The 135888-nt window shown below is 38.1% G+C and overlaps 3 protein-coding genes and 1 pseudogene across 9 annotated transcripts in view; all 4 read left to right on the plus strand.

Annotated features, from left to right (window-relative positions):
* LOC122696524 (UDP-glucuronosyltransferase 2B18-like) overlaps positions 1–978 on the plus strand; it is a 76533-nt gene extending 75555 nt beyond the window's left edge. For all 4 annotated transcript variants that reach the window (XM_043906608.1, XM_043906609.1, XM_043906606.1 and 1 more), the window contains one exon: positions 581–978. In XM_043906608.1, the coding sequence (XP_043762543.1) occupies positions 581–860 (280 nt within the window). In that variant the 3' untranslated portion in view covers positions 861–978. The remainder of the gene's footprint in view (positions 1–580) is intronic.
* A 29452-nt stretch (positions 979–30430) lies between these two features.
* LOC122696526 (UDP-glucuronosyltransferase 2B4-like) lies at positions 30431–52065 on the plus strand. 2 transcript variants are annotated; one of them, XM_043906614.1, is made up of 7 exons: positions 30442–30551; positions 31152–31197; positions 32056–32204; positions 46204–46335; positions 46818–46905; positions 47974–48193; positions 51142–52065. In XM_043906614.1, exons 1-7 carry the CDS (start codon positions 30468–30470, stop codon positions 51416–51418), a joined length of 996 nt encoding a protein of 331 aa, XP_043762549.1. In that variant the 5' UTR covers positions 30442–30467; the 3' UTR covers positions 51419–52065. The 2 variants fall into 2 exon arrangements, with proteins under 2 accessions (XP_043762548.1, XP_043762549.1); XM_043906613.1 differs by having other exon boundaries at positions 30431–31197.
* A 25154-nt stretch (positions 52066–77219) lies between these two features.
* On the plus strand, positions 77220–97136 carry LOC122696527 (UDP-glucuronosyltransferase 2B31-like). 3 transcript variants are annotated; one of them, XM_043906617.1, is made up of 7 exons: positions 77325–77517; positions 78034–78079; positions 78688–78836; positions 89390–89521; positions 92069–92156; positions 93023–93242; positions 95500–97136. In XM_043906617.1, exons 1-7 carry the CDS (start codon positions 77353–77355, stop codon positions 95777–95779), a joined length of 1080 nt encoding a protein of 359 aa, XP_043762552.1. In that variant the 5' UTR covers positions 77325–77352; the 3' UTR covers positions 95780–97136. The 3 variants fall into 3 exon arrangements, with proteins under 3 accessions (XP_043762550.1, XP_043762551.1, XP_043762552.1); XM_043906615.1 differs by having other exon boundaries at positions 77220–78079; XM_043906616.1 differs by lacking the exon at positions 93023–93242 and having other exon boundaries at positions 77324–78079; positions 95500–95691.
* An 8373-nt stretch (positions 97137–105509) lies between these two features.
* On the plus strand, positions 105510–117968 carry LOC122696528 (annotated as a pseudogene).
* Positions 117969–135888: the final 17920 nt, after the last annotated feature.

Here is a 135888-nt window from a genome sequence, read left to right on the forward strand (position 1 = left end):
TTAAAAGCATAAAAAATTAAAAGGTTTTAAATTGTTAATAAAATTATTATTTTTTTTTTAATCTGAGGAACAGAAAGAATAAAAAAGCAGCCAACAAAGTAAGAGTCAGGAATCAAACTGACTCAATCTACTTCCACACTTTCAACCACCACTTCACTAATGTAAGATCAGCCCTGTCTGGACATTTCTCCAGACCTCATCACTGATTTACCTGCTATATCTGGATTATAACATTTTGAAATACATCTACCAGGTCTATTAACAATTCTTTATTAGATAATTCAAACTTTGGACAAACATATTACAAATTTCTTTTATTTCCCTTTGGGACAGCTCATTCCATTCTTCAGAATGTACAATCTTGTTCTCTCCCATTTTCTTTCTTTTCTTTGTAGCTTGAAATGCTACGCATTTAAGAAATCCTAGCCCTTAAGCTAATATCTCAACAATCACCTTGGAAAAAATTATCTATTTTTCTTCCACTCTGTGTTGCACTCTGTGTTACCATCTGCAAGAAAATTTCACATATTTACCTATTATAGCTCATTCCATAAATGATCACTGTTTGATTTTCCTTCAGCTACAAAGAGAATGTGATGAGATTATCAGCCATTCAACATGATCAGCCGATGAAGCCCTTGGACAGAGCAGTCTTCTGGATCGAGTTTGTCATGCGCCACAAAGGAGCCAAGCACTTGAGGCCAGCTATCCATGACCTCACCTGGTTCCAGTACCACTCTTTGGATGTCATCGGGTTCCTGCTGGCCTGTGTGGCAACTGCCATGTTTGTCATCACAAAATGTTTTCTGTTTTGTTGCTGGAAGTTCACTAAGAGAGGAAAGAAGGGGAAAAGAGACTAACTGTATCTGAGACCTCAGCGCAGGGGTCCCCAACCTCTGAGATCTAATGCCTGATGATCTGAGGTCGAGCTGATGCAATAATAGAAATAAAGTGAGCAATAAATGTAATGTGCTTGAATCGTCCCAAAACCATTGCTTCCTACTCCAGTCCATGGAAAAATTGTCTTCCATGAAACTGGTTCCTGGGGCCTAAAAGTTTGGGTACTGCTACTCTAGCAGCTCTGCCTCATAAGTAGAATTCCTCCATAAAACTATGTGGGTATGTATTGAAATTTATTATTTTAATGCAAAAGTTATACTAAAAAGATATGATTGAATTTAACTGTTTTTCACATGTTGGGTGTAGAAACAAGAACAAAAATAGTCTATTCATAGTATCCATATTACTTTGTAGATATTCAGAATTTTGCCTTCATATTTGTATAGAATTTTATAGCTTTTCCTTGCTATAGATATTGTTCAATAATTGGAATTCTTTTGAAAGATTCACCCTTTAATTTTAGTTGTGAGACCACTAATAGTTCTTCATTTATACTATGCATCCAACCTCAGCATCACTTCTTACCTAAAGCCATGGCAAGACACTTGCCCTCATGCAATTAAACTCATTTGCGTTTGGAGTGTTTGTGGAATTAGCAAACTGCTACATGCTTCCTTTTATAAAATTGAGATATTTACAAAAAATCTTTAATTTCATGACCTAATTCTCTTTTTGTCATCCACCATTTATTCACCTATCATTTTCACCCCCATAATCAGCCTTTGCTAATAGATATAAGTTCTCAACTGTATGTTAAGAAAATTATAACCTGAATTCTAAAGGGACTTTTGAATTTTCATTCTCTCCTGAATACATCTGTGATCTTATCTATATCTATATACATAGCTAAATCTATGTATATTTTTAAAATTCAGGACACAGCACCACTTAGCTCCTTGCAGATATGATGAAAAATTCAATGGGTTTGTTGAATATAGACTGAATTATTTGCTATTATATTATAATATGGGCTTCCCTGGTAGCTCAGCTGGTAAAGAAACCACCTGCAATGCAGGAGGTCCCAGTTTGATTCCGGGATTGAGAAGATTCTCCTGGAGAAGGGATAGGCTACCCACTCCAGTATTCTTGGGCTCCCCTGGTGGCTCAGATGGTAAAGAATCTGCCTGCAATGAGGGAGACCTGGGTTCGATACCACGATGGGAAGATCCCCTGGAGAAGGGAACAGCTACCAGCAGGCCAGTACTCTGGCCTGGAGAATTCCATGGACAGAGGAGCCTGGCATGCTACAGTCCATGGGGTCCCAAAGAGTTGGACATGACTGAGCAACTTTCATTTTCACATTATGTTATACCATAACCAAACTTTAGATCAGCATTTATCATTCTTTTGTCTCTTTCCTCAGGAAGCTATTGTGTCGTCCCTCCCATAACACTTACAGGTGAACATTCAATCCTTTATCATGACAGAATATATTATAGATATTATTTTCTTTAAACCTAGGTCCACTATGACTGAAATAATCAGAAACAATGAGCACAGAACAAAAATCATGTAAATTTTGTAAAAAAAAATTGGTGAATCAAATGAAGACAATCTGAAGGTACTGATGAAAACTGTACACCAGAAAAGCAGTTTATAATCAAAATATCCAGGTGAAGAAATGAGTCTTTTCTTATTGATCAAGGGGACCACCATCCACAACATATAAAAAACATTCTTCAGCCTTAGCCATAGTTTATTTTAAAAAGGAAACATTGATGTTCAAGGAATTATAGGAAAATTTACCATAGAATTTTCCATAGACCCCACCTAGGTAATTGAAATATATTTAAAGAAAAGTAGAACTAACAGAAAAGTAAGAAGGTTTCCATAGTAGAAAATGTTTTTAAATCAAGCATATAGGCTTACATAATTTTCCTCAAATCTACATGGTGGCACTTTTAATAGACAAAGGGTTGGTAGTCACTGTGCAATAAGAAAGACTACAAATCACCAATGAAAAGTCTAGCAGTCCAATGTGAAAATAAATGAAAAGTATGAACAGCAAATTCACAGAAGTGAAATGGCCAATGACATATAAAAGGTGACAGGGAAAATATGGGAAATTGAAATTGTCAACAAGTAATATTCCTACAAATAATTTGTAGAACAAATAATCTGGTAGGACTAATTTTAAGGGAGTATAATATGGAAATACCATTTAAATAAAATTTATGCACACTGTTTTATATTGCAACTCATCATCTAGTTATCTGTCATGCAGAAGGACTTGCACATGTTCATAATTACATACTGAATATTCCCACTAGCACTTAAATGGCTATCAGTTTGTGAAGACACTTATCTACAACATAGGTATGAGTTATACAGCCATGAAAGACAACAGTTAAATTATGGGCAATATTGTTAAATACTCTACATGTCACATTACAAAAAATAAAGTGTTCCAGAAATTCTAAAAAAAAATAAGCATGACACTCGTCTTTGGAAATAAAATTAAACATACTTTATGTAAATATATGTAAATTCGTAGACCACAGAGGAAACGATCTTTAGAATGCATTGAATTTCCAATAACTTCCAGATGTTCAAGGTGGTTTTAGAAAAGGCAAAGAAACTAGAAATTAAATTGCCAACATCTGCTGGATCATTGAAAAAGCAAGAGAGTTCCAGAAAAACATCTACTTCTGCTTTATTTACTATGCCAAAGCCTTTGACTATGTAGATCACAATAAACTATGGGGAATTCTTCAAGAGATGGGAATACCAGGCCACCTGACCTGCCTCTTAAGAAACCTGTATGCAGGTCATGAAGCAACAGTTAGAATTGGACATGGAACAAAAGACTGGTTCCAAATAGGAAAAGCAGTACTTCAAGGCTGTTTCTTGTCACCCTACCTATTTAAATTATGTGCAGAGTACATCATGAGAAACGCTGGGCTGGAAGAAGCACAAGCTGGAATCAAGATTGCTGGGAGAAATATCAATAAACTCAGATATGCAGAGGACACCACCCATATGGCAGAAAGTGAAGAACTAAAGAGCCTCTTGATGAAAGTGAAAGAGGAGAGTGAAAAAGTTGGCTTAAAACTCAACATTCAGAAAACTAAGATCATGGCATCTGGTCCCATCACCTCATGGCAAATAGATAGGGGAACAGTGGCAGACTTCACTTTCGGGGGCTCCAAAATCACTGGAGATGGTGACTGCAGCCATGAAATTAAAAGACCCTTACTCCTTGGAAGGAAAGTTATGACCAAGCTAAACAGCATATTAAAAAGCAGAGACATTACTTTGCCAACAAAGGTCCGTCTAGTCAAGGCTATGGTTTTTCCAGTGGTCATGTATGGATGTGAGGTTTTGACTATAAAGCAAGCTGAGTGCCAAAGAATTAATGCTTTTGAACTGTGGTGTTGGAGAAGACTCTTGAGAGTCCCTTGGACTGCAAGGAGATTCAACCAGCCCATCCTAGAGGAGATCAGTCCTGAGTGTTCATTGGATGGACCAATGCGGAAGCTGAAAATCCAGTACTTTGGCCACTTGATGTGAAGAGCTGACTCATTTGAAAAGACCCTGACACTGGGAAAAATTGAGGGCAGGCGGAGAAGTGAATGACAGAGGATGAGCTGGGTGGATGACATCACGGACTCAATGGTCATCTGTTTGGGTAAACTCCAGGAGTTGGTGATGGACAGGAAGGCCTGGGATTTTGTAGTACATAGGGTCACAAAGAGTAGGACATGACTGAGTGACTGAACTGACCTGAACTGAAGGTAAAGTATAGAGATGAGAAAATGATAGAGTCATAAAATTATAATTTTTCTTAGTGTTAATAGGGAAATGAAATACTAATAACTTATTTTTTAAAAAAACTATTCAGAACACCTCCCTGGAATAAACAAAAAAAAATGATTTAGGAGGACTATAATAATAAACAATTAAATATGAGTTACTATGTTGCTATGTGGTCTTCTTCCAATAATCTATGTTAGTAACCAATGACATTATTGATGAAGAGTCTAAGTGTAACACTGTTTTATATATCTCCTCTTCTCCACTCTGTGTTGCCTCTGTCTCCTTTCTTTTTTGACTCATACACACAAGTGCATAAATACACATAACACTAGAAAAAATTTGCCTTATACCAAGGACCTCAAGAATCTCAGGGATGAGGTCTGTTAAAAAACAGTCATTATTGAAAACACTATGGATTTCCCTAAAAAACTTAAAAATAGAATTGCCATATAGTCTAGCAATTACCCTTCTGGGAATGTATTCACAAGAATTCAAATTAGGATACCAACGAGATTTTGCACATCATGTTCATGAAAGCACACTTCACAAGAGCCAAGAGGCTGAAACAACCCAAGTGTCCATCAACCGATAAAGCAATGCACGATTACTCAACCTTTAAAAGGAAACTCTGAAACACCACACAACCTGGATGCACCTCCCTCTAAGTGCCATAAGCCAGTCCAGAAAGACAAGTACTATAAAATTCAAAAGTATATAGCTGAGTCAAATTTGTAGAAACACAAAGCAGAGTCATGGTTGCCAGAGGCTGAGGAAAGAAGAAAATGTAGTTCCTGAATGACATAGATTTTCAGTTTTGCCAGATGATAAAATTCTGGTGGTTGGTTGCACAATATGAATACACTTAACATTATTGAACCACACATTTAGGAATGACAAAGATGGTAATATCTTTTAAAAATCTTCTACTCTAATAATTCCAGACCATATCTGATTTTTCTCTTTAGTTGTTTGCAGCAAACGTTTCAATATTGGTCACTATGCTGTTGCTCCTTTGTGATGAAGCAGATTCTTTCCTCACAGAATATGGAAGCGTTTGCCCAGAGCTCTGGAGAAAAAGACATTATGGTATTTTCTTTGGGGTCAGTGGTCACTAACATAAAAGAAGAAAGAGCCAATATGATTACATCAGCTCTTGCCCAGATTCCACATAAGGTAGGCAAAGTAGCTTAATAGTGAAAAACTATTTAATGACTTGCTTAAATAATGTAAAAAGCCAGATTACAGACAATTTCTGCAAGAAAGGTAAACTGCTATGATAGCTCCAACTTATCTCAGATATTTATAAAAGCCAAAATATACATGGCAAGTGCTACAGTAGTACAGTGTCTTTTATTGGCAATGCTGTGGATTAACATTATTATAAAGAAAAATATTTAAGAGATACAGTGTGAACTTTGGTATTCTAATGGGATTGTGGACTGAAAAGTAAATCACCAAATTCTGCTTTGTCATTTGTTCCTCTTGAATGAAGGACTCCTGAGGACAGTACACATACAGATGTTCTCAAGAGTTAAATTTTAACAGTTCATGTGGTAACACAATGATATTATGCAATAGTGATAAAAGTCTGGAGCGCATCATGCAGATTGTATTTGCCAGATAATCCTGGCCCCTTTCATTTCCCCTAAATTTTAGAAGAGCCCTATCAGTGTGCTTCTCAGGGTGCTGTTCAGAGAAAGGATGGCCAGGGCTCCCCAAGTTGCCTCCAGATACCCAACCAGTGACAAAGACTCAGAAAAAGAGGAATATCGACCTCCCTGGTTGACTGAGCCCTGCCAAAGTCTGAAGCAGGAAGATCAAAGAGAAAGTGGGAAGGTGGGGGGGCCTTGCCCTTTATTAAATCCTGTGCATTGTAAAGCCTGGCCCTAAATGAACTTTGTTTCTAACCTGTCAAATTGCCCCTCCTGATTGAGGAAGAAGAAGGGATTAGAAGAAGGAGTGAGGCACAAGGAAGACTGGCATGGAAAAGAGTTAGCAGCCTCTTTCTCCATAAAATAGAGTGGTACCTTATTTTCTAATATATAAAATACCCCTGGGGTCTTTGGATATTTGTGAACTACTCTTTTCGTTTGACATCTGATATTGTAGTCTTCTCCTAATGACCTATGCTATTTTTATTTTGCTAAGAAACTAAACTTACTTTATATTCACATAGCAAATAGAGGTTAAAAGCTATAAATTATAATCCAGTGTATGAGAATTGATTGGGAATTCCAAAATTGGTACCCTATTTTGGTCCTGGGCATAGAAACTACATGATTGTTACTGTCAATGCTTTGTGCCTTATTGTTAAAGTATTCAAGGTCAGCTGAATAAGTTTTATTATCACAAGGTTGGATATTTTCAATAACCTTATTGATATGTATAAATTACCAACAAGCACTTCTTTTCTAAATTTAAACTATTTCCAAACATAGTGAGTGTGGAAATATTCTAGGTTCATGACAAAACTTACTAGTTTATTTTTCTTTGAAGTAATCCTTACAATTTATAATCTAAGAAGGTATGCTTTCTAAGTAGGATTAAGTTATTATGGATAAATTATAACTGAACATAAAGATTTATTTCTCTTAAATGGCTAACTATTTATTTCTCTTAAATGGCTAACTACACATGCATTTTCCTTGTATATCAAAAGAGTAAAAGATATCTATGAAAAGATATATTAACAAGTGAATATAAGTTAACTCTTTTCTATAGTATGTCAGTGAATATCATATTTGAAAATGACAGCTAGTATATGAAAGTGAAGACGCTCAGTCATGTCCGACTCTTTGAGACCCCATGGACTGTAGCCTATCAGATTCTTCCATCCATGGGATTTTCCAGGCAAGAGTACTGGAGTGGGTTGCAAGTTCCTTCTCCAGAGGATCTTCCCAACCCAGGGATGGAACCCAGGTCTCCCGCATTATAAGCAGATGCTTTACTGTCTGAGCCACCAGGGAAATCAAAAAAATATATATTTAACGAACGTCTAAGCTTTGTAAAACATATGAATTTTGAAACTTTGTCAATAATATGTGTAAAACTATGAGGGTAAAGGGTAGAAGATATAAAATTTAAGAAATTAAGAAAACTAAGAAAATTAAATATAAAAATTAAGAAATTTAGAAGAAAATAAAATAAAGCAATAAAGTATAGAGATTATTAGAAATTTCCCAGTCTTTTTACATTAGAATAAAGACCATCTAGCAATTTTTTTAAATATCTAAATTTGGCATTGAAAATTTCATTTCTCTATGCCATCATGTGTAGAAGTTCATGATTATATTCCATACCTGACCTAACATAGTAATAAGTATGTAAAATATGAGTATTCCTACTGTCAGTGCATTAGTAGTTGTCTTGACTTAAGATCTCTTGTCCTTGTTTCCTGACACATCATATGGAAGACAATTTAACTAGTTGTCTTTTAATCTCTTCAGAATTCTAATGCTATAACTTTAAACTCACTGAACAAGGCATTTCCTTCACCCTAACAGGTTCTGTGGAGATACAATGGCAAGAAACCAGACACCTTAGGACCCAATACTTGGCTGTATAGCTGAATCCCCCAGAACGACCGTCTTGGTAAAAATTGGCAGAACAAATGCTAAAAATATGAATAACAGCTGAGCAGAGTGATAGTAATGCAATAGGAAACAAACTTATCAAGTGTTTGTTATTGAAACACTCAAAAAAAAAAAACTTTAGTTCTGTATTTTTACTCCCAACCCTAGAAGGGGAAAGGAGAAAATGTAATTGCTGGCACTATATTATACCTGCTCATGTCCCTTATGTTCAGAATAAAAAATATCTTTACTCTGCCTGTAATTACTTCTCACAGTGAAATATTCAGTAGCTTCATGAGTTATTGTTCTATATCTGAATTCTTTCCTTACATCTCTCTTTTCTCCTGTGTTCAGTTCAGTCGCTCAGTCATGTCCTACTCTTTGGGACCCCATGGACTGCAGTACACCAGGCCTCCCTGTCCATCACCAACTCCTGGAGTTTACCCAAACAGATGACCATTGAGTCCGTGATGTCATCCACCCAGCTCATCCTCTGTCATTCACTTCTCCGCCTGCCCTCAATTTTTCCCAGTGTCAGGGTCTTTTCAAATGAGTCAGCTCTTCACATCAAGTGGCCAAAGTACTGGATTTTCAGCTTCCGCATTGGTCCATCCAATGAACACTCAGGACTGATCTCCTCTAGGATGGGCTGGTTGAATCTCCTTGCAGTCCAAGGGACTCTCAAGAGTCTTCTCCAACACCACAGTTCAAAAGCATTAATTCTTTGGCACTCAGCTTGCTTTATAGTCAAAACCTCACATCCATACATGACCACTGGAAAAACCATAGCCTTGACTAGACGGACCTTTGTTGGCAAAGTAATGTCTCTGCTTTTTAATATGCTGTTTAGCTTGGTCATAACTTTCCTTCCAAGGAGTAAGGGTCTTTTAATTTCATGGCTGCAGTCACCATCTCCAGTGATTTTGGAGCCCCCAAAAGTAAAGTCTGCCACTGTTCCCCTATCTATTTGCCATGAGGTGATGGGACCAGATGCCATGATCTTAGTTTTCTGAATGTTGAGTTTTAAGCCAACTTTTTCACTCTCCTCTTTCACTTTCATCAAGAGGCTCTTTAGTTCTTCACTTTCTGCCATAAGGGTGGTGTCCTCTGCATATCTGAGTTTATCGATATTTCTCCCAGCAATCTTGATTCCAGCTTGTGCTTCTTCTAGCCCAGCGTTTCTCATGATGTACTCTGCACATAATTTAAATAGGTAGGGTGACAAAAACAGCCTTGAAGTACTGCTTTTCCTATTTGGAACCAGTCTTTTGCTCCATGTCCAGGTCTAACTGTTGCTTCCTGATCTGCATCAGATTTCTCAAGAGGCAGCTCAGGTGGTCTGCTATTCCCATCTCTTTCCGAATTCTCCACAGTTTGTTTTGATCCACACAGTCAAAGGATTTGGCGTAGTCAATAAAGCAGAAATAGATGTATTTCTCGAACTCTCTTGCTTCTTTGATGATCCAGTGGATGTTGGCAATTTGATCTCTGGTTCCTCTGTCTTTTCTAAAACCAGCTTGAACATCTGGTAGTTCACGGTTCACGTATTGTTGAAGTCTGGCTTGGAGAATTTTGTGCATTACTGTGTAGGGGTATTTTAAAAGCTACTGAAAAATAACAGCTCCTTTTTTATTACTAGTGACTCTCATTTTTTGCAGGAAAAAGAAATCCACAATCATTTTTTCAAGGCAATTACACATTTCATGAGAAAATATTTTTCCTTCCTCATGTTCTACTGCCACTACCATTACCTTTCCCGTGGCCTTGACACCATTCCTATCAGATTAAATGACTTCACTATTTCTTTAAGAGAATATGTTTCTGAATATCCCCTTTTTATCCATATGTGGTTTCTTTTACCCAGAATTTTACCCAGGTTCTTTCAAGGTGTTCACCTGCCAATCATGAATTCATCTGTGAAGTTCAAGTGACAAAGCACTTCTCCATGAAGTCTTCACTTACCTCTTCAGCAGACTTAGGGGTTTCTTGCTTTGTGTTCTGAAGCAATTTAAATGGACTTTCGTATGTATAATCATCTGTTATCTAAAAGACACTCCTTATTTCAGTTACCTTATAATGCTCTTATCTCATTTTATTTCTCAATATTATAATTAATAATTTTACTGAAATTCATTCAATCCTACGACATTGAAAAACCAAGGCCTTTATATGGTAGAACAAATGGCAATATTTGCCAATGTACCATGGGATCCCTAAGGTGAGACTGCTTATGTTTGTTGATCAACCTGATAACATCCCTCAAATGAAGGTCAAAGGAGTAGCTGTTAGATTAGACTTGGAAACAATGTCAAGATCAGATTTGTTTAATGAATTGAAGCAAGCCATTAATAATCATTTATGAGTATAATTTTTTCTTTACTAGATACTATTTCTAGAGAAGTTTTCATAGGAAGGCCAGGAAGGCAGCAGTGAGTCTTCACATAAACACAATGAGGAGTAAGATTTGCTCAACACTTTGAAAGCAGTAATCAATAACTTATTGTTAGGGTCACAAAAGTTTTTCTGGTGCTTTTAGGGGAAAGGTTTGTCAGAGTTTTAAGGATAGTGGAAAAAATTTTGAACGAGCTAATCATTTGAATGAGAAGAATCACTGCAATGGTAACAGGAGGATTAACAAAGGTAACAGTAAATATTGAGAACAAGATTAGAGCAGGAACAATTAATATTAAAAGAGTATTCAGCTGCACAGTCATAGATTTCTTTTAGCAAGTGAGCTCCTCAAATGTTTTCAACTCTTCTAAGATTGTTTATTCTCAGTAAGCCACCATGATTTGGTCAATCTCAAGTTTCCTTTACATCTAACACATCCCAAGTATTATGTACTATGGTTTTGACCCCATCACTAATAAGTGGCAAAAGCTAGAACTTTTTGATTTACCTAAAAAAGACAGAAAAGAAGAAAAAGAAGTAGATTTTGAGACCTCAGGCTAGTAGACATGATAGGGAAGATTATTCCATTTAATTCAACTACTATGGATCAAGTTGTGGCAAGATTTTTCTCCGCATTTAACAAGAAGTGTGTTTTTCCGATTTACCCCAAGATTTTATCCTTGCTTAAACATATTGTGTTTGCTAATCCATTCAACTCCAAGGATGGAAATAATTCTGTGCAATTTTTGATAAATACTTAAATATTACTCTTGAAATGGTCAGTTCTGTTCATGAAAACAAAGAAAAGTGGTAATGGAAGATATGAGTGGATTATATTCAATTTACAATTCTAACTTTATAAACCTTTCAGTGGTCAATTCTGCTTTTCATACTAATTTACATATAATTTCATAACTATGAAAACATGAGACTGGCTAGGATCTCAGTCTGCTGATTTAAAAAGATTGAGCCAACTGTTTTCACTATGTATTTCAGAAACATCTTCTTCATAAAAAATTCAAAAATATAACATAGATGTCATTGTCAAAGAAAAACAGAGCTAGACACATTAAAGAACAAGACAAATTTTATTCAAACTGCTGAAGTAGGGGGGAGAGAGAGATTCCAGTATAAACTGAGGTTCTGCTTCAAATTAGATACAAGTGACTGAGGTCTTTAAAGGGTGAACAGATATGGAACAAAGAGACTATGGGGAAGTGAAAGAAGGGAGGAAAAAAAAAAGAATGAGGTGCTATGTAGAAATGGAAAATTACAAAAAGGGCAAATGGTGCCTTATATGCTAAATCGCTTCAGTTATTTCCAACTTTTTGCGACCCCATGGGCTATAGCCTGCCAGGCCTCTCTACCTGTGGGATTTTCTAAGCAAGAATACTGGAGGGGTCGCATTTCCTTCTCCAGGGGATCTTCTTGACCCAGAGATGGAACCTGCATCTCTTTATGTCTCCTGAATTGGCAGATGGGTTCTTTACCACTAGCACTACAAGGGTAAGTGGAAAAAATACTAAAAATGGTTTGCCAAGGTGCATTAGACAGTGTACATTTTGTGGTTTGCAGGATCACATTTTCTTGAACAAAACTCATCATAATGGTTGGGGTTATCTTTACAGACACCAGCTACAATCCAGTACAGGCTGAAGTGAGGCTGGAATTGGTCAAGTCTCTTAATACAGTGTTTAAGCAGCTTCTTTGTTCTGTATAGGAGTTTAGAGTTCAAAAACCTCAAGAAACACAAAACATTCTTTCATGTAAATTTTGTTTCTTTCAGAAATTATGAATGGTGTTAACTGGCTTGCTACCTAAAAACAATAGTAAACTCTTTGGTTAAAAGGAATAAAGACATTTTCCATACAAAGCCTTGATTATATTGAATTAACTGTTCTCCCTTAATAATACCCATGATAATTTGTTGTTCTTCAGTCATTAAGTCATGTCCGTCTCTTTACAACCCCATGTGCTGCAGCACGCTAGGCTTCCCTGTCCTTCACTGTCTTCCAGGGTTTGCTCAAACTTAAGTCCGTTGAGTCACTGATGCTATCTTGTCCTCTGTTGCCCCCTTCTCTGCCTAGCCTCAATCTTTCCCAGCATCAGGGTCTTTTCCAATAAGCTGACTCTTTCAAATCAGGTTGCCAAAGTATTGGAGCTTCAGCTTCATTGCCAATCCTTCCAATGAATATTCAGGACTGATTTCCTTTAGGATTGACTGGTTTGATGTCCTTGGTCTCCAAGGAACTCTCAAGAGTCTTCTCCAACACGACAGTTTGTGATGAAGCAGATTCTTTCCTCACAGAATATGGAAGCGTTTGCCCAGAGCTCTGGAGAAAAAGACATTATGGTATTTTCTTTGGGGTCAGTGGTCACTAACATAAAAGAAGAAAGAGCCAATATGATTACATCAGCTCTTGCCCAGATTCCACATAAGGTAGGCAAAGTAGCTTAATAGTGAAAAACTATTTAATGACTTGCTTAAATAATGTAAAAAGCCAGATTACAGACAATTTCTGCAAGAAAGGTAAACTGCTATGATAGCTCCAACTTATCTCAGATATTTATAAAAGCCAAAATATACATGGCAAGTGCTACAGTAGTACAGTGTCTTTTATTGGCAATGCTGTGGATTAACATTATTATAAAGAAAAATATTTAAGAGATACAGTGTGAACTTTGGTATTCTAATGGGATTGTGGACTGAAAAGTAAATCACCAAATTCTGCTTTGTCATTTGTTCCTCTTGAATGAAGGACTCCTGAGGACAGTACACATACAGATGTTCTCAAGAGTTAAATTTTAACAGTTCATGTGGTAACACAATGATATTATGCAATAGTGATAAAAGTCTGGAGCGCATCATGCAGATTGTATTTGCCAGATAATCCTGGCCCCTTTCATTTCCCCTAAATTTTAGAAGAGCCCTATCAGTGTGCTTCTCAGGGTGCTGTTCAGAGAAAGGATGGCCAGGGCTCCCCAAGTTGCCTCCAGATACCCAACCAGTGACAAAGACTCAGAAAAAGAGGAATATCGACCTCCCTGGTTGACTGAGCCCTGCCAAAGTCTGAAGCAGGAAGATCAAAGAGAAAGTGGGAAGGTGGGGGGGCCTTGCCCTTTATTAAATCCTGTGCATTGTAAAGCCTGGCCCTAAATGAACTTTGTTTCTAACCTGTCAAATTGCCCCTCCTGATTGAGGAAGAAGAAGGGATTAGAAGAAGGAGTGAGGCACAAGGAAGACTGGCATGGAAAAGAGTTAGCAGCCTCTTTCTCCATAAAATAGAGTGGTACCTTATTTTCTAATATATAAAATACCCCTGGGGTCTTTGGATATTTGTGAACTACTCTTTTCGTTTGACATCTGATATTGTAGTCTTCTCCTAATGACCTATGCTATTTTTATTTTGCTAAGAAACTAAACTTACTTTATATTCACATAGCAAATAGAGGTTAAAAGCTATAAATTATAATCCAGTGTATGAGAATTGATTGGGAATTCCAAAATTGGTACCCTATTTTGGTCCTGGGCATAGAAACTACATGATTGTTACTGTCAATGCTTTGTGCCTTATTGTTAAAGTATTCAAGGTCAGCTGAATAAGTTTTATTATCACAAGGTTGGATATTTTCAATAACCTTATTGATATGTATAAATTACCAACAAGCACTTCTTTTCTAAATTTAAACTATTTCCAAACATAGTGAGTGTGGAAATATTCTAGGTTCATGACAAAACTTACTAGTTTATTTTTCTTTGAAGTAATCCTTACAATTTATAATCTAAGAAGGTATGCTTTCTAAGTAGGATTAAGTTATTATGGATAAATTATAACTGAACATAAAGATTTATTTCTCTTAAATGGCTAACTATTTATTTCTCTTAAATGGCTAACTACACATGCATTTTCCTTGTATATCAAAAGAGTAAAAGATATCTATGAAAAGATATATTAACAAGTGAATATAAGTTAACTCTTTTCTATAGTATGTCAGTGAATATCATATTTGAAAATGACAGCTAGTATATGAAAGTGAAGACGCTCAGTCATGTCCGACTCTTTGAGACCCCATGGACTGTAGCCTATCAGATTCTTCCATCCATGGGATTTTCCAGGCAAGAGTACTGGAGTGGGTTGCAAGTTCCTTCTCCAGAGGATCTTCCCAACCCAGGGATGGAACCCAGGTCTCCCGCATTATAAGCAGATGCTTTACTGTCTGAGCCACCAGGGAAATCAAAAAAATATATATTTAACGAACGTCTAAGCTTTGTAAAACATATGAATTTTGAAACTTTGTCAATAATATGTGTAAAACTATGAGGGTAAAGGGTAGAAGATATAAAATTTAAGAAATTAAGAAAACTAAGAAAATTAAATATAAAAATTAAGAAATTTAGAAGAAAATAAAATAAAGCAATAAAGTATAGAGATTATTAGAAATTTCCCAGTCTTTTTACATTAGAATAAAGACCATCTAGCAATTTTTTTAAATATCTAAATTTGGCATTGAAAATTTCATTTCTCTATGCCATCATGTGTAGAAGTTCATGATTATATTCCATACCTGACCTAACATAGTAATAAGTATGTAAAATATGAGTATTCCTACTGTCAGTGCATTAGTAGTTGTCTTGACTTAAGATCTCTTGTCCTTGTTTCCTGACACATCATATGGAAGACAATTTAACTAGTTGTCTTTTAATCTCTTCAGAATTCTAATGCTATAACTTTAAACTCACTGAACAAGGCATTTCCTTCACCCTAACAGGTTCTGTGGAGATACAATGGCAAGAAACCAGACACCTTAGGACCCAATACTTGGCTGTATAGCTGAATCCCCCAGAACGACCGTCTTGGTAAAAATTGGCAGAACAAATGCTAAAAATATGAATAACAGCTGAGCAGAGTGATAGTAATGCAATAGGAAACAAACTTATCAAGTGTTTGTTATTGAAACACTCAAAAAAAAAAACTTTAGTTCTGTATTTTTACTCCCAACCCTAGAAGGGGAAAGGAGAAAATGTAATTGCTGGCACTATATTATACCTGCTCATGTCCCTTATGTTCAGAATAAAAAATATCTTTACTCTGCCTGTAATTACTTCTCACAGTGAAATATTCAGTAGCTTCATGAGTTATTGTTCTATATCTGAATTCTTTCCTTACATCTCTCTTTTCTCCTGTGTTCAGTTCAGTCGCTCAGTCATGTCCTACTCTTTGGGACCCCATGGACTGCAGTACACCAGGCCTCCCTGTCCATCACCAACTCCTGGAGTTTACCCAAACAGATGACCATTGAGTCCGTGATGTCATCCACCCAGCTCATCCTCTGTCATTCACTTCTCCGCCTGCCCTCAATTTTTCCCAGTGTCAGGGTCTTTTCAAATGAGTCAGCTCTTCACATCAAGTGGCCAAAGTACTGGATTTTCAGCTTCCGCATTGGTCCATCCAATGAACACTCAGGACTGATCTCCTCTAGGATGGGCTGGTTGAATCTCCTTGCAGTCCAAGGGACTCTCAAGAGTCTTCTCCAACACCACAGTTCAAAAGTATTAATTCTTTGGCACTCAGCTTGCTTTATAGTCAAAACCTCACATCCATACATGACCACTGGAAAAACCATAGCCTTGACTAGACGGACCTTTGTTGGCAAAGTAATGTCTCTGCTTTTTAATATGCTGTTTAGCTTGGTCATAACTTTCCTTCCAAGGAGTAAGGGTCTTTTAATTTCATGGCTGCAGTCACCATCTCCAGTGATTTTGGAGCCCCCAAAAGTAAAGTCTGCCACTGTTCCCCTATCTATTTGCCATGAGGTGATGGGACCAGATGCCATGATCTTAGTTTTCTGAATGTTGAGTTTTAAGCCAACTTTTTCACTCTCCTCTTTCACTTTCATCAAGAGGCTCTTTAGTTCTTCACTTTCTGCCATAAGGGTGGTGTCCTCTGCATATCTGAGTTTATCGATATTTCTCCCAGCAATCTTGATTCCAGCTTGTGCTTCTTCTAGCCCAGCGTTTCTCATGATGTACTCTGCACATAATTTAAATAGGTAGGGTGACAATAAACAGCCTTGAAGTACTGCTTTTCCTATTTGGAACCAGTCTTTTGCTCCATGTCCAGGTCTAACTGTTGCTTCCTGATCTGCATCAGATTTCTCAAGAGGCAGCTCAGGTGGTCTGCTATTCCCATCTCTTTCCGAATTTTCCACAGTTTGTTTTGATCCACACAGTCAAAGGATTTGGCGTAGTCAATAAAGCAGAAATAGATGTATTTCTCGAACTCTCTTGCTTCTTTGATGATCCAGTGGATGTTGGCAATTTGATCTCTGGTTCCTCTGTCTTTTCTAAAACCAGCTTGAACATCTGGTAGTTCACGGTTCACGTATTGTTGAAGTCTGGCTTGGAGAATTTTGTGCATTACTGTGTAGGGGTATTTTAAAAGCTACTGAAAAATAACAGCTCCTTTTTTATTACTAGTGACTCTCATTTTTTGCAGGAAAAAGAAATCCACAATCATTTTTTCAAGGCAATTACACATTTCATGAGAAAATATTTTTCCTTCCTCATGTTCTACTGCCACTACCATTACCTTTCCCGTGGCCTTGACACCATTCCTATCAGATTAAATGACTTCACTATTTCTTTAAGAGAATATGTTTCTGAATATCCCCTTTTTATCCATATGTGGTTTCTTTTACCCAGAATTTTACCCAGGTTCTTTCAAGGTGTTCACCTGCCAATCATGAATTCATCTGTGAAGTTCAAGTGACAAAGCACTTCTCCATGAAGTCTTCACTTACCTCTTCAGCAGACTTAGGGGTTTCTTGCTTTGTGTTCTGAAGCAATTTAAATGGACTTTCGTATGTATAATCATCTGTTATCTAAAAGACACTCCTTATTTCAGTTACCTTATAATGCTCTTATCTCATTTTATTTCTCAATATTATAATTAATAATTTTACTGAAATTCATTCAATCCTACGACATTGAAAAACCAAGGCCTTTATATGGTAGAACAAATGGCAATATTTGCCAATGTACCATGGGATCCCTAAGGTGAGACTGCTTATGTTTGTTGATCAACCTGATAACATCCCTCAAATGAAGGTCAAAGGAGTAGCTGTTAGATTAGACTTGGAAACAATGTCAAGATCAGATTTGTTTAATGAATTGAAGCAAGCCATTAATAATCATTTATGAGTATAATTTTTTCTTTACTAGATACTATTTCTAGAGAAGTTTTCATAGGAAGGCCAGGAAGGCAGCAGTGAGTCTTCACATAAACACAATGAGGAGTAAGATTTGCTCAACACTTTGAAAGCAGTAATCAATAACTTATTGTTAGGGTCACAAAAGTTTTTCTGGTGCTTTTAGGGGAAAGGTTTGTCAGAGTTTTAAGGATAGTGGAAAAAATTTTGAACGAGCTAATCATTTGAATGAGAAGAATCACTGCAATGGTAACAGGAGGATTAACAAAGGTAACAGTAAATATTGAGAACAAGATTAGAGCAGGAACAATTAATATTAAAAGAGTATTCAGCTGCACAGTCATAGATTTCTTTTAGCAAGTGAGCTCCTCAAATGTTTTCAACTCTTCTAAGATTGTTTATTCTCAGTAAGCCACCATGATTTGGTCAATCTCAAGTTTCCTTTACATCTAACACATCCCAAGTATTATGTACTATGGTTTTGACCCCATCACTAATAAGTGGCAAAAGCTAGAACTTTTTGATTTACCTAAAAAAGACAGAAAAGAAGAAAAAGAAGTAGATTTTGAGACCTCAGGCTAGTAGACATGATAGGGAAGATTATTCCATTTAATTCAACTACTATGGATCAAGTTGTGGCAAGATTTTTCTCCGCATTTAACAAGAAGTGTGTTTTTCCGATTTACCCCAAGATTTTATCCTTGCTTAAACATATTGTGTTTGCTAATCCATTCAACTCCAAGGATGGAAATAATTCTGTGCAATTTTTGATAAATACTTAAATATTACTCTTGAAATGGTCAGTTCTGTTCATGAAAACAAAGAAAAGTGGTAATGGAAGATATGAGTGGATTATATTCAATTTACAATTCTAACTTTATAAACCTTTCAGTGGTCAATTCTGCTTTTCATACTAATTTACATATAATTTCATAACTATGAAAACATGAGACTGGCTAGGATCTCAGTCTGCTGATTTAAAAAGATTGAGCCAACTGTTTTCACTATGTATTTCAGAAACATCTTCTTCATAAAAAATTCAAAAATATAACATAGATGTCATTGTCAAAGAAAAACAGAGCTAGACACATTAAAGAACAAGACAAATTTTATTCAAACTGCTGAAGTAGGGGGGAGAGAGAGATTCCAGTATAAACTGAGGTTCTGCTTCAAATTAGATACAAGTGACTGAGGTCTTTAAAGGGTGAACAGATATGGAACAAAGAGACTATGGGGAAGTGAAAGAAGGGAGGAAAAAAAAAAGAATGAGGTGCTATGTAGAAATGGAAAATTACAAAAAGGGCAAATGGTGCCTTATATGCTAAATCGCTTCAGTTATTTCCAACTTTTTGCGACCCCATGGGCTATAGCCTGCCAGGCCTCTCTACCTGTGGGATTTTCTAAGCAAGAATACTGGAGGGGTCGCATTTCCTTCTCCAGGGGATCTTCTTGACCCAGAGATGGAACCTGCATCTCTTTATGTCTCCTGAATTGGCAGATGGGTTCTTTACCACTAGCACTACAAGGGTAAGTGGAAAAAATACTAAAAATGGTTTGCCAAGGTGCATTAGACAGTGTACATTTTGTGGTTTGCAGGATCACATTTTCTTGAACAAAACTCATCATAATGGTTGGGGTTATCTTTACAGACACCAGCTACAATCCAGTACAGGCTGAAGTGAGGCTGGAATTGGTCAAGTCTCTTAATACAGTGTTTAAGCAGCTTCTTTGTTCTGTATAGGAGTTTAGAGTTCAAAAACCTCAAGAAACACAAAACATTCTTTCATGTAAATTTTGTTTCTTTCAGAAATTATGAATGGTGTTAACTGGCTTGCTACCTAAAAACAATAGTAAACTCTTTGGTTAAAAGGAATAAAGACATTTTCCATACAAAGCCTTGATTATATTGAATTAACTGTTCTCCCTTAATAATACCCATGATAATTTGTTGTTCTTCAGTCATTAAGTCATGTCCGTCTCTTTACAACCCCATGTGCTGCAGCACGCTAGGCTTCCCTGTCCTTCACTGTCTTCCAGGGTTTGCTCAAACTTAAGTCCGTTGAGTCACTGATGCTATCTTGTCCTCTGTTGCCCCCTTCTCTGCCTAGCCTCAATCTTTCCCAGCATCAGGGTCTTTTCCAATAAGCTGACTCTTTCAAATCAGGTTGCCAAAGTATTGGAGCTTCAGCTTCATTGCCAATCCTTCCAATGAATATTCAGGACTGATTTCCTTTAGGATTGACTGGTTTGATGTCCTTGGTCTCCAAGGAACTCTCAAGAGTCTTCTCCAACACCACAGTTTGAGAACATCAATTCTTTGTCCCTCTGCTTCTTTATGGTCCAAATCTCATATCTGTACAGAACTACTGGAAAAGCAATAGCTTTGACTAGATGGACCTTTATCAGCAAAGTGATGACTCTGCTTTTTAATACTCTGTCTAGGTTTGTCACAGCTTTCCTTGCAAGGAGCAAGCATCTTTTGATTTCAAGGCTGTAGTCACCATCTGCAGTGATTTTGGAGTCCAAGAAAATAAAAACTGGAACCAATCCTAAGATGGCAGAGGAACAGGACAGGGAGACCACTTTCTCCCCCACAAATTCATTGAAAGATCATTTAAATGCTGAGCAAATTCCACAAAACAACATCTGGAAACTGGCGGAGGATGCCAGGCACCCAGAAAGGCAGCCCATTCTCTTCAAAAGGAGGGATGGAGAAGTCTTGAAACCACTGTAACAGTAAGACTGAAAGCTAGAGGCAGGAGGCTTAAATCTAAAACTTGAGAACTCCAGAAAACTCCTAACTCCAGGGCACATTAATCGACAAGAGCTCATCCAAAACGCCTCTATACCTACACTGAAAACAAGCCCCGCCCAAGAGCCAACAAGTTTCAGAGCAAGACATACCAAGATAATTCTCCAACAATGCAGGAACATGACCTGAGCATTAAAATACAGGTGGTCAAAAGTCACACCAAACCCATAGACACCTCAAAACTCACTACTGGACACTTCATTGCACTCCAGAGAGAGAAGATCCAGCTCCACCCACCAGACCACCAATGTAAGCTTCCCTAACCAGGAAACCTTGACAAGCCACTCGTCCAATCCCACCCACAGGAAGGAACCTCTACAATAAAGAGGAACAACAAACTACCAGAATACAGAAATACCCCCAAACACAACAATCTAAACAAGATGAAAAGGCAGAGAAATATATAGCAAGTAAAGGAACATGATAAATGGCCACCAAATCAAACAAAAGAGGAGGAGATAGGGAGTCGACCTGAAAAAAAATTCAGAATAATGAGAGTAAAAATGATCCAAAATCTTGAAAACAAAATGTAGTTACAGATAAACAGTCTAGAGACAAGGATTGAGAAGATGCAAGAAATGTTTAACAAAGACCTAGAAGAAATAAAAAAGAGTCAATCAATAATGAATAATGCAATAACTGAAATAAAAAACACTCTAGAGGGAAACAACAGTAGAATAGCTGAGGCAGAAGATAGGATAAGTGAGGTGGAAGATAGAATGGTGGAAATAAATGAAGCAGAAAGTAAAAAAGAAAAAATAATTAAAAGAAATGAGGACAACCTCAGAGACCTCTGGGACAATGTCAAATGCCCCAACATTTGTATCATAGGAGTTCCAAAAGAAGAAGACAAAAAGAAAGGCCATGAGAAAACACTTGAGGAGATAATAGTTGAAAACATCCCTAAAATGGGGAAGGAAATAGCCACCAAAGTCCAAGAAACCCAGAGAGTCCCAAACAGGATAAACCCAGGGCAAAACACCCCAAGACACATATTAATCAAATTAACGAAGATCAAACACAACAAATATTAAAAGCAGCAAGAGAAAAACAACAAATAAGGGGATTCCCATAAGGATAACAGCTGATCTTTCAATACAAATTCTTCAGGCCAGAAGGGAATGGCAGGACATATTTAAAGTGATGAAAGAGGAAAACCTACAACCCAGATTACTGTACCCAGCAAGGATCTCATTCAAATATGAAGGAGAAATAAAAAGCTTTACAGACAAGCAAAATCTGAGACAATTCAGGACCACAAAACCAGCTCTTCAACAAATCTTAAAGGATCTTCTCTAGACAGGAAACACAGAAAAGGTTTACAAACTCTACAACAAAACAACAAAGTAAATGGCAACAGGATCATACTTATCAATAATTACCTTAAATGTAAATGGGTTGAATGCCCCAACCAAAAGACAAAGACTAGCTGAATGGATACAAAAAAAGATCCCTATAAATGGTGTCTACTAGAGACCCACCTCAAAACAAGGGACACAAACAAACTGAAAGTGAAGGGCTGGCAAAAGATATTTTATGCAAATGGAGACCAAAAGAAAGCAGGAATAGCAATACTCATATCAGATAAAATAGAATTTAAAATAAAGGCTGTGAAAAGAGACAAAGAAGAACATTACATAATGATCAAAGGAGCAGTCTAAGAAGAAGATATAGCAATTATAAATATATATACACCCAACGTAGGAGCACCACAATATGTAAGGCAAATGCTAACAAGTATGAAAGGGGAAATTAACAGGAACACAATAATAGTGGGAGACTTTGTTACCCAACTAACATCTATGGATAGATCAACTAAACAGAAAATTAGCAAGAAAACACAAACTTTAAATGATATCATGGATCAGTTGGATCTAATTGATATACATAGGACATTTCACCCCCAAACAAAGAACTTCACCTTTTTCTCAAGTGCACACGGAAACTTCTCCAGATAGATCACATCCTGGGTCATAAATCCAGCCTTGGTAAATTCAAAAAAATTGAAACCATTCAATTGAAATCATTCAAGCATTTTTCTGATCACAATGCAGTAAGATTAGATGTCAACTACAGGGGAAAAAAACTATTAAAAATAAAAATATATGGAGGCTAAACAACACACTTCTGAATAACCAACAAATCACCAGAAGAAATCAAAATATGCATAGAAACGAATGAAAACACATGAAAACACAACAACCCAAAACCTATGGAATTCAGTAAAAGCAGTACTAAGGGGAAGGTTCATAGCAATAAAGGCTTACCTCAAGAAACAAGAAAAAAGTCAAATAAATAACCTAACACTACACCTAAAGCAACTTGAAAAGGAAGAAATTATGAACCCCAGGGTTAGTAGAAGGAAAGAAATTTTAAAAATTAGGGCAGAAATAAATGCAAAAGAAACAAAGGGGACCATAGCAAAAATCAACAAAGCTAAAAGCTGGTTCTTTGAGAAGATAAATAAAAGAGACAAACCATTAGCCAGATTCATCAAGAAATAAAGGGAGAAGAATCAAATCAACAAAATTAGAAATGAAAATGGAGAAATCACAACAGACAACATAGAAATACAGAGGATCATAAGAGTTCAATTCAGTCACTCAGCCGTGTCTGACTCTTTGCGACCCCGTGAATCCCAGCACGCCAGGCTTCCCTGTCCATCACCAACTCCTGGAGTTTACCCAAACTCATGTCCAGCGAGTCAGTGATGTCATCCAGGCATCTCATCCTCTGTCGTCCCCTTCTCCTCCTGCCCCCAACCCCTTCCAGCATCAGGGTCTTTTCAAATGAGTAAATTCTTCGCATGAGGTGGCCAAAGTATTGGAGTTTCAGCTTCAACATCAGTCCTTTCAATGAATTTTCAGGACTGATTTCCTTTAGGATGGACTGGTTGGATCTCCTTGCAGTCCAAGGGACTCTTAAGAGTCTTCTTCAACACCACAGTTCAAAAGCATCAATTCTTCGGTGCTCAACTTTCTTCACAGTTCAACTCTCACATCCATACATGACCACTGGAGGAACCATAGCCTTGACCAGATGGACTTTTATTGTCAATGTAATGTCTCCGCTTATTAATATGCTATCTAGGTTGGTCATAACTTTCCTTCCAAGGAGTAAGCATCTTTTAATTTCATGGCTGCAATCACCATCTGCAGTGATTTTGGAGCCCAAAAAAATAAAATCAGCCACTGTTTCCACTGTTTCCCCATCTATGTCCCATGAAGTGATGGGACTAGATGCCATGATCTTAGTCTTCTTAACGTCGGGCTTTAAGCCAAATTTTCACTCTCCTCTTTCACTTTTATCAAGAGGCTTTTTAGTTCCTCTTCACTTTCTGCCATAAGGGTGGTATCATCTGCATATCTGAGGTTATTGATATTTCTCCCAGCAATCTTGATTCCAGCTTATTTTTCTTCCAGCCCAGCATTCCTCATGATGTACTCTGCATCTAAGTTATATAAGCAGAGTGACAATATACAGCCTTGATGTATTCCTTTTCCTATTTGGAACCAGTCTGTTGTTCCATGTCCAATTTTAACTGTTGCTTCATGACCTGCATACAGGTTTCTCAAGAGGCAGGTCAGGTGGTGTGGTATTCCCATCTCTTTAAGAATTTTCCACAGTTTATTGTGACCCACACAGTCAAAGGCTTTGGTATAGTCAATAAAGCAGAAGTAGATGGTTTCTCTGGAACTCTCGCTTTTTTGATGATCCAGCAGATGTTGGCAATTTGATCTCTGGTTCCTCTGCGTTTTCTAAAACCAGCTTGAACATCTGGAAGTTCACGGTTCACGTATTGCTGAAGCCTGGCTTGGAGAATTTTGAGCATTACTTTCCTAGCGTGTGAGATGAGTGAAATTGTGCAGTAGTTTGAGCATTCTTTAGCATTGCCTTTCTTTTGGATTGGAATGAAAACTGACCTTTTCCAGTCCTGTGGCCACTGCTGAGTTTTCCAAATTTGCTGGCATATTGAGTGCAGCACTTTCACAGCATTATCTTTTAGAATTTGAAATAGCTCAAGGAATTCCATCACCTCCACTAGCTTTGTTCATAGTGATGCTTTCTAAGGCCCGCTTGACTTCACATTCCAGGATGTCTGGCTCTCAGTGAATGATCACACCATCATGATTATCTGGGTCGTGAAGATCTTTTTTGCACAGTTATTCTGTGTACTATTGCCACCTCTTCTTAATATCTTTTGCTTCTGTTAGGTCCATAACATTTCTGTCCTTTATCAAGCCCATCTTTGCATGAAATGTTCCGTTGGTATCTCTAATTTTCTTGAAGAGATCTCTAGTCTTTCCCATTCTATTGTTTTCATCTATTTATCTGCATTGTTCACGTAAGAAGGCTGTCTTATCTCTCATTGCCATTCTTTGGAACTCTTCATTCAGATGGGTACATCTTTTCCTTTCTCCTTTGCCTTTTGCTTTGCTTTTTACTCAGCTATTTTTAAGGCCTACTGAGACAACCATTTTTCCTCCTTAAATTCTTTTTTCTTTGGGATGCTTTTGATCACCACCTTCTGTACAATGTATGAAACTCCATCCATAGTTCTTCTGGCACTCTATCAGATCTAATCCCTTGAGTCGATTTATCACTTCCATTGTATAATCATAAACAATTTGACTTAGGTTATACCTGATGGCCTAGTGGTTTTCCCTGTTTCTTCCATTTAAGTCTGAATTTTGTGATAAGGAGCTCATGATATGAGCCACAGTCAGCTCCCAATCTTGTTTTTGCTGACTGTATAGAGCTTCTCCATCACTGGCTGCAAAGAATATAATCAATCTGATTTCAGTGTTGACCATCAGGTGATGTCCATGTGTAGAGTCATCTCTTTTGTTGTTGGAAGAGAGTGTTTGCTATGACCAGTGCGTTCTCTAAACAAAACTCTACTAGCCTTTGCCCCACTCCATACCTGCTTCATGGTAGATACAAGATAAACCATTGGAAAGCAAGTTTCTTAGAGAAAAACACAGCTAAGCAGAGCACTCCTGAGTTCAGAACATACCTCAGATACTGACTTCCAAAAGTTTCCCTGAAAAACACCCTGAACCCTTGGGGTCAGATGCTATTTATACTACCAAGATATTATTTTAAAAAAAAAAAAAAAAACTATAGCATAATCCCTCAACAAATGGTGAAGGCTGTCAGTTCAGTTACTCGAACGTGCCCAACTCTGCAACCCCATGAACCGCAGCATGCCAGGCTTCCCTATCCATCACCAACTCCCAGATCTTGCTCAAACTCATGTCCATCAAGTCAGTGATGCCAACCACCCATCTCATCCTCTGTCATCCCCTTCTCCTCCCACCTTCAAACTTTCTCCGCATCAGCGCCTTTTCCAATGAGTCAATTCTTCACATCAGGTGGTGAAGGCTCACAGTAAGAAAAGAGGCAATCAGGAGGAGTGCTCTAGTAAAACCACTATTACCCCCAGGGAATGTGATTATGCCAAAGCTGCACCCTCCATGTAGCCATATCAGAGCCTTTACACTGTTGGGGAAACAAACTTCACTAAAATAGTCTATTTAGTGACTAAAAAAAACAAGAGTAGCAGTATCTGGAACTGGAGAGGACTAGTATTCAGAGTTCTCTATTATCAAAAGTTAAAGTTTTTAACAAACACTTCACAAGACATGTAAAGAAATAGAAAAATATGACCTTAATGTGGAAAAGAACTGGCAATAGTATCTGCCTGTGAGGGAAACTGATAATTGGTTCTAACAGGGAAAATATCAAAATAACTACTGTCAATGGATTCAGTAACTTAAAGGAAACTACCAAGAAGACAAGACTTTGAACAAATTATATAGAAACTAAAATAAAAATATAAATGACTATAAGAGACTATTGTTATGTCTCAACGAAATGGACAACTTAGAAGAAATGGATTAATTATTGGAAGTACTCATCTACTTTAAGGAAACCATGTTTAAAAAGTAAAAAAGTTATAATAGCCACGTCCCATCTGATAGTCTTTAAGCAAGAGATAGAATTCATATTTTGAAAAAGTAAAAAATGGAAATTTTGAAGTTGAAGATTAAAATATACAAAATAAAAAATTCACTAGAGGATGTCAACAATAGCTTTGAAAAAGTTGATCTTTAAAGAACCTGCAAACTTGAATATCAATCAGTAAGATAATAAAATCCAAGGAACAATGAGAAAAATGAATGAAGAAAAAGGAGCAGAAGTATTGAAATCTGTGGGACATAATCAAGCACAGTAACATACACAAAATAGGAGTACCATTCAAAATTTCTTCAATACTACTTTGAAGTTTTTCTGTGTTAGAGCCAATCATTAGTTCTCACAGGCAGATCATATTGCTTGCTTTTTCTCTAATGCAAGTCACGTTTTCCCATTTTTCAAATATGTCTTATGAAGTATTTGTTAACATACACAAAATGGGAGTGCATAGAACAGTATTTTTTAAAATAATGCCTGAAAATATCCCAAATATGATGAAAAGCATTTATCTGGCATATCCCAATGGTTCAACCAATTCCAAGTAGGATAAACAGAGGAGAGCCATACACAGACACCAGTGAAATGTTGAAAACTGAAAACAGAAAATGTTGAAGCACTAAAAGAAATTTATCCATACTTGTGAACACCAAAAAGACACTATTTATATCTCAGCAGAAACAATGATGCTCATGCTGTTTACAATAGCCAAGACATGGAAGCAACCTAAATGTCCATCGACAGAGGAAAGTTTAAGAAAATATGGTACATATATACAATGGACTATTACTCAGACATTAAAAAGAATGAAAAAATGCCATTTGCAGCTATATGGATGGATGGAACTAGAGACTGTCATTCTGAGTGAAGTATGACAAATTGAAATCAGACAAAGAAGGAGAACTAGCATATGACATCCCTTATATGTGGAATCTAAAAAGAAATTATACAAATAAACTTATTTAGAAAACAGACTCACAGAACTAGAGAATAAATATATAGTTGCCAGAGGGAAAGAACGGGGGGAAGATATAGGGCATTTGGGATCAACATGTATACACTCCTATACCTAAAATAGATAACCAACAAGGTCCTACTGTATCACACAGGGAACTCTGTTCAATGTTATGTGGCAGCCTGAATGGAAGAGGAGTCTGGGGGAGAATGGATACATGCATATATATATATATATATAGCTCCATCCCTTTGCCTTCCACCTGCAATTATCACAACATGGTTAATCAGTCACACTCCAATATAAAATAAAATGTTTTAAAAAAAAATGATGGAGGACTTCCCTGGTGGCACACTAGAGCCCACACGCCACAACTACTAAGCCCAAGTACTGCAACTACTGAAGTCCATACCCCTAGAGCCTGTGTCTGCAATAAGATAAGTCGCCACAATGAGAGGCATACATACTAAAATGAAGAGTAATCCCCACTAGCCTCAACCAGAGAAAGCCTGAAGCAAAAAAAAAAAAAAAAAAAAATGAAGACCCAGTAAAGGCAAAACTGAATAAATAAAAATAATTTTTAAAAAATTTTAAAAAGAGAAAATGAAAGTAAAATAGACCACAATGATGTCATTATAAAAAAAAGACACATTGGATGTTCTCTGGCGGTGGGATGACATACTCAAAGTGCTGAAAGACAAAACTGTCAACCAAAAGTTCTGTATCAAGCAAACTACCTCTCAAAAAGGAGAGCAAAAGATAGATATACCTCTCCCCCCGCTTTGTCCTACCAAAAAAATTCATTGCTGGGAAATCTGCCCTATAGGAAAAACTGAAGGGAATTCTTCAAACTGAAGGAAGTAAACTTAGATTGCAATTCCAATCTCCACGTTAAAGCAAATGCGTTGATGAAGATACAAGACAGTGTAAGTGCATATATATCGTCTGCTTCTTTCTCTTAATAAAGTCTCAGAGCAGCAGCAACGTGTTCCCGGTGATGGCCTGTTAAAGCCACAGGCCAAATCCACGGTGTGGGGTGCAGAGCCCCAGCAGTGTGGCCATAGTAATGGTGGATCAGAACCCTGACTAGGACCCAGGGTGAGGAGCAGAGTAGCAGCACTTTGATTTTGCTGTTCACTCACTCAGTCATGTCCAATCAACTATGCAATCCAGTGAACAACAAGCAACATGCCAGGCTTCTCTATCCTTCACCATTTCCCAGAGTTTGGTCAAACTCATGTCTATTGAATTGAGGATGCCATCCAACCATCTCATTCTCTGTCACCCTCTTCTCATCCTGCCCTCAATCTTTCCCAGCATCAGGGTCTTTTCTAATGAGTCAGCTCCTCATCTCATGTGGCCAAAATATTGGAGCTTCAACTTCAGCATCAGTCCTTCCAATAAATATTCAGGGTCGATTGCCTTTAGGATTGACTGGTTTGATCTCCTTGCTATTCAAGGGATCTCAAGAGTCTTCTCCAGCACCATCATTTGAAAGCATCAGTTTGAAGGCACTCAGCCTTCTTTATGGTCCAACTCTCACATCTGCACACGACGACTGGAAAAACCATAGCTTTGACTATATGGACCTTTGTCAGCAAAGTGATATCTTTGTTTTGGAATATGCTGTCTAGGTCTGTCATAACTTTTCTTCCAAGGAGCAAGTGTCTTTTAATTTCATGGCTGCAGTCACCATCCACAGTGATTTTTGAGCTCAAGAAATTAAATATCTGCCCCTGTTTCTATTTTTCCCCATTTGCCATGAAGTGATGGGACCAGATGCCATGATCTTAGTTTTTCTAATGTTGAGTTTTAAGTGGCACTTTACCCCAGCAATGATAGGCTAAAACCATTCTGACTTAGAACCCAGAAATGGTGTATAAAATAGCAGCAGCTCAACCTACGTAATAGCCACTCAAAGCCACAACTAGGAATACAGAGTTAGGTCCAAATAAATAGCAGCATTGCCCTAGTTAGGGCCAGACAAAGCACTAACTTAGTGCCAGGGGGCAGGGCACAGAGCAACAGTTCCAATCTCATAGAAGTCAAAGCACTATGACATCTCATCCATGGCAAGCAGGGTACAGGAGTGGTGGGGCCCCAAGGTCAGGTCTCACCACAGTGACATTTCCAGCCTCAAGAAAGATGTAAAAGCAAGGACTCTGGGCAGCTCTGTCAAATGGAATCAGTGCTGGTGAAGACTGTAGGTCCTCAGTGTCTAAAATCTGCACACGTCTATGATGGTGAGACTCACTGGAATTCCCTTGCTGTCCTTTTCCCTACAGGGTGAAGTCCCTTTGAAGGAATCTCTGCTGGTGCCAAGTTCCTTTGAACTAGAGGATGGGGTAATGTAGGTAAAATCTTTCCAAGCTTTTCTGCACAGTCATCCTCAGGTTTTGCAATCTGCAGAGCTTCTGAAACATCTTCATTGTAGTCCAGAACTTTCCCAAAGTAATTTATATTAGTTTGTAGTTGTTCATTTATTGCTTTTGTTGTTTTTGTAAGGGATACATATGTCAGAAATTCCTAAGTTTCCATCTTGTTGCTGTCTCCTTATCTTTAATTCCATGTCAAGGAGACTGCAGATAGGAGAAACTCTTACTTGTTTTTGCTTTTACACTAGTCTTCTCTCTTACACAATATAATTGATCTGCATGTGCAAGGTCTTTGCTTTTTGGATGGGTGACAGCATTGAGAAAACAAAATTAAACACATTGTATAAACATGAACTATTCTACACTTTACCATTTCACTTGCTTTCCACAACTGCTGACTGCTCATATAAAGTCACTACTAGAGGCATAGGAGTTATAATTTAACATCATGATCAATTTCTCCTTGGATATAAACATGAATGATGGCAAAAGGATACAGCAAGTTTTGAAAAGTTCTGCATATGAATATGATGTCTATGAAATGGCTCTCATTTCTGCTGCTGCTACAGCTGACTTGCTACTTCAACTCTGGAAATTGTGGAAAGGTGCTTGTGTGGCCAGTGGAATATAGTCATTGGATAAATATAAAGACAATTCTGGAAGAACTGGTCTCAAGGGGTCATGAGGTGACTGTTATGACATCTTCAGCTTCCATTTTCATTAATACCAAAAAAGAATTTGGTATTAAATTTGAGAATTTCCCTGTATCTTTAACTAAAGATGATTTTCAGTATATTTTCCAGTGTTTGCTTGAGAAATGGACATATATGGAAAAAGATTCATTTTTGTCATATTTTTCAGCAGTGCAAAGTTTATTTTGGGAATATTCTGATGTTACTATGAAGATATGTAAAGACCTTGTTTCAAACAAGAAACTTATAACAAAACTACAGGAATCAAGTTTTGATGTCATTCTTGCAGATGCCATTGGACCCTGTGGTGAACTGCTAGCTGAGATACTTAAAGTACCTTTAGTGTACAGTCTCCGCTTCTCTCCTGGTTTTTCAATTGAAAAGTATAGTGGGGGGCTTTCATTTCCACCATCCTATGTACCTGTTGTTATGTCAGAATTAAGTGATCAAATGACATTCATGGAGAGGGTAAAAAATATGATATATGTACTTTATTTTGACTTTTGGTTCCAGACATTTAATGAGAAGAAATGGAATCAATTTTACAGTGAAGTACTAGGTAAGTCATGTTTTTAATTGGTAGCATGAAGTCCTAACTTTCCTAGTACCTTGGAAAATGAATTTGTATAAAGTTACAAAATTTTGTCTCATAAGTGAAACAACAAAATTAAAATATAAAATTATCTAATAAGTATATAAAAATATTAAATTATAGAATAAGGTATAACCCTGTTGCCCATTACTTGTCCAGACACTTCAGGAAGTCATAAACCACAAATTTGAAGCACTTAGGAATTTTCCGAGCAGTTATATATCCATATGACTGAACTTCCTTTTTTAATGTAAAAAAAGTCACTAAAAACCTCATAAAATGTCTCAATAAAAGAAGACATATAGATTGAAATATACAAATATCTGTAGCACAAGTATCTAGGTAGCATTTAGAATTTTTTTTTTCTGTTTGTGTACCTCGGCTTCTGTATTATGTTATGTTCTATTATATAATGTGACAGGACATGATATGATATAATATATTATACGCCACTGTTGTTGCTTAGTCATTAAGTTGGGTCCAACTCTTTGCAACCCCATGGACTGCAGCATGTCAGGCTCCTCCATCCATGCGATTCCCCAGGCAAGAATACTTGAGTGGGTTGCCATTTCATTCTCCAGGGGATCTTCCCAACCCAGAGGTTGAACCCATGTCTCCTGCATTGACAGGTGGATTCTTTTCCAATGAGCCACCAGGGAAGACATGTACTATACACATACATGTTTATTTGCTTTACCAGAATATATACACTTTCAAATATCTTGACTATATCATTCCAAGCTCCTTTCAAAAAATTAGCAAATATACTCACATGACAATTTTATCATTTCATCTAATTCTTGTTGTTTTTGCTTTTCATTGTAGGAAGACAGACTACATTATCAGAGACAATGGGAAAAGCTGAAATGTGGCTCATTCGAACCTACTGGGATTTTCAATTTCCTCACCCACTACTACCAAATTTTGAATTTGTTGGAGGCCTTCACTGCAAACCTGCCAACCCCCTGCCTAAGGTTACCTATTCCTGTTTATTGTGTTTTGTTTACATTGCATTTTTGAAAAGAGTAATCCTACATTCTTTATTTAGAATGCTCAGTTATAATGAGAGAGATATGGAATGCTAGATAATGACCTGCCAATTAGAAACTCATATATTTATTTCTATAGCAACACAAGTATCTAAATTTCAGTATCAATACAGAATAAAGTGGGATCAGTGGGAGAATTTGAGACTATGACAGTAAAAATATGATCTTCATTATTCAGCACAGAGTAAAGAATGATATTTAGGAGAATTATAAAATAAAAAGAATAATTTTTAAAATGACTAGCATATTCTAGAAGCAAGTGCTAATATGCAGAGAAATGGTGTAGATACAGTTTCTGCCACCAGCCACTCTACTGGAAACATAGAATACCAATGAGTAATAAAAATTGTGTGAAAATTGTTATAATAAGGGAAGACCACAGTAATAAGGAAACATCCAGCATGAATTACAGAAAGTGTCTCTGAAGCACTGATATTAAGACTGAGATCTGAAGGATGTTCAGGAATAAGTATAAGGGATAGGGAAGGTGTGGAGGAAGACTCAAAAGGAAAGCTGGTAGTATAGTAATGACAGTACCAAAGAAGTCCAAGTTTAGTTTCAATGTGAAGAGACTGAGTAAAGAGACAGTTGATAATGCCAGAGAGGTGAGTTAAGAGACAAGTAATCATGGAACAGACTGGTTGCAAATAGGCAAGGGAGTACGTCAAGGCTGTATATTGTCACCCTGCTTATATAACGTATATGCAGAGTACATCATGAGAAACGCTGGGCTGGATGAAGCACAAGCTGGAATCAAGGTTGCTGGGAGAAATATCAATAACCTCAGATATGCAGATGACACCACCCTTATGGCAGAAAGTGAAAAAGAACTAAAGAGCCTCTTGGTGAAAGTGAAAGAGGAGAGTAAAAAGTTGGCTTAAAGCTCAACATTCAGGAAATTAAGATCATCATCTGGTCCCATCACTTCATGGCATATAGATGGGGAAACAGTGGCAGACTTTATTTTTTTTTTTTCCATTTATTTTTATTAGTTGGAGGCTAATTACTTTACAATATTGTAGCAGTTTTTGCCACACATTGACAGACTTTATTTTTGGGTGCTCCAAAATCACTGCAGATGGTGACTGCAGCCATGAAATTAAAAGATGCTTATTCCTTGGCAGGAAAGTTATGACCTGCCTAGATAGCATATTAAAAAGCAAAGACATTACTTTGCCAACAAAGGTCCGTCTAGTCAAGGCTATGATTTTTCCAGTAGTCATGTATGGATGTGAGAGTTGGACTATAAAGAAAGCTGAGTGCCAAAGAATTGATTCTTTTGAACTGTGGTGTTGGAGAAGACTCTTGAGAGTCCCTTGGACTGCAAGGAGATCCAACCAGTCCATCCTAAAAGAAATCAGTCCTGAATATTAATTGGAAGGACTGATATTGAAGCTGAAACGCCAATACTTTGGCCACCTGATGTGAAGAACTCCAATACTTTCCACCTGATATGGAAAACACTGATGCTGGGAAAGACTGAAAGTGGGAAAAGAAGGGAACGACAGAGGATGAGGTGGTTGGAGGGCATCACCAACTCAATTGACATGAGTTTGAGTAAACTCCAGGAGTTGGTGATGGACAGGGAGGCCTGGCGTGCTGCAGTCTGTGGGGGTCACAAAGAGTCAGACATGACTGAGGAACTGAACTGAACTGAACTGAAGCATCTAGTAGGAGCATTAGGGAGAAAACTAAAACGGTAAAGAGAGGGAGAGAGATGATCACCTTACCAAAAAAATCACACACAGGATTTAGTCACTGGGTTGCCTTGTAAAGGGGCAAGAGTGGAAAGGGACACCATTGAGCAGTTTGCTGTGAATTACAGGCAACAATGATGCAAAACTTGACTATGATATTCATAGAGATATGACCACACTAACTCTTATAATAATAGAATCAACTTCATATTATCATGGGGAAAAATATTTGTTAGTATGAAACAAATGCGTCTGGCACTTATTCAGTGAGTCAAAAGAAATATTAACTATTGTAATCATTTTCACTTTATTGCTATTCCATATTATCAATAACCCAATGTGTACCAGCCACTTGGATCTAATTTCTAAGCTAGTGGAAACTGGTTTTCCAATACATCAAGATTATATCAATATAATCTAGCAAAGTCCTAGAAAGTATATATCCCAAGGAGTTGTTAAAAGTAAAGTTTTTTAATTAAAAAATAAAAGTAATTAAATAATAATACATTTAATAAAATTTAAGGTAAAATATAATTTAAGACATTCAATTTAAAAGTTTTTAATGTTAAGATTTTTTTTTAAGGTTTGGCTATCAGATAACCAAGATGAAATGCTAAAATTCTTTACAAAGGATTGCAGCTCTTCACCAGTGCTCTAGCTAAAATAGACCATTCTTCAACAATATAAATGTATGACTTAACAGTTTTTACAGTCAAATTCAGCACTTCCTAGCTTTCATATCAACATTTAAACCAGTCTTCATTTGCAGTCCCAGGGTTTTACAATTTACAGATTAAAAAAGATCACTAAGTTTATTAGGACAACTGTTTTGTGTCTACACTTACACTAAAGAAAAGCTCAGTAAAGCTCCCTTTAGGAATGTGCATTTCAACATCATAGCTGTCTAAGAGAATGCCCACAGGAAAAATATAAACTGCATGTAGAAGAACCATAAATTCTGCACAGACACTAAAGAGCAAATGATTTGCATCTCTTGAATCTGAAAACTTCCCATACTTTAAAATTACAAAGAATTCCTTATGAAGGTAAGCAAGAATCTGGAGAGGAATAAGAAAAAAGAAAAGATGAATAGTAGGATAACGGTAACTAGTAGCTGTTGTTATTAAGTTGAAAACAAGATTTAAATCCAAGTCAATGATTGTGAAGATTTCATTATATAAAGAAACTATTCCATCAAACTCCTAACTTTTCCATTCATTATTAGATTCTCAGAAAATTTCTGTAATTTTTTTTATAAAGCCCACTTGACCATGATGTATGATCTTTTTTATTTTAAATATATTTAATTTTTAATTGCAGGATAATTGCTTTACAGAATTGTGTTGGTTTCTGCCAAACATCAACATGAATCAACCATAGGTTATACATACGTCCCTTCTCTCTTGTTTAAAGAATTAAGACATTTGGAAAAATGCATCAAGAATCTTAAAAATGCTTACAGCTTTTGATTTCATAGTTTACACCCATGAGACTATACAGAGAAAAATAAAGATGTACAGAACAATATTTTTGGCAGTAATTCATAAAATACAACACTAGAAGTAATTTAAATATCCAAAATTAAGCAATTATTAAATAAATTATAGTATACATATCATACCGTGCCAATCATTTTATCAAACAATACTTAATTACACTCAATCAGCTATAGTATGAGGTTTAGTTGGAAAATATAGATATAATAAGATTACAGTTTTCTTGTAGGATAAAAATATAAGCTAAAATGCAACTTTCAAAATATATGTCACATGTGTATTTCATTATAAGAGTGGAATAAAATTAAAATGAAAACACAAGTTTTAGCATAAAGCCCTAAAAGCCCATCCATGTTGTCAAAAATGGCAGGATTTCCTTCTTTCTCATGGATGAATAATATCTCATTCTCTGTGTGTGTATGTGTATTTAGAATACACATCTTTTATGTATTCATTCGTTAATGGCTACTTGATTGTTTCCCTTGGCTCCTGTGAATAATGGTACAATAAACTTGGGCTTCCCTGGTAGCTCAGCTGTTAAAGAATCCGCCTGCAATACAGGAGACCCCGGTTGAATTCCTGGGTTGGGAAGATCTCCGGGAGAAGGGAACTGCTACCCATTCTAGTATTCTGACCTGGAGAATTCCATGAACTGTATAGTCCAGGGGGTCGCAAAGAATCAGACATGACTGAGTGGACTCTCACAAACATGGGAGCATATATATCTCTTTGCTATCCTGTTTTTATCTCTTCAGAATATGCACCAAAAATTGGAATTACCAGATCATATAGTAGACCTATGTTTAATTATTTTTAAACAAACCTTCGTTTTGTTTTCCATGGTGTCTTAATAAATTTACATTCCCACTGACAATGTACAAGCGTTCACTTTTCTCCACGTTCTCACCAACAGTTTTCTCCTCCTGGTGGTAAACTTCTAACAGGTGTGAGGTGATAGTTCACTGTAGTTTTGATTTGAATTTCCTTGATAATTAGTGATGTTGAGCATCTTTTCATATACCTAATGGCCGTTTAGACGTCTTCTTTGGAAAATTGTCTATTTTATTTGTTTCCCCATTCCTTAACTAAATTTTTATTGCTGTGTTGTATGAGTTACATATAAATGTAATTCATATGTATATATATATGGTTTTCCTGGTGGCTCAGATGGTAAAGAATTCACCTGCAATGCAGGAGACCCTGGTTTGATCCCTGGGTGAGGAAGATCTATATATATATATGTGTGTGTGTGTGTGTGTGTGTATAAGTATACATACATATATATATATAAATCATACAACATAAAAGAAAAATTTAAAGAATGGAGAAAAAAGAAAATAGTTTGCCAAAGAAGACATCTAAATGACCATTAAGTATGTGAAAAGATGCTCAACATCACTAATTATCAAGGAAATTCAAATCAAAATTACAGCTATCACCTCACACCTGTTAGAAGTTTATATAAAATGAGCTTCCCTGGTGGCTCAGATGGTAAGGAATCCACCTATAATGTGGGAGACCCGGGTTCAATCCCTGGGTGGGTAAGATCCCATGGAGAAGGACATGGCAACCCACTCCAGTATTACTGCCTGGAGAATCTCCATGGACAGAGGGGCATGGCCAGTTATAGTCCATGGGGTCACAAAGAATCAAACACAACTAAGCGACTAAGCACAGCACATGTATATAATCTATGTTTATACATATTATGTATAAATATGTATATATGTATGACATTAGCCCTTCAATATGTGGTTTGCAAAATTTTTCTTCCATTCTTTATGCATATTTTTACCTGGTTGATTATTTTACGGTGGAAAAGCTTATAAGTTTCATGTAGTTCTACTTGTTGATTTTTTCTTTTGTCATGGTTTTGGTGTCATTTCCAAAGAAAATATTTCCAAAACCAATGTCAAGGAGCTTTCTCCCTATGTTCTCTTTTAGGAGAGTTATAGTGTTTGGCCTTATTTTAAGTCTCTGATTCCTTTTGAGTTGATTTTTGTGACAGGTGTAACAAAGGGGTCTCATTTCACTTTTTCACGTGTGTTTATCCAGTTTCCTCATTGAATGTTCTTGTCTCCTTTGTTGAATATTAGTTGACTATAAATGCAGTGTTTTATTTATTTATTTATTGTAATTGGAGGCTAATTACTTTACAATATTGTAGTGGGTTTTGCCATACATTGACATGAATCAGCCATGGGTGTACATGTGTCCCCCATTCTGAATCCCCCTCCGACCTCCCTCCCCATCCCATCCCTCAGAGTTGTCCCAGTGCACCAGCTTTGAGTGCCCTGTTTCATGCATTGAACTTGGACTAGTGATATATTTCATATATGGTAATATACATGTTTTAATGCTATTCTCTCAGAACATCCCACCCTTGCCTTCTCCCAGAGTCTAAAAATCTGCTCTTTACATCTGTGTTTCTTTTGCTGTCTCACATATAGTTACCATCTTTCTAGATTCCATGTACATATGATAATATACTGTTACTGGTGTTTTTCTGACTTACTTCACTCTGTATAAAAGGCTCCAGTTTCATCCACCTCATTAGAACTGATTCAAATGTGTTCTTTTCAATAGCTGAGTAATATTACATTGTGTATATGTACAACAGCTTTCTTATCCACTTGTCTGCTGATGGATATATAGGTTGCTTCCATGTCCTGGCTATTGTAAACAGTGCTGTGATGAACACTGGGGTATAGGTGTCTCTTTCAGTTCTGGTTTCTTCAGTGTGTATGCCCAGCAGTGGGATTGCTGGGTCATATGGCAGTTCTATTTCCAGTTTTTTAAAGAATCTCCACACTGTTCTCCATAGTGGCTGTATTCCCACCAACAGTGTAAGAGGGTTCCCTTTTCCCCACACCCTCTCCAGCATTTAATGTTTGTAGATTTTTGGATAGCAGCTATTCTGACCGGCATGAGATGGTACCTCACTGTGGTTTTGATTTGCATTTCTCTGATAATGACTGATGTTGAGCATCTTTTCATGAGTTTGTTAGCATATGTATGTCTTCTTTGGAGAAATGTCTGTTTAGTTCTTTGGCCTATTTCTTGATTGGGTTGTTTATTTTTCTGTAATTGAGCTGCAGGAGAAGCTTGTATATTTTTGAGATTAATTCTTTGTCAGTTGTTTCATTTGCTATTATTTTCTCCCATTCTGAAGGCTGTCTTCTCACCTTGCTTATAGTTTCCATCGCTGTTCAAAAGTTTTTGAGCTTAATTAGGTCCCATTTGTTTATTTTTGCTTTTATTTCTATTACTCTGGGAGGTGGGTCATAGAGGATCTTGCTGTGATTTATGTCAGAGAGTGTTTTGCCTACGTTTTTCCTCTAGGAGTTTTATAGTTTCTGGTCTTACATTTAGATATTTAATCCATTTTTAGTTTATTTTTGTGTATGGTCTTAGAAAGTGTTCTAGTTTCATTCTTTTACATGTGATTGACCAGCTTTCCCAGCACCACTTGCTAAAGAGATTGTCTTTTCTCCGTTGTATATTCTTGCCTCCTTTATCAAAGATAAGGTGTCCATAGGTGTGTGGATTTATCTCTGGGCTTTCTATTTTGTTCCATTGATCTATATTTCCGTCTTTGTGCCAGTATCATACTGTCTTGATGACTGTAACTTTGTAGTATAGTCTGAAATCATGCAGGTTGATTCCTCCAGTTCCATCTTCCTTCTCAAGATTGCTTTGGCTATTCGAGGCATACAAATTGTGAAATTATTTGTTATAGTTCTGTGAAAAATACTGTTGGTAGCTTGAAAGGGACTGCATCAAATCTATAGATTCCTTTAGGGTAGTATACTCATTTTCACTATATTGATTCTTCTGATCCATGAACACAGTATATTTCTCCATCTATTTGTGTCATCTTTGATTTCTTTCATCAGTGTTTTTTAGTCTTCTATATATAGGTCTTTTGTTTCTTTAGATAGATTTATTCCTGAGTATTTTATTCTTTTCATTGCAATGGTGAATGGAATTGTTTCCTTAATTTCTCTTTCTGTTCTCTCATTGTTAATGTATGGAATGCAAAGGATTTCTGCATGCTAATTTTATATCCTGCAACTCTACTATATTCATTGATTAGCTCTAGTAATTTTCTGGTGGAGTCTTTAGGGTTTTCTATGTAGAGGATCATGATGTCATCTGCAAACAGTGAGAGTTTTACTTCTTTTTCAATCTGGATTCCTTTTATTTCTTTTTCTTCTCTGATTGCTATGGCTAGGACTTCCAAAACTATATTGAATAGTAGTGGTGAAAGTGGGCACCCTTGTCTTGTTCCTGACTTTAGGGGAAATGCTTTCAATTTTTCACCATTGAGGATAATGTTTGCTGTGGGTTTATCATATATGGTTTTCATTATGTTGAGGTATGTTCCTTCTATGCCTGCTTTTTTTTTTTTTTTTAATTTTTTTATTAGTTGGAGGCTAATTACTTCACAACATTTCAGTGGGTTTTGTCATACATTGATATGAATCAGCCATAGATTTACACTTATTCCCCATCCCGATCCCCCCTCCCATCTCCCTCTCCACCCGATTCCTCTGGGTCTTCCCAGTGCACCAGGCCGGAGCACTTGTCTCATGCATCCCACCTGGGCTGGTGATCTGTTTCACCATAGATAGTATACATGCTGTTTTTTCGAAACATCCCACCCTCACCTTCTCCCACAGAGTTCAAAAGTCTGTTCTATATTTCTGTGTCTCTTTTTCTGTTTTGCATATAGGGTTATCGTTACCATCTTTCTAAATTCCATATATATGTGTTAGTATGCTGTAATGTTCTTTATCTTTCTGGCTTACTTCACTCTGTATAAGGGGCTCCAGTTTCATCCATCTCATTAGGACTGGTTCAAATGAATTCTTTTTGACGGCTGAGTAAAATTCCATGGTGTATATGTACCACAGCTTCCTTATCCATTCATCTGCTGATGGGCATCTAGGTTGCTTCCATGTCCTGGCTATTATAAACAGTGCTGCGATGAACATTGGGGTGCATGTGTCTCTTTCAGATCTGGTTTCCTCAGTGTGTATGCCCAGAAGTGGTATTGCTGGGTCATATGGCAGTTCTATTTCCAGTTTTTTAAGGAATCTCCACACTGTTTTCCATAGTGGCTGTACTAGTTTGCATTCCCACCAACAGTGTAAGAGGGTTCCCTTTTCTCCACACCCTCTCCAGCATTTATTGCTTGTAGACTTTTGGATAGCAGCCATCCTGACTGGTGTGTAATGGTACCTCATTGTGGTTTTGATTTGCATTTCTCTAATAATGAGTGATGTTGAGCATCTTTTCATGTGTTTGTTGGCCATCTGTATGTCTTCTTTGGAGAAATGTCTGTTTAGTTCTTTGGCCCACTTTTTGATTGGGTCATTTATTTTTCTGGAATTGAGCTGCAGGAGTTGCTTGTATATTTTTGAGATTAATCCTTTGTCTGTTTCTTCATTTGCTATTATTTTCTCCCAATCTGACGGCTGTCTTTTCACCTTACTTATAGTTTCTTTTGTAGTGTAAAAGCTTTTAAGTTTCATTAGATCCCATTTGTTTAGTTTTGCTTTTATTTCCAATATTCTGGGAGGTGGGTCATAGAGGATCTTGCTGTGATTTATGTCTATGCCTGCTTTTTGGAGTGTCTTTATCATAAATGGATGTTGAATTTTGTCAAAGACTTTCCCTGTCAATGCAGGGTTTCAATTCTGGATCCTGTATTCTGTTCCACTGATCTAGTTGTCTTTTTTAGGCCTGTGCCATATTGTTTTAAACATCATAGTTTTGTACTATTTGAAATTGTGAGATATGATGCCTTTGGCTTTGGGTCATGTCAATATTTTAAAAATATTACCTCTTGAGATCATGAACACAAGATGACTTGACATTTATTTGTGCTTTATTCTATTTCTTTCTACAAAGTCTTGTAGTTATCACTATACAGATCTTTCATCTCATTGGTTAAACTTATTTCTAGTTATTTTCTAATTTTTGATCCAACTGTGAATGGGATAGTTTTTTTTCAGATGTTTCATTATTATTATTTAGAAATCCATCTAACATTTTTTCAAACTCACTGTTAATCATGGAAATGCAAATTAAAATATGTTTCAAGCATCAGATTTAACAAAATTGTTAAAAGCATATAACATTCAGTGTGATTTAAGTACATTGTGCTTGAAGGCTCGGTCATTTTCGTGCATGGACTTAGATGCTTGTGGCATGTGGGGCCTTAGTTCCCAGATGAAGGATCGAATCCATGTACACTGCAATGGCAGATGGATTCTTAATCACTGGACCACCAGGAAAGTCCTTATAATGTGAACTTTAATACAACTAATTTCCTTATGCTAATTTTACTGAACTTTAATTTACTGAACTAATTTTACAAAACTTTACTGAAGTTGCCAATTAATTCAGGTTTTTGGCTGAATCTCTGGGATTTTCTGTATTAAAATATATATATATATCATTTGCAAAAGAAATGATTTAACCTCTTCCTTCCTGACTTGAATGTCTTATTTCTTTGTCTTGCCTAGTTACTCTAGCTAGGACTTCTAATACTATAATATATGTAACGAGAGTGTGAGAGTGGGCATCCTTGTCTTGTTCCTGATATTAGAGAAAAAGCTTTCAAATTTTCACTGTTGAACATGCTGCTAACTTTGGGTTTGTTATATATGACTTATGTTGAAATATCTTCCTTCTACAGTCACAGCATTGAGGGTTTTTATCAGGAAAGAATGTTGATTCTTGTCAAATGTTATTCCACATCTATCAGCATGAACAAGTTTTTTAAATTTCATTTTATTAATGGAATATATTACTTTAATTGATTTAGGTACATTGAGCCATCCTTTACATCCAAGGAATAAATCTCATCTGGTCACAGTATGTAATCCTTTCAATGTGTTCTTGAATTTGACTTGCAGATATTTGGATAAGAATTTTTGCAACTATATTCATATCCTTATTGATTTGGTATAAAGGTAATACTGGTCTTGTAGAATGAGTTTCAGAAGCGTTCTTTCTTTTTAATTTTTTGGAAGAGTTTTTGAAGAACTGACATTAATTATTTTTTAAATATTTCATCTATTTTGTCAGTGAAGCCATTGAGGTCCTGGGGTTTTCTTCATTGGGAGGTTTTTGAAACTAAGTGAATACCTTTAGCTATTATGACTTGTCAAGATTTTCCAGCTCTTCCTGATTCAGTCTTGATAGACTATGTGTTTCTAGAAATTTATTCATTCTTCTTGGTAATGTAATTTGTTGGTATATAATTCTACACAATAATTTCTTAAGAGCCTATGCAGTTGTAGTAACAGCTATAATGTCTCCACTTTCATTTCTAATTTTATTTATATGAGTCTTTTTCTTTCTTTTGTTAGTCTAGCTAAAATTTGGTATTTTTGTTTATTTTTTGAAAAGACAGAGAGAGCCAAATACTATATGATATCCCTTAAATGTGGAATCTTAAAAAACCAAACTTTTAAAAGCAGACAGTAATATTAATATGATGGTTACCAGGATCTGTGGGGTAGGAGAATAGAAGAGATGTCTTTCAAGAGTGCAAACTTGCCTCTCATAGAAAAATAAATCCTGGAGCTCTAAGAGAGAGAACAGTGAATATAGACAACAATATTATTATAATCATCAAATTTGCTAAGAGACTACATCTTAATTAATTATTCCAATCACAAAAAAGAAATGATAATTATGCAGCATGATAGAGGCATGAAATATCATGAAAATGACAATTCTATTACAATATATAAATGCATCAAATCAATATATTATACACATTAAATAATATGTTTTATGTGAAATGTAAAAAATCTTTTTCACCTTTAAAATGAGCATACGAATTTTAAACTATTTCTTGACAGTGAAAATGAGTACATTTTACTTTATTTTTATAATTTTTTTGTATTTTGCATACTTTTTCACCATGGGCTCATATTATTTTCATAACGATGTCTAAAAGTGAGAATAAACAGTCCATATCAGTGATTAATTATTAAATAAAGGAACTTCTCCAATAATATGATAGGAATCCATTTTCCACGGAAAAGACAAGCAGCTTTAGGTAGTAAGAGAATGAGACAAAACAAAGAAGACAGGTAAATTTAAAAGCTGCTACAGGTCCCTGGAAATACAATACCTGGATGGACCACGTTAAATCATAGGAAAATTCAGTGAATTTAATATTGAAACTGATATCAGGGTGACATTATACTTTCAAACAATGTACTGCATAATATAGTCAGCAAGGTTAAAGTTTGAAAAAAGTCTTATTCTTTCTGTAAAAAATGCTTTTTAAAAGAAGTTTAATGACAATGGTTACGATCAGAAAATAAATACTTTATGGTGAAAGAGTTGGGTCATTGTTTTCCAGAAAGAAAAGAATAATGAGTTTGAAACAGAAAAGAGAAATTTAAAAGATGAATATATGATTTTGACCAAATATCCAGGAAAATTTTTGCATCTACTTTTTTTTTTTTGTAATGAAGTGCACCGAATGATGTGGAATTATTTTAGTGTGGAGAGTAATGCTTTTTTACTTGGAAAAGTATGAAGGACAAAGTGACAAAATAATTATGAAACAATGCCAAGTGAATACAGCTTCTCCAGGAGCTGTTTAGTTTGATGTCAACTACTCAGAACGTGACCAGATCTCTGCTGCAGAAAGCCCTGAGGCACTTCTCGCACTGTGGGAAAGGTGCTCCCTGGGAAACTCAGTGAGGTAATGATGATGATGGTCCCTCAAAGCCGTTGCACATAGCACATCCTACTGTGACATCAATTACACAAAATGAGTTCATGGCAAAGGGTGTCATATGTAAACAAAACCAGTGATAAGATTATTCAAATATGTGAGTACACAAGTACACATCTGGGTTATAAAGATCTCATAGTATGAGACTGTTGGATTATAAATAGTCCCTATCAGACTGTTTCACAGAAACTTCAAACTACAATACCAGACTCCTCACTGTCACTGATAAGTAATATATAGAGAGAGTTAGGAAAATTGTGACAAAATTTAAGATAAGGAACAAGGATTATAGAGCTATAGAATGACAGACATAAAGTGATTCTAATCATAATTTTTTTCAGTGCTAATAGCCATGGAAATGAAATACGAATGACTATGCTAAAATAATTCTGCCTGGAAAAAAAAAACAATTTAGTAGAACTATAATAAAAAAAAAAAATAAGGGTGAGATAAATCCTGGAGTGTAGCTTTCTTCCAAGAATCTATGTTAATAATTAATAACATTATAGATGAAGAGTCTGAATCTAACAGTAGTCTCAGTCTAAACAGTAATTGTTTAACAGTATCTCCTCATCACTGGTGGCTCAGATGGTAAAGAATCCACCTGCAATGCTGGAGACCTGGGTTCAATTCCTGGGTTGGGAAGATCCCTTGAATGAGGACATGGCAAACCATTCCAGTATTCTGGCCTGGAGAATCCCCATGGACAGAGGAGCCTGGTGGGCCGCAGTCCATAGGATTGTAAAGAGTCAGACAAAACACCTCATCACTACTGTGTACTGGCTCTATCTTATTTCTTACTTGTACATACACACAAGTGCACAAACACACACAATAGAAAAAATTGACCTCATATGACACATCTTCTTTCAAAGGACCTCAAAAATTAGCTCTGGTGGAAAAAATAAAAAAACACCCATTACTTAAAACATTACGGAGTTTCCTCCAAAAATAAATGACCATATGATCCAGCAATTCCTCTTCTGGGCATATCCAAAAAGAATTGAAATGAGGATCCCAATGAGATATTTGCACACCATACTCATGAAAGCACTATCCACTAGGGCCAAAGGAGTGAAGCAACTCAAGTGTCCATCAATAGATAAATCCATAAACAAAATGTGGTATCTACAAACAATAAAATATTATTCAGCCATTGAAAGGAAATATGACACATGGAACACCATGGGTGAACTTTAAATAAGACAGTCCAAAAAGTCAAATACTAAATAATTCAACTTATACAAGGTATAGAGACTAATCAAATTTGTAGAAACATGGAGAGGACTGAAGTTTGCCAGAGGCTGGAGAAAGAAGAAAAGGAAGTTTCTTAGTGGGATCAGACTTCCAGTCTTTCAAGATGAAGACTTCTGGAGACTGGTTGCGCAACATGAATATACTTAACACTACTGAACCATAATGGATTCGCTGGTAGCTCATCTGATAAAGAATCTGCCTGCATTGCAGGAGACCTGGGTTCAATCCCTGGGTCAGGAAGATCCCCCTGGAGAATGCAATGGCAACCCACTTCAGTATTCTTGCCTGGAGAATTCCATGGACAGAGGAACCTGGTAGGATACAGCCCATGGGGTCACAGTCAGACATGACTGAGTGACTAACACTTGACTTGACTAACACTTGACTTGACTGAATCATTTAGGAGTGATTAAGATGGCAAATTTATCTTATGTGTATTTTACTATACTATTTTAAAAGCCACTACTCTAATAATTTTGTAAATCCATGGCTGATTCATGTCAATGTATGGCAAAAACCACTACAATATTGTAAACTAATTAGCCTCCAACTAATAAAAATAAATGGAAAAAAAAAAAAAAAAGATTAGATTTTCTCTCCTTAGCTGTTTGTAGGCATCCTTTAAGTAATGTTTGCTATGTTGTTGCTCTTTTGTGATGGAGCAAATTCTTTTTTTTTTTTTTTTTCCAAACTCTTATTTATAGGAAATTGAAGAGTTTGTCCAGAGCTCTGGAGAAAATGGTATTGTGGTGTTTACTTTGGGGTCAATGATCACTAACATTACAGAAGAAAGAGCTAATACAATTGCATCAGCCCTTGCCCAGATTCCACAAAAGGTACGTATAGTAATTTAAAAGTGTCAACTATTTAATGAGTCTCTTAAATAATGTAAAAGATCTGATTACAAATATGTCCTGCAAAAAAAAAAGAAAACTATTATGATAGCTCTAACTTATCTCAAAATAAACATGTAGATTATTAGTAATTTGCCACTAATATTTTGGCAATAGAATCAAGACCACCTAACAATTTCTTAAATAGTTAAATTTGTCAAGGAAAATCTCATTTGTCTATGGCATCATGTGTGAAATCTGACTGCATGCCATACCTGATTTAACATGACAATTAACTATGTAAAATGTGTGTGTTCCTGTTCAGGCCAATGCATTAGTAGTTTTTACTTAAAATCTCTGATCCTTATTTCCTTATCTGTCATACACAAGACATTTATCTAGATGTCTTTAAACCTGTACAAAATTCTAATGCTAGAACTGTGAAGTTCAACTTATGAAATAAGGTATTTCCTCTACTCTAACAGGTGCTATGGAGATACAGTGGCAAAAAACCAGACACCTTAGGACCCAATACTCGGCTGTATGACTGGATCCCTCAGAACGACCTGCTTGGTGAGACTTGGTAGAACAAACATTGAAAACAAGAATAACAGCTGAGCAGATTGATAGTACTTCAACACGAAACAAACTTATTGAGTATTTATTATTGAAAAACTAAAAAAGAAAAAGTTACTTCCTCCTTGTTATTTCCAGCCTTAGGCAAAAAAAAAAAAAAAAAAGAAACTATAAAAATTCTCATGTCATTATACAGAATACATTTCTTATGGCCCAAATCAAAAATCTTTATTTTAACTGTAATTACTTCTCACAGTGAAATTGTAAATAACTTTGTGGGTTGTTGTTCTGTCTCTGAAATCTCTCTTTACACTTATCCACTCTATAGGGATATTTTAAATGCTAATAAAACATAACAGCTCATCTTTTATTACCAGTAGTTCTCTATTTTATATAATAAAAAATATATACAATCTCATTTTATAGTAAAATCTTGTTGGTTACCTATTTTAAATATAGCCATGTGTACCTGTCAATCCAAAACCCCCTCTGTCCCTCCCCACCCCACACTTCCCCCCTGATAAGAATTAATTCATTCTCTAAATCTGTGAGTCTGTTCCTGTTAAATATATAACTTCATTAGTATCACAATATTTTTCTTGAAAAATTACACATTTTATGATAAAATACAGATTTTTCCATCCTTGGGTTCCATTACCACTAGTATTACCCTTCCTTTGGACTTGAAACCCTTCCTATCAAACTAAATGTCTTCAGGATTTCTTTAATAGACTATATTTCTGACATCCCGTCCCTGTTTGTCTGTTTTGATGTGATTGTTGTTCATGTGGTTTCTTTTACCCAGAATGTTCTTTCAATTTGTTTACCTGCCAATCTTGAATTTATGAAGTTCAAGTGACAAAGCTCTTCTTTTAGGAAACCTTCACTTAACCTCTCCAGGAGAATTAGCGGATTCTTGCTCAGGGTTCTGATAGCAATTTAAATGAAGTTTCCTGTGTATAGTCATCTGTTATCTAAAATACACTGCTTCTTTCAGTGCCTTCTAGTACTCATTTTATTTGTAAGACTCAGTTAATAATTTTACTGAAATCCATTCAATCCTAGGTCATCCAAAAACCAAAGCCTTTGTAACTCATGGTGGAACCAATGGCATTTACGAGGCCATCTACCATGGGATCCCTATGGTGGGCATACCTTTGTTTGCTGATCAACCTGATAACATCGCTAATATGAAGGCCAAGGGAGCAGCTGTCAGATTGGACTTGGAAACAATGTCAACAAGAGATTTGTTTAATGCATTGAACGAAGTCATTAATAATCCCTTGTGAGTATATGTATATATGTTTATGTACACGTATACATATATATTACTATAAATTATTTCTAGAGACGTTCTCTTGGGAAGACATTGGAGGCAGCAAGGGGTTGTCACATAAAAACAGAGGAGTAAGATTTTGCTCAATGCTTTGAAAACAGTCAACAATAGCCTACTGTGTCACCTTAAGTTTTTTCCATGGTTGTAGGGAAAAGGTTTGTCAAAGGCTCAAGGATGGTGGATAAATTTTTAAAGAACTTATTAGATTGAGAAGAATCCCTCAAAGGTAACAAGGATTAACAGGAAGAACTGAGAACAAAGCTAAAGTAGGGAACCATGAATGCTATGAGTACTCATCTGCATACTTTCTTTCAGCATGTAAAATCCACAAATGTTTTAAATTCTTCTAAGATGGTTTAATTTTAGTAAATCACCGTGACATAATTCATCTCAAATTCCCATTACATTAGGACTTTTCAGGTAGCTCAGAAAGTAAAGAATCTGCTTGCAATGCAGGAGACCTGGGTTCAATCCCTGGATCAGAAAGATCCCTGGAAGAAGTGAATAGCAACCCACTCCAGTATTCTTGCCTGGAGAATTCCATGGACAGAGGAGCCTGGTGGGCTACAGTTGGTGGGGTTGTAAAGAGTCAGACATGACTAAACAACTAACACTTTCACTTTTTACTTCTTTATAGTCTTTCCCTATTGTATTACAAAAATATTTCTGAATCCCTGCCCTCTTCTCAAAAACGCAGTGCTTCCACTGTGTTTTTTATAAAACAGGTCTTCAATCTTTCCCAGCATCAAGGTCTTTTCTAATGAGTCTGCCCTTCGCATCAGGTGGCAAAAGTATTGAAGCTTCAGTTTCAGCATCAGTCCTTCCAGTGAATATTCAGGGTTGATGTCCTTTAAGATTGGCTGGCTTGATCTCCTTGCAGTCCAAGGGACTCTCAACAGTCTCCTCCAGCACCATAATTCAAAAACATATTTTTTGGCCTTCAGTCTTCTTTATGGTCTAATTCTCACATTTGTACATGGCTACTTGAAAAGCTATAGCTTTGACTACACAGACCTTTGTTGGCAAAGTGATGCCTCTGCTTTTTAAAATGCTATCTAGGTTTGTCATAGGTTTTCTTCCAAGGAGCAAACATCTTTTAATTTTGTGGTTGCAGTCACCATCTGCAGTGAATTTGGAGCCCAAGAAAATAAAATCTGCTTTTTTAAAGGCACTGCTTTCACTTTCTCCCCTTCTATTTGCCTTGAAGTGATGGGACCTGATGCCATGATCTTAGTTTCTTGAATGTTGAGTTTTAAATCAGCTTTTTCACTCTCCTCTCTTACCCTCTTGAAGAGGCTCTTTAGTTCCTCTTCTCTTTCTGCCCTTAGAGTGGTAACCTTGCCTGCATATATGAGATTTTTGATGTTTCTCCTGACAATCTTGATTCCAGCTTGTGATTCATCTAGTCTGTCAATTCACATGATGTTCTCTGAATAGAAGTTAAAAAAGCAGGGTGACAATATAAAGCTTTGAGATACTCCTTTCCCAATTTTGAAGTAGTTCGTTTTTCCATGTCTGGTTCTAACTACTGCTTCTTGACCTCCATACAGGTTTCTTAGGAGATCGGTAAGGTAGTCTGGTATTCCCATCTCTTTAAGAATTTTGCATATTTTGTTGTGATCCACACAGTCAAAGCCTTTAGCATAGTCAATTAAGTAGAACTAGATGTTTTTCTGGAATTCACTTGCTTTCTCCATGATCAAGCAAATGTTGGCAATTTGATCTTTGGTTCCTCTGCCTTTTCTAAACCCAGATTGTACATCTGGAAGTTCTTGGTTCACATTGCTGAAGTCCAGCTTGAAGGATTTTGGTTATAACCTTGCTAATATATGAAATAAGCACAGCTGTATGGTAGCTTGAACATTCTTTGGCATTGCCCTTCTTTGGAATTGGAATGAAAACTGAACTTTTTCTGTTCTGTGGCCACTGCTGAGTTTTCCAAATCTGTTGACATATTGAGTGCAGCACTTTAACAGCATCATCTTTTAGGATTTGAAATAGTTCAGCTGGAATTCTATTACCTCCACTAGTTTTGTTCATAATAATGCTTCCTAAGGCCCACTTGATTTCACACTCCAGGCTCCCTGTAGTCTTTCCCTTCTCCAGGGGATCTTCCCAACCCAGGGATCAAACCCAGGTCTCCCACTTTGCAGGGAGATTCTTTACCAGCTGAACCACATGGGAAGCTCAAGAATACTGGAGTGGGTAACCTATCCATTCTCCAGAGGATCTTCCCAACCCAGGAATCGAACCAGGGCCTCCTGCATTGTAGGCAGACTCTTTACCAACTGAGCTATGAGGGAAGCCCAAGAATATCCCTAAGAATCAATGTATTTTTCCTCCAGATAATCAGAAAAGATACTATTCCTAACATTCCATTTAACAATGAAAAAAAAGCAAGCAATCAGAGTTAAGATTCAAACCAAGGCACTTCATTCCACACTTCTAAACATTACTTCACTCACTAATATGATGTCAACATCAACTCCTGACCAGCACTTCCTGGACATGCCCCTGAATCTCATCATGGATATGTCTCCTATTTCTGGATTATGATAGTATTTTAAAATCTATTACCAACTCCTTACTGCATAGGTCAAACTTCGAACACTCAAAATATGTATTTCCTTTCTCTTTTCTGGCCTTTGGGACTTCATTCATTCATTCTTTAAATTGCAAATGCTTCTTTTTCCAACTTTCTCTTTTTTCATGGCTTGAAATCCTATACATTTAATAAATTGTATTACATAAGCTAAGGCCTCTAATCAACTCTGAGGGAAATAATCTGTATTTCTTCCACTCTATGAAACACTCAATTTTACCATCTGTATGAAATGTTACATACTTCTCTTTTCTAGTTCATTCTATAAACTGATGTCTATCTGATTTTTCTTCAGATATAAACAGAATGTGATGTGGTTATCAACCATTCAACGTGATCAGCCTATGAAGCCCCTGGACCGAGCAGTCTTCTGGATCGAGTTCGTCATGCGCCACAAAGGAGCCCAGCACCTGCGGCCAGCCTCCCACGACCTCACCTGGTACCAGTACCATTCTCTGGACGTGATTGGGTTCCTGCTGGCATGTGTGGCAACTGCAGCATTTGTCATCACAAAATGTTTTCTGTTTTGTTACCGAAAGTTTCTTAAAACAGGAAAGAAGAAGAGGGAGTAGCTGTGTGTGAGGCCTGAGGCAGATATGCCCCATAGCTGGAACTCTTCTAGCTAATTCCAACAGGAAGGAGTTAAGGCTCCCATCCTCCTGTGACAAAATGGCTAGTCACAGTTTAGCACCTCAGATCAGAATTAGTTTTTAAGGGATTTTCTATGCTTATGAGTAGAAATATGTCATGCCAGAGAAAGTTAAATAAAAATAATACTATATGAGTATATATTGAAATTCATATATTTATTTTATTCATTTTGATTTTAATTCAAAAGTTATACAAAAAAGTATTGAATATAACATTTCACAGATTGTGCACAGAAACAAGTTTATTCATAGTATCCATGTTATTTTGTAGATATTCAGATTATTTTAATTTCATTTCGATGCAGAATTTTATAGTTTTATCTTGCTACAGAAACTGTACAATAATCAGAACTGTGTTGATTCACCTTTTTGTTTCATTTATGAGACCAGTAACACTTCTTGCTTTACACTGTGTATCCAGCCTCACCATTATTTCATACCTAAAGCCATGACGTAACATTTGCCTTCATACAGTTTAACTCATTTCCCAGTGGAATGCTTGTGGAATTAGAAATATAGCCTCTGCTACCTGCTTCCTTTTAATAAAATAAAAACTGAGATATGGAAAATCTTTGATATTGTGACCTAATTATTTTTCCTCATCACCTTTAAAAATAATCACCTTATCTCTTTAGCTTCCATATTCAGCCTTCAATAATGGATGTAAGTCTCAACTGTATATTAAGATAATATAATAAATGGTCTTACTGAATTGTCATTTTCTCCAAATGCACATGAATATATATGTATATAAACCTAGGCACATTATGACTGACATAATAACAATGAACAGAATACAAAAATTATGTAAATTTCATGGAAATTGATAAATCAAATGAAAGCAATCTTAAGACACTCCTGAAAATTGAACATCAGGAAAGCAGTGTACAATCAAAGTGGTCCAGCTGAGGAAAGCATACTTGTCTTATTGGTCAAGAGGATCACCATCCATGTCATATGGCAAGCCATTTATCAACCTGAAGCATAATATATTTTAAAAATAAAATAAAACATTGACACTTGGAGAATTATAGGAAAAATTTACCACTGAAATTTTCCATGAGAACTGTCTAAATAATTGACACACTTTTAAAGGAAAACAGAACTAATATGGTGCCATAGTAGATAGTATTGTTCAATCACACATATAAGTTTAAATAATTTTTCTCAAATCTATCCTGCAACACAGGTAACAGAAAAAGGACTGGTAGTCACTGTACAATGAGAACTACTACACATCTCCAAAGAAAAGTCAACCAGTCCAATGTGAATATGAATATATGAAGTATATGAACAGGAAATTCACAGAAGTTAACTGGCCAGTGACATGTAAAAGGTGTCAATGATCACTGCTTCTTTATGAAATGAAAATTACATCAATAAACTACTTTCCTATAGATGATTTGTAAAATAAATTATATGGGAGGACTATTTTTCTGGAAGTATAAAGTGGAAATAACTTTTTAAAGAAAATTTAAACATAATGCTGATATTGCCACTCTACATCTAGAAATCTGCCATGTAGAAAGACTTGAACATGTTCATAACCAAATTCTGAACATTCCCAGTACCTCTTAAAGGGCTATCAGCTAATGAACACACTCACCTACAACATAAGTATGGGGCATATAGGTAAGAGAGAAAATAGATTATGGGCAATGTTGGTGAATACTGCCATGTCACATTGCTAAATAAAAATCAAGTCCCAGAAATTATAAAAAATAAGGATGACTCTCTTCTTTCAAAATAAAATGAAATATATGTAAATTTGTATGCCACAGAAGAAATGATCTTAAAGAATACCCCAAATTTCCAATGATAAGAATTTAAATTTTTATTCTATATATTTCTGTATTATTTGACCTTTAATAATAATGTTTTCATTTATTAATTTTGTGGTTTAAAAAATAATTAGTGGAAAAAATTAATTGATTCCATATATTAAGTTCTAAGATGTTTATACGATGTTACCAATGTGCTAGTTTCATTCAGAACACTTGACTGAAAAAATCTGACATACTATCCAATATATCAAATGATAGACTTTTTTAAAATACTTACTTTATGTTTCAAATATTATAAGTAAATATATTACAACATATATGTACAATTTCAATAGCTTCAAAAATTAACTCACAAAATGTTAATGTTATGCCTGATGTCCGAATCCCTGGGCAGGAAGAGAGAAGGCCTCCAAGACAATGCAACTCGCAGGAAGGGAAGTTTATTACTGACTCGAGCCAGGACTCTCCGCCCGCAACCAACGCAGTGGTGTGAGTCAGAGAGCCCCGAGCCCAAGCTGTTACACAAATTTATAGGGTGAGAAGCAGATTGGTTACACGTTTGCAAAGCAATTTCATTGGTCAATACTTTCGTGCACGCGGGACTTTCCTGGGGGTTTCCGCCCTGTTCCTAATTTCCTAATTGGCAACCAGCGGTCAGTATTAAGTGAAAGCTAATTGGTCCTAATTGGCTAATTGGTTGTATCCAGGTGGCCTGATAATCTTACCAAGTAGGAAGGCCTACTCCTAATCTAAGCTGCGTTACTTCTGCTCGCCTCACATTCCCCCCTGTCTGTTGTTCAAGTAGAGGAATCTTCCTCTTTTCCATCCTGGGCCACTGACACTATAAGTGGACCCAGGAGGGTGGAAATTAAGGTAGCCAGCGAGGGGGAGTGTTGAAAACAAGACTCAAACCATCTCTGCTGGGCTTCCAGTTCTCTCTTTCTAATCAAGACCACCTCAGACAAGGAAGTCAAAGACTTCTCTAAATGACTGATTGATTCTCTTCATCTACAGCAGCTCGTAGGGAGGAAAGCCCTTGGCCTTGTAGAGATAGTAAAGCTTGGTTCACCCATATGTGAGGTACTTGGCCCTGCAGGTTGCGCCACAGCTGGGGCTATCAAATCTCTGTTTCCTACGTCCCATTCCCGGGGCCCATCACAAGAGGTTACACAGCTTCAGCTCCTGCCATAATCAGCAGGAGAATTAGGAGACCTCCCGGCAGATGAGTTTCAGTTTCAAAGGATTTGACGGATGAGGACTCACCTTCCATTCTTCTCGCGCTTTTTCCTGTTCTTCCGATGTGGCTTGCCGCACGTGATTGCAGTGAACCCAGGGTCCAATCCCGTTGACCTTGACAGCAGTAGGAGTGGTAAGGAGAACAACATAAGGGCCTTTCCATCTAGGTTCTAATACTTTAGATTGGTGCCGTTTTACCCAAACCCAATCACCTGGGCCAATACCATGTGAGGGGATGGCCCCCTTATTTTGACCCTCGTGTATCTCTCGAATCAATTTCCAAACATGGTTATGTACTTTACTTAATGCCATCAGAGTTTGCTGGAATTGTCCCAAAGTAGGGGGTGGCAGGCATTTTCCTTTAAAAATAGGACACACAGGAGGGGGTCTTCCATACAGAATCTCAAAAGGGGTAAGATTCAGCTTATAAGGGGTGTTACACACCCGAAAGAGTGCAAAGGGAAGGAGGGTCACCCAGTCCCTGCCAGTCTCTATTGCCAACTTCAAAGTTTCTTTTAGAGTCCGATTCATTCTCTCAACCTGTCCTGAGCTCTGCGGATTATATTCACAATGTTTTGTCCCCAGAGCTCGGGCCAGCCCTTGTACAATCTGGCTTACAAAGGCAGGTCCGTTATCAGAGCCCATAGTCATCGGCAGCCCATACCTAGGCACTATTTCCTCTAAGGTCTTTTTAGCAACCACTATTGCTGTCTCTCCCTTAGCGGGGCAGGCTTCCACCCACCCTGAGAAGGTATCTACCAGAACTAACAGATAGCGATACCCGTACTTGCCTGGCCTTACCTCAGTGAAATCTATCTCCCAGTGTTGCCCTGGTTTTTCTCCTCGATACCTCGTTCCTGTGTGCTGCTTCTTCTCTGTCCTCATTAGCTGGCATGCTTTGCAAGCCCGAATTATCTCTCGTCCAGTCGTATTTTCAACACGCAGATTCAGTCCATCATTTATCTACTGAGTGTCTTCTTCAGAGACTAGGAGGGCGAGGGAGCCTGAAGTAGACCTTCACAGAATCATAGATAGTGCAGTCAGAGTGCTGATCATGATGATGCGGGCAAAGAGTCCCTTCCATACACCTCTAAATCCAAGTCTCTTGAGGACCTGAGAGGCACTGCTACCCTTCTCTTTATGCAACCAAACTTCATCATGGTGTATGGTATCTGTCTCATCCAAAGAGGAGCCTTGTAGAATGCCTTGTAGAATGCCTTTAAGCCTTCTTCCTTATACATTTTGGGAGCTGCATCCCTCAGAGTGTTAACCTGGTTGGGTTTGAATTCGAACCTTAGCAGCTTCCATAGGAGCCAGAGCAAGGTCAGCAAAGAATTCAGCACTGGCAGAGGCAGCCAAATACAGTGATGTGCGCCACAGATAGGCATTCTCCTCTACTTCTGTGGGTCCACCTGCATACGGCATTTCACTAAATCCAGAGGAACAACAGCAGTGTGTGTCAGACCACAACTTAAGACCTCACCAAAGCCACACAGTGCATAAAACTTTGCGGAGCCATATTCACAACTGTACTCTTCTACCGCGGCAGCTCCCGCTTTCCTTTGCCCATCTTTAGGCAGGGCAAGGGCTGGGGAGCAGAAGGACCTCTGGGTGGCAAGTCCAATATTCGTAGAGGTCCTCACTCAGAGCCTCTTGAACCTCTGTGGGATTACCGGTTGGCCTTCCCCCTCGGTCCACTCAAAGGCAAATATCTCCTGGCTCTGGGCCGCCAGGGGTAGGCTGAAAAAGGCATCTTTCAAGTCCAACACAGTGTACCAAGTGTACTCAGGCAACAAACTGCTCAGGAGGGTATACGGGTTAGAGACAGTGGGGTGTATGTCACTCACCGTTTGTTGACTTCTCGCAGGTAATCTGTCCCCCCTGGCTTCTTCACCGGCAGTAAGGGGGTGTTTCAAGGGGATTGACACCGCTTGAGAATTCCGGCATCCATGAGACGTCGAATGTGGGGAGTGATCCTCCACCGAGCTTCCTGGCTCATGGGGTACTATCTCACCCTCACAGGAGTTGCCTAGGCCTTTAGCTGACGACCAGATGTCTGTTTGGCCAGTCCCATCCCTGCCATTTCAGCCCAGGCCAACAGGTATTTATTCATCTCTTAAGGCTAGGGATAAGACATGTATCGGCTGTCCAAGTCCATCCATGACTGTCATTCTCCCAGCTCTGTAGGCTTAACTGAATAAAACCCAATGGCCTCTCCTTTCTTCCACAGAATCTTAGCATAATCAGTACTGCTATGACACAGGAATGGGATCTCATTTCCCTCCATTTCTTGCTTTAACCACTCTCTCCCCAAGAGTTCTCACCTGCTTAAGCCCCTCTCTAGAAGGGACAGATGTTTTCACAATATCATCAATAGCCCACCACTGATCAGCAAGGTAAAGTGCCACAGCTGTGAGTAATCTTCAGCAGAATTTTCCAGTTCCTCATGACTGCAATTCTACTTTTCGTTACCCAGGACTTGGGGAGGGGTGCTGAGTCTTGACTCCCCTAGTCACTGTCTTCCCCCGCATATAGAACTCGAGTTCCAGGGGAGATTCTCTCTCTCTGGGTCGTACCTCTCCTCAGGTCCCTCTTAGGACACTCATTTTTCCAGTGCCCCTGTTCTCTGCAGTAGGCACACTGATCTTTCTTTAGGGCCTGCCTTTTTGGTTTCTGTTTTTCTCCTGTCCAGGGGTCTTGAGGTTCCCTCAATTCTGTTCCGGCTTTTATCCCCGCAAAAAGAATCTGGGCTAGCTCCCTCTGGTTCTTCCGCTTTTCCCTCATTCTATATTCTCTATCTTCCTTCCTGATCTTCTCAGCTAATTCCCTTTCCTCCTGTCGAATTCGTTCTTCCCTTTCTTCTGGGGTCTCCCTATTATTAAATACCCTTTCATACTTTCAATAAATCCTGTATCATCTGTTCTCCCAATCCCTCTATCTTTTGTAATTTCTTCCTAATATCTGGGGCTGCCTGATTTACAAACGCTAACAGGACTGCAGCGTGTGACTCCTCAGCCTGGGGGTCCATAGGTGTATATTGCCTGAAAGCTTCCATCAGCCTCTCTAGGAAGGCTGCCAGGCTCTCAGTGGGCTCTTGCCTTACTAAATTTACCTTTGCCAGATTTGTCAGCTTTCTTGCTGCAGCCCGCAGGCCAGCCATCAGAGTCTGGCGGTACACTCGGAGACGCTCCCTACCTTCCGCTCGCTCAAAATCCCAGTTAGGCCACAACAGAGGAAACCCCTCATCCACGAGATGAGACTGGGCGGTTGGCCCCCCATCGACCCCCGGGACCCGTTTCCATGCCTCTGTCAGAATTCGCTCCCGTTCTTCTGTGGTGAAGAGCACCTGCAACAGCTGCTGACAATCATCCCAGATGGGGTTGTGAGTGAACAAAATGGAATCTAAGAGGTCAATGAGGCCTTGGGGTTTCTCTGAGAAAGGAGGGTTTTGGGTCTTCCAATTGTACAGGTCACTCGTGGAAAAGGGCCAGTACTGATAGGTTCGCTCTCCATCCGGGTTAGCTGGTCCCACTCGGACAGGGAGCACCCGATGAAGGTAACTCTGGGTCCCCAGGATCTTGCCCACCCCTATCTCCCCTAGTTCTCCCCCGGGTCCCCAATGCCGGTCCCCCCTCACAGTCGGTTCCTGTTGGCCTTCTTAATCCTCTTGGTTCACCCGTAGGAGCTTCTCTCCTCGGAGGGATTTGCAAGGAGGGCGCATATGGCGGAGGCCTCATCTCCGTTTCTAGGTCTATCAGGTTTGGACAAGATGATTCCTGAAAGACTAGTTTTGGGTCCTCTTTCTTTTTTGTTTTCTCCAGGGGGGTCTTCATCACCAGGACCTGTGACTTAGAAGAGCTAGGAGGTTGAACGAAAGGTTTTAACCACCTAGGCGGATCTTCCACTAGATCCTGCCAAACCATGACATAGGGGACCTGATCCGGATGGCCCCAGGGATCCGGAGCCATAACCTTCTCCTTCACAGCCTGTGTGATGGATGGTTGAAAGGTGCCTTCTGGAGGCCATCCAACCTGGAAGGCAGGCCACTCTGCAGAGCAAAAGATTATTAATTTACTTTTCTTGACTAGAAAAGACAAGTCATGGGCCCTGGCCCTGACATCCGAAAAATGGTCAGTCATGAGGGAAAGTGGGGTAGATTCCCCCTGACCCATGGTAAATGGTAACTGTTTATCTTGCTAGGGGCGGGCACCCTAGGGGTTTCTAGCTTCTTCCGTGACCCCCTTATCCTCTCACGGGAGTCTTCAAGTGGCAGGCGCCCTAATGGCCTTTAAGTGCCTGACCCGTGCCCACACAAAGAATTTTAAAGGAGAGTTTCACCCGGTCAGGCTCTAGTTACTGAGGCTCACTTATTGTAGGGCCTTCAGAGTCCGCCAGAGTGTAGCCCTGGCTGGGACTCATCAATTGCCCCCACAACTGCTCGCCTGTTCACTGAAACTCCTGAAAAGAGTAGGAACGAGACCAGAGACAATGCCGGCACACACACAAACACGGACAAACACGGAGAGCCGAAGACAAACACACGGACAGACAAACGTCGGCCGACAACACAGTGCTGGGTTTTCAGGCCCCTGACCAGACTCGGGATCAGGAGAGGAACTCTCCTTCCCACAGAGCCGACTGCCTTCCAGCGTGCTCGCTGGCCTCGGCCTTACGCCGGCTGGAGAAAGCTTTCTCCTGTGCCAGATACCTTCCTGCTTCACAGCAGGGCCCCGGAATTACTCTGGACTTCCTGTGCCAGATACCTTCCTGCTTCACAGCAGGGCCCCAGAATTACTCTGGACTTCCTGTGCCGGATACCTTCCTGCTTTACAGCAGGGCCCCAGAATTACTCTGGACTTCCTGTGCCAGATACCTTCCTGCTTTACAGCAGGGCCCCGGAATTACTCTGGACTTCCTGTCCTGCCTGAGACAATGCCGGCACACACACAAACATGGAGAGCCAAAGACAAACACACGGACAGCTGACAACACAGCACTGGGTTTTCGGGCCCCCTGAGTTTTCCTGAGCACTGGTGCTATTATCTATCCTTCCCCTCTGTCCTGGAAGTGTTCTCTTCCCCCAGTAAAGGGATCCCGGACAAGCCCCCAAATGTTATGCCTGATGTTTGAATCCCTGAGCGGAAAGAGAGAAGGCCTCCAAGACAATGCAACTCGCAGGAAGGGAAGTTTATTACTGACTCGAGCCAGGACTCTCCGCCCACAACCAACGCAGTGGTGTGAGTCAGAGAGCCCCGAGCCCAAGCTGTTACACAAATTTATAGGGTGAGAAGCAGATTGGTTACACGTTTGCAAAGCAATTTCATTGGTCAATACTTTCGTGCGCGCGGGACGTTCCTGGGGGTTTCCGCCCTGTTCCTAATTTCCTAATTGGCAACCAGCAGTCAGTATTAAGTGAAAGCTAATTGGTCCTAATTGGCTAATTGGTTGTATCCAGGTGGCCTGATAATCTTACCAAGTAGGAAGGCCTACTCCTAATCTAAGCTGCATTACTTCTGCTCGCCTCACAGTTAATGACTTTACTGTGGTTTTAATAACAATATTTAATGAATTTTACAAGTGCTTGGGGACCTCTATTGCTTTTTTCAAATATTTATATTTGTAGTCCTTTTGAGACATGACTACACGTATTTTGACAGCTCTCCCACCAAGTCGGAGGAAGCAATGGCAACCCACTCCAGTACTCCTGCCTGGAAAATCCCATGGATGGAAGAGCCTGGTAGGCTGCAGTCCATGGGGTCGCGAAGAGTCGGATACGACTGAGCGACTTCACTTTCACTTTTCACTTTCATGCATTGGAGAAGGAAATGGCAACCCACTCCAGTGTTCTTGCCTGGAGAATCCCAGAGATGGCGGAGCCTGGTAGGCTGCCATCCTTGGGGTCACACAGAGTCAGACATGGCTGAAGAGACTTAGCAGCAGCAGCAGCCCACAAAGTAATTTTCTCTCTTGAACTTCAGTAAGTCTTGTTGCCATCTCAAAATGTTTCAGCTTCACCTTCAAGGCTCAGTTAGAAAATGCAACACATTCTGTATTTGTATTTCTTCTGTGTATATATCTCTCCATCATCTCTCTGTCTATCTACTCACTATGGAGCCCTGTAGCATATGGAAAGTCTCTACGATAAAAGACCATTTGTGGGCAGATATGGTTTTCTCAGTGGTCACATACGGTTGTGAGAGCCGGACCATAAAGAAGGCAGTGCGCCAAAGAGTTGATGCCTTCAAACTGTGGTGCTGGAGAAGACTCCTGAGAGCCCCTTGGACTGCAAGGAGATCAAATCAGCCACTCTTAAGGGAAATCAACACTGAACACTCATTTGAAGGACTGATGCTGAAGTTGAAGCTCCAGCATTTTGGTCATCTGATGTGACTCATTGGAAAAGTCCCTGATGCTAGGAAAGATTGAGGGCAGAAAGAGAAGACAGCATCAGAGGATGAGATGGCTGGATGGTATCACCAATGCAATGGACATGAACTTGGGCAAACTTTGGGAGATGGTGAGGGATAGGGAGGCCTGGCATGCTGAAGTCCATGGGGTCACAAAGAGTCAGACATGACTGAGTGACTAAACAACAAAATAGATATGCCTAACAATTCCTCCTAGTTCCAGCCACCCAGCAGTTTGAGTCTTCATAAACCAATCACCAGGTATGTTCAGATGATTACAACCCCAGCCACCACAAGACAGTAACCACCTGAGAAACTTTCTATAAGAACCACTTAGCTGATCCCAGCAACGCCCAGAACTATGAGTTCTAAGTCCTTTCATTAAAGGGCAGTTTTTGTGCACTAATATATAACTGAACAATAATTATACTTCTGTAGTAATATTACAATTATGACATATCTTAATAGGAAACTTAATATTTCATTTTGAAGGTGACTATAACACAGAAGGGGGAGCCACCTTACCATACTGTTTAAGACGCTGCAGTTTGAACACAGTATATCCATAAGTCACCATGAAACAACCACAGAGTAACATGAGTTTGGACCAGATGTTTAACCTCCCGATGCCTCTGTTGCCTCATCAGTGGAATGCAGATGAAGTAACAGTATCATCTATTTCATAGGTTGTTAAAAGTCTAAATATATTAATATTGTAAAGCACTGCATAGTTGCTGTATATAGAAAAATGTAGTTTGCATTGACTATTCCCTGGTGGCTCAGATGGTAAAGAATCCACCTGCAGTGTAGGAGACCTGGATTCTATCCCTGGGTTGAGAACATCCCCTGGAGGAGGGCATGGCAACCCACTCCAGTACTCTTGCCTGGAGAATCCCCTATGGACAGAGGAGCCTGGCAGGTTACAGTCCATGGGGTTGCAAAGAGTCAGACATGACTGAACAATTAAGCACATTCTCGTGTAAATACATAGACAATTTCCACAATGATTTTAGTCTTCACATTGACTTAATATATTTTAATGTAACATGCAAATGACAATAAGAAGATAAAATCAGTCAATCCTAAAGGAAATCAACCCTGAATATTCATTGGAATGATTGATGCTGAGCTAAAGCTTCAATACTGTGGCCACCTGATGCAAAGAGCTGGCTCATTAGAAAATGCTGGGAAAGATTGAAGGTAAAAGAAAAGGTGGGGGAGGGGCAGAAGATGAGATGATTGGATAGCATCACCAACTCAGTGGACATGAATTTGAGTAAACTCTGGGAGATAGTAAAGGACAGGGAAGCCTGGTGAGCTGAAGTCCATGAGGTTACAAAGAGTAAGACATAACTTAGTGACTGAACAACAATAACAACAAAATGATAATTTCCTGAGAAATGTTTCGAAATTAAATGTGTAGGAATTAAACTTATGGTTTAGAATCTGACAAGATGATGGTGTATGAGGAGTCAAACCCCTTCCCTTTGAAAACACATCAAAAATACATCTTCATGTGTAACAATTCACAGAGAAAACTAACTGGAAGCTGGCAAAACTGGCAAAACTCCTATAAAAATATAGCTGCAGGAAACATTTCCTTGTAATCGAGTGCTTAGTCACTCGGTCATGTCTGACTCTTTGCAACCCCATGGACTGTAGGCCCGCCAGGCTCTTCTGTCCATGCAAATTCTCCAAGCAACAATACTGGAGTGGGTTGCCATCCCCTCCTCCAGGGGATGTTCCCAACCCTGGGATTGAATCCAGGTCTCCTGCACTGCAGGTGGGTTCCTTACCATCTCAATCACCAGGGAAGTCCCAAAACACTGGAGTGGGTAGCCAACCCCTTCTCCAGGGGAACTTCCTGCATTCCAGGCAGATTCTTTACCAGCTGAGTTACCTGGGAAGCCTTGTAATCGTGTAGGACAGAAAAAAAGGCATAGAACTGGAACCTCAGCCCCTGAGAGAGATCTGAAAAACAGAGAACTCCCTCACAGATGGACTCTCATCCTAGAGAGCTAGCAAGCAGAACTACTGATCAGACAGCCCATCCTGAGGTCCTATATGGCTGCTGGGAAACTACTGAGGCAAACATCAGGGTTGCAAATGCCTAGGTGCTGCTCTCAAAAACTGCAGAAGTGGCTGGCTTGCTAACAAACAGTAAGGAGAAGCTCCACACCAGCAGCTGTCACTTCACCATACTCCTGAGTCCAAGCAGCACAAACACCCCAGGCCTCTTCATTTCACATATCAGCTGGGAAAAGACTTAGACTGACTATACAGGGAAATCTGGGGGTTTGGGATATGGTCCAGGTGGGAAGTCACGTCAATACTGGCACTTATTAAGCAGTGTTTCAAGAGTCACCTGATCCATCTACCAAAGACTCTGACCCCACCCACTTCATACCATAGCCTTGCATTGCATATGGGACAACCACAGAAAAGGAAGTGACACGAATTTAACTCAAGTTGCACGTGAGCAGAGCCACAGATGCCTACACAGGTTGTATATAGGACATCTGTGAGCACACAGACCTCATTGCTTCAGCACTCCCCACCCTTAAGGCAAGGAACACAATGATAGCTTATGGTGAATGATGTAGGATTCATGATATCCAAAGAAGATTTAGCTTTGGGATCAGGGACCAAGCTTGATCACTCAAGAGCTTTTGTGTAGCAGAGTTTTATTAAAGTGAAAAAGGACAGAGAAAGCTTCTGACATAAACATCAGAAGGGGGACAGAGAGTTCGCCCCTGGCTAGTCTGAGCAAGGAAGTTATATACTTTTCAATTGGTTATTACAGTAAATCAAAAGAATGTCTCAAGGTTGTAAAGTTCTTACCAGACCATCTTCCACAATTTATTGATGCTGGGAAAGATTGAAGGCAAGAGGAGAAGGGGATGACAGAGGATGAGATGGTTGAACAGCATTACCCACTTGATGGACATGAGTTTGAACAAGCTCCGGGAGTTGGTAATGGACAGAGAGTCCTGGGGTGCTGCAGTCCATGTGGTCACAAAGAGTCGGACATGACTGAGCGACTGAACTGAACTGAACTGAGTCTGACCCCAAAGTTTCTACTCCAAAAAGCAAAGATTAGATCCTACCTCTGACAGGGCAGTGAAAGCCCTGTTCAGTTCAGTTCAGAAAGCCATGAGAGGAAGTCCTGCCTCCCAACCTGCACAGGCTTTAGACATTCTGACCACAACAACACCCCCTATCAAGGCGATAATGCCCAGGGCACACTGATAAAAGTTATGACTGGCATTCATTTCTAAACCACTGCTCACAGCAGAAACACACTGGAAACAGGCAGCCTATGCAGGGACACTCCCACATAAAAATGCCATTTCATGACCATGATAAAGAACTATTTCTCCTAAATTCATGGAGACAAAGAAAGTTAAGTGAAATGGGAAGCTAAAGAAAATACTCCCTAATAGAAGAGCAAGAGACATCCCCTGAAAGAATAAAGAATGAAACACAGACACCAGTCTACCAGACACTGAGTTCAAAAAGGAGGTAATAAATATACTAACTGAATTAAGAAAAATTATAGACATAAACACAAATCACTGTAACAAGGAATTAGAGATTTTAAAGCTCAATTGATCAAAAAGGAACAATTTCTGAGATAAAGAGCAATCTAGAAGCAATGAATAGTTGACTAAATAACACAGAAAAATGAGTAAGTGATCTGGAAGACAGAATAATGGAAATGACTCAATCAGAACAGCAAACAGAAAAAGAAATTTTAAAAAATGAAGGCAAATAGGAGATCCAGGGGATGATATAAAATGTGCTGATTTATGCATTATAGAGGTTGTAGAAAGACAAGAGATAGAGAAATGGATCAAAAATATATTTGAAAAATTATGGATGGAAACTTCCCAGACTTAGAAAAGGAAACAGGTCTCCAGGCACAGAAAACACAAAAGGTATAAAACAAAATAAACCCGAAAAGAGACACAACAAAACATACAATTAGTATGCAAAAGTTAATGATAAAGACAGAATTTAAGGAAGCAAGAAAAAAATATTTTTAGAAGAACCCTCTTAAGTCTATCAGCTGATTTCTTGAGACAAATTTTGCAAGCCATACAGTGAGTGCTGCCATATACAAAGTCCTGAATGGGAAAACCCTGAAACCTAGGATACTCTGACCAGCAAGATTATCATTCAGAATAGAAAGAAAGAAAAAGAATTTCTCAGACACGCAAAAACTAGAAATTATATGAAGCATCATTTAAATTACACTAGAAACCCCCTACAAAAAAGAAAAAGATGGAAAGAATTAACACATTAACACTAGTCAGTATGCTTCTAAAAAAACAATGGGTCAACAGTGAAATCAAAGAAGAAATGAGAAAACACCACAAGCAATTGAAAATGAAAACACAGTTGTACAAAATCTATGGGATGTAACAAAAACAATTTTAAAAGGAAGGTCATTGTGATGCAAGCCTTCCTCAAGAAACAAGAAAAATTTCAAATGTAACCTACCTTCCAAAACAATTAGAGAAAAAAAAAAAGAACAAAGAAAGACCAAATTTATCAGAAAAAAAGAAAATGCAAGGGATTAACATCCCAGATATACAAACAGCTCATACAATTCAATATCAAAAAGCAAACAACTTAATCAAAACATGGGCAGAACACCCAAAGAAAAGATCTTCTTTTCCAAAGAGGATATACAGATGTCTAACCGACACATGAAAAGATGCTCAACATTGAATTATTAGAGAAATGGAAATCAAAACCACAATGAGGTATCACTTCACACGGTTTAGAATGACTGACATCAAAAAGTCTATAAATAATAAATGCTGAAGATGTGGAGAAAAGGAACTTTCATACTATTCCTGGAAATATAAATTGAAGCTACCATTATGGTAAACAGTATAGAGGTTGCTTAAAAAGTAATAATAGAACTACCACAATATCTAGCAATTCCATGCCTAGGTATATATCCAAAAAAATAGAAAACTGTAATTCAAAATGATACATCCACCCCGATATTCATAGCAGTACAATAGCCAAAACACAGAAGCCACTTAAGCGCCCAGCCACAGATGACTGTCTTAGGAAGATGTGGGATATGTGTACAGTGAAATATTAGTCATAAGCAAGAATGAAATGATGTCATTTGTGGCAATGTAGATGGGCCTAGAGAATATTGTGCTAAGTGATAGAAATCAGTCAGGGAAAGACACATACTGTAAGATATAAATAATATGCTAAATCTAAAAATTAACACAAATTGAATCTATATACGAAACAGAAACAGACTCACAGACATAGATAATAAATTTACGGTTACCTGGGAAAGGGGGAAGAACAAATTAAGAATACAGTATAACCAATACAAACTACTATACATAAAAGAAACAAGTATTTACCAAATAGCAAGGGGAATTGTGGGCTTCCCTGATAGCTCAGCTGGTAACGAATCCGCCTGCAGTGCAGGAGACCCCGGTTTGATCCCTCGGTTGGGAAGATACCCTGAAGAAAGGAATGGCTCCCCACTCCGGTATTCTAGCCTGAAGAATTCCATGGACTGTGTAGTCCATGAGGTCACAAAGAGTCAGACACGACTGAGCAACTTTCACTCATTCACTCACTCACAAGGGGAATTATACCAAATATCTAATAATAAACTATAATGAAATACAATCTACAAAAATACTGAATCATTTTGCTGAACATGTGAAACTAACAAAAAATTATAAATCAACTAACATAAATAAGCAATCAAAAAAAAAAAAACAAAAACAAAAAAAAAAAAAAAAAAAAAAAATAAGCAATCAAATATATATATGTACAAATTAAGGGCTGCAAAACCATGGCCTCTGACCTGACTCTTGGTAACCATTTGTGTTTTTCCATTGAGGTAAAATTCATGTTACAGGAAATTCATGTTTTTAACTGTAATAAATTGTATAATTCTGTGTTAAGTTAATGAATGTACAAAGATGTGCAACTGTCACCTGTATCTGGATCCAGAGTATTTAAACTCTATAGGCTTTAGATAGTTATTTCCTGTTCACCCACTCCCAGGCCCTAGCAAGTAAGCCTTGTGGTTTCATCACTGTGCAGCATTTAAGTAATACCAGAAAACAAGCAAAAAAATGCAAGACTAAAACTTTAACCAGGCTTCTTTCTGTACTTTTCATGTATTTTCTCGGTTCTTAAATTAAAATTAGCTGATGAATTAAAATTTACTATTATTTCCTTGGTTGTTCTTTTGTTGAATGTATACAAGAACATAGAATGTATCAAAGCATCAGAATATAGAGAAACTTTTCAAGAACACTTTGAACCTCCCAATTTCTGAATGGCAGTATGGCATGTTCCACAGACTAGCTCCCACGTGAAACAAGCATCACAAGTGAAAAATATTTTTAAGGCAACTATTTAAAGTGTCTTTTAAAGAAATTGTCCTAAAGACATACAGAAATAAAGATACATTTAGATACATTTAGAAATAAAGATACATTCCAGAAATACACTAATAGTAAAATGAGTGATGCCTGTAGCATTTGAACCTCAACTTGCTCCCTCTCTCACCCTCTTTATTCAGAGTGAGAAACTCTATTCCAGGTAGGTTCAGAAAGAGCATGGGGTTCTCAGTCCCCACAGCTCCCTTTTGAATGCTGTGGTATCTTCATGAAAGGGTCAAGCTACTTGACTTTCTATATCTCTCTCACACACACAGTTATGTGTTACAGAGGCAAAGTTCAGACAAGTGTTGCTGAGAGGGATCTCCCTTATTCCCTAGCCCCACTGATAGGAAGACGCTCCATTAATGCACAACATATTGAGAATACTAAATTTCAAATACTCATTACCCCAGGTCATTCATAGGATGGAGTTTCCATGAGGAAACAGGTAAACTAAAAATAGAGGCCATGGTCTTACTGCTAAAGTGGGGATGTCACTTAGAAAGAAGTATGCCACTGTTATTCCCCAGCTCTGGAAGACAAGGTTCAGAGAATTTGTCCAGAGGGAGACTCAGGACATAAAACAGAGCTCTAAGCTATTCCATAAGAAACTCACTTTATTTGAAAATTCCTGTGGGAAGTTCAAACCTAAGAATGCCCACAAACTATGAAAGATAATTTGGTAAGCAATTAAGAGAAATCTGGTTGCCTAACAGATACAGGTCAAACCATTGGCAAACAAGTTTATCAAGGACACAGCTATGAAAAGCCTTCCTGAGGTAAAAATCCACCTCAGATGCTGACTTCAAAGAGTATGCCCACAAAAGAGCCTAAACTTTCTGGGATCAGATTCTGAGGCAATTTATGCTCCCCAGATATTATCAGAAAATATTACTAATCACCCAACAATCAGCGAAAGCTAAAAGTAAGAAAAGAGGCAGTTAAAAGGAGCACCCTACTAAAATCACTGCTGCCCAGTAATGTGAATATACCCAAGGCTACACCCTCCAAGAAACCATATCAGAGCCTTAACACAGTAGGGGAAAAAGACTTCACTAAAATAGTCCATGTAGTCACTAAGTAAATACCAGTAACAATACATGGAGCTGGAGAGGGCCAGTATCCAGAGTGGCTACACTCTATTGTCTAAATGCAAAGTTTAACAATAACTTCACAACATATTAAAAAATATGAATATGTGACCTACATGGAGAAAAAACAGACAAAACAAACTGCCTGTTAGAGGCACTAATGGTTGGCTTTAACAGGAAAAACTTCAAATTAGCTAATGTCAATGGGCTCAATGACCCAAAAGAAACTACCAAAAAAAGACAAAACACTGAAATATGTAAAATGAGAAACTACAATAAAAAATATAAATGATCATAAGAAACTATTGGGAATAGTATTATTCCTACAAATTGGAGGATTTAGAAGAAATGGACAAATTCTTGGAAATATACAACCTACCCTCAGGAAACTATGCTTAAAGAAGAGAGGTATAATAAAAATGTCCCACCTAACAGAGTCTATAAGTAATAGATAGAAATCATATTTTATGAAGTAACAAATGAATATTTTGAAGTAGAAAATTAAAATAACTGAAATGAAAAATTCACTAAGGTGGGAGGTATTTAACAGTAGATTTGAAGAACTGATGAAAAAGCCAGATAACTTAAGATAGATCAACAATCTAATCCAAAGAACAGAGAGGAGAAAAGAGTAAAGAAAAATAAACAGAGGGGTAGATAATTGTGAACATAATTAAGCACAATACATACACAAGGGGCTGACCCTGTGATTCAGTGGGAAAATGAAAGGAACCATAGGTTTGATCTTTGGGAGGTCCCCTGGAGAAGGAAATGGCAACCAATTCCAATATTCTTGCCTGGAAAATCCCAGGGACAGAGGAGCCTGACACGACTCAGTGACTAAAACAACAACAATAACACACACAAAGGGGGAGTGTCAGAAGAAAAATGTAAAAGTAAAATCTTCAAAAAAATAATGCCTGAAAACATCCCAATTATGATGAAAAATATCAATCTACACACTGCATTTGCTCAACCAATTTCAAGTGGGATAAATACAGGAAAGTCATACAAAGACATTAGCGAAATGTTGAAAGCCAAGGACAGAAAATCTTGACGCATTAAGAGAAAAATTATTCATCCATAAAACCAAACTCCAGTAAGATACTACTTATTTTTCATCAGAAACAAGGGACGTTCTATGGCAGTGGGATGTCATGTTCGAAGTGCTCAAAGTCAAAACCGTCAGCCAAAAATTCTTTCAAAACTGACGGCTATCTTTCAAAACTGACGGCAAAATACATACATTTCTCTCTACCCCACCCCCAGAAAGAATTCTTCGCTATGAATTCTGACATACAGGAAAAAACCAAAGAGAGGTTTTCAGGCTAAAGAAAATAAATCCAGGCTACAATTCTAATCACCATAATCAACCGAAGAGCACTGGTGAAGATAACTAAGAAATTATACAAGACAGTACAAACACACAATGGTCTGGAGAAGACTCTTGAGAGTCCCTTGGACTGCATGGAGATGAAACCAGTCAATCCTAAAGGAAACCAACCCTGAACATTCATTGGAAGGACTGATGCTGAAGCTAACACTCCAGTACTTTGGCCACCTGACTGAAGAGCTGACTCATTGGAAAAGACCCTGATGCTGGGAAAGATTGAAGGCAGGAGAAGGGGACGACAGAGGATGAGATGGTTGGATGGCATCACTGGCTCAATGGACATGAATATGAGCAAACTCTCAGAGATAGTGAAGGACAGGGAAGCCTGGCGTGCCAAAGTCCACCAGGTCACAAACAGTCGGATATGACTGAATGACTGAACAACAGCAAACACACATTTCTTCTCCTTTCTTCCCTTAACAAATATAAAATGCAAGCATGTAAATCAAGCTTATTGTTAAGCACATGACAATATTGTTAATATATTAATATTAGATGGGGAGCTGTTGCTGCAGTAGCATGACAGACTTAAGCTGTGACTTAGGATGCAGAGAGGCTGTGTGGAACAGTGTTGGGGTACTTTAATGGACCAGAACCTTGTGGTACGGAGTCGATGATAAGAAAGTGAAAGAGAGAAAGAGGCTGATATCCCTTGGTTTACACAGAGGACCAATAAAGTCCTTGACACAGGACTTGCATCGTTCACGAAGGCACCAGGCGCCCTCTCAAGGGGGTCTTAGAAGCCCGGGCAGAAAAGTGAGCACGACGGGTCTCCACGCTCCAGAGAGTCAGCCAGAAAAAGAGAAAGAGAGAGAGAGAGACAAAAAAGACCCGGGGACCTAAGCTCTGATGGAGCAAAGGTGCTTTAATGATTTTTCTATGAGTATATATAGGCTGCAGTACAAGAAACTTCTTTCGGGAATGATAGAGATCAGAAAACCAAATGTACAGCAACCGTTACCAAGGGAACAAGGGGTAATGTTAGTCACAAGGTCAGGAGACAATCTATATCTCAAGAAAGGGGAAGGAGATTAAGCTGTTTTGTCCTAAGGAGAATGTTTACTAAAGGAGACTCATGCTTGCCTCACACAATGACCTCAGTCCCTGGGAGCAGCGTGCTGTTCCGCTTGAAGAGGGACAAAGGACTCATGAGAGACAGCACGTAGGAATCCTCCCGTCAAACATTCCCTGACAATTCCCCCTTATTTATTTATAATATTTGTAAGAAGAGTTCTGACCATCAGAGTTTGTTTAGTTTTGACAATCTTTGCATGAAGGCAACAGTAGACAACAAATATAATTGTTAAGACAATCACCAAAATTATACTTCTAGACCCAGTGCTATGAGTAAGGCTTTGAAACCATCTATGTGGGTCTAGCCCAGATAATTGATTAGCCAATTGTGTAGCTAAAGTTCCCATACTAGTGGAAGAGGGCAGATTATTAGAAAAGGTTTTACATATTTCTTTTTTGTAATAACTGTACATTCAGAAAGGCATTATCATATATGTTTTAAAAATGAAACTTAATTGTTTCCAGTTGTAGCCACTATTATAGAAATGAACAGGAGTAACAGGAAATTGAGTAGAATTTCAATCACATTTTAGCATCATCTGTTTTTGGACATTTGTTCATTGATCTCCAACCCATCTGATGGCTGTTCTCAGTTCCTGTATTTCTTTTTGAATATCCTCATCTATTTGAGCCTGAGTGGCCCACATAATATGAGCGTCTTTAGTCCAATTTTGGATAAAATTATGTGTTTGAATTGAGGTTTGTAAAGTAACGCTAGTGATGACAGCAATGGTGCAAATAGTTATTAACCCTATAATGCCAAGAATCAGCCATCCAATGAATCGTTTACATCGCTAGAGCAATTTAGTAAACAACTGGGAAGCAAGTCTAGCCTTGGGACCGTCCCAGGGCCATTGGAGATTTATTGGTAACTATAGATTATGTCGAGATCGAAGAATCAAAAGGGAGTCATTTTTTAAGGAAATAGAGGAGTTAAGACAAGTATATAATTTACAATTTATGCAAGTTACAGAACGTAAAGTCTTATTGAATTGTAAATTTCCTATAGCTACAACAAAAGGAAGTGGAACATAGGCTTGTATAAAATATGATTGATTATAGTGAAAGAAATAATTGCTATAGCTATGATTGGTCCCCGTGGAATGTCTGGTCCAAGTCCCAAGTTTTTCGGTGTTTGCAGCAAGTTTTCAGATGTCCCATTGTTTAGGCCCAATCTGTTTATCAAGGATGATTCGAGGACGAGGCGGGGGCCATTCCATCATCAAGCTAGCCAAGAAGTCCTCTGTCATGGTAATGTTCTATTGTAGTATTAGTAACCTTCCATGTTACTTGAGTAATATAATCATACATAGTATTGTTAATATCATCTGAGCAGTTCAATAACCATATACTATGGGGTCCCCAATTGACAATTGTATGATTAGCTATAAACATTAATTTTCCTGGTTTGGCCTGACATTTGTCACAATGAACAGGAATATATTTAAAGTTCTTATTAGTAAACCCTTGGTATGTTGTTCTTTGTTCTTTCCCTAATTCTTTCCCTAAAGTTTCAGTAGTATAAACATGGTTTACTGACAAAGAAAGGGCAGTAAATAATCCAAGTAGTGTCCGAAAATCCTTTTCTGGAGGCAGGACGAAAGCCCAAGTTTGTCGACTAATGTTTATACATAATTCTGCTGGGCCCATACATAAAGGAAGGACTTCATAACCTAGAATGATATTAATTAGTTTTTCTTTTTCTTCAGGATGAGAGGGCCCCTCCAAGTTCTAAGGAGGAGGCATATGTGTTGACTCATTAGTGGATATGATTGGTCTTATATCTGTCCATTTTACAACCTACAATAAAAAAGGGGGGTTAGGTATATAAGCCCAGTAAGTGTGATCAATAGGTCAGCCTGAGCGGGGGAAGCAAAAGCAAGCAAAGCAAGCATAGCGAAGAAAAATATTTTTAGGATTCCGAGGCATTCCCTGTTGAGAAATCAGGTTTTCAGTTTAATTAGTAAGGGTTTTTATCTGTCCCCAAGTAGGGAGATCATAAGTTCGATGACATCGAGTGCGCTGTTTTTTGGAAATTTTTAATGTCGCCATGGCTTATATTGGAATTCTTTCTTCCTGGGTTTTTTGCTGTTTCATCTCTAGTCTGAATGCTGGGGGCCCCCTTAGATTGAATCTTCTGAAGAGGAAGTCATGTGAGCTTGTTGGATCCATCTGGAGAAATAGAAGCATATCCTTTCCCTGTAAGATTAGTTTCTTAGATTTCTATTGATTAGTTAACCCGTTTTGATATCAAATGGGCAAAGGAAAGGAGGTGTCCTATAATGTTTCAAAACTTCTTTTTTTGTTTGTTTTTTTGTTTTTTGCTTTTGTCAAAACATCTCTTTGTGGTAAGTTTAAAAACTTTAAAACAAATAAGGCTATATTAACAACAGTTACAAAAAGAGAGGAAAGCGATAATGATGAAAACATTCTTAGGAAATATTTCAGTCTAAAAGAAAAAAAATCATTCAGAAATCTGTTTGGGACTGGTATTTGGCTATGGTTTGTGTTATTTGGGGCAAAGGATTAGGAGTAACCATTCAAATATTTTTTCCTAAGTGAAATTATTGAAAAGGTGATATAGAACAACTTGACAAATGAAATGTTGCTCACATCCAAATATATTTGACCTTGTCCTTGAAAAAGAAATGCAGCTTAGCAACTGTTGAATCTCACTGTTCAGTGTGTTAAAGAGGATGGCTACACTTCCAAGACATACCTGAAAAGAAGGCAAACATTCCACATTTCTGATATTCTTAGGAACAAATAATCCATTCAGGAAATGGTGTTTGGTTTTTTTTGTTTGTTTTTTTTTTTTATGCCGTTTTCGCCCTGCTTTAAGAATCCTACACATTGGGAACAGAAATAGTCACACCAACAATAGTTATAGGCTTAAAGACTACACTACACCAGAATCTAGCAAAGTTTGCTCTGGACAAGGAAAACAAAAGTGTTCCTGTGTATTTTCTCTTATTTATTTTTTTATTTGCAGTTACAGTGTGTAATGTGTTTTTCCAATCATGTCTTGTGTTTGTGGACTCTAAGGAATGTCTGCAATCTGTTTAATAGAGAATGAATGTAAAAATTGTTTGAACTGCTTAGAAATATAGGCAGAGTCATTGTCTGTTTTTATAGAATTAGGTGTTCTCATTATCATGAAGTAAGTTGATAGGCGGGTTATAACATGTTGTGTAGTCTTACCTTAGAGAGGTGTTGCCCCTAGAAAAGAAGAATTTGTATTGATCGAGACATGTAAGAAGGAAGAGGAAGAAAGTTCAGGACAATGAGTTACATCAATTTGTCATAAAATTTTCTTTCATTTGTCATAAGCCTTTTTAAAATTCTAGCACTAAATATCTTTAAAAGTTAAAAGGCCAAAACAAAGTATGATAGCATAATAAACAAATGCAATGTTTATTTCAAATAGACATACCATACTTTGTGGTTTTCATTGTGATCCACCCAAGCATTTCAACTGCATTTTCTAATATATTTGCAGTCTGAATGTATCTGCTGACCAAAGTTAATTCTGTTAAATATTGTTTTCCCAGAATTTTTCTCTTGTTTCTAATTTGGTTTAATTTGGAGAAAGAACATTTGCTGTAGCTAGAACGACAATGAAAAACTAGTCTAGTAAAGCTTATGTAAATACCACTTTATTCTATAATAAATGTTTCAACAAAAAAAAAAAAAATATTTTTGTATTCATCATTTTATTTGCCATTTCTTATATCTTTCTATTAAAAGCATATATTTTACTTTTCCATAGCAACCATGAAATGTCTTGTATGTTAGCATTTTATAGACCATTGAACATATTTCTCAAATCATATTATATTATATATATATCCATTCCTATATAAATATACATTTATATTCATTAACAGCTCAAAATTTCTCTAGCTGTTTTTTGGTTTCTTCTCCGATTACAGTACGGGAAATAGCAGCTTCTAATCTAGTTTAAAAATTAGCATAACTTTTCATTAGGTTCCAACAAATGAGAGACTTTTGGAGTTGTGACTGTTGGCAGAGGAGAAGCATTTGGAGCAGCCGGGGCAGGGCTAGTAAGAAAATTTTGAGATATTTTGTATTGTTTTAATTGGGCCTTTTGTAAAGTTTAATCATTTAATTTGTATTTATGTAATAAGTGTTCTGTCTGTTGCTGAATACTGGAAGGGCTAGAATGTACCTTGAAATGGCAGAATTACAGCTTTAATAAGAGCCCATAGGGGCTAGAGATCAATTGGAATATTTTTTCCTTGTTTGGCTGCTCATTTAACATTTTCTTTGACCCGGAGCTAAATTTCTAAATCAAAACTGCATTTATCAGGAAACTAAGGATTATGTTCAACGACTGTTTGAAGGCAAGCCTCTATTCATTGCCGTGAAGCCAGAAGTCCCTGAAATTTAAACAAATGGTGAAGTAAAGTAGAAAAAAAATGGGGCTGGCCAGCCGTTTAACCCATGCCTTAGTATTTACCGACCTCAATAGGTCCCTGAGTCACTCCGCCCGATATGCCACGTATACCAGTGTCCCTGTTCCTTGGCGCCATTTGTTGGGGTCCTTTAATGGACCGGAACCTGGTGGTACGGAGTCGACGATAAGAAAGTGAAAGAGAGAAAGAGGCTGATGTCCCTTGGTTTACACAGAGGACCAATAAAGTCCTTGACACAGGACTTGCATCGTTCACGAAGGCACCAGGCGCCCTCTCAAGGGGGTCTTAGAAGCCCGGGCAGAAAAGTGAGCACGACGGGTCTCCACGCTCCAGAGAGTCAGCCAGAAAAAGAGAAAGAGAGAGAAAGAGAGAGAGAGAGACAAAAAAGACCCGGGGACCTAAGCTCTGATGGAGCAAAGGTGCTTTAATGATTTTTCTATGAGTATATATAGGCTGCAGTACAAGAAACTTCTTTCGGGAATGATAGAGATCAGAAAACCAAATGTACAGCAACCGTTACCAAGGGAACAAGGGGTAATGTTAGTCACAAGGTCAGGAGACAATCTATATCTCAAGAAAGGGGAAGGAGATTAAGCTGTTTTGTCCTAAGGAGAATGTTTACTAAAGGAGACTCATGCTTGCCTCACACAATGACCTCAGTCCCTGGGAGCAGCGTGCTGTTCCGCTTGAAGAGGGACAAAGGACTCATGAGAGACAGCACGTAGGAATCCTCCCGTCAGACATTCCCTGACAGAACAGCAGCAGCTCAGCCTAGGCATGGCCAAACTCACAATTCAGAATACAAAGTGCTATGCTAAGTTGCTTCTGTCAGGTCCAACTATGTGCTACCTCGTGGACTGCAGCCCACCAGGCTCTTCTGTCCATGGGGTTCTCCAGGCAAGAATACTGGAGTGGGTTGCCGTGGACTTCTCCAGGGCATCTTCCAGACTCAGGGATCGAACCCGAGTCTCTTATGTCTAATCTGCATGGACAGGTGGGTTCTTTACCAGGAGCATTACCCAGGAGCCTCCAGGAATACAGAGTGATGTCCAAGGAAACAGCAGAATGGCCCTAGTTAATGGCAAGAAAAGCATTGACTTAGAACCTGGGGCCAGGACACAGAACAGCAGCTCCAGTCTCATAGATGGCAAAGCACTGTAACGTCTCAACCAAGGAAAGCAAGGTCCAGGAGTGATGGGGCCCCAAGCTCAGGTCCCACCGCAGTGACATTTCCAGCCTCAGGAAAGACACAGCAGCAGGGACTCTTGGCAGCTCCATCAAATGGAATCAGTGCTTGTGAAGACTGTGGAAGTCCTCAGTAACAAAGGCTGCAGAGGCTTACAGCAGTGATGCTCTTTGGAATTCTCCTGCTCTCTTTCTCTCCATGGGGAAGATCCTGTTGGAGGGATCCTTAATGCTGCCAAGCTGGTCTGAACTGAAGGATATATGTATGTAAAATTTTTCCCATGGTTTCTTACACGGACATCTTCAGTTTTTGCTTTGCCCTCTTCAGGGTTTCTACTCCTCCTTCATTATAATAGAACTTTCCCAAAATAATTTACATTGGCTTGTACTTGTTCATTTATTATTTTTGTTGTTTTTGTGAGGGATACAAGTGTTGGGACCTCCTAGCCCTTCATCTTGAAGATGTCACCTTATTTCAAATTCTGTATCAAGGAGACTGCAGACAAAAGTGCCTCTCATTCCTACTGTTTTTACATTAGTCTTATCTCTTACATAACATAGTGAATTTGTTGTACAAGGTCCTTGACTTTTAGATGAGTGATAGCACTGACAAAGCAGTGTATGAAACACACCGTGTTATCTGGAAGCGTTCTACACTTTGCCCTTTCACTGCTTTCCACACCTGCTGACTGTTTATATCATGTATTTACTTGAAATGTTGGAGTTATAATTTAACTTCCAGATTGATTTCTCTTTGGCTATAAGCTTGAGCAATGGCAAAAGGATAGTTACTTTAAAGAAGTACTGCATATGAACACGATGTCTATGAAATGGCTCTCGCTTCTGCTGCTGCTACAGATGACTTGTTTCTTTAGCTCTGGGAGTTGTGGAAAGGTGCTGGTGTGGCCAGTGGAATATAGTCATTGGATGAATATGAAGATCATTCTGGATGAACTTGTCACGAGGGGTCATGAGGTGACTGTATTGACATCTTCAGCTTCCATTCTTATTGATTCCAACACACCATCTGCCATCAAATTTGAGAATTTCCCCATATCTTTAACTAAAGATGATTTTGAGAATGCTTTGAAGCATTTTGTCAGGAAATGGACAGATCTGGCAAATTCATTTTGGACATTTTTTTTGTCACTGCAAAGCTTATTTGAAGATTATTCTGATCTTACTCTAAAGATCTGTAAAGAAGTTGTTTCAAACAAGAAACTGATGACAAAACTGCATGAATCGAGGTTTGATGTTGTCCTTGCAGATACCGTTGGACCCTGTGGAGAGCTGTTGGCTGAGATACTTAAAGTACCTTTAGTGTACAGTCTCCGCTTCACTCCTGGTTATTCAATTGAAAGGAAGAGTGGGAAACTTCCATACTCACCATCCTACGTACCTGTTATATTGTCTGAATTAAGTGATCACATGACATTCATGGAGAGGGTCAAAAATATGATATATGTACTTTATTTTGACTTTTGTTTCCAGATGTTTAATGAGAAGAAGTGGGACCAGTTTTACAGTGAAGTACTAGGTAAGTCAGGTTTTTAGTTGGTGGCATGAAGTCCTAACTTTCTTTAGAATAAAAGCTTGTATAAAGTCACAGAAACTTGTCTATTATAAGTAAAATGATGAAAAGAAAATATAAAATGTTCCATCAATCTCATAAATAGTGTAGAAATATTAAATGATAGGGTAAGATATAATCCTGTGGTCCATTACTAGTACAGGACACTTGGGGAGTCATAAACCATAAATTGAAACACTTAGGACTTTTCTAAGCAATTGTATATCCATCTTACTAAACTTCTTTTTTAACTTGAAAAAAGTAGCTAGAAAACTCATAAAATGTCTTAATAAATGAAGACGTGTAGATTGAAGAGTTACACACATATTTGTAACGCAAGCTTCTAGGTAGCATTTAATTTTTTTTATTTATGTAGTTCAGTTTTCAGATATTTTATGTTTAATATATATTATACACATACATATATATTGGCTTTATCAAAGAACAGAAACATTCAAACATCTTTGGCTACATCATTCCAATCTTTTTTCCAAAACTTACCTGATATATACATATGGCAATATTCTCATTTGATCTGAGTCTTGTTTTTGTTTTTTTTTTAATCTTCCTTCCAGGAAGACCGACTACATTATTAGAGACAATGGAGAAAGCTGAATTTTGGCTCTTTCGATCCTACTGGGATTTTGAATATCCTTGCCCACTACTACCAAATGTTGAATTTGTTGGAGGCCTCCACTGCAAACCTGCCAAACCTCTGCCTAAGGTCACCTACTCGTCTCTGTTGTGCTTCTTTAACTTTGCATTTTCAGTAGGAATAATTTTACATTCTTTATTTATAACATTTAATTATAGTGAGAGTGATGTAGGAAACTAAAGTGACTTCCAATTAGAAACTCATATTCCACACCAACACAAGTATCTGAATTTCATTAACATTACAGAATAAGAGAGTAATACCTTGGAGATTTTGAGAATATGTCAGTCAAAATATGAATTCATCATTTAATGCATAATAAAGCATCAGACACTCACTAAAAAATAATTATAAAGTGACTAGCATATTCCAGAAGTAAGTGATAATATGCAGACAAATGGTAGAGACCCATTTTCTGCCACTTGACACTCTACCTGGAAAGACAGAATACAAACAAGTAATAAAACTTGTGTGTTAATTTTTCCAATATGGAAAGACCACGATGATAAGGAAACATCTAGCAGCAATCACAGAAATATCTCTGAGTCATTAATAATTAAGGTGAGATCCAAAGGATATTCAGGAATAATTGAAGATATAGGGCAGAAGTGGATACAAAAGGAAAGCAGGTTTAGTAATAATAGTGGCCAAGAAGTCCAAGTTTAGTCAAAAGAGGAAGAGGCTGAGTAAAGAGGAAGATGATGTGAAGAGGTAAGTTGGAGACAGACGATTATGAGGGGTTTGAAGCATCAAGTAAAGGTGTTTGGTAGAACTTTAAAAGGGTCAAGGGAGAGATTTGATCACATTAAAAAAAAACGTGCATAGGATATAGTCACTGGGTTGGATTGTAAAGGGGGAAGAGTAGAAAGGGACACAATTTAGCAAGTTGCTGTGAAATACAGGAAACAAGGATGGAAAAGATATGACCACACTAAGTCATGATAATAGTGCCAAGATCATATTGTTCTTGTGGGGAAAAAAAACTGTACATATGAAACATCCAAAATGTCCCTGACATACACTCAGTGGTCTAGGAGAAATATTAACTATTGTTGTTTTGCTGCTATTGCTGCTACTGCTAAGTCACTTCAGTAGTGTCCGACTCTGTGCGACCCCATCCCTGGGATTCTCCAGGCAAGAACACTGGAGTGGGTTGCCATTTCCTTCTCCAATACATAAAAGTGAAAAGTGAAAGTGAAGTCACTCAGTCGTGTCCGACTCTTCGCGACCCCATGGACTGCAGCCTACCAGGCTCCTCCATCCATGGGATTCTCCAGGCAAGAGTAATGGAGTGGGGTGCCATTGCCTTGCTGCTATTACATACTATCAATAACCCAATGTGTGCCAGCCACCTGGATTTAATTCCTAATTGAATCAAGATTGGTTTCCCAACACATCAAGATTATACTCTCCAGCAAAATCCTAGAAAGCAGATATCCCATGAAGTGATTTAAAAGTAAATTTTTAAAGTTGATTAGAAAAAAAATAAAGTTAATAAAAGTAATTTAATAAAATTTAAATAAAATATAATTTAATAACAATTTAAAATTTCAATGTTAAGAATTTCTTAAGGTTTCAGCAATTAAATGAGCAAGATGAAAAGCTAGAATTATTTTCTGAGGATTGACTCTGTTCATCTGTGCTCTAGACAAAATGAAAATTATTCTTTGACAACATAAATGTATGCCCTAACAATTTTGCAGCCAAATACATTTCTTGCCTTCACATCAGCTTTTAAGCCAGTCCTCATTTGAAATCCCAGGGTTTTATAGCTTACAGCATAAAAGGAATAACTTCATCTATTAGGTCAGATGTTTTCTGCTTACACTGATCCTACACAAAAACCTCAGCAAAGCTCTCTTAAGGAGCATAGGTCTCAACATCATAGCTGCCTGACAGAATGAACACAGAGAAAATACACACTGCCTATATAGGAATCATAAATTCTGCAGATTATAATAAAGACCAAATAATTTGTACCACTTGAATCTGAAAACTGCCCAATTATAAAATTTCTTCAGTTCATAGGCCTCTATTTCTAATGAAGGAAAGCAAGATAATAATCTGTTATAAATTAAAATTATTAGTTTTAAATTTAGTTAAAACTTAAATAGGAAGCAAATAATCTTCAGAAAACTATTTTGTGAGCTCTTAAGAGATCCTTTTGTCTACTAATTATTGGTGGAAAAATTAAACTGATATCTTTTTCAAAGGGAAAACTCTCTAGATTGCAAATTGTTTGAGTTACCTATGGTAGTTTTCATAGTGTCCAAAGGCTGAAATAAGATTAGTGACAGTTCTTCACTACCTAACCATGTATTTTGAAAGATTTCACCATTCTCATTTCAGGAACATGATAGTGTTAGTAGGAAGGGAGGCTAGAAAGAAAGAGAGAATGACAAGAAAAGATGAACAGTAGGATAATGACAATAATCAATAAATGTAGCTGTTGTTATTAAGTTGTAAAACAAGATTTGAATCCAAGTCAATTATTGTGGAGATTTCATTATATAGAAAAACTATTCCTTCAAACAATAACTTTTCTATTAAGTTCTCAGAAATTTTCACTACCTTTTAAAGAATTGACTTTTGGCAAAATGCATCAATAGTTTTGATATCAGTTTCTCATTCAGTATGTGATTTGCAAAACTTTTCCCCCATTCTGTAGCTTGTATTTTCATTTTGTTGATTGTCTCTTTTTCTGTGAAGAAGCTTTCAAGTTTGATATAGTCCTATCATTGATTATTTCTTCTGTCATGATTTTGGTGTCATATTCAAAAAAATCATTATCAAAACCAATATTAAGGAAGCTTCTCTCCACTTTTTTTTTAAAGGCCACTATGCTGTCTAGTCTTATGTTAAGTCTTTGATTCATTTTTGTGAAATGTGTATAATAGGGATCTCCTTTCACTTTTTTACATGTGCTTAGTTTTCTCAGAAGACAAAGAATAGACTAACATTTCCTAACTAGATGTTCTTGCCTTCCTTGTCAGATATTGACTATAAACACAGTTTTAATTTGGACCCTTCCACTGTTCTATTTATCTATCTTTAGGCCAATACCATACTGTCTTAAATATTATAGCTTTGTAGTATAATTTGAAATTGGTAGGTGTGATGCCCTAACTGGCATTGAGTAGTGTGGATATTTCAACAATATTATCTCTTATGATCCATGAATACATGATGTTTTTCCATTTATTTGTTTTTTTTCCACTATTTCTTTCAACAAAGTCTTATAACTATGCAGAGTTTTCATTTCATTGGTTAAGTTTATTTTTAGTTATTTTATTATCTTTGATCATATAGTAAATAGCATAATTTTTTTAGATGTTTCATTATTAGTATAGAAAAATGCAACTAATTTCTGTATGTTGACTTTTTATACTATACCTTTACTGAATTTGTTGATTAGCTCAGGTTTTTGGTTGAACCTCTGGGATTATCTGTACAAAAAATTATGTCATCCACAAAAAAAAAAAAAAGAATGACAATTTTACTTCTTCCTTTCTGATTTGATACCTTTTATTTTTTTGTCTTGCCTCGTTGCTCTAGCTAGGACTTCTAATACTATGTTGAATGAGTGTGAGAGACAATCATGTCTTGTTCCTCATCTTAGAGAAAAAGTTTTCATATTTTCATTGTTGATCATGTTAGCTTTGAGTTTACCAAATATGGTCTTTATTATGTTGAGGTATGTTCCTTCTACACCCAATACATAGGAGGTTTTATCAGGTAAGGATGTTATCTTGTCAAATGTTATTCTCCATCTGTTGAAATAATCAAGCTAGTTTATCTTTTCTTTTATTAATGCAATGTATTACATTTATTTATTTGGATGTCGAACCATCCTTGCATCCTATGGATAAATTTCACTTGTCTTTTAGTGTGTTGTTGAATTTGGTTTCCTGATATTTGGATGAGAATTTTTGCATATATATTTATCCTGGATATTGGCATATAGTTTTCTTTACTTATAATTTCCTTGTCTATTTGATATCAAGACATAACACTGGCATTGTAGAATGAGTTTAGAAATGTTCCTTCTCTCCTGTTTAATTTTTTAGGAAAAGTTTTTGAAGCAATGATTCTCAGCCCTTGGAGTAAGTGTTGAGCAGGAGCTTCATGCTACATGGGGATGTGTCTGAATGAGGGACTGACAGGGATCCCAGTTTAGTCTCTATGGAGCTTCATGGCCTTTGGAATTACTACTTTCCTCTCTTTGGCTTTTTAAACTATATTACAAATTTATGCAGACATATTTGGAGGAGAAATTCATATTCTCTTCCGAGAATCATATTATTATTTACAACATGAGGTCCATTCTGTTTAAGCAGCCTCTGAAATGTAACTGTGCAACTCCTAAAAGACTTGACAAGTGAATCAGGTGGGAGAACTAAAGAGATTCAGGTTGAAAAAGCAAAAATAATATTAACTTACTGTCTATTCTAATGAAAGACTTCATGATAAGTTTCATACAATTTTCACCAACTATATTTGAACTAATGGTACTTACAGGTCTTTGAAATACAAAGATGAAAATCTTCCTTTAATATTATTTTGATTCTGATAATGTTTATACTTCAGTAGAAGAAAAAAGAATCACACATATGCATGTTAAATGTCCCTTCCACAGGGGAGTTGAAGAATCCCTGAGTTCCAACCAGTGGATACCTAGGGTTCCTGGAATCCAAAACAAGAAAGAACCCTGAAATTTAGAAGCCATTTCTAAACCCTGGGAAAACTATCTTAGGAGAGAACCCTTTGGGTAGGGGGCATTTTTGGTCATACAGTCTTTCCCCTTGTTGATGTAACTTTGCTTGTGGCCTCCAAGGAAGAGCTGAGAATGGGCTCAGAAGTCAGTGTGGCCATGGGGTCTCTGAGTTATAGAGCTTGGACAACAATGCAGTGATGACCATTTCCATGTGTGTCATGGTGGATGCAGTTCCCTAACCTTGAAGGAATACTTTAGATTTTAATTGTCACCAGCATCAAATTCCTCCAAAATTTTCAGAATTCTTTCCTCCAAATTCTGAAATTCACATACTTCTATGGACCAGGACCTATGGGCCAGGAAATAAATTTGATTCTAAGTTAAACTCAGATCATTGAAAATTGATAACACACACAGAAATAGGAAGGAAAAAAAGAATGGATAATTTGGTTTCCCTGGTGGCTCAGTGATAAAGAATTTGCCTGCCAATGCAGGGGATAAAGTTTCACTCCCTGATCTGGGACGATCCCCTGGAGAACAAAACGGCAATCCATTTCAGTATTCTTGACTGGAGAACCCAATGTAGCCTGGCATGCTACTGGCCATGGAGTCGCAAAGAGTCAGACACAACTTAGTGACTCAACAACAACAACAGCAAATATTAATATTTTATAGAATTTGTCAGTGAAGACATCTAGTCCTGGTGTCTTCGTGTTGGGAGATTTTTGATTACTGGTTCAATATCTTTCCTCATTATAACTATTCAGATTTTCTAATTCTTCCTGATTCTGTCTTGACATATTATATATTTCTAGAACTTTATCTATTCTCTGTGGTATGTAATTTGTTGGTATATAATTCTACACAACAGTATCTTATGACCCTATGTATTTTTGTGATATCAGCTTAATGTCTTCTCTTTCATTTCTAATATTATTTATGAGTCTTCTTTCCTTTGTTAGTCTAGCTAAAGTTTGTCACTTTTGTTTATCTTTTTGAAAAGACAAAGACAAACACTGATGATATGCCTTGTATGAAGGCATGGAAACCCACTCCAGTATTCTTGCCTGGAGAATTCCCATGGGCAGAGGAGCCTAGCAGGCTACAGACCGTGGGTTCGCAAAGACTGGGACATGACTGAGTGACTAAGCACGCACACCCATTCCTTGTTTGTGGAAACTAAAAAGGTCAGACTTTTAATAAAAGAGAGTAATATGGTAGTGGTTACCAGGGGCTAAGGGCTGGGAGGAATAAAGAGATGTTTTTTAAGGTACAAAACTTGCATCTCAGAGTAAATAAGAGCTAGAGATATGAGGTACAGAACAGTGAATTTAGACAACAATATTATAATCATCAAGCATACTGAGACCAGTTCAGTTCAGTCACTCAGTCGTGCCCAGCTCTCTGCAACCCCATGAACCACAGCACGCCAGGCCTCCCTGTCCATCACCAAATCCTAGAGACCACCCAAACCCATGTCCATTGAGTCACTGATGCCATCCAACCATCTCATCCTCTGTTGTCCCCTTCTCCTCCTGCCCTCAATCTTTCCCAGCATCAGGGTCTTTTCCAGTGAGTCAGTTCTTCTCATCAGGTCGCCAAAGTATTGGAGTTTCAGCTTCAACATCAGTCCTTCCAATGAAAACCCAGGACTGATCTTCAGGATGGCCTGGTTGGATCTCCTTGCAGTCCAAGGGACTCTCAAGAGTCTTCTCCAACACCACAGTTCAAAAGTATCAATTCTTAGGTGCTCAGCTTTCTGTATAGTCCCAACTCTCACATCCATACATGACCACTGGAAAAACCATAGCCTTGACTAGACAGACCTTTGTTGACAAAGTAATGTCTCTGCTTTCTAATATGCTCTCTAGGTTGGTTCCTTGCAAGGAGTAAGCATCTTTTAATTTCATGGCTTCAATGACCATCTGCAGTGATTTTGGAGCCCTCAAAAAATAAAGTCAGCCACTGTTTCCACTGTTTCCCCTGTTTCCCCATCTATTTGCCATGAAGTGATGAGACTGGATGCCATGATCTTAGTTTTCTGAATGTTGAGCTTTAAGCCAACTTTTTCACTCTACTCTTTCACTTTCATAAAGAGGCCCTTTAGTTCTTCTTGACTTTCTGCCATAAGGGTGGTGTCATCTGCATATCTGAGGTTACTGATATTTTTCTCGGCAATCTTGATTCCAGCTTGTGCTTCATCCAGTCCAGTGTTTCTCATGATGTACTCTGCATACAAGTTGAATAAGCAGGACGACAATATACAGACTTGACATACTCCTTTTCCTATTTGGAACCAGTCTGTTCCATGTCCAGTTGTAAGCATTGCTTCCTGACCTACATACAGGTTTCTCAAGAGACAGGTCAGGTGGTCTGGTATTCCCATCTCTTTCAGAATTTTCCACAGCTTATTGTGATCCATACAGTCAAAGGCTTTGGCATAGTCAATAAAGCAGAGATAGATCTTTCTCTGGAACTCTCTTGCTTTTTTGATGATCCAGCAGATGTTGGCAATTTGATCTCTGGTTCCTCTGCCTTTTCTAAAACCAACTTGAACATCTGGAAGTTCACGGTTCACGTATTGCTGAAGCCTGTCTTGAAGAATTTTGAGCATTACTTTACTAGCATGTGAATGAGTGCAATTGTGTGGTAGTTTGTCCATTCTTTGGCATTGCTTTCTTTAGGGACTGGAATGAAAACTGACCTTTTCCAGTCCTATGGCCACTGCTGAGTTTTCCAAACTTGTCTTAGTTATTACAACCACAAAAAGAGAAAGTATAATTATGTGACATTATGGAGATGCAAACTATCATTAAAATGGCAAACTTACTACAGTATATAAATGTATCAAATCAATACATTATATGCCTTAAATTACTAATGCTTTATGTCAAATATATTTTATTCTTTAAAAAAATGTGTATGAATTTTAAGCTAAGGATAACCCTACTCAGTAGTATACCTTATTTCATTTTTATAACTTTTTGTATTTTGCATGCTTTTGCCATAAGCTTGTGTTATTTTCATAAAGATGTCAGAGAAGGAGAATAATCAGTCCACATCAGTGATTAATTTTCAAAGAAAGGATGTATTACCATATGATAGGGATGCATCTTCCATAGCAGAGAAAAATCAGCTTTGAGTAGTAAGACAATGTGACAAAATACTGAAGACAGGTAACTTTAAATATTGCTAAGGTCACTGGAAATATACCTATGACCTGGATGGAACATGTGAGTCAGTCATTCCTGATGGCTCAGTGGTAAAGAATCCGCCTGCAACGCAGGAGCCAAAGGAGATGTGGGTTCAATCCCTGGGTCAGGAAGATTCCTTGGAGGAAGGCATGGCAAGCCACTCCAGTATTCTTGCCTGGAGAATCCCATGGACAGGAGAGACTAGTAGGCTACAATCCATAGGGTTGTGAACAGTAGGACATGACTGAGGTGACTGAGCATGTACACACCATATGAGTCATAGGAAAGTTTAGTGACCTTCATGTTAAGACTGATATCATCAGGGTCAAATTACATTTTTAACAAATTCTCTACACAATGTAATTTGCAAGGTTAAAGTTTGAAAAAAAATTCCATTTTCTTTTTTTCTGTTAAAAATAGTTTAAAAAAATTTTTTGATCATAAGTAGGGTCAAAAAATATACATTTTATGATGGAAGGGTTGAGTCATTATTCTCCAGAAGAAAAAAATAATGAAATTAAAACAGAAAAAAAGGAAAGAAGTTTAAAAGATAAGTACATCATTTTCACTAGCTATTCAGGAAACTTTCCTCTCTGCATTTTTTTTTTTTTGTTGTTGTTGTTGTAGAGTATGATTAGCAATGTGGAATTATTCTAATATAGAAGATAAAAATTTTATATTGGAAAGTATGAAGGACTACAAGACAAAATAATTCTGATAAAATTCAAAGCATACAATTTATTTAGGAGAGTACATTGAGCAATGTGGATTTATTCTAGTATATTAGTGACAAAATTATTTTTAATTGATGAGGATCTGGGGTTATTCAACAGAATAACTCTAAAACAATTCCAGGCAAATACAGCTTCACCAGAAGCTTTATTTAGTTTGATGTGAACTACACGTTCAAAGCAGTTACACATAGTACATCCTACTGTGACATTAAAAAAGTGTAAACAAACTCAGCAAAGGACAGAAATTGTATGGACCTAACAGAAGCAGAAGATACTAAGAAGAGGTGGCAAGAATACACAGAAGAACTGTACAAAAAAGATCTTCATGACCCAAATAATCACAATGGTGTGATCACTCACCTAGAGCCAGACATCCTGGAATGTGAAGTCAAATGGGCCTTAGGAAGTATCACTTTGAACAAAACTAGTGGAGGTGATGGAATTTCAGTTGAGCTATTTCAAATCCTGAAAGATGATGCTGTGAAAGTGCTGCACTCAACACGTCAGTAAATGTAAAAAACACACAGTAGTGGCCACAGGGCTGGAAAAGATCAGTTTTCATTCCAATCCCAAAGAAAGGCAATGCCAAAGAATGGACAAACTACCACACAATTGCACTCATTCACATGCTAGTAAAGTAATGCTCAAAATTCTCCAAGACAGGCTTCAGTAATACGTGAACCGTGAACTTCCAGATGTTCAAGTTGGTTTTAGAAAAGGCAGAGGAACCAGAGATCAAATTGCCAACATCTGCTGGATCATCAAAAAAGCAAGAGAGTTCCAGAAAAAGATCTATCTCTGCTTTATTGACTATGCCAAAGCCTTTGACTGTATGGATCACAATAAGCTGTGGAAAATTCTGAAAGAGATGGGAATACCAGAACACCTGACCTGTCTCTTGAGAAACCTATATGCAGGTCAGGAAGCACCACTTAGAACTGGACATGGAACAGACTGGTTCCAAATAGGAAAAGGAGTATGTCAAGTCTGTATATTGTCACCCTGCTTATTCAACTTATATGCAGAGTACATCATGAGAAATGCTGGACTGGATGAAGCACAAGCTGGAATCAAGATTGCCGAGAAAAATATCAGTAACCTCAGATATGCAGATGACACCACCCTTATGGCAGAAAGTCAAGAAGAACTAAAGGGCCTCTTTATGAAAGTGAAAGAGGAGAGTGAAAAAGTTGGCTTAAAGCTTAACATTCAGAAAACTAAGATCATGGCATCCGGTCCCATCACTTCATGGCAAATAAATGGGGGAACAGTGGAAACAGTGGCTGACTTTATTTTTTGGGGGCTCCAAAATCACTGCAGATGGTCATTGAAGCCATGAAATTAAAAGATGCTTACTCCTTGCAAGGAAAGTTATGACCAACCTAGAGAGCATATGAGAAAGCAGAGACATTACTTTGTCAACAAACGTCCGTCTAGTCAAAGCTATGGTTTTTCCAGTGGTCATGTATGGATGTGAGAGTTGGGACTATACAGAAAGCTGAGCGCCGAAGAATTGATGCTTTTGAACTGTGGTGTTGGAGAAGACTCTTGAGAGTCCCTTGGACTGCAAGGAGATCCAACCAGTCCATCCTAAAGGAGATCAGTCCTGGGTGTTCATTGGAAGGACTGATGTTGAAGCTGAAACTCCAATACTTTGGCCACCTGATGCAAAGAGCTAACTCATTTGAAAAGACCCTGATGCTGGGAAAGATTGAGAGCGGGAGGAGAAGGGGACGACAGAGGATAAGATGGTTGGATGGCATCATCAACTCAATGGACATGGGTTTGGGTGGTCTCTAGGATTTGGTGATGGACAGGGAGGCCTGGCGTACTGCAGTTCATAGGGTCACAAAGAGCCGGACACGACTGAGCGACTGAACTGAACTGAATAATTCCTAACTATAGTGTTTGTAGCCATCCTTAAGTTAATGCTTGCTATGCTGTTGCTCTTTTGTGATGGAGCAAATGCTTTTTTCACAGGAAATGGAAGAGTTTGTGCAGAGCTCTGGAGAAAATGGTATTGTGGTGTTTACTTTGGGGTCAATGGTCACTAACATGACAGAAGAAAGAGCCAATATGATTGCATCAGCTCTTGCCCAAATTCCACAAAAGGTACGCACAGTAACTTAATAGTGGATAACTATTTAACAAGTTGGGCTTCCCTGGTGGCTCAGTATAAGAGTATGCCTATTCATTCAGGAGACTCAGGCTTGATCCTTGGGTTGGGAAGATCACTTGGATAAGGAAATGGCAAGCCACTCCAGTATTCTTGCCTGGAAAACCCCATGGACAGAGGAGCCTGGTGGGCTATAGTCCATAGGGTCGCAAAGCATCAGACATAGCTTAGCAACTGAATGGCAACAGCAATTAATGAGTCTGTTAAACTCTATAAAATGTCTAATTACGGACAATTTCTGCAAGAAAGGTAAACTACTATGATAGCTCCCACTTACTGGAGATATTTTTAAAAAACAAAATATACATGGCAGGTGTTAAAGTGGTATGCAGAGTGTTTTTGATTGACAATAACTTTGGATTAACATTGTAATCAAGACAAGGTATGTTTAAGAGGTGTAGTATGAACTTTGGCATTATAATAGTATTGTAGGCAGGAAAAGAAATCATCAGATTCTGTTGTGTAGTTTACTCCTTTACCTTGATGTGATGGGCTCCTGAGGAATATATATATATACACACACACACAAGTATTCTCAGAGGTTAAATTTTAACATAGGCATAATACCGACTCTTTACAAACCCATGGACTGTAGCCAGACTCCTCTGTCCATGGGATTTTCCAGGCAAGAATAATGGAATGGGTTGCCATTTCCTTCTTGAGGGGATCTTCTCAACCCAGAGATCAAACCCAGGTCTCCCTCACTGCAGGCAGACTCTTTACCATCTGAGCCACCAGGGAAGCCCAATAATACAATAATGTTAAGCAATATTGACAAAAATCTGAAATATGCCTTGAAATTTCTACCTGCCAAGAAATCCTAACCCCTTTCCTTTTCCTAAATGCTGAAACAGCCCTCTTCAGTGTCCTTTTCTGGTTGCTACACAGAGGAAGTTTGGTCAGGGCACCTCAAGCTGCTGCCAGGTATCCATATAGCCACAGTGATTCAGAGAAAGAGAAACATCAGCCTCCTTGGTTGACAGTCCTGCCAAAGTCTGAGGCAGAAAGAGCAAAAAGAAAGGGTGAAAGTGGGGTCCTGCCCTTTGGGTGAACCCTGTGGGCAGAAAGAGCAAAGAGAAAGGGTGAAAGTGGGGTCCTGCCCTTTGGGTGAACCCTGTTTATTGTAAAGTCTGGTCCTTAATGGACTCTGCTTCTATTACTATTCTGAATTGAGGAAAGAAAAGAGGCTGTAAGAAGGAACCAAGCATGAGAAAGACTGGCATGGAAAAGGATCAGCTGCCTCCTTCTCCATAAAATATGGTAGTAACTTATTTTCTAATGTATAAAATACACCAAGGGTTTTTGGATGTTTGTGAACTACTTTTTTAGTTTACTATCTGATATTGCAGTATTATCCTAACCACACATGCTAATTTTTTGCTGGAAACCTACTTCATATTCACATAGCAAATAGAAGTTAAAGAACTAAAAATTATAATCCAGTTTATGAAGATTGCTTGGTACTAATTTAGCACCACAGTTTTTGAACTTTACCAACAGCTGTTTTGTTATTAATAGTTACAAATTACTGACAGGCTCTTCTTTTCTAAATTTAAAGAATTTCCTAACCTAGAAAAGTGGTAATATACTGGATTCATGCCAAAATTGCTAATAAACACTTTTCTTGGAAGTAGTGTTTAATAATTTGTAATCTAAAAGAAGCTATCTTCCTAAATAGCATTAATTAACTTGTTATTAATAAATTACTAAATAAGCAGAAATATTAATTGTCATAATTGGCTGATTGAATATATTCCTTTTTGTAAATCAAAAGGTGTAAAACTTTCGTAAAAATAACTTAAGCTATATGAGTAAGTGTATATAAGTAAAGTCCTTACTATGAATCCAAAAGCTAATAGTAAGAGACAATTAAATTTTAAAATGAGAGCTAGTATATGAAATAAAGCAAAATAAATGTATGTTATTAATTATTTGCCACTTTTTTTGGAATAGAATGGAGACCACATAACAATTTCTTAAATATTTAAATTTGCCGTTCAAGATCTCATTTCTCTATTGCATCACGTGTGAGATGTCATTAGTGTATACCACACCTGGTTGAATAAGTTCATAAAATGTGGGTCTTCTTATTGATGGCAGTGTATTAGTAGATATCATTACTTAAGAGTTCATGTCCTTGTTTCCTTAACTTGTCATCAGTTCAGTTCAGCTCAGTCACTCAGTTGTGTCTGATTCTTTGTGACCCCATGGACTGCAGCACACCAGGCTTCCCTGTCCATCACCAACTCCCAGAGGCTACTCAAACTCAAGTCCATTGAGTCAGTGATGCCATCCAACCATCTTATCCTCTGTCGTCCCCTTCTCCTCCTGCCTTCAATCTTTCCCAGCATCATCCACATTTCATATAGAATATGACAAAGTGTCATATGGAAGACATTTAACTAGATGTCTTCAATATCTTTAGAATTCTATTCCTATAAATTTGAAGTTCAACTTACGAAATATTTTTTTTACTTTAACAGGTTCTATGGAGACATGGTGGCAAGAAACCAGACACCTTAGGACCCAATACTCGGCTGTATAAGTGGATCCCCCAGAATGACCTTCTTGGTGAGACTTGGTAGAACAATTGAAAGCATGGGTAACATCTGAGCAGAGTGATCATACTTCAACAGGAAACAGACTTACCGAGCATTTATTATTGAAACACTCAAAAAGAAAACTTTACTCTTTTATTTTTATTTCCAGCTCTAGGTGAAAATAGGAGAAAATATAGCAACTGTCAGTTTATTAAACATAGTGATGTCTCTATAGTCAGAATCAAAATGTCTTATTTTAGCTGTAATCATTTCTAGCCATGAACTTTTAAAGAACTTCACAGATTGTTGTTCTGTCTCTGAATTCTCTATCTTTTCCCCCCTGTAGGGATATTTTAAGTTCCACTGAAAAATACCGGCTCCTCTTTTATTACCAATGACCCTTCATTTTCTGTAGGAAAAATTCTGCAATCATTTCCTTGAGGCAATTACACATTTTATGGTAATGTAGCTTTTCCATCCTCTGGTTCCAGTACCACTACCATTACCCTTCCTGTGGCCTTGTCACCCTTTCTATCGGACTGAATGACTTTACTGTTTCTTTAAGAGAATATATTTCTGACATGCCCTCCTCTGGTATTTTTGTTCATTCACTTTATTTTATGCAGAGTATTCTTTCAAGCTATAACCTGCTGATCTTGAATTCATTTATGACATGCAAAAGGTAAAGTACTTCTTTCATGAAGTCTTCACTTACCTCTTCAGCAGACTTAGTGGATTCTTGCACTGAGTTCCGAAAGCAATTTAAATGCAGTTTCCTGTGTGTAATTAAGAGTTATATATATTTAAAAAATTGCTTGCTTTCAGTGTCTTCTAATGCCCTTTTCTCATTTTTAAGACTTTTAATTAATAATTTTACTGAAATTCACACAATCCTAGGTCATCCAAAAACCAAGGCCTTTATAACTCATGGTGGAACCAATGGCATTTATGAGGCCATCTACCATGGGATCCCTATGGTGGGCCTTCCTTTGTTTGCTGATCAACCTGATAACATCAACCGAGTGAAGGCCAAGGGAGCAGCTGTCAGATTGGACTTGGAAACAATGTCAAAAACAGATTTTCTCAATGCACTGAAGCAAGTCATTAACAATCCTTCGTGAGTATATATATATATATATACACATACACATATATGTTTTACTACATACTATTTCTAGAGGCATTCTCATAGGAAGACACAAGAGACAGCAAGGAGTCTTCAGTAAAAACAATGAGGAGTAAGATTTGCTCAATGCTCTGGAAATAGTCATTAGTAACCTTCTGGGTCACATTATGTGTTTTCAGTGGCTGTAGGGTAAAGATTTGTCAGAGGCTTAAGGATGGTGGAGAAATTTTGAAAGAGCTCCTCAGTAGAATGAGAAGAATCCCTTGATGGTAGCAAGGATTAAGACGAAGCACTGAGAACAAAGTTAAAGTAGGAAACCATGAACTCTTTAAGCACTCATCTGCACACTTACAAGTTTCCTTCAGCATATGAATTCCTAAAATGTTTAGACTCTTCTAAAATGATCTAATTTTAGTAAATCACCATGACACGATCTATCTCAAATTCTCATTACATTGAGCCCTTTTCAAATTTTCTGTGCTAATATTTTTTTCCATCAAAGATGAAAGATATAAACATCTAGAACTATCTAATTAACTATCTAATTACAACTATTTTGAGACTATTTATTCTTTACCACTAGTGCCACCTGGGAAGACCAAATGTAGGTACATTCTTAGTTCTTCTTTAGGTTGTTTTTGTCTTGTTTTGAAAAACTGTAAAATCAAAAAGTAATTGACTTTGAAAAGACATGTTGGGATATTCCTATGTAAAAAACAAATTTTCTGAAACCAGAAACATTTTATTTTCAAATTTTTCATGGTTTAACTTGAGTAATATTATTACCATTAATATCACAAATATGATGTATGTATTGTCCCCCTTTTGTTTCATGACGACTTTGGAAAAAAACATTTTGAGACTATATTGGTAATAATAGCACAATGGACATTTGTGCTTTAAAAACAGTGCTATTTTATTTTAATTTTAGCACAAATATTACACTAAATGACTGCCGTAAGAAGAATATTTTCTTTCTTTTTAAAAGAAATATGTTTCAGTAGGCAGTTTTATGTAAACATAACTCTCTCTAGTATCTTTGTGTATTTTTTAATTTTTAATAATGTAAAGCTAGCGTCAACAAACAAAGATAATGTACTGCTTGATATATATTGACTATTTATGATATGGTACACATTATACTAAGTCCATTGTACATATTAAGTAACTTCTTCATTATAAACTTTCCTTAGTCTATTAAAAGTATTTCTGAACTAATACCCTCTTCTCAAACACCCAATGCTCCCCCTGAGTTTTTTACAGAAAGGGAGAGAAGTTACCTCCATTGTTACCACACTGTTATTTAAAGTTCATGCATCATATCGCTTTATTCCTCCTTCCTTGTCTGTTAGTCCATCATCATTTCAACAGTAAAAACAAATAAAACTGCAAAGCCTGAAGGTGAAATGTTTGGCACACCCTGTATTCTAAAATAACTAGCAAGGAAAACAACAATAGTATTAGGAAACATTTACTGAGTCTACTATATACTAATAATACATCTAAGGATCAATATATTATTCCTCCAAATAGTCAGATAGGATACTATTGCTATGCATTCCATTTAACAATGAAAAACTGAGAAAGGGAGTTTAAAAAGCAGGCAGCAAGGTAAGTGTCAGAGTCAGGATTTAAACGAAGGCAATTCACTTCCACACTTTAACCACTGCTTCACTAAGGTAAGGTCGACACCAACTCCTGGCCAGTGCAGTCTGGCCATGTCTCTGTAGCTCATGATGTATTTACCTCCTATCTCTGGATTATGATAGTGTTTCAAAGCTTCTCTGCCAGATCTCTTAACAATTCCTTACTGGATAGCTCAAGTCATGTATTTATTTTCTTTTCACCTTCACAATTTGACTTATTCCATTCTCAGGCTACAAATGCTTCTCCTCTCTTGTCTTCTCTTTTCTTCATAGCTTGAAATCCTATGCATTCAACAAATTCTAGCCCATAAGCTCCTGTAAGTGTGCTCAGTTGCTTAGTCATATCCAGGTCTTTGCGACCCCATGGACTGTAGCCTGCCAGGATCCTCTGTCTATGAAATTCTCCAGCAAGAATACCGGAGTGGGTTGCCATTTCCTTCTCCAGGCCGATGAGCTTAGATCTCTATAATTATCTCTTAGAAAAACAATCAGTTGTTCTTCCACTCTATGTGGCACTCATTTCCTCTCTCTGCATGGAAATTTCACATATTTAACTTTTCTAGTTCATTCTATAAATTGAAGTCTCTTTTATTTTCCTTCAGGTATAAACGGAATGCTATGTGGTTATCAACCATTCAACATGATCAGCCTATAAAGCCCCTTGACCGAGCGATCTTCTGGATTGAGTTCGTCATGCGCCACAAAGGAGCCAAGGATCTGCGACCAGCCGCCCACGACCTCACCTGGTTCCAATACCACTCTCTGGACGTGATCGGGTTCCTGCTGGCCTGTGTGGCAACTGCTGTATTTGTCGTCACAAAATGTTTTCTGTTTTGTTGCCGCAAGTTTGCTGAAACAGGAAAGAAGAGGAAAAGGGAATAGCTGTATTTGGGTCCCAAAGCAGGAATGCCCCATAGGTGGAATTCTTGTGGCTTATTTCAACAGGAAGGAGTTATGAAAAGGCTCCTGTCTTCCTGTGACAAAATGGCTTTTCACAGTTCAACACCTCCTTTCAAAATTTGTTTTCAAGGAATTTTTTAACTGTTTAAGATTTAGAAAAATGTCATGCCAAGATGAAGCTGATGAAAATTATATAAAAGTAAATGGGTAAATATTGAAATGTATTGTCAGAAGTTTTACTAAAAAAGTATTGAATATATTATAACAGTGTTTCACGTGATGTGCATAGACACTAGAATGATAAACCTAGACCTCCTCTGACTGACATAATCAGATAATAATGGGCAGAATACAAAAATTACATAAAGTTTATGGAAAATTGGTAAATCAAATGAAAGCAATCTGAAGTCACTTTTGAAACCTGCACATCAGGAAAGCAGTTTATAATAAAGGTGGTCCAGGTGAGGAGATGGGTCTTATTGACCAAGAGGACCACCATCTAAGTCATATAACAAACATTCATCAGTCTAAGGGATAATTTATTCAAATTATTTAAAAACAAATTGATGCTTGGGGAACGATAGGAAAAACGTACCGTTGAATTTTCCATACTGCCTCTCAACATAATTGCCATGTTTAAAAAAGATAGAATTAATATGGTACAATGGTAGATAATATTATTAAATCACACACATAGTTCTAAATAATTTCCCACAAATCTATCTTGCAACACTTGTAACAACAAAAAAAAAAAGGGTTTGTCATTATTGTATAGAGAGAATTACTCCAAATCTCCAACAAAAACTCAAACAGTCCAATATGAAAATAGATGGAAGATGAATAAGAAAGTCACAGAAGTGAAATGGCCAATGACATATAAAAAGGGACAAAGGTCACTGGTGCTTTGAGAAATGCAAATTAAGTCGCTTATGTCTCTGGATATGTTCCAGTGTCTCCTAGTTTATAGTCTATGGGAACTTGTTGTATCCCAATGTTGTGTAAAAATTGCATAAATCGGAATATGTTGAATTGATTCATGATGCTTTTCAGGTTTACTATATTCTTCTAATTCTCTATAGATGCATTCTATTAATTTCTGAGAGTTTGATATTGAAATTCTAACTAAAAATCTTATCTACCTAAAAAATTGTAATATACAGGGAACTATATGTAACTGCATTTCCAAGTCTTCTGTGAATGTGTTATCATGTTTTCATAATTTAAAAATTTTTAAAGCAAATTATTTTCCAAAAATAATTTTCAGAACAAATAATATGGGAGAACTATTTTTCTGCATGTATAACATGGAGGTACCCTTGAAAATAAAATTTAAAATGTACTGTTTAACACTGCAACTCTACATCCTGGTTATCTGTCATACAGAAAGACTTGCATGTGTCATGCATGCTAAGTCACTTCAGTCGTGTCTGACTCCTTGCCACCCCATGGACTGTAGCCTGCCAGGCTCTTCTGTCCACGGGATTCTCCAAATAAGAATACTGCAGTGGGTTGCCATGCCCTCCTCCAGGGTATCTTCCCAACCCAGGGATCAAACCTGCATCTCTTATGTTTCCTGTATTGGTAGGTGGGTTCATAATTATATACTGAATTGCCACTAGCACTTAAGTTGCTATCAGTTTATGAACACACTAACCTAAACATAGGTATGTGTTATACAGCCATGAGAGAAAACAGATGGATTATGGATAATATTGTTGAATATTCTCCATGTCACATTACCAAGTAAAGAATAAGCTGCAAAAATTACAAAAAATAGGCATGACACTCTTCTTTGGAAATAAAATTAAACATATGTAAATATATGCAAATTTGTATACCACAGAGAAAATGATCTTATAGAATGCACTGAATTTCCAATGAGGGAATTTAAATTTTAGTTCTATATATTTTTCAATGGTTTGTATTTGTGCATTTATTGTTTTTGTAGATTTTATGGGAGATACAAGTGTTGGGACCCTCCTAACCCTCCAACTTGCTGATGTCATTTTATTTCTAATTCTGTGTCAAAGGGACCACAGTCACAAGAACCTCTCACTTGCTATTGTTTTTTACACTAGTTTTATCCCTTACAAGGTATAGTTGACGTTCTGTGCAAGGATATCAATATTTAAATGGGTATGACTGACAAAACAATATTAAGCACACTGTATAATCTGGAAGTGTTCTACACTTTGTCCTTTCAGTTGCTTTCCACATCTGCCTTTATACAATATATTTATTTGAAGTGGAGCTGTTATATTTCAACTTCCTGACTGATTTCTCTTTGGATATGAGCATCAGTTGGGTTCAGTCACTCAGTCATGTCCAACACGTTGCGACCCCGTGAAATGCAGCACACCACACCTCCCTGTCCATCACAAACTCCTGAAGTTTACTGAAACTTATGTCCATTGACTGGGTGGTGACATCGAACCATCTCATCCTCTGTCATCCCCTTCTCCTCCTGCCTTCAATCTTTCGCAGCATCAGCGTCTTTTCAAATGAGTCACTACTTCGTCTCAGGTGGCCAAAGAATTGGAGTTTCAGCTTCAACATCAGTCCTTCCAGTGAACATTCAGGACTGATCTCCTTTAGGATGGACTGGTTGGATCTCCTTGCAGTCCAAGGGACTCTCAAAAGTCTTCTCCAACACCACAGTTCAAAAGCATCAATTCTTCAGCACTCAGCTTTCTTCATAGTCCAACTCTCACATCCATACATGACTAGTGGAAAAATCAACCTTGACTAGGTGGGCCTTTGTTGGCAAAATAACGTCTCTGCTCTTTAATATGCTGTCTAGGTTGGTCATAAATTATCATCCAAGGAGTAAGCATCTTCTAATTTCATGGCTGCAGTCACCATCTGCAGTGATTTTGGAGCCCAAAAAAATAAAGTCTGTCACTGTTTCCACTATTTCTCCATCTATTTGCCATGAAATGATGGGACTAGATTGGACGGAGAGTTGTGACACTGTATAGGAAACAGGAATCAAGACCTTCCCCAAGAAAAAGAAATGCAAAAAGCAAAATGGCTGTCTGAGGAGGCCTTACAAATAGCTGTGAAAAGAAGGGAAGCAAAAAGCAAAGGAGAAAAGGAAAGATATACCCATTTGAATGCAGAGTTCCAAAGAATAGCAATGAGAGATAAGAAAGCCTTCCTCAGCGATTAATGCAAAGAAATAGAGGGAAACAATAGAATGGGAAAGACTAGATACCTCTTCAAGAAAATTAAGATACCAAGGGAACATTTCATGCAAAGATGGGCTCAATAAAGGACAGAAATGGTAGGGACATAACAGAAGCAGAAGATATTAAGAAGAGGTGGTAAGAATATACAGAAGAACTGTACAAAAAAGATCTTCACCACCCAGATAATCATGATGGTGTGATCACTAACCTACAGCCAGACACCCTAGAATCTGAAGGCAAGTGGGCCTTAGAAAGCATCACTACTAACAAAGCTAACGGAGGTGATGGAATTCCATTTGAGCTATTTCAAATCCTGAAAGATGATGCTGTGAAAGTGCTGCATTCAATATGCCAGCATATTTGGAAAACTCAGCAGTGGCCACAGGACTGGAAAAGGTCAGTTTTCATTACAACCCCCAAGAAAGGCAATGCCAAAGAATGCACAAACTACAAAAAAATTGCACTCATCTCACATGCTAGTAAAGTGATACTTAAAGTTCTCCAAGCCAGGCTTCAGCAATATGTACACCGTGAACTTCCGATGTACAACCTGGTTTTGGAAAAGGCAGAGGAACCAGAGATCAAATTGCCAACATCTGCTGGGTCATTGAAAAAGCAAGAGAGTTCCAGAAAAACAGCTACTTCTGCTTTATTGACTATGCCAAATCCTTTGACTATGTGGATCACAATAAACTGTGGAAAATTCTTCAGGAGATGGTATTACCAGAACACCTGACCTGCCTCTTGAGAAACCTGTATGCAGGTCAGGAAGCAACAGTGAGAACTGGACATGGAACAGCAGACTCGTTCCAAATAGAAAAAGGTGTACGTAAAGGCTGTATATTGTCACCCTGCTTATTTAACTCATAAGCAGAGTACATCATGAGAAACGCTGGGCTGGAGGCAGCACAAGCTGGAATCAAGATTGCCGGGAGAAATATCAGTAACATCAGATATGCCGATGACACCACCCTTGTGGCAGAAACTGAGGAAGAGCTAAAGAGCCTCTTGATGAAAGTGAAAGAGAGTGAAAAAGTTGGCTTAAAGCTCAACATTCAAAAAACTAAGATCATGGCATCTGGTCCCATCACTTCATGGCAAATGGATGGGGAAACAGTGGAAACAGTGCCTGACTTTGTTTTTCTGGGCTCCAAAACCACTGCAGATGGTGATTGCAGCCATGAAATTTAAAGATGCTTACTCCTTGGAAGAAAAGTTATGACCAACCTAGCTGCTGCTGCTAAGTCGCTTCAGTCGGGTCCGACTCTGTGCAACCCCATAAAGAGCAGCCCACCCGGCTCCGCCATCCCTAGGATTCTCCAGGCAAGAACACTGGAGTGGGCTGCCATTTCTTTCTCCAATGCAAGAAAGTGAAAACTGAAAGTGAAGTCGCTCAGTCCTGTCCGACTCTTCGCGACCCCATGGACTGCAGCCTACCAGGTTCCTCCGTCCATGGGATTTTCCAGGCAAGAGTAATGGAGTGGGTTGCCATTGCCTTCTCCGTGACCAATCTAGTTCAGTTCAGTCGCTCAGTCGTGTCCGACTCTCTGCGACCCCATGAACCGCAGCACGCCAAGCCTCCCTGTCCATCACCAACTCCCTGAGTCCACCCAAACTCATGCCCATCGAGTCGGTGATGCCATCCAGCCATCTCATCCTCTGTCGTCCCCTTCTCCTCCTGTCCCCAATCCCTTTCAGCATCAGGGTCTTTTCCAATGAGTCAACTCTTCACATCAGGTGGCCAAAGTATTGGAGTTTCAGCTTCAGCATCAGTCCTTCCAATGAACACCCAGGACTGATCTCCTTTAGGATGGACTGGTTGGATCTCCTTGCAGTCCAAGGGACTCTCAAGAGTCTTCTCCAACACCACAGTTCGAAAGCATCAATTCTTTGGCACTCAGCTTTCTTCACAGTCCAACTCTCACATCCATACATGACCACTGGAAAAACCATAGCCTTGACCAGACAGACCTTTGTTGGCAATGTAATGTCTCTGCTTTTTAATATGCTATCTAGGTTGGTCATAACTTTCCTTCCAAGGAGTAAGCGTCTTGTAATTTCATGGCTGCAGTCACCATCTGCAGTGATTTTGGAGCCCAAAAAAATAAATTCTGACACTATTTCCACTGTCTCCCCATCTATTTCCAATGAAGTGATGGGACCAGATGCCATGATCTTAGTTTTTTGAATGTTAAGCTTTAAGCCAACTTTTTCACCCTCCTCTTTCACTTTCATCAAGAGGCTTTTAGTTCCTCTTCACTTTCTGCCATAAGGGTGATGTCATCTGCATATCTGTGTTTATTGATATTTCCTCCAGAAATCTTGATTCCAGCTTGTGCTTCCTCCAGTTCAGCATTTCTCATCATGTACTCTGCATATAAGTTAAATAAACATGGTGACAATATATAGCCTTGACCAGCCTAGACAGCATATTAAAAAGCAGAGACATTACTTTGTCAACAAAGGTCCATCTAATCAAGGCTATGGTTTTTCCAGTAGTCATGTATGGAAGTGAGAGTTGGACTATAAAGAAAGCTGAACACTGAAGAATTGATGCTTTTGAACTGTGGTGTTGGAGAAGACTCTTGAGAGTCCCTTGGACTGCAAGGAGATCCAACCAGTCCATCCTAAAGGAACTCAGTCCTGGGTGTTCATTGGAAGGACTGATGTTGAAGCTGAAATTCCAATACTTTGGCCACCTGATGCGAAGAGCTGACTCATTGGAAAAGACCCTGAGGCTGGGAAAGGTTGAGGGCAGGAGGAGAAGGGGACGACAGAGGATGAGATGGTTGGATGGCATCACCGACTCAATGGAATGGGTTTGGGTTAACTCAGGGAGTTGGTGATGGACACGGAGGCCTGGCATGCTGCAGTTCATGGGGTCACAAAGAGTCGGACACAACTGAGCAACTGAACTGAACTGAACTGAACTGATGGGACCAGATGCCATGATCTTAGTTTTCTGAATGTTGAGCGTTAAGCCAACTTTTTCACTCTCCTCTTTCACTTTCATCAAGAGGCTCTTTAGTTCTTCTTTGCTTTCTGCCACAAGGGTGGTGTCATCTGATATCTGAGGTTATTGATGTTTCTCCCTGCAATCTTGATTCCAGCTTGTGCTTCACCCAGCCTGGCATTTCTTATGATGTACTCTGCATACAAGTTAAATAAGCAGGGTGAAAATACACAACCTTGACATACTCCTTTCCCTATTTGGAACCAGTCTGTTGTTCCATGTCTAGTTCTAACTGTTGCTTTTTGATCTGAATACAGATTTCTCAAGAGGCAGGTCAGGTGGTCTGATATTCCCATCTCCTTCAGAATTTTCCACAGTTTATTGTAATCCACACAGTCAAAACTTTGGTATAGTCCATAAAGCAGAAATAGATGTTTTTTCTGGAACTCTCTTGCTTTTTCAATGATCCAGTGGATGTTGGCAATTTGATCTCTGGTTCTTCTGCCTTTTCTGAAACCAGCTTGAACATCTGGAAGTTCAAGGTTCACATACTGTTGAAGCCTGACTTGGAAAATTTTGAGCATTATTTTACTAGCGTGTTAGTTGAGTGCAAATATGTGGTAGTTTGAGCATTATTTGGCATTGCCTTTCTTGGGGATTGGAATGAAAACTGACCTTATCCAGTCCTGTGGCCACTGCTGAGTTTTCCAAATTTGCTGGCATGTTGAATGCAGCACTTTCAGAGCATCATCTTTTAGGATTTGAAATAGTTCAACTGGAATTCCACCACCTCCACTAACTTTGTTCATAGTGATGCTTCCTAAGGCCCACTTGATTTCATATTCCAGGACATCTGGCTCTAGGTAGTGATCATACCTTTGTGATTTTCTGGATAGTGAAGACTTTTTCTGTATAGATCTTCTGTGTATTTTGCCACCTCTTCTTAATATCTTCTGCTTCTGTTAGGTCCCTACCATTTCTGTCCTTTATTGAGCCCGTCTTTCCAAGAAATATTCCCTTGATATCTCTAATTTTCTTGAAGAGATCTCTAGTCTTTCCCATTCTTGTTTTCCTCTATTTCTTTGCATTGATCACTGAGGAAGGCTTTCTGATCTCTCCTTGCTATTCTTTGGAACTCTGCATTCAAATGGGTATATCTTACCTTTTCTCCGTTGCTTTTTTGCGTCTCTTCATCTCACAGCTATTTTGTAAGTCCTCCTCAGACAACCATTTTGCCTTTTGCATTTTTTTTTCCTTAGCAATGTTCTTGATCCCTGTCTCCTGTACAATGTCATGAACCTCCATCCATAGTTCATCAGGCTCTCTGTCTATCAGATCTAGTCCCTTAAATCTATTTCTCATTTCCACTGTATAGTCATAAGGAGTTTGATTTAGGTCATACCTGAAGGGTCTAGTGGTTTTCCCTACTTTCTTCTATTTAAGTCTGAATTTGGCAATAAAGGGTTCCTGATCTGAGCCACAGTCAGCTCCCACTCTTGTTTTTGCTGACTGTATAGAGCTTCTCCATCTTTGGCTACAAAGAAAGTAATCAATCTGATTTCAGTGTTGATCATCTGTTGATGTCCATGTGTAGAGTTTTCTCTTGTGTTGTTGGGAGAGGGTGTTTGCTATGACCAGTTCATTTTCTTGGCAAAACTCTATTAGCTTTTGCCCTGCTTCATTCTGCATCCAAGGCCAAGTTATCTGTTACTCCAGGTGTTTCTTGACTTCCTACTTTTGCATTCCAGTCCCCTATATTGAAAAGGACATCTTTTTTGGGGTGTTAGTTCTAGAAAGTCTTGTAGGTCTTCATAGAACTGTTCAACTTCAGCTTCTTCAGCAGTACTGGTCGGGGCATAGACTTGGATTACTGTGGTATTGAATGATTTGCCTTGGAAACGAGCAGAGGTCATTCTGTCGTTTTTGAGATTGCATCCAAGTACTGCATTCCAGACTGTTTGGTTGACTATGATGGCTACTCCATTTCTTCTAAGGGATTCTTGCCCACAGTAGTAGATATAATGGTGATCTCAGTTAAATTCACCCATTCCAGTCCACTTTAGTTCACTGATTCCTAAAATGTCGACATTCACTGTTTCCATCTCCTGATTGACCACTCCCAATTTGCCTTGATTCATGGACTGAACATTCCAGTTTCCTATGCAATATTGCTCTTTACAGCATCGGACTTTGCTTCTATCACCAGTCACATCCACAGCTGGGTGTTGTTTTTGCTTTGGCTCTGCCTCTTCATTCTTTCTGGAGTTATTTCTCCACTGATTTCCAGTAGTATATGGGGCACCTACTGATCTGGGGAGTTCATCTTTCAGTGTCCTATCTTTTTGCCTTTTCATGCTGTTCATGGGGTTCTCAAGGCAAGAATACAGAAGTGGTTTGCTCATTCCCTTCTCCAGTGGACCACGTTTTGTCAGAACTCTCCACCATGACCCATCCGTCTTGGGTGGCCCTACATGGCATGGCTCATAGTTTCATTGATTTAGACAAGGTTGTGGTCCGTGTGTGAAGAAGGCAATGACACCGCACTCCAGTACTCTTGCCTTGAAAATCCCATGGATGGGGGAACCTGGTAGGCTGCAGTCCATGGGGTCGCACAGAGTCAGACACGACTGAAGCGACTTAGCAGCAGTGGTCCGTGTGATCAGGTTGGTTAGTTTTCTGTGGTTGTGGTTTTCATTTTGTCTGCCCTCTGATAGAGGATAAGAGGCTTATGGAAGCTTCCTGATGAAAGAGACTGAATGAGGGTGACACTGGGTCTTGTTCTGATGGGCAGGTCCATGTTCAGTAAACCTGTAGTCCAATTATCTGTTGATGGGTGGAGCTGTGTTCCCTCCCTGCTCTTTACCTGGGGTCAAACTATGGTGGAGGTAATGAAGATAATGGGACCTCCTTCAAAAGATCCCATGCATGCACTGCTACACTCACCGCCCCAACCCTGCACCAGGCCACCACCAACTCATACCTCCACTGGAGACTCCTGGACACTCCCAGGCAAGTCTGGGTCAGTCTCTTGTGGGGGTCACTGTTCCTTTCTCCTGGGTCCTGGTGCACACCAAGTTCTGTTTGTGCCCTCCAAGAGTCTATTTCCCAGTCCTGTGTAAGTTCTGGCAGCTCTATGGTGGGGTTAATGGTGACCTCCTCCAAAAGGGCTTATGCCACACCCAAGTCTGCTACACCCAGAGACCCCATCTCTGTGGCAGTCCACTGCTGACCTGTACCTCCACAGGAGACGCTCAACACAGCTGTGTCTCTAGGGTCCCTGGGTCCTGGTGCACACAAGGTTTGTTTGAGCCCTCTGAGCATCTCTGGAGGGAATGGGGTTTGATTCTAAATGCAAATTCACCCCTCCTACCATCTTGCTGGGGCTTCTCCTTTGCCCTTGGGCGTGGGGCACCTCCTCACAGCCACTCCAACGCTGTACAACTGCCGCTCCAGCACCTATCCTCTTGCTGGGGTTTCTCTGACCTTGGACGTGGGGTACCTCCTCATAAGCATGAGGAGATATAAGCATGAGCAATGGCAAAGGATTCAGCAATTTTTGCATGTGAATAAGATGTCCATGAAATGTCTGTCATTTCTGTTGCTGCTAAGGCTGACTTGCTACTTTAGCTCTGGAAGTTGTGGAAATGTGCTGGTATAACCAGTGGAATATAGTCATTGGATTAACATGAAGATGATTCTGGATCAACTTGTCACAAGGGGTCATGATGTGACTGTTTTGACATCTTCAGTTTCCATTCTTATTGATCCCAACAAACCATCTGCTATGAAGTTTGAGACTCTCCATGCATCTTTAGCTAACGATGATTACAAAAAGTTTATCAAGTGTATTGTCAAGATGTGTGGATGGATGTGTCAAAAGACTCATTTTGGACACATTTCTCAACACTGAAAAGTGTAATTTTGAAATATTCTGATACTATTATGAAGCTTTGAGAAGATGTTGTTTCAAACAAGAAACTTATGACAAAGTTACAGGAATCAAGGTTCAAGGTCGTTTTTGCAGATGCCATTGGACTTGTGGTGAGTTGCTGGCTGAGATATTTAAAATACCTTTAACGTGGAAAAATTGCATTCCCACCATCATAGGTACCTGTTATTATGTCAGAAATAAATGATCATATGACATTCATGGAGAGGCTAAAAAATATGATATATGTACTTTATTTTGACCTCTGTTTCCAGACATTTAATGTAAACAAGTGGAATCTGTTTTACAGCAAAGTACTAGGGTAAGTTATCTTTTAGTTTTTAGGATGAGCCCTAACTTTTCTAGTGCCTTAGAAAGTGTGTTTGTATAAAGTTCCAAGAATTTTTCTCCTGTGAGTGTAAAGATGAACTGAAAATATAAAATGATCCACTGCTCTCATAAATAATACAGAAATACTTAAGTTATATGGTAAAGTAAAACCAGAAATCAAATTGCCAACATCTGTTGGATCATTGAAAAAGCAAGAGAGGTCCAGAAAAATATCTACTTCTGCTTTATTCACTATACCAAAGCCTTTGACTGTGTGGATGACCACAAACTGTAGGAAATTCTTAAAGAGATGGGGACACCAGACCACCTTACCTGCCTCCTGAGAAATTTGTATGCAGGTCAAGAAGCAACAGTTAGAACTGGATTGAAACAACAGACTGGATCCAAATAGGGAAAGGAGTACATCAAGGTTGTATATTTTCACTCTGTTTATTTGGAAGGACTGATATTGAAGCTGAAACTCCAATATTTTGGCCACCTGATGTGAAGAGCTGACTTATTTGAAAAGATCCTGATGTTGGGAAAGACTGAAGGCAGGAGGAGAAGGTGACAGCAGAGGATGAGATGGTTAGATGGCATCACCAACTCAATGGACATGAGTTTGGGTAAACTCCAGGAGTTGGTGATGGACAGGAAGGCCTGGTGTGCTGCGGTTCATGGGGTCGCAAAGAGTCGGACACAACTGAGAGACTGAAATGAACTGAACTGAACTCTTTAACTTATATGCAGAGTACATCATGAGACATGCCAAGCTAGATAAAGCACAAGCTGGAATCAAGATTGCCAGGAGAAATATCAGTAACCTCAGATATGCAGACGACACCACCCTTATGACAGAAAGTGAAGAAAAACTAAAGAGCTTCTTGATGAAAGTGAAAGAGGAGAGTTAAAAAGTTGGCTTAACACTCAACATCCAGAAAACTAAGATCATGGCATCCAGTCTCATCACTTCATGGCAAATAAATGGGGAAACACTGGAAACAATGACAGACTTTATTTTCTTGGGCTCCAAAGTCACTGTACATGGTGACTGCAGTCATGAAATTAAAAGACGCTTGCTCCTTAAAAGAAAAGATATGACCAACCTAGACAGCATATTGAAAAGCAGAGACTTAACTTTGCCAACAAATGTTCATCTAGTCAAAGCTATGGTTTTTCTAGTAGTCATGTATGGATGTGAGAGTTGGACTATAAAGAAAGCTGAGCACTAAAGAATTGATGATTTGAATTGTGGTGTTGGAGAAGACTCTTGAGAGTCCCTTGGATAGCAAAGAGATCAAACCAGTCAGTTCTAAAGGAAATCAGTCCTGAATATTCATTGGAAAGACTGATGTTGAAGCTGAAACTCCAGTACTTTGGCCACCTGATGCGAAGAGCTGACTCATTTGAAGAGACCCTGATACTGAGAAAGATTGAAGGTGGGAAGAAAAGGGAATGACAGAGGATGAGATGGTTGGATGGCATCACTGACTCAATGGACATGAATTTGAGTATACTCCAGGAGTTGGTGACGGACAGGGAGGCCTGGCATTTTGTAGTCCATGGGGTTGCAAAGAGTTGGACACAACTGAGTAACTGAACTGAACTGAAAGTAGAACCCTGTGGACTATCAGTAACACAGATCATTTCAGGAAGTAACAAGCCACAAACTGAAGAACTTGGAAATTCTCCAAGCAATTATATTTCCAACTTACTAAATTTTTTTAACTTAAAAAAAAATCACTGGAAACCCCATAAAATTTCTTGACAGCTGAAGTCATTTAAATTGAGAAATGACACACATATTTGGAGAACAAGTATCTCGGTCGGATTCAGAAATTCTTTCTATCTGGTTAGCTCAGTTTCTTTACTGTATTATTTGTGTCCAACTCTTTGTGACCCCATGGACTATACAGTCCAGGGAATTCTCCAGGCCAGAATACTGGAGTGGGTAGCCTTTCCCTTCTCCAGGAGATCTTCCCAACCCAGGGATCAAACCTAGGTCTCCCACACTGCAGGCAAATTCTTTTATCAGCTGAGCAAAAAGGGAAGCTCATATTATATTATAATATAATATTATTCTATTGTTATATTATTATATTATAGGGCTTCCCAAGTGGCTTAGTGGTAGAGAATCTGTCTGCCAATGCAGGAGATGCAACAGACCCAGGTTTGATCCCTGGGTTGGGAAGATTCCCTGGAGGAGGACACAGCAACCCACTCCATTATTCTTGCCTGCAGAATTCCATGGATAGAGGAGCCTGGCAGGCTACAGTCCATGGGGTCTCAAAGAGCTGGACATGACTGACAGACTGAACACACTCATATTACATTATACACACATCTAATTGCTTTATCAAAGAACAGACACTTTCAAACATCTTTGGCTGTATCATTCCAAGCTCCTTTCTAAAAATTACTTAAAATACTCACATGGTAGCATTCTCGTTTTGTCTAATCTTCCTTCTTGCTTTTGTTTTTGTTTTGCCTTTCAAGAAGACACACTACGTTATCAGAGACAATGGGGAAAGCTGAGATGTGGTTCATTCGAACCTTCTGTGATTTTGAATTCCCTTGCCTTCTGCTACCAAATTTTGAATTTGTTGGAGGCCTCCACTGCAAACCTGCCAAATCCCTGCCTAAGGTGGCATATTCCTATTTGCTTTGTTTTGTTTACTTTGCATTTTCAATAACAATAAGTCTGCTTGCTTTATTTAGAATATTTTATTTCAATGAGTCAAATGTAGAGAGCTTACCAAAGTGATCTGACAACTAAAAACATTTATTTCTATACCAACACAGTATCTGAATTTTATTATCATTACAGATTAAACTGGGAAGGAGAGTGTCCTGGAGAAACGAGAAACCCAGGAGACTTTGAGAATATGTTCATCAAATTATGAATTCATTGTTGAACACATAATAAAGCATCATTCATTCAAAAATAATTATAATGGTGACTAGCATACTCCAGAAGTAAGTGCTAATATGCAGAGATATGGTGTAGACACAGTTTCTGCCACCTGATACTCTATGTGGAAAGAGAATGGGAAAGTGAAGTCGCTCAGTCATGTCCGACTCTTTGCAACCCTGTGGGCTGTAGCCTACCAGGCTCCTCCATCCATGGGATTCTCCAGGCAAGAATACTGGAGTAGGTTGCCATTTCCTTCTCCAGGGGATCTTCTCGACCCAGGGATCGAACCCAGGTCTCCCGCATTGCAGGCAGACGCTTTACCCTCTGAGCCATCAGGGAAGTAAAAGATAGAATAGCAGTATACAAACATTGTGTGAAAATTATTATAATACAAAAAGACCACAACAACTAAGGAAATATCCAGAGTGAATCATAGACATTATCTCTGAGGCACTGATATTAAGGTGAGATCTGAAGGATATTTAGGAATAAACAGAAGGGATAGGGTATCTGTGGAGGAAGACAGGAAAGAAAAACAGGCGGAGTGGTAATGACAGTTCCCAATAAGTCTGCTGCTGCTGCTGCTAAGTCGCTTCAGTCGTGTCCAACTCTGTGCGACCCCATAGATGGCAGCCCACCAGTCTCCTCCGTCCACGGTATTCTCTAGGCAAGAACATTGAAGGGGGTTGCCATTTCCTTCTCCAATGAAGGAAAGTGAAAAGTGAAAGTGAAGTCGCTCAGTCGTGTCTGACTCTTAGCGACCTCATGGACTGCAGCCCACCAGGCTCGTCTGTCCATGGGATTTTCCAGGCAAGAGTCCTGGAGTGGGGTGCCAGTGCCTTCTCCGTCCCAAGAAGTCTGTTTGGTCTAAACAGGAAGAGGCTGATTAAAGAAGCAGATAATTACAAGGAGCTGGAAACATCTAGTAGGAGCACTACAGAGAAAATTAAAACGGTTAAGAAAGGGAGAGAGATGATCACATTTAAAAAGAAACACAAGATTTAGTCACTGTGTTGGACTGTAAAGGGGCTAGAATGGAAACGGCCATCATTTAGAAGGCAAGATACAGACAACAATGATGGAAAACTAGATTACAATGTTCATAGAGATATAAGCACACTAACATAATAACAGTACCAACCTCATATTGTCAATTTAGGGGAAAAAAAATTTAGTAGGTATGCAGCACCTAAAATGTCTCTGACACATACTCAGTGATCCAGAAGAAATATTAACTATTGTCATTATTGTAATTTTGTTACTCTAACATACTATCAATAACCCAGTGTGCACCAGCCACTTGGATTTTGTGAATTAATACTTAGAAATCAGTTTTCCAATACATCAAGATTATGTAATCCAGTAAAGTCCTAGAGAGTAGATATCCTAGGGAGTTGTTTAAAAGTAAATTTTTTAATGTTTTATGTTAAAAATAAAGGTAATCAAAACTTTTAATAGACTAAATCAAGTTTAAGTTAAATGAAATATAATCAGTTCAGTCACTCAGTTGTGTCTGACTCTTTGCGACCCCATGGACCACAGCACATCAGGCCTCCCTGTCCATCACCAACTCCTGAAGTTTACTCAAACTCATCTCCATTGAGTCGGTGATGCCATCCAACCATCTCATCCTCTGTCATCCCCTTCTCCTCCTGCCCTCAATCTTTCCCAGCATTAGGGTCTTTTCAAATGAGTCAACTCTTCGCATCAGGTGGAGTTTCAGCTTCAACATCAGTCCTTCCAATGAACATTCAGGACTGATCTCCTTTAGGATGGACTGGTTGGATCTCCTTGCAGTCCAAGGGACTCTCAAGAGTCTGATGAGTATATTCAATCTAAAATTATAATGTTAAGAATTTTTTTAAGGTTTTGGCAAAGAGATGAGCAAGATAAAATGCTATAGTTTTTTTTGTAAGGATTGAGGCTTTTCACCAGTGCTTTAGCTTAAAAAAAATTCTTCAATAATATAAAAGTATGAAATGTATGACCTAACAATTTTTTGCAACAAAATCCAACATTTCCTCACCTTCACACCAGTATTTAAACCATTCCTCATTAAAATCTCCAGGGTTTTACATCTAACAGCAGAAAAGGGAGGATTTATTCTCATTTATTCTAATGACCAGGTGTTTTCTGCCTATACTAAGCCTAAAGAAAACATCAGAAAAGCTCCCTTAAAAGAATGTAGGTCTCAACATCATAGCTGCCTGGTAGAATTTACACTGCATACATAAGAACCATAAATTCTGCACATGTAATAAAGACCAAATAATTATTCATACATGAATCTGAAAATTGCCCATATTTTCAAATTATGAAAAATTCTCTTCAGTTTAGGATAACAGTCCATATGAAGGAAAGCAAGAATCCAATCTGTGAACTATTTTGTCATCTCTTAAGAAATCCTTCTTGTCTCTTACTGATGGAAAAATGAAACATCTTTTTCAAAGGTAAAACACAGTATCACTTTTGATTAAAAAAGCTTGGGTTATCTCTGGTAACTTTCAGAGTGTCCAAAGGCTGAGATAAGATTAGTGAAAGTTCTGTGCTACCTAACTCCGTTTTTTGAAAAATTTCCCCATTCTCATTTCAGGAAAGTGACAATGTTAATAAGAGAAGAGATGAGCAGGAGAGGAAGAAGGTAAAAGAAAAAGATGAATAGCAGTAAATCACAATAATTAATAATAATGTGTTGTTATTAAGTTGGAGAAACAAGATTTGAATCCAAGTCAATGACTGTGAAGACTTTATTATACAGAGAAACTGTTTTTTCAAACTACCACTCTTTCCATTAATTATTAGGTTCTCAGAAAATTTCTGTACTTTGTAAGAAATAAGATGTTTGGCAAAATGTGTCCAGAATCTTAAAAATGCTTATAGCCTTTGGCTTCACAATATACTCTTATGAAATGATACAGAAAAAAATAATCAAGATGTGCAAAAACAATATTTGGGGCAGTAATTCATAAGAGTCAACACAGGAAGCAATCTAAATATCTGTTATTAAGCAATGATTAAACAGTGTATCAATCACTGTTTAATTGATCACTAATGTGATCAATGCACATCACACCATTATAATTGAATACTTAATTACCCTAAATCATCTACATATGAGACTTATTTGGAAACAAGTGGAAAATAAAAAAAATAACAAGATCATAATTTTCTTGTAGGATAAAAAAGAATATGTTAGATTACAATTTTCAAAATATATGTCATAAATATATTTAATTATAGAAGTAGATAAAAGATTAGAATGAATGAAGAAATTCTAGCATAATATTGTCAAAGTCCATCAATGTTATCAAATATGACAGAATTTCTTTCCCATGGATGAATATTATTCTATGTCTGTGCCTCTGGGTGTGGGGGTGTGTGTGTGTATATTTCATCTTCTATATGCATTCAAGATTGGCACTTAGGCTTTTTCCCTTCAGTTCAGTACAGTTCAATCACTCAGTCGTGTCCGACTCTTTGCGACCCCATGGACTGCAGCACGCCAGGTCTCCCTGTCTACCACCAACTCCCAGAGTTTACTCACTCATGTCCACTGAGTCCGTGATGCCATGCAACCATCTCATCCTCTGTCGTCCCCTTCTCCTCCTGCCCTCAAGCTTTCCCAGCATCAGGGTCTTTTCAAATGAATCAGCTCTTTGCATCAGGTGGCCCAAGTATTGGAGTTTCAGCTTCAACATCAGTCCTTCCAGTGAACACCCAGGACTGAGTTCCTTTAGGATGGACTGGTTGGATCTCCTTGCAGTCCAAGGGACTCTCAAGCATCTTCTCCAACACCACAGTTCAAAAACATCAATCTTTTCTTACTCAGCTTTCTTTACAGTCCAACTCTCACATTCATACATGACTAATGGAAAAATCCTAGCCTTAACTAGACGGACCTTTGTTGGCAAAGTAACATCTCTGCTCTTTAATATGCTGTCTAGGTTGGTCATAACTTTCCTTCCAAGGAGTAAACATCTTTTTAATTTCATGGCTTCAATGACCATCTGCAGTGATTTTGGAGACCAAAAGAATGAAGTCTGCCACTGTTTCCACTGTTTCTCCATCTATTTGCCATGAAGTGATGGGACTGAGTGCCATGATCTTGGTCTTCTGAATGTTGAGCGTTAAGCCAACTTTTTCACTCTCCTCTTTCACTTCCATCAAGAGGCTATTTAGCTCTTCTTTGCTTTCTGCCATAAGGGTGGTGTCATCTGCATATCTGAGGTTACTGATGTTTCTCCCTGCAATCTTGATTCCAGCTTGTGCTTCCTCCAGCCCAGCATTTCTCATGATGTACTCTGCATGTAAGTTAAATAATCAGGGTGAGAGTATACAGCCTTGATGTACTCCTTTTCCTATTTGGAACCAGTCTGTTGTTCCATGTCCAGTTCTAACTGTTGTTTTTTGACCTGAATACAGATTTCCCAAGAGGCAGGTCAGATGGTCTAATACTCCCATCTCTTTCAGAATTTTCCACAGTTTATTGTGATCCACACAGTCAAAGGCTTTGGCATAGTCAATAAAGCAGAAATAGATGTTTTTCTGGAACTCTTGCTTTTTTGATCATCCAGCAGATGTTGGCAATTTGATCTCTGGTTCCTCTGCCTTTCCTGAAACCAGCTTGAACATCTGGAAGTTCTCGGCTCACGTATTGCTGAAGCCTCACTTGGAGAATTTTGAGCATTACTAGTGTGTGAGATGAATGCAATTGTGAGGTAGTTTGAGCATTCTTTGGCATTGCCTTCCTTAGGGATTGTAATGAAAACTGACATTATCCAGTCCTGTGGCCACTGCTGAGTTTTCTAAATTTGCTAGCATATTGAGTGCAGCACTTTCACAGCATCACCTGTTAGGATTTGAAATAGTTCAACTGGAATTCCACCACCTCCACTAGCTTTGTTCATAGTGATGCTTCCTAAAAGCCACTTGACTTTGCATTCCAGGATATCTGGCTCTAGGTGAGTGATCACACCATCATGATTATCTTGGTTGTGAAGATCTTTTTTTATACAGTTCTTATGTGTATACTTGCCACCTCTTCTTAATATCTTCTGCTTCTGTTGATACCTTTTCTGTCCTTTATTGAGCCCATCTTTGCATGAAATATTCCCTTGGTATCTCTAATTTTCTTGAAGAGATCTCTAGTCTTTCCCATTCTATTGTTTTCCTGTATTTCTTTGCACTGATCACTAAGGAAGGCTTTCTTATCTCTCCTTGCTATTCTTCGGAACTCTGCATTCAAATGGGTATATCTTTCCTTTTCTCCTTTGCTTTTTGCTTCTCTTCTTTTCACAGCTATTTGTAAGGCCTCCTCAGACAGCCATTTTGCTTTTTCATTATAAAGGACAGAAATTTTCCCCTTGGCTCCATGAATAATCCTGCAATAAACATAGGAGCATATATCTCTTCACTACACTGCTTTTGTTTTCTTCAGGTATATACCCAGAAGTGAAATTTCTGGATCACATAATAGATCTATTTCTAATTTTGTAGAAAACTTCATTTTATTTTCCATAGACACTCAACTAATTTAATTTCCTTTTCTTCACATTCTCATCTACATGTATTGTTTATATTCTTGATGACAGACTTTCTAGCAGTTGTGAGATGGTATCTCACTGAAGTTTTTATTTCCATTTCCCTGAGTATCAGTGATATTGAACATCTTTTCATATACCTGTTGGCCATTTGGGTACCTTTGGAAAAATATCTATCCTGTCTATCTGCCAATTGCAATTAATTTTTTGATTATTGAGATGTATGAATTACATATATTAGATGTTAATGCCTCTTTTCATGTGTGGTTTGCAATATTTTTTTCCTATACTGTAGGTTACATTTTTATCTGATTGTGTCTTTTGCTGTGCAGAAATGTTTAGGTTTGATTTAGTCTCAGTTGATTTCTTTTTCTTTTGTTGTGATTTTGGTGTTATATCCAAAAAAACTCATTTTTAAGATCAAGGTCAAGAAGTTTCTTTTATATTTAAACCATTATATTTAAACCATTGATCCATTTTCAAATAATTTTTGTGAGTGCTGTAAGTTAGAAGTCTTATTTCTTTTTTTTTTTTTTACATGTGTTAATCTAGTTTCCTCAGAAGAGAAAGAAAAGACAATCCTTTCAAGATTGCCTTCATTGTTAAATACTAGTTGACTGTACATGCAAGGATTTAATTCTCGATCCTGTATTCTGTTCCATTGTCCTATGTGTCTATTTATAGGCCAATACCATATTGTTTTAAATACTGTAACTTTCTAGTATAATTTGAAATTGAGAGGTGTGTTCTATTTGGCTTTAGATAGTGTAGACACTTTAGCTATTAATTCTTCCAATCCATGAACACAAGATGCCTTTCCATTCCTTTGTGTTTTATTCTATTTCTTTCAACAGTCTTGTAGTTATCATTATACAGATCTTTCACTTCATTGGTTAAATTTATTTATAGTTATTGTCTTATTCTTGATGTTATTGTGAATGGGATAGTGTTGTTTTTTTTTTTTTTTCAGATGTTTCATTGTTAGTATACAGAAATACAACTGATTTCTGTATGTTGATTTTATATCTTGCAACTTTACTTAATTTGTTGATTAGTTCAGTTCTATGGTTGACTGTCTGGGATTTTCTATACAAAAAAAATGTGTCATCTTCAAAAAGTGATTATTTTTATTCTTCCTTTTTTATTTGGATCCTTTGATTCCTTTGTCTTACCTAGTTGCTCTAGCAAGAACTTCTAGGTTAAACTGACTAAGTGTGGGAGTGGGCCTCCTGGTCTTGTTCCTGATCTTAGATAAAAACCTTTAACTTTCACCATTGTGTATAATATTACCTTTGGATTTGTCATATATGGCTGTTTTTACTGAGGTGTGTTCTTTCTATATCCAGTATGTTGAGGATTTTTAACCATAAAAGGATGTTTTTGTCTTGTCAAATGCATTTTCTGCATCTACTAAGATGATCAAGTTATTTTGTCTTGTATTCTACTGGTATAAAGTATTATATTTGATTTTGGTATGTTGAACCATCCTTTCATCTCAGGGATAAATCTCACTTAGTCATGCTATATGGTCCTCTTAATGCATTCTTGAATTTGGTTTGCTGATATTTGGATGAGAATTTTTGCATGTATATTCATCCTGGATATTCTTATAGTTTTTTATTGTAATGTTCCTATTTATTTTGTATCAGGGTAATGCTGTCCCACTGGGGAGCAGGTGCTCTCTGGGGTACCCATTGAGGTGATGGCAAGAGTCCCTCACAGCAGTTGCATATAGCACAGCCTACTGTGACATAGATCATACAATATGAGCTCAGGGCAAAGGGTGTAATATGTAAACAAACCCAGCAATATGGTCACTGAAATATGTAATGACAGGTATATCTCTGGGTCATATATAAATAGGACTCAAAGGATTGTTTCACAGAACTTCCAAACAATAATACCAGACTCTTCAATGATTAGTAATTTAGATATAGAGTTTGAGAAATTCTGAAAACGTTTAATGTAAGGCATAGAAATTACAGAGCTGACCAATTGATAAAGTCATTTATATTATAATTCTTTCTTAGTGCTCATAGTCAGAGAAGTGAAACAGTAATGACTAAGCTAAAATAATTCCCTAGAAAGTCTGACTGGAGTAAACAGATGATATAGTAGAACTACAACAATAAAGAATTAAAGGTGACTTAAGATCCTGTGGTCATGCCTCCTGCTAAGAATCTATGTTAGTAATTGATAACATTACTGACAAAGAGTCTAAGTATAATCTTGTTACCAAGATTATATTATTCCCTCATTACTATGTGTACTGGCTCTATCTCATTTCTTGCTTACACACAGACACACACACACATACAAAAACATTCCCATAAATATACCTAATAGAAAAAACTGTCCTCAAATCACACATATCCTTCTCAAGGACCTAAGGAGTGAAGTCTTAAAAGACAGCTATTACTGAAAACAATTTGGATATTCTTAAAAAAATTGAAACTATAATTATAGTCCAGAAATTCCTCTTCTGGGCATGTATCCAAAAGAACTGATATTAGGATCCCAAGACCTATTTGCACACCACATTCACGAAAGCACTATTCACAAGAGCCAAGAGGTTGAGGCAAACAAAGTGTCCATCAACAGATAAATCCATAAACAAAATGTGGTATCTACAAACAACGAAATATTACTCAGGCTTTAAAAGAAAATTTTGACATTTGTCACAATGAAGAATCTTACATGACTGAAATAAGTAAATCACAAAAAAACAAATACTGCAAAACTCAACTTATATGAGGTATCCAGACTAGTTAAATTTGTAGAAACACAGAGAAGAATGAAGGTTGCCAGAGGCTGGCAAGAGGAAAATGGAGTTTCTTAATGGACACAGACCACCACTTTTGTCAGATGAGAAAGTTCTGGAGATTGGTTGCAGAATACGAATATACTTTACTAAGCTATACACTTAGGAGTAGTTAGGTGGTAAGCTTTATGTTACTTGTATTTTACCACAATATTTTGAAAAACAGCTGCAACTCTAATAATTCCTCAAAATATCAGATTTTCTCTTTAACTGTTTGTAGTCATCCTTCAACGAATGTTTGCTATGCTGTTGCTCTTTTGTGATGGAGCAAATGCTTTTTTTCACAGGAAATGGAAGAGCTTGTGCAGAGCTCTGGAGAAAATGGTATTGTGGTATTTTCTTTGGGGTCAATTATCACTAACATGTCAGAAGAAAGAGCTAATATGATTGCATCAGCCCTTGCCGAGATTCCACAAAAGGTATGCACAGTAACTTAACAGTGGACAACTACTAATATTTAATAAGTCAGTTACACTCTATAAAAGGTCAGATTTTAGACATCTTCTGTAAGAAAGGTAGACCATTTTAATAGCTTCAGCTTATCTCAAATATTTATGTTGTTGCTATTGCTTAGTCACTGAGTTGTATCTGACTCTTTGGTGGCCCCACGGACTGTAGCCAGCCAGGCTTCTGTCTGTGGGATTTCCCAGGCAAGAATACTGAAGTGGACTGCCATTTTCTTCTCCAAAGGAGCTTCCCAACCCAGGAACTGAACTGTGTCTCCTGCATTGCAAGTGGATTCCTTACCATTGAGCCAGCATGGAAGCCCCTCAGATACATATATATATAAACCAAAATATACACAGCAGGTGCTAAAGTAGCACAGAGTGCCTTTGATTGACAAGAATTTTGAAGTAATATTGTGATAAAAAAGAAGTATATTTAAGAGATGCATTGTGAATTTTGGTATTATAATAGTAGTGTGGCAGGTACAGAAATTGCCAAATTATGCCTTGTCATTTACTCCTTTACCTTGAAGGACTCCTGAGGATACAATACACATACAGATGTTCTCAAGAGTTAAATTTTAACAGCAAGCATCAGTCAGTCAGTCAGTTCAGTCGCTCAGCTGTGTTCGACGCTTTGCAACCCCATGAACCGCAGCATGCCAGGCCTCCCTGTTCATCACCAACTCCCAGAGTCCACCCAAACCCATGTCCATAGAGTTTGTGATACCATCCAATGATCTCACCCTCTGTAATCCCCTTCTCCTCCTGCCCTCAATCTTTCCCAGCGTCAGTCTTTTCAGATGAATCAGCTCTTCGCATCAGGTAGCCAAAGTATTGGAATTTCAGTATCAACATCAGTCCTTCCAATGAACACCCAGGACTGATCACCTTTAGGAAGGACTGGTTGGATCTCCTTGCAGTCCAAGGGACTCTCAAGAGTCTTCTCAAACACCACAGTTCAAAAGTATCAATTCTTCAGTGCTCAGCTTTCTTTATAGTCCAACTCTCATATCCATACATGACCACTGGAAAAACCATATCCTTGATTAGACAGACCTTTGTTGACAAAGTAATGTCTCTGCTTTTTAATATGCTGTCTAGGTTGGTCATGGAGAAGGCAATGGCAACCCACTCCAATACTCTTGCCTGGAAAATCCCATGGACAGAGGAGCCTGGTAGGCTGCAGTTCATGGGGTCACGAAGAGTCAGACAGGACTGAGCGACTTCACTTTCACTTTTCACTTTCATGCATTGGAGAAGGAAATGGCAACCCACTCCAGTGTTCTTGCCTGGAGAATCCCAGGGATGGTGGAGCCTGGTGGGCTGCCATCTATGGGGTCACACAGAGCCAGACCCGAATGAAGCAACTTAGCAGCAGCAGCTAGGTTGGTCATAACTTTCCTTCAAAGGAATATGCGTCTTTTAATTTCATGGCTGCAATCACCATCTGCAGTGATTTTGGAGCCCAGAAAAATAAAGTCAGCCAGTTTCCACTGTTTCCCCATCTATTTCCCGAGAAGTGATGGGATCGAATGCCATGATCTGTTTTCTGAATGTTGAGTGTTAAGCCAACTTTTTTATTCTCCTCTTTCACTTTCATCAAGAGGCTCTTCAGTTCCTCTTCACTTTCTGCCATAAGGGTGGTGTCGTCTGCATATCTGAGGTTATTGTTTCTCCCTGCAATTTTGATTCCAGCTTGTGATTCCTCCAGCCCAGTGTTTCTCATGATGTACCCTGCATACAAGTTAAATAAGCAGGGTGACAATATGCAGCCTTGACGTACTCCTTTTCCTATTTGGAACCAGTCTGTTGTTCCATGTCCAGTTCTAACTGTTGCTTCCTGACCTGCATACAGGTTTCTCAAGAGGCAGGTCAGGTGGTCTGGTATTTCTATCTCTTCAAGAATTTTCCACAGTTTATTGTGATCCACACAGTCAAAGGCTTTGGCGTAGTCAATAAAGCAGAAATAGATGTTTTCCTGGAACTCTCTTGCTTTTTTGATGATCCAGTAAGCATAGCAGCACAATAATGTTAATTGTGATAAAAGCCTGAAACGTGCCATGCAATTTGTACTTGCCAGGTAATCCTGGCTCCTTTTATTTCCTCTAAATTTTGGTGTGCCATTCAGGGTGCTTTTCAGCTTTTACCTAGAGAAAGGATGATCAGGGCTCCCCAAACTGCCTCCAGACATCCAACCAGCCCCAGTGATTTTTAGAGAGAAACATCAGCATCCCTGATTGACTGGGCCCTGCCAGATCAGAGATCAAAGGTCAAGTGTAAAGGTGGGGTCCTGCCCTTAGAATGAATGCTGTCCATTGTAGAGTCTGACCCTTAGTGGATTCTGTTTCTCCTCCAAGCTGAGGAAGGAAAAGAGACCATTAGAAGGTGTCACGTATGACGAAGACTGGCATGGAAAAGATTCAGTTGGCTCCTCCTTCATAAAATATAGTAGTAATTTATTTTCTACTATGTAAAATACCCTTGGGTGTTATTTTCTACTATGTAAAATATCATTTTGGAAATTTGTGAACTACTTTTTAGTTTGCTATCTGATATTATAGTCTTCTTCTAAGCACCTACACTAATTTTTTGCTGAGAACTTAAAGTTATTTTACATTCATATGATGAGCAGAAGTCAAACGCTAGTAAATTAAAATACAGTTAAAGGAATTGCTTGGGAATCAAAGTTGGTTATCTTATTTTGGTACTGGACAAACAAACCACATTAATCAATGCTGTCAATGCTTTGTGCTTCATTGTTAAAATGTTCACGGTTGGTTCAGTAAACTTTAGCAACATAATTTTAGAACTTTTTCAACAGCCTTATTGATATTTGTAACACAGTTTTCTTTTCTAAATTCAAACAATTTTGAAATTTGTAATAGTGCTAATACTCTGGATTCATGTAAGATACTACCAGTTGCCATTTTTGTTGGAAGCTGGGCTTAACAATTTGTAATCTAAAAGAACTTATTCTTCCCAGGCAGCATAAATTAAATTGATTATTGATAAATTAAAGACTTCCCTATAGCTCAGATGGTAAAGAATCTGCCTGCAATGCAGAAGACCTGGATTTGATCCCTGGGTCAGGAAGATCCCCTTGGAGAAGGAAATGGCAACCCACTCCAGTATTCTTGCTGGGAGAATCCCATGGACAGAGGAGCCTGGAGGGCTACAGTCCATGGAGTCACAAAGAATTGGACACAATTACATCAATTTGTAATTGATAAATTACAAATAAGAAAAAATATTTCTCATTGCAAGCATGATTACATGCACTTTCCTTTCTGTAAATAAAAAGATAAAAACTCTAATGAAATAATGAGCTATATTAAGTGGATATAAGTTAGCTCCCTTCTATAACAGTCAAAAAGAAATAAACCAGTAACTATTAAATTTGAGAGCTAGTATACGAAATAAATTGCAAGTTATTAGTGATCTGCGACTGTTTTTGCACTAGAATGAAGACCACTTAACAATTTCTCAAATATTTATACTTGTCATTGAAAATCTCATTTGTCTATGCCGTTATGTGTGAAAGGTCATGGCTGCATACAAACAGTATGCATACAAACAGTAATAAGTACATAAAATGTGGGCATTCCATGTCACATTTCATGATAAAATTTGGTTTTTCCTCCCTCTGCTTGCAGTTCCACTACAATTATGCTTCCTGTTGCCTTGACTCCCTTATCTGAATAAATGGCTTCACTATTTCTTTAAGACAGTATATTTCTGACATGCCCTTCCCTGGATTTTTTGTTCATGTGCTTCCTTTTATCCAGACTGTTCTTTCAATTTGTTCACCTGCCAATCTTGGATTCACTTGTGGAATTAAAGTGACAAAGCACTTTTTTCAGAAAGTCTTCACTTACCTCTTCAGCAGACTTAATGGATTCTTGCTCCAACTTCTGAAAGCAGTTTAAATGCAGTTTTCCATGAATCATCTGTTATCTAAAAGACACTGCTTCTTTCAGTGCCTTATAATATCCATTTTTCATTTTATTTCTAAGACTTAAAGTTAATAATTCTACTGAAATTCACTCAATCCTAGGCCATCCAAAAACCAAAGCTTTCATAACTCGTGGTGGAACCAACGGCATTTACAAGATGATCTACCATGGGATCCCTATGGTGGGCCTTCCTTTGTTTGCTGATCAACATGATAACATCACTCCTATGAAGGCCAAGGGAGCAGCCATCAGATTGGACTTGGAAACAATGTTAAGAACAGATTTTGTCAGTGCTTTGAAGCAAGTCATTAATAATCCTTTCTAAGTATAGTTTTTTCTAGATACTCTTCCTAGAGAAGTTCTCATATGAAGACCAGTGAGTCTTCATATAAACACAATGAGGAGTAAGATTGCTCAACACTTTGAAAAGTCATCAGTAACCATTTTGAGTGTCACACTGAGTTATTTCTCTGTGGTTTTTAGGGAAAAGGTTTGTCTCAGGTTTAGGGATAGTGGAGCAATTTTGGAAGAGCTACTCATTAGAAGGAGAAGAATCACTGAAATGGTAACAGAAGGATTAAAAAGAAGCATCCAGAACAGAGTAAGAGTAGGGACTGTGAGTGTTACAAGATTATTCATCTGACAGTTAACACTTTCTTTCGGTGTGTAAACTCCACAAATGTCTTGGAACTCCTCTAAGATGGTTTATTTTCAGGAAACCAGCGTGACATAATCCAGCTCAAATTCCAATTACATTGCATACTTTCCAAATTTTCTATGCTTATATTTTGACCCCATCACTGATAAACAGTAAACAATCAGAACCTTCTAATTTACCCAATTTCAACTATGTAGATACCACTTACAAATATAGGTATATTCTTAGTTCTTTTGGTTGTTATCTTATTTAGAAGAATGTAAAATCATAACATAATTGATTTAGAAGATATATGTTGGGACATTCCTGTAGAAAAGCCAAATTTTCTAACACCAGGAATATTTGATTTCCAAATTATATCAGGATATGCATTAATTTGAATGATATTATTATTATTATAACTATGATGTATATATTTTCCCCCATTTGCTTCATGATAACTTAGGAAAGAAAACATTTTGAGAATATATTGGTAATAATAGCACAGTGACAGTGGACAATTTTGTTTTAAAAGTAGTATTATTTTTACTTTGACACAAATACAGTAAATGAGTACCATACAAATCACATTTTCTTCTTTTTTAAGAGCTATAGGTTTCATTTGGTGGTTTTTATGTAAAAGTACATCTCTCTAGTATCTTTATACATTTCTTAATCTTTAGTACTGTAAAGCTGTTGTCCAAAAATGAAAATAATTTATTACCTGATATATACTGAATGTTTATGAAACTCTACAAGGTGTACTAAGTCTTTTGCACATACCAAGTAACTTTTTCATCCATAATCTTTCCCTAGAGTATAACAAAAATGTTTCTAGATTACCAACCTCTTCTCAAAAACCCAGTGCTCCCCATGTGTTTTGTACAGAACAGGGAGATAAGTTACCTCAATAATTATTGCTACAGTGCCATGTTGTAGCACTTTGTGATCCAGAGCTCCTAAGCCATATTTCTTTATTCCTCATTCTTTCTTGACTGTTAGTTCATCATCATTTCAACTGTAGAAATAAATGTAACTGTAAAGCCTGAAAGTGAAATGTTGAGCCTTCTCCAGATTCTAAAATAACTAACAAGGAAAACAACAACAATACTAGCAAACATTTACTGAGAGTCTACTTTATGCTAGGACTGCCTCTAAGAATCAATACATTATTCCTCAAAATAATCAGATAAGGAACTATTTCCATTCATTCCATTTAACAATAAAAAAACTGTGAACTAGGAAGAATGAAAAACAGGCAGCAAATAAGTGTCAGAGTCAGGATTCAAATCAAGGCAACTCACTTCCACACTTTTAACTACTACTTAACTAATAAAAGGTCAACATTTGTGGGCTCCTCCTGCTCATCCCTGCCTGGATGTGTCTCTGAACCTCCTCATAGATATACCAGCTATCTCTGGGTTATGACAGCATTTTAAAACTTATCTATTAAAAATTCTTTACTGGATGATTCAAACTTTGAACACTCAAATCATGTATCTCTTCTTTCTCTTTGCCTTAGGGACTTAACTCATTCAACTCTTTAGGCTTTGATGTTTCTCATCTTTTCTCTTTTTCATAGCTTGAAATTCTATTCATTTAACAAATTCTAGCCCATAAGCTAACTGTCCCTAAGGAAAATAATATATTTTCCTTCCTCTATGTGGCATTAATTTATACCATCTACATGAAAATTTCACACATTTATCTTTTCTGGCTCATTGTATAAATTAATGTCTCTTTGGTTTTCCTTTAGGTATACAGAGAATGTGATGAGGTTATCAACCATTCTACGTGATCAGCCTATGAAGCCCCTGGACCAAGCAGTCTTCTGGATTGAGTTTGTCATGTGCCACAAAGGAGCCAAGCACCTGTGGCCAGATGCCTACCTCACCTGCTTCCAGTACCACTCTCTGGACATGACTGGGTTCTTGCTGGCCTGTGTGACAACTGTTATTTTCCTTATCATAAAAGGCTGATTGTTTTGCTATCAAAAGTTTGTTAAGACAGGAAAGAAGAAAAAGAGGGAGTAGACTTTGAGACCTCAGGCTAGCAGACATGATAGATAGTATTATTTCATTTAATTCAACCACTATGGATCAAGTTGTGACAAGATTTTCCTCCATATTTGACAAGAACTGTGCCTTCCTGTTTTACCCAAAATTTTAATCTTGAGTGAACATATTGTGTTAGTTAATCCACTCAATTCTAAGGATGAAAATAATCCTGTGTATTTCTTGATAAACACTTAAATATTCCTCTTGAAATGATCCGTTCTGTTCATCAAACCAAAGAAAAATGGTACCTAAAAATATAAGGTGGATTATAGTCAATTTAAAATTCTAATTTCATAAATCTTTCAGTAATTAATTCTACTTTTTAAAATGCTGATTTATGTATAATTTTACAACAACAAAAAAAGAAAATTACAGGTGAATATCATTGATGAATATTGATGCAAAAATCCTTTTAAAATATTAGCTAACAAAAAAATTAGTAAACTGAACTCAATTATACATAAAAAGAATCACATACCAAAATCAATTTGGATTTATTCTAAGATTACAAAGATGGTTCAACATTTGCAAGTCAATCAATGTGATACACTACAGTAACAAAAGACAAGATAAAAATCACACGAAAATCACCAATTTGATAAAATTCAGTATCTATTCATGACAAAAACTCTCATCAAAGTGGGTACAGAGGAAATATATTTCAACATAGGGGCTTCCCCAGTGGCTCAGGGATAAAGAATCAGCCTGCAATTCAGGAGACACAGGACATGCGGGTTGGAACCCTGGGTCGGGAAGATCCACTAGAAGGAATGGCAACCTATTTCAGTACGCATGCCGAGAAAATCCCATGGACAGAGGAGCCTGGCAGGCTAGAGTCTGTGGGGTAGCAAAAAGAGTCAGACACAACTGAGCATATTTCAACATAATTAAGGCCATTTATGACAAACCCACAGCAAACGTATTAATAAATAAATAATAAATCAAAACACAATAAGATATGTCTGTATCACAAAGCTGAATTTGGAGTTGAAACAATAAATTGAAAACTGGTATAACAGACAACAATAGAACTTCAAATTTTTCATCCATTAACATCCCAAAGGTTTTTGCATCCTTGGGCACAGCATCATAATAAAATTCAGGTGAATAGAGGCATGTGTGGGTGCTCAGTCATGTATGACTCCGTGATCCAATGGACTACAGTCCACCAGGCTCCTCTGACCACGGGATTTCCTAAGCAAGAATACTGGAGTGGGTTGCCATTTCCCTCTCCAGGGGATCTTCCTGATCCAGGGAATGAACCTGTACCTTCTGCATTGGCAGGCAGATTCTTTACCATTGTGCCACCTGGGAAGCCAAAGAAAAGGCACGGCTTGTGTTTAAAATGAAGTTCATAGAAGTGGTAGTAGATAGAGCTCCTGACAAAGGTGAGTAAGAGTAGGCCCCCTTGGGTCTGCAGCACCCCCGGTGGTCACTTCTTTAATGTCCAAATGTATGGTAGAATAGATTAGATTTTCTACTTCAGTAATAGCTAGCTCAGTGTAGGTTACAGGAAATCCATTATGTTGGACCTGGAGGTGAGCAGAATATGCCATCCCAAACTATGCCACTTTAGCATGTTACTTTGAATTAAATTCTTAGGAAAGTAAAGTTACTTAGGAGAAAGCTGGTGTAAGGATACTCTTTCTTCTATCCCCACTGACAGCAGGAAATAAATTGCCCTGTGAGGCTACACTCTATTCCAGAATAGAAGGCATCCTTATCAACAGAGATAAGGAATCTAGGGCTGAGAAGACTATTTAAAGAAAACTTGTTACTTTTTCATGAATTTGCTATGCCAAGGGCAAACCCCTTCATCTTGCCAATTCTTCATCAAGGTATTATTTCTTTGTCTAAAAGGTAGAAAATATGCCTGTTTGGTCATTTCTTAGAGTCTCATATTTTTATGGGCTCTCGTATATACAAAATTAAATTTGTTTTTCCCTGTTTATTTGTCTTATGTAAATTTAATTATTAGATCAGACAATGAACCAGAAAGAGAAGGAAAGTCTTCCTCCCCTAAAAGCCCACATAAGCTTTCATCTCTGAACCCATCACCAATCTGTTCACACATCCATCAAACCAGCACTAGAGTGGCCAGGTAATTGGTGTTTCCTTTATGATGGATATTAAATCGAGCAATCCAAAATATATGGAAATATAGTATTTTATTGATTTAACTGGCAAATCTCTATTAATATGATTGCCCATTTTTTGGTCTGGTGGTTTTGGTTGGTTGTTTTTTATCCATTCAAGACTCTTTTTTGTATGTACTGAACTCCTTTTTTATTATGGTACTTTTCTACTGATTCTTCCTTGGCTTAGAGAAGGTATGAAAGGCCAATTTGTCATTTGTAAAAACAAAAAATCTACAATCCCAGAGTCATGGATGACCATGACTGAAAGTGACTGGCAAAGAAACAAGATTCACAAAAGACAGATTAACTAGTGAAAATTAACCAGAAATTCAAGGTCAGAGAAGTTAAGCTTTTGAGCTGGGTTGATCAGGCATAAGAGGACATGCAGGTTACATGACCCAGGAAAGAATGAAATAAAAAGGGAGGCAAACACACTGAATCAGATCACAAATAAGCAATGTAGCACAGGATGGGTAAGTACGGCCAGGAAAACAATTAGAAACATGAGAACTTTAAAAGCACCACAGATAATCAGGAGAGCTCTGACGTAATGTATTAGCAAATAAACACACATCCTAATCAGTTCACTGAAAACTCCTAGAGCCTTCAGGTCTAGAGGCTCTATCTCTTAAGGTTCATCTACAACTTCTCATATCCATTCTTCTGTTCATCCATTCAGTTCCATTTTAGTTCATATAATCAATGAATATACTTCTGATTTCTAGAATTTCTAAATGGTTCTTTTTATAGTCAACTTCCCACCCCAACCCATTCTTAACTGCACTTTCATCTCTGAACAGTCTAAACATGCTTTCCTAAAAAAAAATTTATTGACAGTTGATTTACAATGTTATGTTAATTTCTGGTGTACAGCAAAGTGATATATATATATATATATATTCTTTTCCATTATAATTTATTACAAAATGCTGAATACAGCTCCCTGTGCTATACAGTAGGACCTTGTTGTTATCTATTTTATATATAGCAGTTTGCAGTTTGTATCTGCTAATCCCCAAATCCTAATTTATCCTTTCCCTCACTTCTACTTTGGTAACCATAGATTTGTTTCCTATGTGAGTCTCTGTTTTTGTAAATAAATTTGTATTATTTTTTAGATTCCACATACAAACAATATCACGATATTTATCTGACTTACTTCACCTAGTACAATAATCTCTAGGTCCATCTACATTGTTGCAAATGGCATTATTTCATTCTTTTCATGGTTGAGTGGGGCTTTCCAGGTGGCTCAGTGGTATGAGAATCTGGCTGCCAATTAAGGAGACTTGGATTCAACCCCTCGGTTGGGAAGATCCCTTGGAGTAGGAAATGGCAACCCACTCCAATATTCTTGCCTGGAAATTTCCATAGACTAAGGAACTTGGCAGGCTACAGTCGATGGGATCATAAAGAGTAGGATATGACTGAGCATGCATACACTTATGGTTGAGTAATATTCCACTATGTTTATGTGTGTTTGTGTGCACACACCACATCTTGTTGATTCATTCATCCGCCAGTGGACATTTAGGTTGCTTCCTTGTCTTTGCTAAACAGTGCTGCTATGAACATTAGAGTGATTGTATATTTTCAAATTAAAGCATTTCCAGGTAAGACATTTCCTTTTAATTATTTTTTATTTTATTGAAGTCAACAGATGTTTCATATAAATACTTTAGAATTCGTTGAGATTTCATTTGTGACCCTGCCCAAGGTCAATCTTATAAAATGTTCCGTGTGTGTGTGCTCTTGAAAAGAATGTATATACTCTATATGGAGCTACAGAATTCAAAAGACGAAACTTGTTTTTGTTCCCAATACAATCAATTTCATACTAATTTTTGTTTCCTTGATCTATCAGTTTCCAAGAGTACATTTAAAATCTCACAATTTTTATATGTTATTTCTCAGTTACTTCTATCCATACAAATGTTGGTCTTTATCACATTTCATACTTTTCATTTTTCATTCTACTTGTTTAATAGTATTACATCAATTTTTATTTAGTATTAGAATGTATACATTGAATAATATACACATAGAATTCTAAGTAATTGAAAAAGCAAGAGAGTTCCAGAAAAACATCTATTTCTGCTTTATAGATTATGCCAAAGCCTTTGACTGTGTGGATCACAATAAACTGTGGAAAATTCTGAAAGAGATGGGAATACCAGACCACCTGACCTGCCTCTTGAGAAATCTGCATTCACGTCAAAAAGCAACAGTTACAACTGGACATGGAACAACAGACTGGTTCCAAATAGGAAAAGGGAGTAGGAAAGAATGTATATTGTCACCCTTCTTATTTAACTTGTATGCAGAGTACATCATGAGAAATGCTAGGCTGGAGGAAGCACAAGCTAGAATCAAGATTGCCGGGAGAAATAACAATAACCTCAGATATGCAGATAACACCACCCTTATGGCAGAAAGTGAAGAAGAACTAAAGAGCCTCTCAATGAAAGAGGAGTGAAAAAGTGAAGAGGAAAAAGGAAAAAGTGAAAGTGAAAGAGGAGAGTGAAAAAGTTGGCTTAAAGCTCAACATTCAGTAAACTAAGATCATGGTATCTGATTCTATCACTTCATGGGAAATAGATGGGGAAACAGTGGAAACAGCGTCTGACTTTATTTTTCTGGGGTCCAAAATCACTGCAGATGGTGACTGTAGCCATGAAATTAAAAGACGCTTACTCCTCGCAAGGAAACTTATGATCAACCTAGACAGCATATTGAAAAGCAGACACATTACTTTGTCAACAAAGGTCCATCTAGTCAAGGCTATGGTTTTTCCAGTGGTCATGTATGGATGCGAGAGTCGGACTATAAAGAAGGCCGAGTGCTGAAGAATTGATGCTTATTAAGTGGTGTTGGAGAAGACTCTTGAGAGTCCCTTGGACTGCAAGGAGATCCAACCAGTCCATCCTAAAGGAGATCAGTCCTGGGTGTTCATTGGAAGGAATGATGTTGAACTGAAACTCCAATATCTTGGCCACCTGATACAAAGAGCTGACTCAATTGAAAAGACCCTGATGTTGGGAAAGATTGAAGGCAGGAAGAGAAGGGGACGACAGAGGATGAGATGGTTGGATGGCATCACCGACTCAATGGGCATGAGTTTGGGTGGACTCAGGGAGTTGGTGATGGACAGGGAGGCCGGGTATGCTGCAGTTCATGAGGTTGCAAAGAGTTGGACACAACTAAGCAACTGAACTGACTGAATTCATTTTAAATTTTAAAAATTATAATTGTACAGTACAGAAACCTGCAAGCATCATCTTAACCAAGTGATCAAAGATAGCATCACCATTAATGAGACATAGAAATATCCTGTGTCTCCTGAAAATGATATCCTGAGAAGAGCACATCACTGCAGTATTATTGCCAAAAACACATAATTTGAATTGAATCATAAGTAAACATCAAGCCTACCTAAACTGAGGGTCATCCTATAAAATAACTAGCCAATAATTTATCAAAACTGTCAAAATTAAGAAAAACTGAAAAAAAAAAAGAGAGACCAACCAAGAATTATCTAAAATTAAAAGATTAATTATGTAAGATTAAAAAAAAATTATCTAAGATTAAAAGAGACTAAAAAAATCACGATGGTCTGATCACTCAACTAGAGCCAGACATCCTGGAATGTGAAGTCAAGTGGGTCTTAGGGAGCATCACTACAAACAAAGCTAGTGGATGTGATGGAATTCCAGTTGAACTATTTCAAATCCTGAAAGATGATGCTATAAAAGTGCTGCACTCAATATGCCAGCAAATTTGGAAAAATCAGCAGTGGCCACAGGACTGGAAAAGGTGTTTTCATTCCAATCCCAAAGAAAGGCAATGCCAGAGCATGCTCAAACTACCCGATTGCACTCACCTCACACCCTAGTAAAGTAGCACTCAAAATTCTCCAAGCCAGGCTTCAGCAATACGGGAACCGTGAACTTCCAGATGTTCAAGCTGGTTTTAGAAAAGGCATAAGAACCAGAGATCAAATTGCCAACATCTGCTGGATCATTGAAAAAGCCAGAGAGTTCTAGAAAAACATCTATTTCTCCTTTTTGACTGTGCCAAAGCCTTTGACTGTGTGAATCACAATAAACTATGGAAAATTCTGAAAGAGATGGGAATACCAGAACACCTGATCTGCCTCTTGAGAAACCTGTATGCAGGTTAGGAAGCAACAGTTAGAACTGGACATGGAACAACAGACTGGTTTCAAATAGGAAAAGGAGTACGTCAAGGCTGTATATTGCCACCCTGCTTATTTAACTTTTATGCAGAGTACATCATGAGAAATGCTGGGCTGGAGGAAGCACAAGATGGAATCAAGATTGCTGGGAGAAATATCAATAACCTCAGATATGCAGATGACACCACCCTTATGGCAGAAAGTGAAGAAGAATCAAAGAGCCTCTTGATGAAAGAGGAGAGTGAAAAAGTTGGCTTAAAGCTCAACACTCAGAAAACTGAGATCATGGCATCCGATCCCATCACGTCATGGCAAATAGATGAGGAAACAGTGGCAACAGTGTCAGACTTTATTTTCTGGGCTCCAAAATCACTGCAGATGGTGACTGCAGCCATGAAATTAAAAGACGCTTACTCCTTGGAAGGAAAGTTCTGACCAACCTAGCTGCTACTGCTGCAGCTGTCGCTTCAGTCTGGTCCGACTCTGTGCGACCCCATAGACGGCAGCCCACCAGGCTCCGCCATCCCTGGGATTCTCCAGACAAGAACAGTGGAGTGGGCTGCCATTTCCTACTCCAATGCACGACAGTGAAAAGTGAAAGTGAAGTCGCTCAGTCGTGTCCAACTCTTCGTGACCCCATGGACTGCAGCCTACCAGGCTCCTCCGTCCATGGTATTTTCCAGGCAAGAGTACTGGAGTGGGTTGCCATGCCTTCCGCATGACCAACCTAGACAGCATATTGAAAAGCAGACACATTACTTTGTCACAAAGGTCTGTCTAATCAAGGCTATGTTGGATGTGAGAGTTGGACTATAAAGAAAGCTGAGTGCTGAAGAATTGATGCTTTTGAACTGTGGTGTTGGAGAAGACTCTTGAGAGTCCCTTGGACTGCAAAGACATCCAACCAGTCCATCCTAAAGATCAGTGCTGGGTGTTCATTGGAAGGACTGATATTGAAGCTGAAACTCTAATACTTTGGACACCTGATGCAAAGAGCTGATTCATTTGAAAAGAACCTGATGCTGGGAAAGATTGAGGGCAGCAGACAGGGAAGACAAAGGAGAAGATGGTTGGATGGCATCATCGACTCAATGGACATTGGTTTGGGTGGACTCAGAGTTGGTGATGAATACAGAGGCCTGGTGTGCTGTGGTTCATGGGGTCGCAAAGAGTCAGACAGGACTAAGGGACTGATCTGATGAAGATATGACAACTAAATGCTAAGATTAAAAGATTAATTATCTAAGATTAAAAGAGACTAAGAAGATATGACAACTAAGTTCTAAGATTAAAAGATTAATTATCTAAGATTAAAAGAGACTAAGAAGATAGGACAACTAAATGCAATCTATGAATCTGGATTGGATTCTGGTGCAGAAAAAGTTAGAGAATAGAAAAATCTGAAGCTAAACTGTTATACTGTGGTTTCTACATTCTATCTACCCTCATTTTTCACCCCCCCACCCAACTCCCAGAATTAGAGTTCTTTTGTAAAGAAATTGAAAAATTATCCAGGGAGAAATAAAGTACCTAAAATCACTGTAACACATCAAAGTAAATCCTTTCTCATTCTGACATGTATGTCTAGTAATACACACTCAGCATAAAAATCAAAACCAGACAGTTAAGAAATCCTTTACAGGTACAGAGAAATCCCAGTGATGTGTTTGATCTATTGCTCATGCTTAAATACAGAGAGACAAGCAAAGATCAGAAAACACTTATGGATAGCTTATAAATGGCAGATTAAGGCCAGCACATACAATACACACACACACACACACACAGCAGAATAAACATAATGAACAAATTAGAAATTAAAAAAAAAAAGTTTAACCTTACTTAGTAACCTCAGAAGTAGTCAAAAATATTTCATTCATAATTACTACAAAATGAAATGAGGAAAAAGGGAGGGCTCTTGTATATTCCACACCTCTTATGTCCTATCTCCTATCTTTTTAACCAATTTTGCTCACTAGCTTTTGCTGTGCCAAGGAGCTTCTGCAGTTATAATTTGATAGCAGATCTCTCTCTTTCTACACAAGAGCTTCTTTAACACCACTGCATGAAACTGCTGAAGGAACTCATCTCACACATGCATAATCTAGCAGAATGTTGAATAGGAGCCCTCTCCCATCGTTCAGGTGGTCATTTGTGAGTATATTCTACATGGCTTCTTACTGGGTCCCAGTGGACTTTGGTTCCACTTGCTCATTAGCTTCGTAATACATGTACTAACTTTTCTCGCTTCCTGTTTCATCCTTTCCTGTTCCCTACTCTTGTACCGTAGGATTTCTCGAAATAAACTACTGCTTTCTGATCCTTATCTCAGGCTCTGTTTTCTGAGAATATACTGAGATAGGCTGTACCAGAATTGGCTCTAAAAAGCAGACCTGGACGATAAGATGTGGGAACTGTCTAACTCATTGATTAACTAGCAATAACAATCTCACTCCTGATGACATGTGCAACACTGAGAGCTCCTAGCATTTGGTAACAATTTATAAGAATCGTACAACCGGTGAGGGGTGTGGAGAAGATAAAGTATTGATTTATGGACGGTACACTGTGAAAGTGTTAGTCACTCAGTCATGTCCAACTCTTTGCAACCCATGGACTATATCCTGCCAGGTTTGCTTGTCCATGGAATTCTTCAGGCAAGAATACTGGAGTGGGTAGACATTCCCTTTTTCAGGGGACCTTCCCGACCCAGGAATGGAACCCGGGTCTCCTGCGCTGCAGGCAGATTCTTTACCATCTGAGCCACCAGATAATGCCTATGTGGAAATTACTATTGGTAATAATACAATTTACAGAATGACATTGGTTTTTTCCTTAAACAAAGTTTTAGAAGTCTTGTAAATGACAAACTCAATTTAAGTAGACATCAAATCAAAATATGCTGTGCAAGTCAGAAGTTCTCCTTGGCAGTGTTTAGACTCTTTCTTCTGCAGCAGCAGCAAACAAAGCTTAGAATATAATTGCAAAGAAAGCAGTCTACAGAGAAGACTCAACTGACAACCTCAACAGTTTTCCTACCAAAGTCAGGGTCTAGATAGAAAAATGGGGAACTCTTGAGACCTGGGTTGGGGGAGGGAGCCTGAAAATGCTCAATACCCAGGTCCTTCTAGGTTCTGCTTCTGGGGGTACCATAGTGAAGACAGTTCTATCAGGGGTCACAGTAAAGTTACCACTGAACATAAAGCTATGAATATCACATTTTGGACTCCTCATACCAGTGACACACTGGGCAAAGAAAATAGTAACTGTTAGTGGGGACAACGGACCCTGCTATCAGTCAGGAGATAGGATCATAGCTACATAACAGGGAAAGAAGGGATTAATCCAAGACTCAGGATGCAGTGCGCTATGCTGTGTGCTCAAGTCTATCAATCATGTCCAACTCTTTGCAACCTCATGGACTATAGCCCGCCCAGGTCCTCTGTCCAAGGGATTCTCCAGACAATACTGGAACAGGCTGCCGTACCTTTCTCCAGGGTATCTTCCCGACCCAGGGATTGAACCTAAGTCTCTTACTTCTCCTGCATTGGCAGGTGAGTTCTTAACCACTAGCACCACCTGGGAAGCCCCAGGATGCAGAGGGGTGCCTAAAATTTAGGGGGGTGGAACTCAGTGCTAGTGATAACCACGAACTGACAAGGGTAAGGTGGTTCGAGGGTCAAGGTTCATGTCATCCCATCAGACTAGCAATTTAGAACAGCCAAAGTGCTGGCAAAGGGAGAGAAATAAGAAAATCTGTAGTAAAGGAAGATGATGAAGAGACAAGCAAAGCTTTTTCTAAAGCAAAAGACAGTGGTCACAGTTCCTCAGTGGAGGGATTGAGATAAAAAACACGGCTGATATGGAAAGAAGCAAAAATTTTTACGATGGTTGGGTAACTAAATTAAATATATGTACACACTTCCTGATGCTTGGAAAAATTGAAGGCGGGAGAAGGGGACAACAGAGGAAGAGATGGTTGGATGGCATAACCAGCTCAATGGACATGAGTTTGAGTAAACTGCGGGAGTTGGGATGGACAGGGAGGCCTGGCGTGCTGCACACCATGGGGTCGCAAAGAGTCAAGACACAACTGAGCAACTGAACTGATATTAACTTATAAAATGTACTGATGAATATAAACAAAATGTTAGTGAAATGCATTACCAGGTGGTTTAATCAAAGGCAATGCTGATTCAGAATCCAGGTTTCTTAATACATAAGTGTTCTTCTCAACCCCACTGCAGAGATTTAAAATAAATCTTTTTTGAAAGACTTTGAAAGGCAGAAAGAGAAGGGGATGACAGAGGACGAGATGAATTGATTGCATCACTGACTCAATGGACATGAGTTTTTGAGCAAGCTCCAGGAGATGGTGAACGACAGGGAGGCCTGGTGTGCTACAGTCCATGGGGTCACAAAGAACCAGACACAACTAAGCGACTGAATAATATATATCTATTAGGCTGGTACAAATGTTAACTGTGGTTTTGGACTGTGAATTTTAAATCATTATAACTAGACTCAAACACATCTTTATTAATCAAAGTAGGAACCACTGCAATCAACACATTTTTGCCAACGAGAAACAAGTTTGCTTACTCCTGTAGCACAAAAATCCATGCTTCAGGATTCAATGAACTCTTGGAAAGCATTTTCTACCTCCTGCTGGTTGTAGAAGCATTTACCCTGCAACCAGTTGTCAAAATGCTTTAAGAAGTGGTAGTTGGCAAGAGGTCAGGCAAATACAGTGGATGAAGTAAAACTTCATAGCCCAGTTCTTTCAACTTCTCAAGTACTGGTTGAGCGGTCAGGCATTGTGGTGGAGAAGAACTGGGCCTTTTTGGTGCAGCTCATCAATCTGGTGAGCATACTTCTTGGATGTAATGTTTTGCCGGGATCCAGAAAGCTGTAGTGGATCAGACTGACAACAGACCACCAGTAACCATGACCTTTTGGGGGTGCAAGTTGGCTTTGGGAAGTATTTT

The sequence above is a fragment of the Cervus elaphus genome, chromosome 6 (genome assembly GCF_910594005.1).
Source record: "Cervus elaphus chromosome 6, mCerEla1.1, whole genome shotgun sequence".
Classification (NCBI taxonomy): Eukaryota; Metazoa; Chordata; class Mammalia; order Artiodactyla; family Cervidae; genus Cervus; species Cervus elaphus.

Excerpts from the sequence above, each read along its gene's own strand:
- LOC122696526 (XM_043906613.1), top strand. The coding sequence starts at position 30,468 with ATGAATATGATGTCTATGAAATGGCTCTCATTTCTGCTGCTGCTACAG. Across the intron at positions 32,205-46,203 it reads CTGCCAACCCCCTGCCTAAG|GAAATTGAAGAGTTTGTCCA; the intron begins GTTACCTATTCC and ends TCTTATTTATAG. Across the intron at positions 46,906-47,973 it reads CCCTCAGAACGACCTGCTTG|GTCATCCAAAAACCAAAGCC; the intron begins GTGAGACTTGGT and ends ATTCAATCCTAG.
- LOC122696527 (XM_043906615.1), top strand. The coding sequence starts at position 77,353 with ATGAACACGATGTCTATGAAATGGCTCTCGCTTCTGCTGCTGCTACAG. Across the intron at positions 89,522-92,068 it reads TTGCCCAAATTCCACAAAAG|GTTCTATGGAGACATGGTGG; the intron begins GTACGCACAGTA and ends TTACTTTAACAG. Across the intron at positions 93,243-95,499 it reads CAAGTCATTAACAATCCTTC|GTATAAACGGAATGCTATGT; the intron begins GTGAGTATATAT and ends ATTTTCCTTCAG.